Source organism: Maylandia zebra, linkage group LG11 (genome assembly GCF_041146795.1).
Source record: "Maylandia zebra isolate NMK-2024a linkage group LG11, Mzebra_GT3a, whole genome shotgun sequence".
Lineage (NCBI taxonomy): Eukaryota > Metazoa > Chordata > Actinopteri > Cichliformes > Cichlidae > Maylandia > Maylandia zebra.
In genome coordinates, this window is record NC_135177.1 from 5,618,301 (window position 1) to 5,725,683 (window position 107,383).

Sequence of the window (107,383 nt, forward strand, 5' to 3'; positions counted from 1 at the left end):
ACAAGGATATTTATGGCTGAATTTTATAGAATTCAATATCTCCATGTTGTCCAAACAGGTTTTGTAGTTGTTTAATCGAAGATTTTCAAGTTATGCACAAAATGAAAACCTAAACTTGGTTTTGGGTGAGAACTCCATTCAAATGTATGTAACAGTAAGAATTGCGTTGTCTGGCGAAATAAAACGTTTTTGTACAACTTCATAAGGATAGCTGTAAACAGCTGCAAAACCTGTTGAATGGTGAATTGTATAAGATTCAGCCATAAATACTGTTGTCTGTGTCTTCTTTTTACACTTACAGCTATCTTTATGAAGTTGTACCAAAACACTTTATTTCACCAAGACAATGCGCAGTCGGTTATAAGTTTTCTTTCTCGCCTAAAGAAACAAGCTTCTTTATTTTGTGAATAATTTAGACATAAGACTTTATGTCAAGCAGCTCTAAATACTGGTTGCAAACAACGGGTATACTGAATTCTATAGTATTCATGCAGAAATATGGTTGTCTGTATCTTCTTTTAATAATTACAGCTATCTTTATGAAGTTGTACTAAAACACTTTATTTTACCAACACAATATGTTTCTCACCTTTACGTGCACTCACAGTGGGTTATGAGTTATCCTATAACTATAGTATAACATTTCTTCATTTTGTTAATTCCTTGAAAGTTTTATGCCAAACAGCTGCAAATCCTCATTGCAATTAACAAGTATATTGAGTACTACAGGGTGGGCCATTTATATGGATAGCTTGCTTACTTGCCACAAGTGCACTGTGCCATCTACCAATAGAAAAAAAAAATAATGTGCATATTTCCACGAGAGAAATCCCACGCCTGGACCGTCATTGACCGCTGCCATGATTCTAGCCTATGTCACAGCGTCATGTGCGCTTTTTAAATCCAACACAAAAACTGCAGTCGTGGTGCTTTCGATTGTACTCAGAACTGGGAAATTCTGCCTTTCGAATAGGAAAGACTGCAGATGAGCTGCATACAGGGCTGGACTGGGACAGAAAATCAGCCCGGGCATTTTGACTAGAGACCGGCCCACCAATATAGGAAAAATCATAAAGCCTTTGAATGAAAACAAACACTGTTGTGACAGTGATGTTCACTGTCTTGATGGTATATATGTATCAATCTATCAATCGTTTGTTGTAAGATTCAGATAATTATTTAATAAAAGCTAGACATTTTAAATGAGAATAAGAAAGAAAAGTATTTCTTTGTGCCCCCCTCTCCCTGTTAATGCCCTACCTGGCCCCCTGGCAAAAGCTTTGCTAGATCCGCCCCTGCACAGTTACCAGCTGTCAGCTACCTAAAAAAGGATCCTGGTGTTATTTGTCTCTCAGAAACAGTTCATAACTTCCCTTCAACTCATTCATGTCACCTAAAAGGTAAACCTGTTTCTCCATCACTGTTCAGCTCTGATGATTCAGTAAGGACATCTCCTGGTTTCATCTTCATGTTTCCCTCTCACCAGATATACAAACCGATATCATGACCAACAGCTTTACAGCTGTGGCTCCAGCAAACATCAGTTGATAGTAGAAATTAATACTGAATAAATTCTAACAACAGCTGATCAAGCTTAAACGTGCTGCTGTTGTTTAATGCGACATTTCCTGGTTTCCTCTTTCTGGCGCAAAGTGAGCGATAAAAAACAAGAGAGAAAAGACGATCAGCTGATCATTGATCAGTTTCATGATTGAAGTAGAAACAGGAGAGGGAGGGTGGAGAATGAGAGGAGAAGAGGCAGCTGCAGCGTCATGACAGAATAAATCCAGCTTTGTGTCTTTTTCCATTCTAGCTGAATTATGGGACAAACTGTTCTTTTTTACCTCAATACGAAACGACTCTGGATACTGTAGCTCCTGTGAAAACTAAGGTCTCTAATCAGAAGTACCTGACTCCGTGGTATAATTCTCAAACACGTACCCTAAAGCAGATGACTCGTAATCTGGAGAGGAAATGGCGTGTCACAAATTTAGAGGATCATCATTTAGCCTGGAGAAATAGTTTGCTGCTTTATAAGAAAGCCCTCCGCAAAGCCAGAACATCTTACTATTCATCACTGATTGAAGAAAATAAGAACAACCCCAGGTTTCTCTTCAGCACTGTAGCCAGGCTGACAAAAAGTCAGAGCTCTTTTGAGCCAACAATCCCTTTAACATTAACTAGTAATGACTTCATGAACTTCTTCACAAATAAAATTTTTATCATTAGAGAAAAAATTACCAATAATCATCCCACAGATGTAATATTATCTGCAGCTACTCTTAGTACCATTGATGTTAAGGTAGACTCTTTTTCTCTAATTGATCTTTCTGAGTTAACTTCAATAATTACTTCCTCCAAACCATCAACGTGTCTTTTAGACCCCATTCCTACAAAACTGCTCAAAGAAGTCCTGCCATTAATTAATTCTTCGATCTTAAATATGATCAACCTATCTCTAATGATCGGCTATGTACCACAGGCCTTCAAGCTGGCTGTAGTTAAACCTTTACTCAAAAAGCCATCTCTAGACCCCGCAGTCTTAGCTAATTATAGGCCAATCTCCAACCTTCCTTTCATATCAAAAATCCTTGAAAGAGTAGTTGTCAAACAGCTAACAGATCATCTGCAGAGGAATGGTTTATTTGAAGAGTTTCAGTCAGGTTTCAGAGTTCATCACAGCACAGAAACAGCTTTAGTGAAGGTTACAAATGATCTTCTTATGGCCTCTGACAGTGGACTCATCATTAGTGCAGCATTCGATACATTTGACCATAATATCCTATTAGAGCGATTAGAACATGCTGTAGGTATTACAGGTATTGTGCTGCAGTGGTTTGTATCATATCTAATAGACTCCATCCTCTTCACACACTGAGATTAATTATGGAGTTCCACAGGGTTCAGTGCTGAGACCAATTCTGTTTACATTATACATGCTTCCCTTAGGCAGCATCATTAGAAGACATAGCATACATTTTCACTGCTATGCAGATGACACCCAGCTCTATCTGTCCATGAAGCCAGATAACACACACCAATTAGTTAAACTGCAGGAATGTCTTAAAGACATAAAGACCTGGATGGCCGCTAACTTTCTGCTTCTTAATTCAGATAAAACTGAGGTTATTGTACTCGGCCCTGAAAAGCTTAGAAATATGGTATCTAACCAGATTCTTACTCTGGATGGCATTACCTTGGCCTCCAGTAACACTGTGAGGAACCTTGGAGTCATTTTTGACCAGGACATGTCCTTCAATGCATATATTAAACAAATATGTAAGACTGCGTTCTTCCATTTGTGCAACATCTCTAAAATTAGAAATATCCTGTCTCAGAGTGACGCTGAAAAACTAGTTCATGCATTTATTACTTCCAGGCTGGACTACTGTAATTCATTATTATCAGGATGTCCAAAAAACTCACTGAAAAGCCTTCAGCTAATCCAAAATGCTGCAGCAAGAGTACTGACAGGGACTAGAAAGAGAGAGCATATTTCTCCTGTTTTGGCTTCCCTTCATTGGCTTCCTGTTAAATCCAGAATTGAATTCAAAATCCTGCTCCTCACATACAAGGTCTTAAATAATCAGGCCCCATCTTATCTTAATGACCTTGTAGTACCATATCACCCTATTAGAGCACTTCGCTCTCGCTCTGCAGGCCTACTTGTTGTTCCTAGAGTATTTAAAAGTAGAATGGGAGGGAGAGCCTTCAGTTTTCAGGCCCCTCTTCTGTGGAACCAGCTTCAAGTTTGGATTCAGGAGACAGACACTATCTCTACTTTCAAGATTAGGCTTAAAACTTTCCTTTTTGCTAAAGCATATAGTTAGGGCTGGACCAGGTGACCCTGAATCCTCCCTTAGTTATGCTGCAATAGACATAGGCTGCCGGGGGATTCCCATGATGCATTGAGTTTTTCCTTTCCAGTCACCTTTTTCGCTCACTATGTATTAACAGACCTCTCTGCATTGAATCATATCTGTTATTAACCTCTGTCTCTCTTCCACAGCATGTCTTTTATCCTGTCTTGCTTCTCTCACCCCAACCGGTCGCAGCAGATGGCCGCCCCTCCCTGAGCCTGGTTCTGCCGGAGGTTTCTTCCTGTTAAAAGGGAGTTTTTCCTTCCCACTGTTGCCAAAGTGCTTGCTCATAGGGGGTCATATGATTGTTGGGTTTTTCTCTGTATCTATGAAGCGCCTTGAGGCGACTTATGTTGTGATTTGGCGCTATATAAATAAAATTGAATTGAATTGAATTGAATGCTATTTTCTCTGAATACCAGACGATTCTGTTTTTTACAGGATGGTTGGCAACTCTAATAATTACCCTTATGAACAAAATAAAGTTCAACATCATTAACATCATAGCACCCACCCAGCTGTATAGAAACTTGGTCCTGCTAGCTAGTAGGCAGTAGGAAAAAAGTCAGAATAACAAAAATAAACTCCACCTAAACTTGGTTTATATCTGACCCAGATAGACTGCAGGTCATAACTTCTTACCTGAAGTTCAGTTCACACTCGGACCGGCGGCCACCTTGGGTCTCTCCTCCTTCTGCGTCCCTTTTCTCTCATCCACCTGCTGGCCTCCACCACTTGCTAATGTTACTGAATCTGTGGAAGCTCCGCGATAGCCACCACATGAAGTAACGAGTAACGACCCTATCTAAATCCCAGTAACGACTAACGCATTCCTGATTTTGGCATAATAACTAGTTACCGTGCTCGTTACCACAATAATAACGTAGTTACTGTAACGCGTTACTTAATAACACGTTAGTCCCAACACTGGTGACACATCAAACTTATTGGTAATGTCACAAGAAAAACAATGGTGTGCTTGGTTTCAACGTAATTTCATTCTTTCATGAGTTATTTACAAGTTTCTGACCACTTATAAAATGTGTTCAATGTGCTGCCCGTTGTGTTGGATTGTCAATGCAACCCTCCTCTCCCACTCTTCACACACTGATAGCACCACGCAGGAGAAATGCCAGCACAGGCATCCAGTATCCGTAGTTTCAGGTGCTGCACATCTCGTATCTTCACACCATAGACAATTGCCTTCAGATGACCCCAAAGATAAAAGTCTAAGGGGGTCAGATCGGGAGACCTTGGGGGCCATTCAACTGGCCCATGACGACCAATCCACTTTCCAGGAAACTGTTCATCTAGGAATGCTCGGACCTGGCACCAATAATGTGGTGGTGCACCATCTTGCTGATAAAACTCAGGGAACGTGCCAGCTTCAGTGCATAAAGATGGAAACACATCATCATGTAGCAATTTCAAATATCCAGTGGCCTTGAAGTTTCCATTGATGAAGAATGGACCCACTATCGTTGTACCCCATATACCACACCAAATCATCACTTTTGTTGTTCCAACAGTCTTGGAGGGATCCATCCAATGTGGGTTAGTGTCAGACCAATAGCGGTGGTTTTGTTTGTTAACTTCACTATTCACATAAAAGTTTGCCTCATCACTGAGCAAAATCTTCTGCGTGAACTGAGGGTCCTGTTGTTTTGATCTGTGTTGTTCAGCACTTTGGTCTGCCTGGTGTGTTCGTAAAGTGCTATACAAATAAACGATGATGATGATGATGATGATGTTCCACTTTTTGTTTTGCCCACTCTGCAAATTCTGTGCGCCAATCTGGGTCATGCTCGTTGAGATGCTGCAGTAGCTGGAGTTTGTAAGGGTGCCATTTGTGAGTAGCTAATATCCGCCCAAGGGATGTTCGACTAATGCCACTCTCCAGTGACATGCGGCGAGTGCTACGCTGTGGGCTTTTGCTGAATGAAGCTAGGACAGCCACTGATGTTTCTTCATTAGTGACAGTTTTCTTGCGTCCACATTTTGGCAAATCCAACACTGAACCAGTTTCACGAAACTTAGCAAGCAGTTTGCTAACTGTAGCATGGGAGATGGGTGGTCTCGTAGGGTGTCTTGCATTGAAATGTGCTGCAATGACCCGGTTACTGCGCTCACCAGATTTCAACACAATTTCAATCCGCTCCTCACGTGTTAACCTCTTTGACATGTCAATGGCTGTGAACAAAGAGAAACTTGTAAATAACTCATGAAAGAATAAAATTACGTTGAAACCAAGCACACCATTGTTTTTCTTGTGAAATTACCAATAAGTTTGATGTGTCACATGGTCCTCTTCCTATTGAAAAAACAAAAGTTGTATCCAAGATGGCCGACTTCTAAATGGCCACCATGGTCACCACCCATCTTGAGGAGTTTGCCCCCACACATATACTAATGTGCCACAAACAGGACTTTAATATCACCAACCATTCCCATTTTATTACGGTGTATCTATATAAATGGCCCACCTATTCATGCAGAAACATGTTTGTCTGAGTCTTCTCTAAATAATTACAGCTATCTTTATGAAGTTGAACCAAAACATCTTATATCACTGAGACAATGCGTTTCTCACCATCACATGCACTTGCAGTGGGTTATAAGCCATCTTTCTTGCCTAAAGACAAACGTTTCTTCATTTTGTGAATAACTTTAAAATCTTAGGTCAAACAGCTGCAAATACTGGTTGCAAACAACAGGTATACTGAATTCTATAGTATTCATGCAGAAATATGGTTGTCTGTATCTTCTTTTAATAATTACAGCTATCTTTATGAAGTTGTACTAAAACACCTTATTTTACCAACACAATATGTTTCTCACCTTTACGTGCACTCGCAGTGGGTTATAAGTTATCTTTCTCACCTAAAGAAAAACGTTTCTTTATTTTGTGAATAATTTGAAGGCGAGGCGGTCTGTCCGCAGTGTAAAATATGAGAGCTTCTTTTTCAACAGTAGAGTACTTTTGTTCTGTGGCAGACAATGTGCGGAAAGCAAACGCCACAGGTTTTTGTGTGCCATCAGGTTGCACTTGAGCAAGTACAGCACCTTGTGTGTTGTGATCTGTACACACAAGGCAGGATCAAAAAGTGCCAGTGGAGCATTATTTAACAGAGTTTTTTTTTCACTTCTTCACAGCTGGCTTGTGCATCTGAACTTCACAATATGTTCTTTTACTGTAGACAATAAGGTCATCCGGGTAGTTTTGGACACCTGGGAGGTCTTTAAAGATTTCAGCCACCATTTTCCGAAAAAGTGAGGGGGCAGAGACCAGTCCATAATCTGCAGAATCTGAAGAGTCCATCATGTTTAATGAATGCTGTCAAATCTCTGCTATCTTTTTAAGGTTCAAGGTTCAAGGTTCTTTATTTGTCACATGCATAGTTATACAAGTATAACACACAGTGAAATGTAGCCTGACACGCTCCTCGACATGTGCAAAAATTGGGGGGGTGTAGAGGAAGAACATTATATATATATATATACAGACATATAGTATATACACTGGGTGAATGTGCAGTAGTAGCAGCAAGCTATTTTACAGGATAGACAATATAAACATATTTAAAATTAAAGGAATTGAAATGTACATTGTGCCTTGGTTTAGAGTGTCTGGAAGAGAGTCCTGTCTCAGTCAATTATAGATGATGTGAGAGTGTGTGTGTTTAGGGCACGGATGGCTTGGGGATAGAAGCTCCTCTTGAGTCTCTCTGTCCTTGCCCGGAAGATGCGGAACCTTCTACCAGATTGCAGAAGTTGGAACAGTTTGTTGCCAGGATGGGACGGGTCCTTCAGTATCTGCGCTGCTCTAGTCCGGCATCTCCTGGTGTAGGTGTCCTGAAGCGGGGGGAGAGCAATCCTGCAGCAGCGTTCTGCTGTACGGATCACTCTCTGGAGAGCTTTTGGTCCTTCACACAGCTGTTCCCAAACCACGATGTCATGTTCTATGTGAGGATGCTCTCCACAGCGCCTGTATAGAAAATCCTGAGGATCTTTGGAGAGACCCTGAACTTCCTCAGTTGTCGTAGGGGATACAGGCGCTGCCTAGCCTTTTTGGTCTGGACCTGAATGTGGGCAGCCCATGTCAGGTCTGAGGAGATGTGGACACCAAGATACTTGAAGGACTGCACCCTCTCCACTGGAGCTCCATTGATGATGATGGGCTTGTAGTCTCTGTGCTGACCCCTTCTGAAGTCCACCACCAGCTCCTTGGTCTTGCTGACGTTCAGCTGGAGGTGGTTGTCCTGGCACCACGATGCCAGATTCTTCACTTCATCCATGTAGGCCGCCTCATCGTTGTTGGAGATGGCACCCAACACCACTGTGTCGTCAGCAAACTTCACAATGGTGTTGGAGCCATGGGTGGCCACACAGTCTGAAGTGTAGAGGGAGTAGAGCAGTGGCGAGAGGACACATCCCTGAGGTGCTCCTGTGTTGATGGTGATGCTGTTGGAGAAGCACCTGCCCACCCTCACCACCTGAGTTCTGCCAGTGAGGAAGTCCAACACCCACTCTTCATGCAGAGGCAGCAGGTAGCGTGCATTTGCAAGATCAATTGTAGAAAACATCTTTGCACCTTGTAAGCTGGCAAACAATTCATCTACATGTGGTAAAGGGTAGCAATCAGTAATCACAGGTTTGTTTGGTTCACGGAGGTCCGCACACAGCCTTTTTCCGCCAGTTTTCCCAACTGTCACAACAATTGGGAATACCCATGCACTGTAAACCCCAACAGTCTACCTGACTTATAAAGTTTGTGGATATAACAATTAAAATTCCTCACAAAGTTGAAACAACTTAAAACTTTTCTGTTCGGTTAACGATTCAAACAGTTATAATTGTACATGGCTTAGAAGTTAAGAGTAAATACTGCTTTCTTAATTATGATTTTTGAGTAAATGTTTTTTTCCGAGCTCCGCATGTGGACGTCATGACGTCTTCTCTCTAACCTGAACGACGTTGACAGAAAATTCTGTTCAATATGGCTGCCCTTCTCGAGCGACTGGAGAACACATTTGGAGAAACTTGTAAGTAAAACGGAACCTTCGTTATGTTTATTTTTTCCGTAAAAAAGCAAGTATATTAATATGTTGCAGCCAATAACTTGTTTTCGAATGCGCTGTTGTGTTAAAAAGCACAGACCCAGGTGGTGAATAGTTGTTCGCGGTTGTTCGCGCTCTTTTTCAAACATAGATTATGTCGTCAGTTTTACAGTTTTAACCGATTAAAACACAGTTTTACAAAGAATCACACATAAAGAAAGGGTCTTAGTGATATTTTAACGACCCCTTGCCAACGCAAGAAAGTTGGCGTTTTTACAACAGCAGTCTCATTGTTCGGCAGGTTTTTGTTTTTTTTTCTTCTCATTAGCATCATTCAAAAGTGACTTAGCTAGCAGTGGCAACTTCTATCTAAAACAACTGAAATATAGCAAGGTGTTGTATATTTAGTGTGCTGATAAGGTTTTCAATATTTTTATTTTTTCTTCCAAGGCTGAAGGCCAAAGACAAAAAGACAGAAGAAAAAAAAATTCAGACTGCAATTAATTTCAGGTGGAGACAGTAAACATCGGCAACATCGGCTGCAGACTCACCCACCCCCACTGCTGCTGTTTCACCTCTGACACCTCAGACACTTCACACCTCTTCTATTCACCCTGCTCACTCCCCCCCACCCCCAACAACAGCATCCAATACACACTCAACACAAGGCTCCAGCCTGTCTCTCTCAACCACCCAGGTTAGGAGGGAACTGAGGAGGATTAATGGCAAGAAGGCAGCGGGCCCAGATGGCATCAGCTCGAGGGTCGTCAGGTCCTGCGCGGACCAACTGTGTGGGGTGATGGAGCACCTCTTCAACCTGAGCCTGAGGCTGGGAAGAGTCCCACAGCTCTGGAAAACCTCCTGTGTTGTTCCAGTGCCAAAGACTTCACGCCCCAAGGACCTCAACAGCTACAGGCCGGTGGCTCTGACATCCCACCTGATGAAGACCCTGGAGCGGTTGGTCCTGGCTCAGCTTCGGCGCCTAACAAGCTCATCACTAGACCCACTTCAGTTTGCCTACCAGCCTGGCATTGGAGCAGATGATGCCGTCATTCACCTCCTACATCGTTCCCTCGCTCACCTGGAGACCGCTGGAAGCACTGTGAGAATCATGTTCTTTGATTTCTCCAGTGCCTTCAACACCATTCTTCCCTCGGCTCTGAAGGACAAGCTGGAGAACTCTGGAGTGGACCATCACCTCACTACCTGGATTCTGGACTACCTCACCGACCGACCACAGTATGTGAGGACTCAGGGCTGTGTGTCGGACAGGGTCGTCTGCAGTACGGGGGCCCCACAGGGAACGGTTCTGGCTCCGTTCCTCTTCACCATCTACACTGCAGACTTCTCCCACAACTCCACCCAGTGCTTCCTGCAGAAGTTCTCTGATGACTCTGCAATAGTCGGCCTCATCCCGGAGGGGAACGACAAGGAGTACAGAGGACTGACTCAAGACTTTGTGGACTGGTGCCAGCTGAACTACCTCCAGATCAACGCCAGTAAAACCAAGGAGCTGGTGGTAGACTTCCGCAGGCACAAGCATTCTCCACTGCAACCACTGAACATCCAAGGTATGGACATCGAGGCTGTGGACAGCTACAGGTACCTTGGTGTTCATCTGAACAATAGACTGGACTGGACTCATAACTCAGATGCCCTCTACAGGAAAGGGCAGAGCAGGCTGTACCTGCTGCGGAGACTCAGGTCATTTGGAGTGGAGGGCCCACTCCTGAAGACCTTCTATGACTCTGTGGTGGCTTCTGCTATCTTTTATGGTGTGGTCTGCTGGGGCGGCAGCATCTCTGCTGGGGACAGGAAGAGACTGAACAGGGTGATCCGAAGGGCCAGCTCTGTCCTAGGATGCCCTCTGGACCCAGTGGAGGTGGTGAGTGACAGGAGAATGGCGGCTAAGCTGTCATCCCTGTTGGACAACATCTCCCACCCCATGCAGCAGACTGTGACAGCACTGAGCAGCTCCTTCAGAGGGAGACTGCGGCACCCACGGTGTGGGACGGAGAGATTTCGCAGGTCTTTCCTCCCCACTGCTGTCAGACTCCACAACAAAGACTTTAACTGAACAAACTCCCCACTGCTGTCAGACTCCACAACAAAGACTTTAACTGAACACACACACACATCCATACATATGCAATAATACTAAGTGCAATAATCTTTTCTGGCATCGTTGTATTTTTACTCAGTGTATATAGCATTTGTATTCTATTTTTATCTTATTGTATATTTTTATTCTATTTTATTCTACTGTATATAGTATATTATTTTATTTTATTCTATTCTGTACAGTTGTGTACTGTATTTATTCTTATCGTATTCTAATTTTTGCGTCATAACTTTTGCACTGTCCACTTCCTGCTGTGACAAAACAAATTTCCCACCTGTGGGACTAATAAAGGTTATCTTATCTTATCTTATCTTATCCTAAACACAGGTGAGTTGAAAGATCTACTGAAGAAACCATTCATTAAGTCCCTTAAGGTGAAGATTTCATATATTGATAATGATAAAATTAACACAAATTAAAAGTTTCACTGATAAACACACAATTTTTCCTTGCTTTGAACCCCATGTTCTATATAGATCACAGCTCTGATCTGGAGAACACTATTTTAAAATACTGTGTAGGGTTTTTGTCAAATGATTAAGAAACAGACTCTCTGTCACAAGAGACAGAAAGGTTGTATCTTAAAAGAAAAGTCTCCAAAATTTAGTAGAGTCTGATGTCATGCAGTTTCATAAACATGTATTCTCCCCAAAGAATGACACCTGAAAACTTTGCGTTAAATGAACTTTTCTTTTCCCTTTTTAGGAGGCGCCTGATATCAACGTGAAACGCACTGCAGTACTTCATGCCCTTCCTGTATACCTGCGGGAGGAGGACCCAGAATTCTTTTAGACATGTAATGTAAGTGTATTTTTGCATTACTTAAATTCTGCCAGTAAGATAAAATGCTATGGATTTTTTTAAATACAATTTAATACCCTAGCAGCTACCAAATTGTACAAACAAAATACCCTCTCTGTAGAAAACACACACACACACACACACACACACACACACACACACACACACACACACACACACACACACACACACACACACAGGTCAGGAGCAGGGCACAGGCGTATCACAGCACTATGGCTATGCTGCAGGTGGCCCAAAAACCAGGCTGAAGTCAAGATTTAGTTTCTTTTTGAGATAAAGTCATGAAATAAAAAATTACTTTTTTTTTAGAAAAATAACAAAAATACATATTATGTAATGCAAGAAGCTAACACGTTAATGTACATTTTTCAAAAAAAGTAGAGTACCCTAACTCGTTACAAAGTAACCCACTACACTGCTGAATGTTTTGCTAGATTACAGGTCATGCTTGTCACATTCTCTCAAACCAACCTTACTTATTTAATTGGGGCGATCGTGGCTCAAGAGTTGGGAGTTCGCCTTGTAATCAGAAGGTTGCCGGTTCGAGCCCTGGCTCCGACAGTCTCGGTCGTTGTGTCCTTGGGCAAGACACTTCACCCGTTGCCTACTGGTGGTGGTCAGAGGGCCCGCTGGTGCCAGTGTCCGGCAGCCTCGCCTCTGTCAGTGCGCCCCAGGGTGGCTGTGGCTACAATGTAGCTGCCATCACCAGTGTGTGAATGGGTGTGAATGTCTGGATGACTGAATGTGTAAAGCGCTATACAAATACAGGCCATTTACCATTGATACTGTGTCTATTCCAGGCGGACGCATTGGATGAGTTGACCCTCATTGACACTTCAGTTGCCCTTCTCACAGTGGTTACCGATGGCGCTTCCCAGTCCAGTCCATTTTACTTCCTCAAGCATGGCTGTTTTGGTGAAAGGCGACTAGGTGATGCGTGATATTCCCAGATTTGCAAATGCATTTGCTTTATTGTTTGGCTTGATCTATGCTCTGCATTTAGACTACCCCAGGAAGCTGGTTCACACATTTGCCTTAGTCCAAAATATCTTCATGGGGCTTGATGACGGCAAACCCCTGAAACCCCTGCCTACATGCTCTTAAGGAATATAAGGCAATGTTTGTTAGGACACGCACTCTGTTACTGAGCACTTTGTTTGAAGCATTTTAAGCACTTTAAGTTTACTACAGGCTTTGGGTGGATTTAACTCCATCAGTTTACCTAATTTTCCTATACTTGACTGCCTTATCTGGTTATTTGGAAGCTGATCGTCTTTGTACCCATTTTAAAAAATTGTTTTTCATTTCTATTTAAAAAAAAGTGATTAGTATTTGACTTTTTGTTTTGCATTTTTGTGTATTTTGAGAAAGATGCAATTAGGACTGATGTCGTCCTTTGTGATTTTATAAAAAGATAAATGTTCTACACAGAATTTATAATGCTCACTTTATGGTGCCGATGTCCATGTTAGTTGTTTTATAAAAACATTTGTGATGTTTTTAAATTTTCATGAAAAAATGTTAAATAAACAAAATGTAAAGTAACTGAATTTCCGTGCTTTTTTTTTTTTTAGTAGTCTACACTCAAACATTGAAACATAAATATCTTAATCAGATAATTTGAGTTTAGGTTGTAATATAATTGCATTGTGTTGCATCAAAATAATAAACTACAAGAAACACAAAAATATTGAAATTAAAGTATACAGTCTTTGAGTAAAGCTCAATTAATAAAATATAAAATATAATTAAAAATTTTTAGGTTAACAATAAATACAAATTTTGAGCACCCCATACTTAGAAGATATGAGTTTTTGTACTTAAATCTTTTGAGGTAATCAGTTTCCACAAAAGTTTGAAGTTCAGTCAACTTGTTCGGGTTTACAGTGTGGTGATGCATCAATTTGTTCAATGATACCAGCTTTGAGTAAACGATTCAGTTATGCCAAAACTGAAGCCCTCACAGCAAATGGGAGCACTAGACAGCAAGGCTAGCTGACAGGAAATGCCAGACACCAACAACAGCCAGCGAGGATAATTGCTTGGCTCCACCAAGCTCAACCACCAACCAACGAAGCTCACAGGCAGGCCGAGCCGGGCTCCACCTACAGGCAGCGAGGCTAACTGCCAGGACAGGCTGGGCTTCGGCAAGCCACAGAGTTGATCCGGGCTTCGCAACTAACATAATAATAATAATAATAATAATGGATTGCATTTATATAGCGCTTGGGAGACCCTCAAAGCACTTTACAATTCCACTATTCATTTACTCTCACACACTGGTTTCCCCACCAGTTACAGTTGTAGCCACAGCTGCCCTGGGGTAGACTGAAAGAAGCGAGGCTGCCATCGGCCCCTCTGGCCAACACCAGTAAGTGAAGTGTCCTGTCCACACAACAACTAAGACAGACAGGACTCGGGTTCAAACCGGTAACCTACCGGTTACAAGATGAGCTTCCCAACCCCCTGAGCCACGGTTGCCCCCACCCTGCAACTAATGGGGCTTAAGACGCTGCCTAAGAGGAGCAGCCTCAATGAGGAGGAGCAATTTAAAAGGAAAAGAAAGTTAGAAAAGGATATAACAATGGTTCACTTAGTAGAAGCCTATATGTAAACTTTAAATCCATCAAAGAATGTTTAACACAGTTTAATCAGCCATTCAAACTCCTGGAAAAGAAGAAGACTTTGAAATAAATCAATAAGAATTCCTTCATCTAAATAGGATCAATAAAAAAGGAGGTGGGGTGGCACTTTACGTTGATAAAAAATGACTGTTATTGATGGAGTGATGGAATGTATAAACAGTCGAAATACAGTGGCTTGCAAAAGTATTCGGCCCCCTTGAACTTTTCCACATTTTGTCACATTACAGCCACAAACATGAATCAATTTTATTGGAATTCCACGTGAAAGACCAACACAAAGTGGTGTACACGTGAGAAATGGAACGAAAATCATACATGATTCTAAACATTTTTACAAATAAATAACTGAAAAGTGGGGTGTGCGTAATTATTCAGCCCCCTGAGTCAATACTTTGTAGAACCACCTTTTGCTGCAATTACAGCTGCCAGTCTTTTAGGGTATGTCTCTACCAGCTTTGTACATCTAGCGACTGAAATTCTTGCCCATTCTTCTTTGCAAAACAGCTCCAGCTCAGTCAGATTAGATGGACAGCGTTTGTGAACAGCAGTTTTCAGATCTTGCCACAGATTCTCAATTGGATTTAGACACCAGACAGGTCAGGCATAAAGTTATTGAGAAATTTAAAGCAGGCTTAGGCTACAAAAAGATTTGCCAAGCCTTGAACATCCCAAAGAGCACTGTTCAAGCAATCATTCAGATCTTGCCACAGATTCTCGATTGGATTTAGATCTGGACTTTGACTGGGCCATTCTTACACATGGATATGTTTTGTTTTAAACCATTCTATTGTTGCCCTGGCTTTATGTTTAGGGTTGTTGTCCTGCTGGAAGGTGAATCTCCACCCCAGTCTCAAGTCTTTTGCAGACTCCAAGAGGTTTTCTTCCAAGATTGCCCTGTATTTGGCTCCATCCATCTTCCCATCAACTCTGACCAGCTTCCCTGTCCCTGCTGAAGAGAAGCACCCCAAGAGCATGATGCTGCCACCACCATATTTGACTGTGGGGATGGTGTGTTCAGAGTGATGTGCAGTGTTAGTTTTGCATTTTGGCCAAAAAGTTCCATTTTGGTCTCATCTGACCAGAGCACCTTCTTCCACATGTTTGCTGTGTCCCCCAAATGGCTTGTGGCAAACTGCAAACGGGACTTCTTGTGGTTTTCTTTTAACAATGGCTTTCTTCTTGCCACTCTTCCATAAAGGCCAACTTTGTGCAGTGCACGACTAATAGCTGTTCTATGGACAGATTCCCCCACCTGAGCTGTAGATCTCTGCAGCTTGTCCAGAGTCACCATGGGCCTCTTGGCTGCATTTCTGATCAGAGCTCTTCTTGTTCGGCCTGTGAGTTTAGGTGGACGGTCTTGTCTTGGTAGGTTTAACTGCTTGCTTTTATGTTGCTTTTGTTATTCTACCATGTACAGTGTCCTTGAGTGTTCTGAAAGGCGCTTTCAAATAAAATGTATTATTATTAATATTATTATTGTTTACAGTTGTGCCATACTCCTTCCATTTCTGAATGATTGCTTGAACAGTGCTCTTTGGGATGTTCAAGGCTTGGCAAATCTTTTTGTAGCCTAAGCCTGCTTTAAATTTCTCAATAACTTTATGCCTGACCTGTCTGGTGTCTAAATCCAATTGAGAATCTGTGGCAAGATCTGAAAACTGCTGTTCACAAACGCTGTCCATCTAATCTGACTGAGCTGGAGCTGTTTTGCAAAGAAGAATGGGCAAGAATTTCAGTCGCTAGATGTACAAAGCTGGTAGAGACATACCCTAAAAGACTGGCAGCTGTAATTGCAGCAAAAGGTGGTTCTACAAAGTATTGACTCAGGGGGCTGAATAATTACGCACACCCCACTTTTCAGTTATTTATTTGTAAAAATGTTTAGAATCATGTATGATTTTCGTTCCATTTCTCACGTGTACACCACTTTGTGTTGGTCTTTCACGTGGAATTCCAATAAAATTGATTCATGTTTGTGGCTGTAATGTGACAAAATGTGGAAAAGTTCAAGGGGGCCGAATACTTTTGCAAGCCACTGTATGTAGATTCTTCTGGGTCACTTGGGAAGTTTTGTAAGCAAAATTGGCTATTGCAACGCACCCCATGAGCAGCCACAAAAAACAAAAATACAAAAGTCTTAAAACAATAAATAACATGTTGGTAAAGATTGGTGAGCTTTTCTCTGGGAAAGCACACTTTGGAGATGTAGTCACTAAAAGAAATACACATATTTTTTCTTTATTAAAAGATCAACGAAATAATCAGTCCCTTTTCAGTAGCTGTGTGCAAACACTGGGGTGGCTTCTGCTCCTGAGGTAGAACAGGGGTTGCACACTTGGATTAAAATTAATTGAAACCAGTGTGGCTTTGTGAGTTCGCCTTTACTGTATCTGCTTGCCTGCAAATAGACATAGCACAACGTTACACACTTTTGCAGTCTCACACAACCCTTATAGGCGCACTGCCTTATGGTTAGTGGCTGGGCTTCTTTACTCCTGCTAGAGCTGCTCATTTTAGGGGATACTCCCTCTTGTGGTGTAACGGAGGAATACCCTTCCTGCACTATGCCACTTTTGGAGACTGGGGAACACATTATTTTACAACAATCAAAGAAAATACATATTTGAACAATCAGAACATTCAACTAACTATAATATTGTAACTAAAGATGATGGGGGGGGGGGTGTCCTGTTTTGTCCACAGTGTCTTTCTTGTCCTTACACTCTCCCCTCAAAAAGTTAATGGCATCCCGACATTCTACCAATATCAGTCCTTATGTGGCAACTATACGTTGGTTGTAGGAGGCTACATCTCTTTAGGAGTCAGAGTTCAGCATCACTGCTAGCCACAGTGAAACACATGACATGTATCTCCCCTTTATGTCGCAGCAGGTGTTATTGTGCACGATAACAGTCCACTGCTTTTTCCATCCATATCACGGGTATCTGCATCTTTACTGAGTAAGGTGCCCTCACCTGGACATAACCTCACTACATAAAATAGGGTGCCATTCTCATACCGGGTCACTACACTAATTCTTTTGACTCTTCTTTATGGCTAACAAAACAGAATTAACATTTCCATTTTTCTAATAAAGCAGTAATGAAAACCTGAAAATGTAACTGTTATAACTACTTTACTGCAGTATGTAACATATGACTGTGTCTGAGGTACTTATTCAAGTGCTAATGTCGGCTGTCCTAACTTTGTGGTAAGTAAACATTAGCTTTTGTTTTCTCATTCTGAAAGGATACTTTTTCACACTGACCGGTGACTGGTCAGTGTCCTCTTGGTTACTGCACTCCATCTTAAGCTGGTGCGTCTGCTCTATGTCTTTATTGTTCGCTTATGCCTCTGTATCCTCGTCATGCTGGTCGCGTTGATGTTCTATATTGTCCACGCCCGGATTCTGTTCTTCGCAGTCCTCCTGGTGTTCCATGTCATTGTCATCACAGAGATCCTCCCTCCTGACAGCTCCACTCTCTGCATTGAACTCTGATGCTTCTGTCCACCAGGGCTGTCTACCATGTCCCCCTTGTTCTGCCGGCAGTCCTCTGATTGCTCTCCATTCACCCTTATCCTCTGAACTGTGCTCTTGCTCATGTCGCTCATGTCTGTCCTTGTTGTTTTTCTGTTTTTGCTTTCTCAGTTCTGCATGTGAGTTGACTTTTTCGACTGGCAAGAAGTCACATGGCAGCAGGAGGTTCCTGTGGACGACTCTGACACGTCCCTTGCTATTTTCTGGGTTAATCTCATATACTGGGCTATCCTTATGTTTCCTTTGTGTCACCTGAAACACCTGGTCCTCCCAGAAGGATCTCGGTTTCCCTGGTCCTCCCTTTTCACCAAAATTCCGGACCAGTACTCTGCACCCTGGATACAGCTCTGCACTGTGTGTTTTTCTGTCATAGAGCACTTTCCCTTGTCGACTCTCCTTACAGGCTGTCGCTGAGGCCAATTTGTAAGCGTCCTTCATGCAAATCTTCCACTTCTCGGCATAGTCTTGATGAGAAGGGCTTTGGCATTAGCTGTGAGACCAAAAATCATATCAATAGGGAGTCTGGGGTTCCTCCCAAACAAGAGGAAATAAGGGGCATATCCAGTGGCCTCACTGCGCGTACAGTTGTACGCATGGACCACCTTTGCCAGGGATGCCTTCCAGTCTGCTTTTGCTCCCTCTGGGAGGTTCCGAAGCATGGCCAGCAGTCTCCTATTGAACCTTTCTACCTGGCCATTTCCCTGGGGGTGGTATGGTGTGGTTCTGGATCCCTTGACTCCACTGTATTCTTCCAGCTTGGCAAAGAGTTTGTTTTCGAATTCTCTTCCCTGGTCATGATGGAGCCGTGTGGGAAAACCAAACTTCAAGACAAAGTCTCCAAATATTTTCTCTGCCACTTTTATCTCTGCAGGGATAAGCCTGAGCAAATCGTGTAAAGTGGTCCATGGCCACGAGGATATACTCATACCCTCCCTTACATTTCTCCAAATGCAAAAAAATCAATGGAGACCAGTTCAAACGGGTACGTTGTAGTGATATTGATCAGTGGAGCTCTGGTTGGCTTGTTGGGATGCTTGTTTTTTTTAGCTACACACCTGTCTTATGTAATGCTCCAAGTCCTCCTGCATGTGAGGCCAGTAAAAGCGATCCCGAATGAGGGCCAAAGCTCTCTCCACCCCCAAGTGGCCCATGTCTTCATGTAGTTCTTTATAAACGAGCAAATGGAACTTCTTAGGCAGGAGTAGCTGTGTTCGGCTGGGTGTTTTCCTGTACAGTAAACCATCCTCATCAAGGTGCAGTTTCTGTTTTTCCCTTGCAGGGCAGCAATCTCCTTGTTGCATGCCTGTTTTCTGCCTTTTGGCCACCGATTAGAGATGACATACTTCAGGACTTCCCCAATTACAGGATCCTCTTTTTGTGCATCTCTTAAGTTTGCCTTAGGGATATCCAGACCTGACATCCCTACCTCCTCACTTTGCTCTGCTACCACAGTTGAGATGTTTAACGGGCAGAGCCAGGGTTCACTTCCCTGCAGCTGAACAGCCAGAGCCTGAGTCACGCTGTTTAGGACCTCAGGTGTCACTGCTTCTGTACAAGTTTGTATGTAATGATCCATATCCAAGGGCATTCGTGAGAGACCATCTGCATCTCTGTTAGCTCTGCCAGGTCGATACTTGATGGAGAACTGGAAGTCAGCGAGTTCAGCTACCCATCTGTGTGTGGTTGCATTCAGTTTTGCCATTGTCAGCACATATGTGAGGGGGTTGTTGTCAGTATAGACAATGAAGGGTGGTGAATAGTAGAGATAATCTCTAAACCTCTCACATATGGCCCACTTCATGGCAAGAAATTCCAACTTCCCTGAATGGAGGTGGTAGTTCTTCTCTGGGGCAGTAAGGGTCCTAGACCCACGTGCAATAACCACTAGCTTCCCATTTTGTCTTTGGTAAAGCACAGCTCCAAGTCCCTCCTACGATGCATCACAATGAATGGTTGCTCGAAGTCGGGATAACCTAAAACTGGGGGCTGAATGAGGAAATTGACTAGCTGAAAGACCACCTGATGATACTCAGCTGACCATGCCACTAGGTGAGAGGATGGTAGCTGACCCCCTTGATTCTTTGTCTTTTTGTTGTGTTTTGACTTCCTGTCTCTCCCTTCCCCTGTTTTTTCTGAGGAGGGAAAGGTCATAGAGTGGCTTTGCAATGCATGAAAAGAATATAGTTGCGATAGTATGAGATGAATCCCAACACGTTCTTCACTTCCCCAATTGTGGTGGGGTTCCTTTGTTTTAAAGCTTGGACAGGCGCAATGTCAGCGGGGTCCATGATGTGACCATCTTGAGTTACCAACCTCCCCAGGAATCTCACCTGATTTTTGAACAGTTCACATTTCCTGGGTGTTAATTTCACTCCATGGCTTTGATAACGCTGCAGGACCTGCTTTTGATCATTTAAGTGGTCCTCAAATGTTTTTGAATGAACAAGGTTGTCATCCAATGACAAAAATTGGCTTCATATGACTTCCGGTCGAGTGAACGCTGGCGCGCTTGGCTGCCGCTGCTCACCGGTTATTATTATCTTATTTTTTAAGTTGCTGACGACAATTTAAATCAAGTATCTAAGACGCGACCCTGTTTTGACTTGTTTTCGCAATATTTTCGGGCTTCTATTGCTTGCGCTGCAGCTGTCAGCGGTCCCTCCGTTTGTGTTCAGTGCTCGGCCCTGATTAAGATGCGGATCCACAGGGTGTTGGTGTGGCTTGTGCTCACCTGGGTTTTTTTTCCCATCATTCATCACCTGGCGACAGCTCTTCTCTAGTATTCTGCTACGGATCTTTTACGGCTCCGTTTTTGCCTGGCTATCTCTCCACCGGTGGCTCTATGCTTCTACCCGGACATCGCCTTCCAGCCCCGCCACAGGTATATCCACCGAGGGCTTCGGCGGAAGTTCAACATCAGTGACACTAACTCAATATTTTCCATCTGGTCAAAAACTCGTCGTCCTCCCTGCAAGACTGACCGGGCTGTTGACCACAGTGTGCTGGCCCACCTGGCTAGATCGATTAAGCCTACTGTCAGGCATGGTAACTCCAGCATCAAGTTTGGTCTATTAAACATCCGCTCTCTCACTGGTAAGGGACATCTCGTCCATGATCTCCTCTGTGATCGTAAGTTGGACTTTCTTTGTTTAACTGAAACATGGCAACTGCCTAATGACTTTGTTTCTTTCAACGACTCCACTCCATCTGAGTTTGTTTACACCTGTCAACCTCGCATCTCGGGGAGGGGCAGAGGTCTCGCGATAATTCACCGGAGGCACTGGAAAGTGCTCCCTGTCTCTGCCCCTCCCTCCCATTCATTTGAATACACTGCACTACAGCTCCCTGGATCTACCCCCACCATCATATGTACTGTTTATCGGCCACCTAAGCCAAACAAGGAGTTTTTAAATGAATTTTCTGCTCTTCTCACTCATTTTTCTGTACTTTCTCCAAATCTGATCATTGCTGGTGACTTCAATATTCATATGGACAATAATAAAATCCCTCTTTCCAGAGATTTTACCTCCTGCCTGGAAAGTTTTGGGCTTCTACAGTACATAAAATTTCCTACCCATTCCAAAGGTCATATCCTGGATTTGGTCTGTTGTTCTGGCATTACCCCCACCCATTGTAAAGCCACATTGTTTCCCCAGTCTGATCATATGTTTATTTCTTTTGATGCAAACATAACCGCTTCCAAAACCTGTATCTCTCGTAATATCACTTTTAGGAAAATTAGTAATATCAACCCAGCTGTTTTTTCATCTGCCGTCCATGACCTTCCATCTATCCACTGCTCCTCAACCCCTCATGAACTCGTTTGTCATTATAATGTCAACCTTCATAACCTTCTTAACATATTTGCTCCCCTTAAACATCGAACTGTCTCATTTTCCCGTTCAGCTCCATGGTTTACCTCCGACCTGCGTCACCTTAAAGCTAAAGGACGCCAACTCGAACGTCTATTCAAGAAAACCGGACTTACTGTACATAAAGAAATGCACAATGATCATGTTTTGTTCTATAAGGACTGCATTGCCTCAGCCAAATCTGCTTACTACTCTGGTTTAATTAGTTCTAATGAAGGTAACTCCAGGTCCCTCTATTCATTGTTCAGTAAAATTACAAAACCTCCAGACACATTCCCCTCCCAGATGTATTCTGTTGATTTTTGCAATTCTCTTATCTCTTTTTTCACTTGTAAAATCTCAGACATTCACCGTCAACTTAACTCTTTAGGAGCTCCTGACTCTGAAGTAGACTTCCTGGTTCCCCCACTGTCTTCCTGTCAGTTATTTTCAAGCTTTACTCTTCCCTCCATAACTGACGTATCTAATCTCATTAAAAAATCTAAGCCATCCACCTGTCAACTTGACCCTCTCCCTACTGTGTTAGTTAAAGCCTGTCTTCCCTCTTTAGCACCTCTCATAACCAATATTATTCATTCCTCCCTGAACACTGGGATTGTTCCTGAAGCACTGAAAAAGGCTTCTGTTATTCCAACTCTCAAAAAGCCTGGTGCAGACCCCAATAACTTTGATAATCATCGCCCTATATCAAATCTCCCCTTTATTTCAAAAATTCTTGAAAAAGTTGTTGCCGCCCAGCTTCATTCACATCTCAATGACCATAATCTCTATGAACAATTTCAATCTGGTTTCCGCCCCAATCATAGCACAGAAACTGCTCTGTTAAGGATTACCAATGACCTTCTGATGGCAGCTGATTCTGGTGTCCTATCCATTCTCATCCTTCTTGATCTTAGTGCGGCGTTTGATACCATTTCTCACAATATTCTCCTGAACCGGTTAGCTTCCATTGGTATTAGTCATACCCCACTTACCTGGTTTACCTCCTATCTCTCAGACCGCACTCAGTTTATCCAACTTAAATCCCATTCTTCAGCTCTCTATCCTGTTTCTGCTGGTGTGCCCCAGGGTTCAGTATTGGGGCCTCTTTTATTCATTATTTATATGCTTCCTCTTGGTTATATATTCCGAAAATATAATATAAATTTTCACTGTTATGCCGATGACACCCAGCTCTACCTTTCTTCTAAACCGAATTCATCCCTCCCACCTACCTCCCTCTCAGACTGTCTTATTGAGATTAGATCCTGGTTCTCCTCCAATTTCCTCAAACTTAACAGTAATAAAACTGAAGTTTTACTTGTTGGTACACCATCTATCTTAACCAAATCCCACAGCTTTTCCATTAACGTTGAAAATTCTCCCACCCTTCCCTCCCCTCAGGTTAAGAGTTTGGGTGTCATACTTGATAATACTCTTTCATTCCAGTCTCACATTAATTACATAACACGGTCTGCTTACTTCCATTTACGTAATATTCACCGACTCCGTCCCTTCCTTACTCCCCATGCTGCTGCCATCCTGGTCCATAGTCTTATTACATCCCGTATTGATTACTGTAATTCCCTCCTATTTGGTCTCCCTAAAAGGTCCCTTCATAAACTCCAACTTCTTCAAAATTCTGCAGCTCGGGTCATAACTTGCACTCCGTTAAGTGCTCATATTACCCCAGTTCTTCAGCAGCTTCACTGGTTGCCCATAGAAGCCAGGATAAATTTTAAAATCTTACTTCTTGCATACAAGTGTATCCATAAATCTGCTCCTTCATATTTGTGTGACCTGCTCCATATCACCACTGTTTCCCGCACTCTCAGATCATCATCTGCTATTCATCTTACTGTTCTGTCCTCACACCTTATCACTATGGGGAACAGAGCTTTCAGTCGCTCTGCTCCTCCTGCACTAAGAAATATTGACTCCCTCTCCGTATTTAAGACACAGCTCAAAACACATCTGCTTAAACTGGCTTATTCGCTTTAATGCTGATTTTATCTGTTGTCACGCTCTGTTTTGTAATTTTAACTTATTTTATGTATTTTATGACTATTGTTCCTTTTATTAATTGTGTTTTTTGTAAGGTGACCTTGGGTTTCTGAAAGGCGCCCTCAAATAAAATGTATTATTATTATTATTATTATCCAAGTAGGGGCAGACATATGTCGTCCCGCAGCCCTGCAAGGCATTCTTCCATCACCCTCTGAAACTCAGCCGGCACAGACGACAGCCCAAAAGGGATTCTTACCCATTCATACAATCCCCAGGGTGTGATGAATGCAGTGAGAGGGCGACTTGACTCCTCCAGGAAGCCCTGGTGATAAAGCCTTCCCTTGGTCTAAGACCGAGAACCAGGAGCTTACTTTCAATGTGTTGAGCATATCTTGTATGCGTGGTATGGGATGGCGGTCAGGGATTGACTGGTCTGACCCTGTGACTGGTCAGACCAGACCAGTCACAGCACAAGCGGAGGCTGCCATCCTTTTTCCGCACACATACTGGGCTGGAGTAGGAGGATTTTGATTTCTTTATCTACCCTCTATTAAGCAAGTCTTCCAGATAATCCTTTACTTCAATATGAAGTGGCTTAGGCACTTATGTATATGTTCGGCGAACACGTGTGGGGTCACTGAGGCGGATCTTAAGCTGCAGTGAGGGTATATTGCCAACATCCTGTTCATCACGAGGAAAGGCATTACTCTCCCCTCTTAATAGCTGTCTGATCTTCCGCTGCTGTGCCGGAGAGAGATGGTCAAGGGGAACTGGGGGGTCCCATACACCTTCACTGTTGCTTCTTGTTCTGTTTTCCTGTTCCCCACTTTGGCTAGCTGGAGGTGCAGCTGTTGCTTCTACAGTAGGTCTTGTTGTTTCCAACTGTTCTATTTCCACTGCCACTGTGTTAGCTGGGTAAATAGTTTGGACCCTCTGAGTTTGTCCCAAAACAGTTCTTGGAGACAGTATTATATCATAAGCTATGGTACTAGTGACTGGGAGACTAATACAGGTCCAGCTGCCTTGCTGTTAATGGACAACACTCATAGCTGGACTGTCCATGGGCCAATGATTTTAAAAAATTTTTTGGTAAAGGTATAAACAATGAAAGGTGGTGGATTGGCCAGATGCTGGCCGGTGTGTAAAAATAACTCAATTGTTTGGTGGTGGCTATTGCGGAGCTTCCACAGATTCAGTAACATTAGCAAGTGGTGGAGGACAGCAGGTGGATGAGAGAAAGGGGAGACAGGAGAAGGAGAGACCCGAGACGGCCGCCGGTCCGAGTGTCAGGTGAACTGAACTTCAGGTAAGAAGTTACTGTATGACCTGCAGTCTATCTGGGTCAGATATAAACCAAGTTTAGGTGGAGTTTATTTTCGTTGTGCTGACTTTTTACCGTCAGTTACAATAACTCGTACTGGTACTAGCTAGCATGACGGAGTTTCTATACAGCTGGGTGTAGGGTTGCCAACCGTCCCTTAAAATACGGAATCGTCCCGTATTTCGAAACAAAAGTGCACGTCCCGTATTGAGCTAATAAGGGACGCACTTTGTCCCGTAATACAGTGAGAATCAAACGTAGTCTATAACTTTTAATGGAATTAACGCTTTGTTTGAAAACATAATTCCCAGCCCCTCTCCTGCTTTGTGACCAATGAGCTGACAGCACACTTACGAGTATGACAATTCAGATTACCGCTCATCTCATTGGTCGAGGAAAGGTCGCTTACGGAGAAAATACCGGAAGACAACAGATTGGTCATCTGTTGTCTTCCGGTAGAAGCATGGCCAACAGGGAAACAAACGCCGACACTGCGGTGCAAGTCTCGGACGACAGTACACCTAAAGCTGGGCAAACACTGTGCGATTTTTTCAGTCACGTTATTCAGCTCCTGCTCAAACTGCACAATTGACTCGCAGGGGTTAGAAGTTGGTAGGTCACGATGCAGGGTCTCACACTATACCGCCCGATGCTCTGATGCAACCTGAGTGCTCACACTGTGCCTCCATAAAATGATGGTTATAACAGAAAATCTGTCGCGCTCTCTCTCTCCGTCTTACACTCACACAGACACACACACCACCACCATCAACTTTGCTAAATTGCTAATGAAAAACATTGATCGGGCAGCTGTGACTGAGCAGCAATGTAAATCCAACTATTTTCACGGTTGTGTGCCTCCATCGCTTGTGTCCAGATCACACGCTGCACAGCCGTGCTGCTCCATCTTTTACACCAATGTTTACGTGTTTGCGCGCGAGCAGTGTGAGCGGCTGTGGTGAGACCCTCACGAGCGATTGATGATCGGGAGCTGGTCGTGAGGTGTTAATCACTTCTCGTTACCCCACGTATACTACACGATGCACGATGAAGGCCAAAATCGGTCCGATCACTCAAAAATCGGCTCAAAATGGGCCTAAAACTGCACAGTGTAAGCCCAGCATTAGAGCAGCAATGTTTGTTCCCCTCAGAGAAAGGGAAGAATGGGAAAAGGAAAACACCTGGCTGGAAAAAGTTAATATGGGCATGTGCAGTGAATATCAGCGCTATGTGGCCAGAAGTGTGATAATATAATTTATTTTGTGTAATAAATAACTGCAAGGATAGATGATTACAACAAATAGATGACTAATACATAAAAGTAATATATATATGAATAATGATGATGAGTTAAGATGCGTAATCATGGGAACAAGCGGGTTTACAAACAGGAGCAGCTGATTAGCATTAGAAAAGCTGAAATAATACCTCAACTGAAGCCAATTGTACTAAATGCACTAAATGTGCACTGTTACAAGAATGTTTTTCTTTCTATTGTTTTCTATTATTTTAAGTTAAGCAGGACAGAGTTCTTTTAAAGAAAGATTTACTTATATTCTCAAAAGTTAAGCATGACAGGCTTCTGTTTAAGAAGGAGACCTGTTTTATTGTGTTAATGTTGTCATTTTGAGCTAAAAATAAATGGCTAAATGATCATTTGTTTCACATGTGTTCATATCACAAAGAATACACATCTACTTAAATCAAATTCAAGTCAAATGGTTAAAAAAATAATTTCACACACAAAAAAAGAGCTAGAAAATTCACCACACTGGGAAGGGTGAAGACAACTGGGTCGCCCGGCCCTGGCCACGAGGTGTCCCTTATTTATTTTTCAGGGAGTTGGCAACCCTAGCTGGGTGGGTGCTATGATGTTACTGATAGTGAACTTTATGTTATTCATAAGGTTAGTTAGTAGAGTTGCCAACCGTCCCGTAAAAAGATGGAATCGTCCCGCATTCAGAGAAAATATTACGTGTTTCATATTGAGCTGAAAAGGAGCAGTTTGTCCCGTACTTCAGGTAGGATGGAAAAAGACACAAAGCTGGAGTTATTCTGTCTTTACGCTGTCAGCTGCCTCTTCTTTGCTCATTCTTTCCCCTCCCTCTGCTGTTTCTACTTCAATGAACATGATCATGAAACTGATCAATGATCAGCTGATCAGCTTTTCTCTCTTGTTTGTTTATCGCCCACTTTGCACCAGAAAGAGGAAACCACAAACAACAGCTGCACGTTTAAGCTTGATCAGCTGTTGTTAGAATTTATTTAATATTAATTTCAAGTATCAGCTGATGTTTGCTGGAGCCACAGCTGTTAAGCTGCTGGTCATGATATCGGTTTGGATAGGTGGTGAGAGGGAAACATGAAACCAGGAGATGTCCTTACTGAATCATAAGAGTTGAACAGGTGATGGACAAACTGGTTTACCTTTTAGGTGACATGAATGAGTTGAAGGGACGTTATGAACTGTTTCTGAGAGACAAACAACACCAGGTTCCTTTTTTATGCTGACTGTACAGTTTTTACTAAGCTAACTACCTTTAAGATAGTAAACTCCCACCGTAAGGGTGTGTTTTAACTGATGAAACTGTGTCGTACTCAGGCTGATTGCTGCCTTTTATAAGCTTTACTGCACAAGCATAAGCTAACACCAGTACAGAAGCCAGGTAATCAACTGAAAGACACAAAATAAAACATTAACAAAGCAACACTACAGAGGTGGGACCAAGTCATTGTTTTGCAAGTCTCAAGTAAGTCTCAAGTCTTTATCCTCAAGTCTCAAGTCAAGTCTCAAGTAATGTCAGGCAAGTCAGAGTCGAGTCTCAAGTCACTGGTGTAAAAGTCCGAGTCAAGTCACAAGTCTGAAACTTTGAATTTCAAGTCCTTTCGAGTCTTTAAAAATAAAAAAAAAACGAAAAAATAATGTTGCAGTTATATGCTAAATGTAAATATTAGACCATGTAATTTTAAAATCTGTGTTTTTCTCAACACATGACAAAATAGTGAACTTAGAAAATATACACAAATTGTGAAATTGCACCTCTTTAAAATGCAGCTCAATTAAACCTAGCTCCAAGAATAATTTTCACCGACAGTTCTGAGATAAGCTGCATGTTATTCTTGGATGCGGTTGTAGGACCAGCTTTAAAATCGCATGACAAAAATGTCATACACATTTAAAAAAACTGTATCACCAACGTAGCCTGGACAACATTTGCTAGTTAGATGAAGTCAGCTATCTCATCTTAGCATATTTATATGCATATTTATAATCATACGGTTCTTGGAGTGAGCGCATACACTCATGAAGTTTAGTAACTTCAGGTCACTGCAACAAGCCCAGGTACAGTTTACCGACGGATGGGTACAGGACCTTGAAATGCACCGTGTAGAACGAAAGACCATCGTACGTATCATAAGTTTACCAGTCTCACAAATTGTCGTCATAAATACACATTCCTTAACCGTTTATTAATATAACCTTTGAGCTCAACGGTAATTAATTAGTAGTGGAAATAATTTCTGGTACCCATCACAGAAATGTAGCAGTGACAACAATATTGTATGCTGTAATCGTACTGGGCAATTAGTGATACAAAAAACCTGTTTTATCCTGTGAATAAAAGTATATGTTTTTGTCAATGTACCATAATAACAGAAGCGAAACGCAATATTGTGTCAGGACAATTCACTATTTATGCACAATAAATAAAGGAGCATAGCGCGACAATTTCTGTTCAACGACAGACTTGCTTGTAACCTATATCACTAATTATGTTATGAAAATGACGTATTAACTACTAAAAAACACTGACCTTCGTGTAAATGCTTGGAGCAGACTAACCTGTGAGCTGGAGTGTTCTGGGACGTTATATTTGATCTTTGAATGGCTGAAATCCAGGCCATCCGTTGCGTCTTTGTTACTTCGGAAACATGGCTTGAACAATTTCTCTTCAACGACGTAATCCGATAACAACCGATCTCTTTACCCGTCGGCTTCCCGTGGCTGTCATGCGACCGGCTATTGCAGTTAATAATACAACGGCTTCTTGACATTTTTGTGTTTCTTTTTATCGCTGTATAACTGATTTTAATTGAAAGCCTGCGTGCGCTAGTACCGCTTGCCACGAGTTCCCAGAATCCTTTGCGGTTCTACCCGTGAATGACGTCACATTTTCAATCTCTATATAATATGCATGTTAAATTTTATATTTGGGGTAAAATATCAAGTCTTTTCAAGTAAACCGGTTCAAGTCCAATTCAAGTCCCAAGTCATTGGTGTAAAAGTCCAAGTCAAGTCACAAGTCTTAGAACATTTTTTCAAGTCAAGTCTAAAGTCATAAAATTAATGACTCGAGTCTGACTCGAGTCCAAGTCATGTGACTCGAGTCCACACCTCTGCAACACTATTAATGACAGTACAGTTTGGTAATAGTCATATTTGTATCTTTAACACGTTATTTAGTTAACACAGAAACTCACCAGCTCGGCTTCATCAGTCATAACAGCAATATCAACGAAAAGAAGATCCTGCAGGTAGGATCTATGAGCGGCTGTTAACACGTACCATCCCAGACTTACATAAATCACTCTGTCTTAAATAAATTTGTCATTTAAAGCAAATATGGGTCTGGCTGATAATAAATCACAACAAAATTAATTGATATGTTAGAAATATGGGGAAAAAATCCACACTGACAGCTGGTAACTGTGCAGGGGTGGGTCTAGCAAAGTTTTGCCAGGGGGCCAGGTAGGGCATTAACTGGGAAAAGGGGGCACAAAGATATACGTTCTTATTCTCCTTTAAAATGTCTCGCTTTTATTAAATAATTATCTGAAGCTTACAACCAAAGTTTTAATCTGACGTAAAATGTATAGGAATCATATATATACCAACAAAACAAGTGTACATCACTGTCACAACAGCCTCTGTTTTCATTCAAAGGCTTTATGGCTTTTCCTATAATACCTGGGGGGGCGATCTCTAGTCAAAATACCCGGGCCGATTTTTTGTCCCAGTCCAGCCCTGGCAACTCTCTCTTGCACCTCCAATCCCTCTGGCATCTGGGAGTAGGGACTGGGCTCGAACAGGACATCCTGACCTGCTGGGAGTGGGCCTGCTCTCACACTACACTTGACAACTCTTGTCTGACCAGGTGGGATGCTCATTAATTCACTCCCAGTTTTCACTCTGCCCTCACCTCATCGTCTCCACTCTTCATCACCTTTATAAAGACCTCAGCTTTCTTACAGTCAATGGAGAATGCTGTGCTAACAGCTTCTGTTACAGCACGAGGTGACTCTATTCCCCTCTCTAGCATGTGTTCAATCACATTGAAGCCAATTATTGCCTCCTCCGCCACCCCATCTTCCTGAGCTGGCATGAGAAGCTCTAACTGCGCAGCCTCTTCTGTGGGCAACCTGAATTTGATTTCAACCCACCCAGAAAATGGGATTGGTGTCTGATTTACTGCCCTCCCATCTAATATACCAGGCCCAATGATTTCAGTTAAACTCCTAACTTTGAGGTGTGGGATGTTCTGTTGTCTCCATTTTTCATTTATGAGACAGACCTGTGATCCTGTGTCCCACAATGCTGTGCTTTTTACTCCCTCAAGCAGGCAGGTGATCATGTGCTTCCTCCCAATAAGATTGAGGAGCTGGGCTCTTTGTCTTGGGGAGAGGAGGCTGATAGAGACCGCTTCATTCCTCTTATCTTGTGTGACAGCTGCTACTTTTGTCTCCAAATGTTTTATACTGTCTGTCAAGAGTTTGTGAACATCTTGTTGTTGCTCACCTTGGTTTAGTAGCTGAAAAGTAGCGTGGGTTCACCGTGCTAGCTGACATACCAATTTGATCTTCCCTGTCTGGAAGTTTTCTCCGGGTGCAGCATCCCCTTGACAAATGCCCACTTTGTCCACATTTGAAGCAGTGGCCGCAGTTTTCTCCTCTATTGCTGTCCTGACAATCCCTGCAGCCACGTTTGAGACTTGGGCGGTGTGAGGGAGAAGGTCGGTGCGACTCACAAATAACTCCTTTTATTTCATCTATTTCCCCTTTTAGTTGATTGATGATTTCAAACAGCTCAGTTTCCTTCCGAGTCACTGTTGCTGGTGCTTTAGCAGCTTTACCTTTTGTCGAGGTGGAGAATGGCTGGTCTTGCCCACCCACTGCACCAACTGCTGCCTCTTGCACTGACTGTGCCTCTGCTTTTATCTCTCTTACTTTCATTTCTCGGGTAGTCTTTCTGAATTTTTGTTGCCTCTCCCACTCAAGGCTGGCCCGCTTCATTTGTCTTTGCAATCAGCACATCGTCAGTGACTGCTGGATCATCCAGGTGGGGATTGATCTGGTATTTCACATTGTCACTGATCAGACCTGTGCCAACGGCTCGCAGAAACTTTTTCTGAATCAGTTCGACACTGTATTGTTCATCTGTCCCTGGCTCCCTTGATGATGTTAGGAGTCTTTCTTTCAGCTCTGTTGCCCTAAATAGAAAGTTCTGTGGGGACTCATTACTTCCTTGAGTGATATTTAGCAGCCGATGATAGAGGTCAGTAGAGCTATCCTCCTTGTAGTGTCCCCTCAGCGTGGTACAAAGTTGCATGGGGGTGAGGTCTGTTTTAATCTCCAACATATCACGGAGACTTAGGCCTGGGCTTATGGCTCCTGTTTTGTCCACAGTGTCTTTCTTGTCCTTACACAGGTCATTTTGTTTCAATCCCTGGCTGCTCTAGTTTGCATGTTAAATATACTAACCCCACGTTGCTTACCAATGCATCCATTGGAGTGTGGGAGTATTATACCTTATAACATTTAAATAGAAAGTCAAATAGAAATATTAATAACAATAAGCATAGAAGAAAAAAAAATCTTGCACAGATGGGTGAATGCTGTACAAAGGGTTTGAGTGCTCAGGTAGAATAGAAAATTACTATATAAGAACCAATCAATTTTCCATGATGTTTTTCTTAAGTTATGCAGCTCTTATTTTTTTCCTGTCATTTGGCAACCCCATTTCTGCTTTTGATTTTGGAAATAAAAACCACTAATCTCATTATGCAATTTTATTAAGATAATATGTGTTTTTGAAAATGTATGGTTTCAATATCTAAAGTTTAAGAGTCAAATTCTGGTTAAAAATAATAATTAAAAAAAATCAATTTGTCTATTGTAACAGATCGTGGACCCATGTACACATGCCCAGGCCATATTAGAAAGGACAGAACCCCGGGTATAAGACCCCGCATTCATGACCTGTGATGAGCCAGCGTATTAGAGTACTGTTGCCGCGCTGTCCCACTGTGCAAAACGAACACTCCTGTTTACTACAAATCGTCTGTTGACCTGGAATTGAAAGCATATCCTGCTCTGAAAAGTGAGGACGATAACTGTGGTTCAAAGCTGGTAGAAGGGGTAGCACGCTGTACGACCAGTCCCTTAAAATGGTCCAGTAAACAGCCACTACTAACAATTTAGCATTTGTAAATAAGAAACGATCCTTCCTCCAGCTGGATGAGCTGAAGGGAGACGCTCTGCAGTCGTACCAAGAACAACCTCCGAGTTTTTTTTGCTGTTGGTTTATTGTTTTCTTTCTCTCTTTTTTGAAGTGCTCTGCTTTTGCAGGAAGACTTTAGCGTTGTGAGAACAAGACTGGAGCTATTTTTGATTCGACTTCGAGGCGGCAGCTTAAGTTTGTGGCGCTGCTAAGAGCACGTTCGAGTTTTGATGCTAGTGTAAACCCATTTATCTGTCTGGACCATCAAAGCGCTGAAGTGTGACAGAGTGACTGTTTGGATTCCAGGAGAGCGATGAGAAGAGCGTTCGGATACTCAGGCTCGCTGAAGATAGCGCTTCAGTTTTAGGCTCCCCTTCGTCTCTTTTTTTTTTTTTTTTTTTTTTAAATCCGTGTGGGCTATTGCAGATCCGTTTGGTTGGCGATCTGGACACATTCAGTACCAGATTTACTCCTCACCCCCTTAAACGATTAAACAAGCCGGGAGCAGACCCTCGCTGTCCCACAGTAACGGATTCATTTTTGGACTGAGGCAGTTGAATGGATTTTCCGGTACACTGCTAAAATTGGTTAAAACGAACTGTTCGAGATTCAAATAATTTTTCGGTACCAGCTTACTCGTAAATGCTCCACTTTGATCGTTGATAAAGGAATATATCTGTTTGGCGATATTCAAAGGCAAAGTGCTCTTGATTTTGTTTCCTGATTATTTATTGTGATATTTGAATACGCTGGTGGAGAAAATGAACGTGTATCTCGTGTGCCTTTTCCTTACTTTGGATATAGCCACCGTGGCTTTCAGTCTGTCTACGTGCAGTACGCTGGACATGGATCAATTCAAGAAAAAACGCATCGAAGCCATCCGAGGGCAGATCCTGAGTAAGCTGAAACTCGCAGCCCCCCCAGAGGACTTCCCCGAACCCGAGGAGGTGTCCCGGGACATCGTCTCTATCTATAACAGCACCCGGGACTTACTGCAAGAAAAAGCGAACGAACGGGCGGCGACTTGCGAACGGCAGCGGAGCGAGGAGGAGTACTACGCCAAAGAGGTGCATAAGATCGACATGCAGCGCTTCTACCCGTCAGAGAGTAAGTCTGTGTGCCCGCACTGATGCCATTTCAGGCCAAAAGGCACAACTTCGAATACCGCTGCTACGCGTGTTTGTGATTCTTTTGGAAAATCCTCTCCATCACGCTGTGCTGGGAGAGTGTAAGGAAAACCAGGTAGTGCTAATATTAAAAATAAGCTACACTTTTTATATATCGGTCGCTTCTACTCTTCACGAGGCTGTGTGTTGCCTTGTAACTTTACCATTACACACTTAGTCTCACTGGTGTCAAGCCAGCCTCCAATTCGAGACTTGCAGTCAAGCCAGCCTCCAGTTTGTTTTACGTTCCCTGTGTATTCAAAGTATTACGGGAATGGATGTGGAAACCGGATTTCAAAATAAAAGCCAACTTCGAGTGAATTAACAGATATGTTAAGAACATAATAACATATAATTTAGGCTTTTTTTTTTACAAACTCTAATGTTAGATCTATATGACACAGCCTTGTACCCTAATTGTGCCCTGTCACTATCAAGGCCATCTTATTTTGGATTTCAAAGTAAAAGCCCTGTGAATCTTCATTTTTGAACTACTCTTTCAATGACTTAATAATGCTCTTAAAAGCAAAAGTCTATTTCCAAATACTATTTGAACTTTATATCAACACTTTCCAACCACAGTCTTTTTCACAGTGATACCATATCAATATCAAGTCAGTCTGATTTTGCCTTTCATAGTAAAGGCCCTTTGAAATTGCTGATATTTGACTTAATCTTTTAACGATTCAAAATGCTCTAAAATGGAAAATTCCTGTTTCCACAGGGTAAGTCCACTCCAGATCAACAGTATACAGCCCCACAGTGATACCATATTAATATCAAGTCATTCTGATTATGCCTTCCAAAATAAAAGACTTTTTAAATTGTCCACAATTGACCTACCTTTCAGTGATTTCAAAATGCTCTAAAATGGAAATTTCCTGTTTCCATAGGGTAATTCCACTCCAGATCAACAGTATACAGCCCCACAGTGATACCATATCAATATCAAGTCATTCTGATTATGCCTTCCAAAATAAATGCCCTTTCAAATTGAGCATATACGACCTACTTTTTTAAAGATTTCAAAATGTTCTTAAACAGAATTTTGCTGTTTCCACAGGATAATTTCACTTTAGGTCAACAGTATACAACCTCACGATGTTACCATATCAATATCAAGTCATTCTGATTTTGCTTTCAAAAATAAAAGCATTTTCAAACTGCCCATTTCTGACTTGATCCTGGAACAATTTCAAAATGCTCTAAAATGGAAAATTCCTGTTTCCACAGGGTAATTCCACTTTAGATCAACAGTATACAGCCCCACAGTGATAACATATCAATATCAAGTCATTCTGATTATGCCTTCCAAAGTAAAAGCCTTTTCAAATTGTCCACAATTGACCTACCTTTCAGTGATTTCAAAATGCTCTAAAATGGAAAATTCCTGTTTCCACAGGGTAATTCCACTCCAGATCAACAGTATACAGCCCCACAGTGATAACATATCAATATCAAGTCATTCTCATTATGCCTTCCAAAATAAAAGACTTTTCAAATTGCCAAGATACGACCTACTCTTTTAAAGATTTCAAAATGCTCTAAAAGTGAAAATTGCTGTTTCCACAGGATAATTTCACTTTAGGTCAACAGTATACAACCTCACGATGTTACCATATCAATTTCAAGTAATTCTGATTATGCCTTCCAAAATAATGGCCTGTTGAAAATGCCCATAATTTACCTAACTTTCAGTGATTTCAGAATGCTCTAAAAAGGAAGATTTCAGTTTCCACAGGGTAATTCCACTTTAGATCAACAGTATACAACCTCACGATGTTACCATGTCAATTTCAAGTCAGTCTGATTTTGTTTTTCAAAATAAAAGCTTTTTCAGCTTCCTTTTACATCATCTTTATGATTCAATTATGTCATAATCAATTGAGTCTGATTTTGCTTTTCAAAATGAAAACCCAATATGTGTTGAAACAGCAATTTTCATTTTTAAAACATTCTGAAATAATTGAAAGAGTATGTCACATATGGACAAATTCGACGGGCCATTAATTTGAAAGGCGAAATCAGACCACCATGAAATTTACATGGTTTTACTGTCGGGTTGGATACTGTTGATCTAAAGTGGAATTATCCTGTGGAAACAGCATCTTTCAATTTAAGAGCATTTTGAAATCGTTAAAAGAGTAGGTCGTCTACAGGCAATAAAAAATACTTTTATTTTGGAAGGCAAAATCAGAGTGACTTGATCTTAACATCGTATCTCTGTGGGGTTGTATACTGTTGATCTAAAGTGGAATTGTCCTGTTGAAACATGAATTTTCCATTTAAGAGCATTTTGAAATCGTTAAAAGAGTAGGTCGTATATCGGCAATTTGAAAAGTCTTTTATTTTGGAAGGCAACATCAGACTGATTTGATATTGATATGGTATCACTGTGGGGTTGGATACTATTGATCTAAAGTGGAATTATGCTGTGGAAACAGCAATTTTCCATCTTAGAGCATTTTGAATTCGCTCCAAGAGTAAGTCATATATGGGCAAATTGAAAAAGCTTTTATTTTGAAAAGCAAAATCAGACTGACTTGAAATTGACATGGTAACATCGTGAGGTTGTATACTGTTGATCTAAAGTGGAATTACCCTGTGGAAACTGAAATCTTCCTTTTTAGAGCATTCTGAAATCACTGAAAGTTAGGTAAATTATGGGCATTTTCAACAGGCCATTATTTTGGAAGGCATAATCAGAATTACTCGAAATTGATATGGTATCACTGTGGGGCTGTATACTGTTGACCTAAAGTGAAATTATCCTGTGGAAACAGCAAAATTCTGTTTAAGAACATTTTGAAATCTTTAAAAGAGCAGGTCGTATCTTGGCAATTTGAAAAGTCTTTTATTTTGGAAGGCATAATCAGAATGACTTGATATTGATATGGTATCACTGTGGGGTTGTATACTGTTGATCTGGAGTTGAATTACCCTGTGGAAACAGGAATTTTCCATTTTAGAGCATTTTGAAATCACTGAAAGGTAGGTCAATTGTGGACAATTTGAAAAGGCCATTATTTTGGAAGGCATAATGCGAATGACTTGATATTGATATGTTATCACTGTGGGGCTGTATACTGTTGATCTGGAGTGGAATTACCCTGTGGAAACAGGAATTTTGCATTTTAGATCATTTTGAATCGTTAAAAGATTAAGTCAAATATCGGCAATTTCAAAGGGACATTACTATGAAAGGCAAAATCAGACTGACTTGATATTGATATGGTATCACTGTGAAAAAGACTGTGGTTGGAAAGTGTTGATATAAAGTTCAAATAGTATTTGGAAATACGACTTTTGCTTTTAAGAGCATTATTAAGTCATTGAAAGAGTAGTTCAAAAATGAAGATTCACAGGGCTTTTACTTTGAAATCCAAAATAAGATGGCCTTGATAGTGACAGGGCACAATTGGGGTACAAGGCTGTGTCATATAGATCTAACATTAGAGTTTGTTAAAAAAAAAAAGAAAAAAAAAAGCCTAAATTATATGTTATTATGTTCTTAACATATCTGTTAATTCACTCGAAGTTGGCTTTTATTTTGAAATCCGGTTTCCACATCCATTCCCGTAATACTTTGAATACACAGGGAACGTAAAACAAACTGGAGGCTGGCTTGACGGCAAGTCTCGAATTGGAGGCTGGCTTGACACAAGTTTAGTCTCTCACTCGAACGACAGCGTCAAGTGTGAGCTTTATTGTTTGCCTGAGTAACGTGATACCAAGTCAGCTGGCCACAATACATTTGTGAGCTTGAACTTGTGGCACAAAAACAAGCAAATTACTGGACTTCTTGTTCGCTTCATCATGTCGCTAATTGAACTTGATATGTTTTGCTTCCTGATGTACATATTGCACATGCAAGTTTATTTTCCTTCCTCCTTCCTTTATCTTAGGGCTAAAACTGTAATTTGAGACAAATAATTAACTAAATATATGACCAGATTCTCTCAGGATTTCATGATAGATTAGTGATAATTGATTAGTCTGTTAACTTATTAATTTGGCATTTACCATCCAGGTGGAATGTTACCCGCATTACTCTGACCACTACAGTTTATATTCAGTCACACACACGAATGATTTAGTCAAGTAGGGTAACAAAAACATACTTTGTATGTTAAACTTATTATTGACAGGATTATCAAGGTAACAACTTCCCAGGAGATTTTCCCATAAATATAAATTGTCAGTGCTAATGACTAGTTGAAAAAAAATAACATTTATGCGTTCAAGTTTAATTGTACAAATGGAGTAACACAGTAGTGCTGTGGATAGCACTGTCACCTTCAGTGGTGGGATTGTTAAAACCCTTTTATGTAAGAAACAGCATCTGCTACTGTCCCCACTTGCTGGACACGAATGGCCCAAAAATTTTGTTGTGCTTGCTGCTGCGTTCTACCTGTACATAATTTCTTTAAACCCATTTTATGTGTACTAGAGATGGACCGATCCGATATTACGTATCGGTATCGGTCCGATACTGACCTAAATTACTGGATCGGATATCGGAGAAAAATAAAAAAAATGTAATCCGATCCATTAAATATCACGAAAGCACCTCACAAAACTTGCAACACGCCGTAACTCACCTCAGAACGTTAGCACGTCGGAGCAGTATGCATCACGTGATAGAGCGGCTGTGGCATGCGGGACCTGTCGGTGGTCTGGATAGCATTTGGAGCTTCGCTAGCAACCCGGCATTTCATCTCCGACAAAGTTATCCCGAGAGAAGTAAAGCAAGTGTGTAAGTCCATCTCTGAATGTTTGTAAAGCATTCCTGCGTTAAGCTTAACAAGCGACTGACTCTCCTGCTGCTACTTCAATCATGAAACTGGTTAACGATCAGCTGATCGGCTTTTCTGTCGCGAGTCAGTGTCTCTAGTTTGCTTTTGGCCCACTTTGCACCAGAAAGAGGAAACCAGCGGCTGAACAACAGCAGCACGTTTAAGCTTGATCAGCTATTGTTAGAATGTATTTAATATTACTTTCTACTCCAGGATCTTTTTCTACGTAGCTGACGCTGGTAACTGTGCAGGGGCGGATCTAGCAAAGTTTAGCCAGGGGGGCCGATAGGGCATTAACAGGGAAAAGGGGGCACAAAGACATACTTTTCTTTCTTATTCTCATTTAAAATGTCTAGCTTTTAATAAATAATTATCTGACACCCAAAGTTTTAATTTGATGTAAAATGAATAGAAGTCAATTACTGTATATAGTAACTATTAAGTCTAATATATATACCCTAGTAAGCTATAGTACTTTTTCCTTTGGGAAGGTACCATCTGTGCAGTCTGCAATTTTGTTGAAGAAAGATGTTGAATCTATTTAATATTTCTTGAAAAATAATTGATTTCTGTGCATTTTTTTTCACACTGCATCAAATTAAGGTTGATTACGTCGATTAAGCATCATGAGGTGGAGCGTGAGGGGTGGTTCCCTATTTTTTATTTATTTATTTTTGTTGTTGCTGGGAGTTGGAACCCTATTAGTTAGGTTGCTTAATATTTATGCTAAGTACTCTTTAAAATACCAGAATAGGGAGGATGGTGTAGGTGTAGGCCTCATTGTTTGACAAACAGAAAGAGCAACTACACAGCACACTAACCATACACACCAAACATGCCAAATGTCACAAATCTTTGGGTTCTCTGAGTTCTTGGCTAGCTTAGCATTAGCATGCTGTCTGTTCATTTTGTTTGCATAAGCCGAGGTTGTATTAGCAGCATAATGCAGTTGTTTCTGCCCTGGATGCTGTTTTCACTTTACCATCATGCTTATGGCCTTATGTAGTAGTAATAATAATAATAATAATAATAATACATTTTATTTGAAAGCGCCTTTCAGAACACACAAAGACACTGTATACAGCAGAATAATAAAAACAAGCATAAAAGCAAGCAGTTTACACAATCATAAGAGCATAAAATATAAAACAAATTTAAAATAGCAGAGTGGTGAGGTTATGTGGGATAAGCTATTTTGAACAAGTGAGTTTTGAGTCTAGACTTAAAAAGAGAGAAGGAAGTGATATTTCTTATGTCAGGAGGTAGGGAATTCCAGAGTCGAGGAGCAGAGCAGCTGAAAGCCCTGCTCTCCATGGTGGCAAGACAGGGAAAAGGGAAAGAGAGAGTGCGAGAGAAGAAGAAGATCTAAGACCCCGAGATGGAATGGTGATCTGAACCAAATCAGAGAGATATGGAGGAGAGAAACGATGAATAGCCATAAATGTATACAAAAGTATTTTAAAATTGATGCGATATTTGACCGGGAGACAATGAGCTGTGGGACAGCGGTGATGTGGTAATTAGAAGGGGTCCTGGTGATAATACGGGCAGCAGAGTTCTGGACACGTTGGAGCTTGTGCATGGATTTTTGAGTAAGACCAACAAGAAGTGAATTGCAGTAATCAATCCAAGAAGTAACACGGCTGTGAACAAGAATGGCAGTGGCACGTGGAGTAAGAAAAGGACGGAGACAATTAATGTTGCGCAATTCAAAATATGCAAACCGAGTGACATTATTAATGTGTGAATTAAAAGATAGAGTACTGTTGAGGATGACACCCAAACTTCACAGAAGAAGAAACGGAGACCGGCGAGTTATTGATAGTAATAGAGAAACTGTTGGTTCTGGATAATGTTGATTGCCCAGAACCAAATAAAAATAGAAATTAAAAGTAATGTCCATGACTCTGCTCTAGATCACTCCACCATTTACTAGGGGTGCAACAATACTCGTATCGATATTGAACCTTTCGATACAGTGCTTTCGGTTCGGTACGCATATGTATTGAACAATACAAAATTTTTTATTTATTTTAGCAACTTTTCTTCTGACGATGCTGTCTGTGTTGAGCAATGACTGTATAAAAGACGGACGACGCGACACCGCCTCCTCCCATAGTGCAAAAATGAAGCCAAAATATCCCGCTTGTGGAGGCTGCCATCTTGCAAATTTGGAGCCAGAGTCTGCGCAGTAGTGACTTGAGGTGGAGTGACTGTGTAACGCTCCCGCCCACACACCCGCTGGACGTGACCGCAAACACGCCCCCCTACACTTTTTACGTAGCCCGGCGGCTCGAGTTTTTTTGCTGGTTTACCGCGACTGACGACTCGTTTAATTAAGGTAAATACAACCATGTCACTGTTATATAAAAAAAAAAAGACACACAGCTTTTCATCTTATAGTTCTAAAATCACCCTGTTATTAATTTTTGCTAGATTAGCCGCTAGCATACGCACTGTGTTGGAGGCTTGTTGCTAGCTAGTTAGGATGCTACACACCTGTCACTCTAATAGTCTGTATTATTGAAGGATTCAGCACTTCTTATGTTTTTTTTATTAATCCATTTTTAGACAGCGATAAGCTCAGCTGCACACTCTCCCGAGGCCCAGAGTTACTGTTAATATCAAAAATGTAATGCTGTCCTTTGAGATATTAACATAAGACTGTTAGTGTAATGGATCTAAAACGGTTTAAATCTTCAGAGCCGTCTACATCCTGGTAACATGGAAACTTTAAAAACATCAGCAGAACGTTTCAGTAGTGTAGTCTAATTTGTTCATTTCATTTAATAATAGAGTCCATATCAACAGCTACATTCACCCTGGAGAGAAACTAGTGAGGGAGACCATCAGGACCAAGCTGGGTTTCCTGGGTCCAGAGGTTTGGAGAAACTTCTTCCCTTTTTTTCATGACAGCTGTCCTGTGCCAGAAGTTCTGTTAACCCACTGAGAGAGGCTTCATTTAAGAAACACCAGGAACACTGAAGCTCATCGCATTGATCAAGCAGGACTCATGATCTTCACCAGCAGCTCCCTCACAGGGAAATCTTCAGCACTCCTCCGTAGGCCTGCCCTGGGAGATGGATAAACCCAGCATTTCATGAACACTGTGATGGAGACCTTTGGTTTGTGTAATGTTGTAAATACTCCCCAGAGGCTCCGGACTTTTACATAAAGATATTATATTCAGTCCTGTAGAAAGTTATATATTTAAAAATATATGATCCTCTCTGGTTACTCTGGTATGAATAACTCTGCAACTGCAGCTGCAGTTTTCACTACAGCACATACAAGGGAGTGCAGAATTATTAGGCAAATGAGTATTTTGTCCACATCATCCTCTTCATGCATGTTGTCTTACTCCAAGCTGTATAGGCTCGAAAGCCTACTACCAATTAAGCATATTAGGTGATGTGCATCTCTGTAATGAGAAGGGGTGTGGTCTAATGACATCAACACCCTATATCAGGTGTGCATAATTATTAGGCAACGTCCTTTCCTTTGGCAAAATGGGTCAAAAGAAGGACTTGACAGGCTCAGAAAAGTCAAAAATAGTGAGATATCTTGCAGAGGGATGCAGCAGTCTCAAAATTGCAAAGCTTCTGAAGCGTGATCATCGAACAATCAAGCGTTTCATTCAAAATAGTCAACAGGGTTGCAAGAAGCGTGTGGAAAAACCAAGGCGCAAAATAACTGCCCATGAACTGAGAAAAGTCAAGCGTGCAGCTGCTAAGATGCCACTTGCCACCAGTTTGGCCATATTTCAGAGCTGCAACATCACTGGAGTGCCCAAAAGCACAAGGTGTGCAATACTCAGAGACATGGCCAAGGTAAGAAAGGCTGAAAGACGACCACCACTGAACAAGACACACAAGCTGAAACGTCAAGACTGGGCCAAGAAATATCTCAAGACTGGTTTTTCTAAGGTTTTATGGACTGATGAAATGAGAGTGAGTCTTGATGGGCCAGATGGATGGGCCCGTGGCTGGATTGGTAAAGGGCAGAGATCTCCAGTCCGACTCAGACGCCAGCAAGGTGGAGGTGGAGTACTGGTTTGGGCTGGTATCATCAAAGATGAGCTTGTGGGGCCTTTTCGGGTTGGGGATGGAGTCAAGCTCAACTCCCAGTTCTACTGCCAGTTTCTGGAAGACACCTTCTTCAAGCAGTGGTATAGGAACAAGTCTGCATCCTTCAAGAAAAAACATGATTTTCATGCAGGACAATGCTCCATCACACGTGTCCAAGTACTCCACAGCGTGGCTGGCAAGAAAGGGTATAAAAGAAGAAAAACTAATGACATGGCCACCTTGTTCACCTGATCTGGACCCCATTGAGAACCTGTGGTCCATCATCAAATGTGAGATTTACAAGGAGGGAAAACAGTACACCTCTCTGAACAGTGTCTGGGAGGCTGTGGTTGCTGCTGCACGCAATGTTGATGGTGAACCTATCAAAACACTGACAGAATCCATGGATGGCAGGCTTTTGAGTGTCCTTGCAAAGAAAGGTGGCTATATTGGTCGCTGATTTTTGTTTTGTTTTTGAATGTCAGAAATGTATATTTGTGAATGTGGAGATGTTATATTGGTTTCACTGGTAAAAATAAATAATTGAAATGGGTATATATTTGTTTTTTTTTAAGTTGCCTAATAATTATGCACAGTAATAGTCACCTGCACACACAGATATCCCCCTAAAATAGCTAAAACTAAAAACTACTTCCAAAAACATTCAGCTTTGATATTAATGAGTTTTTTGGGTTCATTGAGAACATGGTTGTTGTTCAATAATAAAATTATTCCTCAAAAATACAACTTGCCTAATAATTCTGCACTCCCTGTATGGTACTTTAACCTTTGTACTGTTTTCATCAGTTAATTTTGCAGTTAACATGTGAACATGTTGGATGATCTGTCTGCTGTCACTGGGTGGTGCTGAGGTCTGAATGTGAGGGCAGCTCCTGTAATCACAAAGAGAACAGAATCATCAAACTCAAATCTAAATTTTATCCCTCAAAATTGAAATAAAGCTGATCCTTCTGTCCTCACACACTCAGGATCTGAAGTTCTTCTCTTACATTCTTTTCAGTATTACAGTACACTACAGTACTTTAATCCATAGTTCCTGATTAATGAGGAGTTACTGAAGTACAAGCTTTTAAAAAAATGTTACTGTCTTTACAGATGTGGCAAGAGACTGAAAATCTACTGTTGTTTGCACATATTTAATATTCAGCTCTGCACAGGAGCTGAAGCAGAGTGCAGCCTGTTGCTTTTACAGTATAATACTTGTAATAAAAGTTTCTCTTGATTTCTTTAGTCAGGGTAAATTCATTCACCTGCACAGATTAGCTAAACGAACCTCAGTGCTCATTTTAGCTAGTGAGGTCTTGCTAAGGATGGTAGTTACGGATTAGCTTACAAACACGTTTAACTTACCGAAAAAGTGCAGCGGGGCCTCGGGTCCTTCTGTCGGGTAGTCCAGTTTACTGAAGAACACCTCAGGCTGTCAGTTTAAAACAGTCGGTCATGTTTTCGTAATGTAAATGCTGGTCCTCCTCTCAGAGCCTACGCTCTATCTGCTATTCCCGAACAGAGATACGCAAGTTTCTCCGTGACTGCAGCTGCCAGTCAAAGCTGTTATGATGACGTTTCACCCCAATTTAACATCACCGCGGTAGGAATTAGAATCAAACTTATGTGAGAGGAGACCCCTTGGACATAAATCAGCGTGATGAGAACTATTGAAAACAAAAGAAAGAATCTTTGGAAAAAAAATTTCTGAGGAGAATTAATTAATTTTAGTCTGACCCCAATCCCATCGCTAACATGGAGGAGACGGGGTTTATGACCTATACTGCAGCCAGACACCAGGGGGCGATAGAGATGTTTTGGCTTCATTTTTGGGAGCTGTCGCGTCGTCCATCTTTTATACAGTCATTGGTGTTGAGCGCTGTCACTACCCGATCCGTACCAGAAACCCGATCGGTACCCCGCATGTGCGAAAGGTGTCTACTTCCGGTCGTAGCGTTTTACGATAGTTATGGGTCATGCACACACATGCACCGTTATACAAAGATGAAGAGGAAACTTTTTCTGGCTTGTTCCATTTCAGAAGCTGAAAAAGGTTCATGTCCTCATATCCTTAAAAACAAAAACTGTGTTTCATCTTATATTTTTTAATTGGTTGTCCCACAAGAGCGGTGGCAAGCCCCACAATCTAGTAAAGCAAGAGTAAACTCATAAAACAAATTTCCCACGTGTGGGACTAATAAAGGTTATCTTATCTTATCTTATCTTATAATTATCTTTTTACAACATGAAGTAAAATTTTCTAAAATAATACTTTTTGATCCCTAGAGTAGAGTTACAGATACTAGGAGAATCAATGCCAAGGTTTGCCATTATGCCATGATGTTGTGACCCAACACCTTTTGGCTATTTTTCTTAAATACTAACCCACATGTATTTTCTAAATTCTATCAACTTTGTAGTTTTGCTTTCCCTACAGTATCCAATACTGACAGACCACAAAGTGAATTGTAATATTTGGTAAAACAAGCAACTTTCTACAAGTAATACAAATTGGCTAGTAGGCATAATGGAAATGTAAGGAATTACTAGCAGTGTGCTCCACATACTTTTTTGTACTACATTTTTGTTAAGTCATGGTCTAGCATGCAGGACGTGAATGCTATTGCTATTTGAACTGCTCAGCCACGGTGGCCAGCATTGCAAAACAGAAGGGAGAGAAAAGGGGAGATTGAGTGAGAGAGTTAAGAATACTACATTTTCCTCCAACAATGCATTGTTTACAGCAATGGCACCAGTCTGGTGTAAGATGATGGTTTTTGCAGAAGTGCTGGGGAAATGGGGGGGAAGATGTTTGATGCTCAGGCTGAGCCTGGGCTGGGGAGCATTTCTCATGCTACATGGGAGTTGGAGCTTTGTTTTTGGCTGTGTCTCAAGTATGGCCTAATTTATTGAGCCAATATTTGTCTGCCATGCTGTGATGTGTGTGTATACTGCCTTCTAGTAACTTGTTGCTATACAATACCAAACCCTTTTTCCTTTTAGTGTTTTTGCTGCACACTTTAATTTCTTGCTACAGGGCTCGCAAAATCGCTAGCCCGACGTCCCGGAGCTAGCGATATCTCCGGTCGGGCGACCAAAATCTGTCTCAGCCCCGCCCGTTGGGTTATCATATAGCCCGACGGGCTATATGACAGCTTTTCTTATGTTGGTATGGACATTTGTACAGTTAATGATGTAATAGAGGTGCATCAACAACTTTACATTGACAACCTACAACCGGTTCAGTTACAAGCAGCATGGGCTGTACAGAACGGGAGCAATTCAGGTCAAAAATAGGACAGATTTTGTGGGTTGCCAAACAAACGAGGCCAGATGTTATGTTTGACATATACAGCCTGGCATCTAATATTAAAGATGCAACTGTGCAGTCCATTCATGATGTGAACAAAGTTATCCGTAAACTTAAGGCAGAGAAAGTGACTCTTAAGTTTCAGCACTTGGGTAACAGTGAGGATTTGGCATTGGTTGTTTTCAGTGTCGCATCATTTGGCAACCTTCCTGATGGCGGTACTCAAGCAGGGGCATTAATTGCCCTTATGGGTAAAGGAGGAAAGTTTTGTCCTCTCTTTTGACAGTCTAAAAAAATCAGGCGTGTGGTCAGAAGTACACTGGCAGGAGAAACTCTTGCCATGTCAGATGGAATAGACAGTGCAGTCTTCCAGGCAACACTTTTTTCTGAGCTTACAACTGATAACACTAGTCTGAATGCTCTTCTGTTGATCTGTGTGACTGACAATCATTCCTTGTTTGATGCACTCAAGTCCACTAAGCAGGTTACAGAGAAGAGACAGAGGCTAGAAATGAGCAGCAAAAAGAGCTCATACAAGCCAAGGAAATCAGACTGTTGGTCAGATTCCAAATCCCAACTTGCTGATTGTCTGACAAAAAAGGGAGTTTCACCTTTAACCCTCCTAAAAGCACTAGACGAAGGACTCTGGATACTGTGATCCTTTGTTTACGAAGTTTTCTTTGCATTAAAATGCACTATTGTTTATTTTGTGCAGTGATAGTATGCTTTAAGTAAAGTACATTGAAATGTTTTCTGAATGTTCAACAATGTTGACAATTTTTTTGTTTACATATATATTTATGCAAATGTTTTAAAGAGGTGTTTATATTTTTATTTTAAAAAAGAAAGAGGGAGATTGTTAACTTGTTATTTTCTGTTATATCGCGAGAGTACTGTTGCCCGCGAGGAGTTGTTGTTTTGTGTACGTGGTGTATGATGGCGTAAAGAATAAAGCGCTTGGAGTGAGACTACGACGTGTCTTTTGACTTTACAATCTGTATGTCAAATCATGGGCGAGATACTAACATGAAGTTTCTCTCTGATACGTCTATTGGAGTTTGAATGTTAAAGCACTTAAGCATGGAAAAGAGTCCTTGTGTGAATGAGATAAGTATAAAGTACTTTGAGCGCTCAAGTAGAATAGAAAAGAGCTATATAAGAACCAGTGGAAAACCAAGTTCATGCGTTTATTACTTCTGGCCTGGACTATTGTATGTCACTATTATAAGGATGTCTTAAAAACATTTAATCCAAAATGTTGCAGCCAGAGTATATCTTTGGTTCCTCGTTTCAAGGACATTGAAGTGCCTCCCCAAGAGTGTAAACATTTATCCACTCTCTCTGTCAGAGTTTTTTGTTAACATGAATATTCAAGATGTTCAATAAACATGTTAAGTGCATATATTTTCCCTTTTTTCTCCAGTCTGTTTGCTCATGCAAAATGAAATGTGATTAATATAGAATAAAAATGAATGATATTTAATCGTGATTAATCAAAATTAATCCACAGTAACCCTGTGATGAATCTGATTAAACATTTTAACTGTTTGACAGCACTAATATATATTATATATTTGTGTGTACTTTTTTTTTTTTAAAGTTGTATTTCACAGGAGAGAACCTGTGCTAAAAGATTAAAGAAAACTATTCAAATTCTCTTTGAATTTAAGCATACATTCTTTGTGTTTATTCTGCATTTACTTCCTTATATTGCATAAATGTCAGTTACAAGCTTAAATATAAAGTTAAAAAAAATGTAACTGCAACCATGCTCTTGATCAAGTAATTGTGATTAATTACAGAAAATTGTGAGATTAATTAGTTTTTATTTTTTTATTTTTTCAAATCTATTGACAGCACTAGTTTTTAGAATTAATGAATCAATATAGCATTATTCAAACTAAAATCGATTTAAATCAGGAAATTCACTTTATAAAGCCAAGAGTTGGAACACCTCTAGGAATTAGTAGCACCAACTTTCAATAGATTAATATAAGATATGATGGGTCCTGATTATTCAAGACCTTGTATGCAAGGAGAAGGATTTTAAACTAATTCTGGATTTAACAGGGAGCTAATGAAGAAAAGCCAGGATAGGAGAAATATGCTTTCTCTAGTCTGTCAGTCTGTCTAGTCTGTCAGTATTCTTGCTGCTACATTTTGGATGAACCAAAGCCTTTTCAGGATATTTTTGTGGCAGCCTCATAATAATGAATTACAGTAGTCCAGCCTAGAAATAATAAATGTATAAACTAGTTTTTCAGCATCCCTGAGACAGGATGTTTCTAATTTTAGAGATATTGCAAAAATGGAAGAAAGTGTTCCTAGGCATTTGTTTAATATGCGCATTGTAGGAAAAAAAACAATTTCAAGATTCCTCATTGTTACTGGAGGTTATAATGCCAACCAAAGTAAGCATCTGGTTAGATGCCATACTCCTAAGAGATCTTTTATGCCTAAGTTTAGTACAATAATCTCAGTTTTATCTGAATTCAGAAACAGAAAATTAGAGGTCATCAAGGTCGTTCCCACTAAACATGGGATGTGTCAGATAGATACGTGGATCATTTCTATATTGGGCCCGTTGCTCCATGACCAATTCTGGACATAAGTTTTCTAAACTAAGCCCACAATTTGGACATCCAACCATGACCCAACCTGGTTGTCAATATGATGTTCAATTTAAGATATGTCTGAAAAAATCTGATTTCCTGGCTGCTTGGGACGATCTGCGTGTTTGGGCGTGCTCTCTGCAATATCAAATGTGGAGCTACCCAGTGTGGTAGTTCCACACTGAGTAGCTTGTGAATAAGGTAGTAACCAAAAGAAAGAAACCACATGAAAATTGTTCTGCTGAGGAAATATGTTTTAATTTTGTACTGATCTCTGTGTAGAAATGTGACAAAAAACTGCAACATCTCAGTTAAGGTTGGTTTCAGTAAAATATGAGTATTACTATAGAGGAACAGAAAGGGACTTAAACATGCAAGGTGAGGACTCAGTGAAGAGTTACAGGGCAGGGTCGAATTTTTGGACTATGTTCAAAGCATTGCACCATCTGCCTGGGACTATTATGCACTAGTTCTGAAAACATTTCCCACTCTCATTCCCAATAAATAAAACACCTCAAATGTCACAAGCCCCATATACTCTTGGAACCAAAACTTTTGTAGGTTTAACACTAAACAGAAAAATAGTACATTTAACACTAATCTTCATAAATCATATTTATGTGATTTAAATACTCTTCCCCCCAAATTTTGTGCCATGAAAGGGACACTCCTTATGGAAAAAGCCCAGCCACAAAATATATCTGTCCATGCTTTTCAGCTACTCTTTACTGTTTTTCTATTCTCTATTCTATTCTATTCTCTTCTGAGTTGTACCAAGAATCTGGTCTTCTCTGATTCAATGCTTGTTTTTTCAAAGGGACCAACAGTATTGAGTGTCATACACAGTGAGGCTGCAGCACTGTCAACAAGATAGCTGACTTGTGTGGGAATTGTAGGTAGGTGTCCTCTACTGTAATGGTACATGAAATGCAAGTAAACAATAGGTTCATGACTTTCTTAGATGTGGTTACAGCACTTTTGATATCAATTGTAATAACATTTCTCAAAAAGTAACATAGTCCACATATAAATACTAACATTTAAAAAAATGGTAGGAGCAAAGAAGATTTGAAGAAGTACTATTAAATGTTTATTTTCTGTATGCCAGAAAGGTGTAATTAAAATAATGAATGGGTTTATTTATATTTGAGAGAAGTCAGTTGACTTTATTAATAAATTAAATGTTTTAATGAAGCTGCCCTTGTCAACATCTTTATCAATAGCAACACACTGTAATGACTGTAGTAGGCTTTGTGTTGGTTCACCTGATTTGAGGAAACTTGACACAACACAGGGGTGTTCAGCTTGGTGCAACACCATGTCTTTTTAGTTCTTTTTGTATTTCCCTTTGCATTTTCAGCTGGTTATTTGCTTACTATACTATTGTTCTCAAAGACAGGGGGAGGCATAATTAAGCAACTGGCCACAGCTGCAATAACCAGCCTCACTTCATTTACGTGTGAATTATATTTCTGCATCAGATCTACGTCATAACTTAAGCCATAACTGGGAGTCCCATTTTAACCCTTCGCCACAAGCTTCTACGTAGCCTGGTGTGCAACTCTTGAGAAATGTAACTACATGTCAGTTTGATGCATACCACAACAATTGGAATGTAACGTTGCAGTATAGGGATTAAAAGGCGATTCTGGTTACCATCTAAGTTTGGATGTAGATTTCCTGAGAAGTCTAAATCAAGCATTTAGGCCAGGGAGCCATCTGGCCTAGCCTACTGCTACCCCTAGTGCCACAAGTGGGAGAAAAAAAATCTGTGGCCGATTTTCTCTAACCAGTCTAGAGGGAAGACCCACCCCGAAGTCAGCATCAACCTAGCATCACCACTGAGTGCAGCACAGACACTACATGTCCCTATCTGTTGTGAGCCCACCACTAAGCATTGTCCCACCAAGTTATCCTGCCTAATCCATTAATCTTGAAAGATTAGGGGTGGACAAGGTGATAGCTCTTGTTAGTAAGAGCAAAGGAACCTGCCATAGCACCCACTATTCCCTTGGCCACTGGTATGCCTTGGCTGTGTCTTTGATTAATACAATGGAAGACTGCTGCCCCTCCCTTTCTGCTTGTGTTTAGAAGATAATGACAAAGTATGTGTAATTTGTGGGCGCAGTTGTAAATGGTATATGCACTAACATTCATACAGCACTTTTCTTGTCTGGTAACCACTGAAAGCACCCCTTACAACACTTTATCAGATGCAAACTAACACTAATTGGTGGTGACAATTTTGTAATGTCTTGCTGAAGAACTCCTCAAGCAGGCTTGACTAGTAGGGGATTGGACCATTGAACTTCAGTCCCACAACCCTCTCAGGCTGTGATGTCTTTCCTTAATTGTAGTTTCATTTTAGTAGTTGGAATTGACTGCCTCAGTCCAAAGCAAGCGTTCCATTAGCAGTCATTAAGTATCCAATCCTTATTCACACAATTCCTTTACATTTTTTTGCAGATGTTATTTCTCCTACACTCTTCAGCCCTTACTTCCGGCGGCTGACTTTTGATGTGTCCTCTATGGAGAAGAATGCCTCCAACTTGGTGAAGGCAGAGCTCAGGATCTTCCGTCTTCAAAACCCTGGGGCCCGAGTGTCTGAGCAACGAATTGAGCTCTATCAGGTACAAACACTTCTGTCTGGAGTAACATTCATTATGCCATATTTCCTAAATATGAGTTGCTTTGTGTTTTATAAAGACTAGGAAGGATTGCTTAATATAATTTTAAAATGCAAAGATTTTTTACATTGCAAAAAAATATATTCTGATTTTTGTAGGTTCTTTTTCATAAACTTTGAAGATTCTTAATGATTAGTATAATGAGATTATCAGAATGGGAGCCCTGTGGAATTGTATAACTAACTTTTGTGTGTGGAAGGCTCATCATTTAAATTTTAAAAATTAATTAATCCAATAAATATGACTCAAATCACTGTAGTATAGTTTTTATTCTCAGTTGTTCCAGTGCAATTCAATTTTGCGATTACTGGTGTCAAAAGCAACAATGATCCAGCAGGACATGCATAGAGACTAGGGGTGGGTTTTTATAATCGATTCATCGATTAAAATCGATTCTGGCTTGGATAACGTAAAATCGATTCATTTAAATCCTGAATCGATTTTTTTAATATAAATTTATTTTGCTTGAAATGCCAGAATCTTTGGTGACATCTCACAAAATTTCAAGAACCACCAAACAGTTAAGACAGTAAATGAGAGCAGGTACACGGATTCTGCACATAGACTTAAACACACAGTGCGACCCGCGGATCATAATCAGTTAGATGTCGCCTTTCTCACGGTTGGGGCTGAAAGCCGACAGCTCGCTGATCCTGATGTTTCGGCGGGTCCGCGCTTTGTGTTTACGCCCTTTTTGCGCCGATTCTAAAGCTGTTAGTTTGATCTCTCTCCAAACAATATTGACCGAACCAGCAGCAAAAGAAGATCCAAACGATTCACATAAAATCGTCATGAATTCACTCTGACTTTTACTGTTTTGCTTCCACCGCGATGCACAGCTCTCTCTCTCTCTCTCTCTCTCTCCCTCCCCCCCCCTCTCTCTCTCTGTACTTCAAGAACAGTTTCCCTTTCTTCATTATTCGCTTGCTTGTTACGCACCAGTCTACCGTAGTTTACAGCGCTGTCAGCCGCTGTTTTTTTCCCTTTTACATTCTTCCGAAAAGAAAACCTCATTTCTGCTGTTCAATACTGAACAAATTTAAACTTTTTAAAATTATTCAAAATGCAAAACGCTTAACCGTGTCTCTAATAAAACCGCTGTAACTTCAGAGGTAATGTTCATATGTTGATTAATGGTTTTCTTTCGTTTTTGATGTACTGCAGAATATTTTTATAAAATCCCAGGCCAGGAAAATCACCTTCATGTTTTTCTGTGTTTTATCTTCAGCTACTTTGACACAAAGGCATCTGCTGTGATGCTCACACCTTTGATAAAGTCTTGCGTGTGTCAGCTTCCTTTTTATTGATACAAAAATATGTAAATGTACTGATTTGAATTATAATATTTCTGACTGTCAAAATTTCCCAGATTTAAATCGAATCGAATTAAATCGAATTAAATCGAATCGTGGATCGAATCGATTCGGGACCTTGTGAATCGGAATTGAATCGATTCTAGAAATCAGTGACGATACCCAGCCCTAATAGAGACAGTCCATTGTCTGGCGCCATTAGGAGATTGTTAGTAACTGACTGGACATCCGTTTTTGTGCTAACTGAAACTTTTCAAACAATTGATTCCTTTCACAGACACAGGGATTTTAAAGGACTTTATCAGTAAAAGGAATGTTGGTTGTAGGTCTAAAGCACTCAATTACACTCAACAAAAATATAAACGCAACTTCTGTTTTTGCTGCAATTTTTCATGAGCTGAACTTAAAGATCTGAAACATTTTCGACATACACAAAGGACCCATTACTATCAAATATTGTTCAGAAATCTGTCTAAATCCGTGTAAGTGAGAACTTCTCGTTTGCCGAAATAATCCATCCCACCTCACAGATGTGGCATGTCAAGGTGCTGATTAGAAAGCATGAATATGGCACAGGTGTGCCTTAGACTGCCGCAAATCAAAGGCCACTCTGAAATATGCAGTTTGATCACACAGCACAATGCTACAGATGTCGCAGCTTTTGAGGGAGTGTGCAATTGGCATGCTGACTGCAGGAATGTCTACCAGAACTGTTGTTTGTGAAATGAATGTTCATTTCTCTGCCATAAGCCATCTTCAAAGGCGTTTCAGAGAATTTGGCAGTATATCCAACCGGCCTCACAATCGCAGACCACATGTAACCACACCAGCCCAGGACCTCCACATCCAGCATGATCACGTCAACGTTGTGGATTGAGTGGCCCATGATGGCGGTGGGGTTATGGACAATGAACACAAGTGCATTTTATTGTTGGCATTTTGAATGCACAGAGATACCTTGTTGAGATCCTGAGGACCATTGTTGTGCCATTTATCCATGATCATAACCTCATGTTACAGCATGATAATGCACAGCCCCATATTGCAAGGATCTGTACACAATTCCTTGGAAGCTGAAAACATCCCAGTTCTTTCATGGCCAGCATACTCCCCAGACTGTTTGGGACGCTCAGCTCAGCATATATGACAGCATGTTCCAGTTCCTGCCAATATTCAGCAACTTTGTACAAGTATTGAAGAGGAGTTCACCAACATTCCACAGCCCACAATCAACAACCTGATCAACTCTATGCCCACTGCACACCATTTTCCTTACTGTGTGAGGCACCATTGTGAGAGAAATGGTGGCCACACCAGATACTGACTGGTTTTGCGACATCTGTAGCATTGTGCTGTGTTATCAAACTGCATATATCAGAGTGACCTAAGGCGCACCTGTGCAATATTCATGCTACCTAATCAGCACCTTGACATGCCACACCTGTAAGGTGGGATGGATTATCTCGGCAAACGAGAAGTTCTCACTAACACAGATTTAGACAGATTTGTGCACAATATTTGATAGTAATGGGTCCTTTGTGTATGTAGAAAATGTTTCAGATCTTTAAGTTCTGCTCATGAAAAATTGGAGCAAAAACAAAAGTGTTGCGTTCACATTTTTGTTCAGTGAAAATACTTGATTACAGAAGGTCTAAAAGCCTGTGGTGTGCAGCCTGCTATATGACCCTACTACCGTATTTTTCGGACCATAAGGCGCACCGAATTATAAGGCGCACTGTCGATAAACGGGTCTGTTTTCATACATAAGGTGCACCAGATTATAAGGCGCATTAAACGAAACAAAACAGTCAGGTAAGCCAAACTTTACTCAACTTATTCTTCTTGCTTCCTCCACTTCTGTACCATTGATTCATTAATGTTGAATTCTCTCACAGCTGCTCTATTCCCATGTTGTTACAGTATATTAATGACTAACGTTGTGTTGTGAATGGATTATCTCAGTTTTCTCCTGACTGAAGTTTGGTCCGTTTAAAGCATCCTGCCATGTGATTGCATTTGTCCCTAACCTTCTGGAACCCCCCCATTAACTTTTATCAAGTGGAAAAAAGTTAGCATTCATCTTGAAGCTTCACTGTGTTCGTTATGATGTGTCGCTAGTGATCACGTAGCATTATATACCAGCTAGTCCAACCCTACAAAAGTCACTGCTGTTAAGTTTTCTGTCGGAAGCAATAGCAGAGCTGTAGGTTTTAATTTTTTCAGAAATCTTTCTGTCAGAACATGGTATATCATGTTTAGGTCGAAACTAGCGAGCTAACTTCCTGCTAACTTCTAACTCTATTAAATTTAATCAATTCTGTTGTCATGGATGCCTGGATGTTTAACTTAATTCTTACACCTGGTAAAGCAGCAACACTGATCATTCTATTAAAGATGGGGTGGCTGTAGCTCAGGTTGCAGAGCAGGTCAGCCACTAATCAGAAGGTCGGTGGTTCGATCCCAGGCTGCCTCCTGACTGCATGCCAAATATCCTTGGGCAAGATACTAACCCCATGTTTGCCTACTGGTGGTGGTCAGAGGGCCCGGTGGCGCCAGTGTCCGGCAGCCTCGCCTCTGTCAGTGCGCCCCAGGGTAGCTGTGGCTACAATGTAGCTTGCCATCACCAGTGTGTGAATGACTGAATGTAGTGTGTAGCGCTTTGGGGTCCTTAGGGACTAGAAAAGCGCTATACAAATGCAGGCCATTTACCATTTAAAGATGAAAGAATTTAGACAGTTTTTAACTCTCAGTGATGCCGCAGTGACTTTGGGACCTAGAGCGGACAGAGTTTTGAACCCAGATTACTCAAGGCTCCTGACTACAGTAGCTGTAATGCCTCAACAATCCATCAAGCGGTGCGGCTTCATGGCTTACCAAAGTCATACTAAAGCATTTTTGACAGATTTTTGCGCCGTGTACCACATAAAATTGGTTCGACGTCCGTAAGCACAACCAGAATTCATACATAAGGCGCACCGCAATATAAGGCGCACTGTGGATTTTTAAGAAAATTAAAGGATTTTAAGTCCGCCTTAGTGCGGAAAATACTGTAAATATTGAATTGTTTTAGACATGCTAAATAAATGTTGATGATTTCGATCAAGTGACAGTTAAAGCTAGTTTAGTGAGGGAGTCAATAGGACAAAGGTGGTAAATAGATTCGGTCATATATAGCATTTATCTACTGTCATAGATCTTACGGTTGCCTCTTGTTGTTGTACTAGATGAAAGAATGGAAATGTTTATTAATCATGAATAATAATAATAATAATGATAATAATAATAATATATAGGTTTTTTATCATAAAGACATCCATGCTAGGTAACATTTTTCTAAATTAGTGGAAGACCAATTTCTTTTTAGCTTCTTTCACATTTACTGTTGTCTCGTATAAGGTGTATATTAACAGTCAAGAGCAAATTATATAATCTTTAAAAGTTTGTAAAAAAAATCACATCATGAAAACTTTGCCAAGTATTTTTTCTCTGTTTACTTTTTGTATTGTTAGTCTGTAAAGTTTCTCACTCAAGTCTTAACAGGAGACCAGAGCAAAAAACTAAACTGTGGCTTATAGACACTCAAAACCCTGTACGCATTTCCTGACATTGTCTCTTACAGTATCTGCAGGTATCTGAAAATGTCTCTCCCTGGTAACTTGTGTATCCCTTGTAACTGATTGAAAGAGGCAAAGATACCCTCCCAGTACAGATTACTGATTGTGCAAAACTGATTGTGCACCTGTTTCCAAAGTCTAAATGTATTTTCTAGAAAAGATGGATTGCCTACAGTGGGTGTGATAGAAGATAAAGACTTCAAATTAAAGTATAGTTTAGTAGCCGTCATACATCGACTTATCAATGGGCAGGGAAGACAGCAGTAAAGCTCCTATACAATAAGGCTGAGAAGCTCCAGCTGCAACCACGTGAGGGGACTGCTGTTGTCAGCTAAGCAGAATGTCATGAATTTTATATGCGAAGCCCAGTAATAGAACAGGAAATTTGGAAGCACTAACCCTCACTCTATTTTAGACTTGAAAAGATGTTTCCTAGCAAATTCTATGTGTTTTATTGCTCCACGAAAAAGGTAAGATGAGTGAATTCAGGTTTTTAAAAAATGATTTAGGAAGGAACATGGGGAGATTTTATAATAAGTACAACCACTTGGGCAAAATTATCATCTTTATAGCATAAACTCTACCAATGAGTAATATAGGGAGCATGTTCCAGAACTGTATACTTGACTGAAGCTCAGATATTAAAGGAGAGAAGTTAGGTTTTAATAGAGAGGAACAGCTGAGTACCCAGATAAGTGAGCTTCTCATAAACTCTGTCTATACCATGCTGGATGGGAGGTTTTGTAGCCAAGATGGGTTACTCACATGTATAGGGATTAGTTTACTTTTATTCAGATTCATCCTATATCCAGAGAAGGACCCAAATAACTTAATTTTGACAAATACAGCAGGAATAGTCTTTTCTGGCTGGGTGATGTATAATAACACATTATCAATATTATAACCAAAAACGTTGTAATTGGATCTTTACATATGCTTTCAGCAAGGGGGCTCTATTACTAAGGCAAATATCAATGGAGGGAAGGGGTCTCCCTTAGCACTAAAACCTTAGAAAAGTGCTTGTGTGAATGGGTGTAATTGAGTGAACGAACGAGTTGTATAAAGTGCTTTGAGTGCTCAGAGTAGAAAAGCGCTACATAAGAACCATTCCATTCACCATTTACAGAGTAAACCAGAGCCAATTACTCTGTCTTATCACCTTCACTGATGCATCCAACATCCAACTGCAGAGTCTGCAGAAAACTCCTGAAGATGGCAGGTCACTGTGCAGCTGCTGAAGTCTTATGGTGTAGAGGATGAAGAGAAAAGGGGAGTGGATGGTCCCTTGTGTTGAACATGCACATATTTTGGCCTTACTGTCAGGTATTCAAACAATCCAGGACACAAGGGGCATCCAGCTGCATCACTGTCAGCTTATCACCCAAGAGGGTCGGCCTGACGGTATTGAATGCAGGCCTGTAATCCTGAGGGCGACTTAATTTATGCTTCAATCTTAAATATGGTCAACATAACTCAATTAATGGGCTATGTACCAAAGGCATTTAAGCTGGTAGTAATTAAACCACCAATATACAGTACCAGGCCAATCTCCAACCTTCCTTTTATCTAAACAATTCTTAAATGAGTAGTTGTAAAACAGATGCCTGATGATCTGCAGAAGGAGGGTTTATTTAAAGAGTTTCAGAGCTCATGAAAGTACAGAAACACCTTTAATGAAATTTACAAAGAGATGTTCATATGACTTCTAACAGTGGACTCATCTTTGTGCTTGTCCTACAAGACCTTAGTGCAGCATTTGATACCGCTGACCATAATATTTTTGTCATGGTCCTGGGCCGTGTTGGCCCAGTATTCTTAGTTCTCTTGTATTTTTGTATTCAGTTCCCTGTTTAGGTTCTGTTTCCTGAGTTACCCTGTTATGTTGTTCCCTGTGTGCTTTCCCTTTGTGACTCTCACCCCCTGTGTGCCCCTCTATGTATTCATGAGCCCTTGTCCCCTTTCGTGTTTTATTCCATGTTTTCCCCAGCCCGTTATGTCTGTGTTTTCCCCGTGCTCTCTCCTCCTGTCTGAACCTCTGTACTTCCTGTTTGACTCTGCCTGTCTCCCGTCAGTGTTATGTTCACCCCGCCCTGTCTCGTTATGGTTATCTGTGTCAGCTGTGTTCCCCGTGTGTTCCCACTTTCCTCGTTAACCCTCTGTGTATTTCTGTCTGCGTCTCCCTCTGTTCGGCGTCGCGTTCTCCCTCATGTTGTGTGGATCTTCCTGTGTCTACCTGCGAGTGTTAGTTTACTTTTCCCCAGTTTAGTTTTGTATTTCCTGTGTTCTGCCGTGCCAGCATTAAAGCTGTGTTTCTCGAGTTCATCCCCGTGTCTGTGAGTTTTGCATTTGGGTCCTCCTCCTGCTTGCCACACAGCGATCCATGACAATTTTATTATAACAATTAGAGCATGCTGTAGGATTTAACAGTAATGTTCTGCAGTGGTTTCTTCATACACTAAGGTTAATTATGGAGTTCCACAAGGTTCTGTGTTTGCACTAATTCTGTTTACATTATAGGTGCTTCAGTTAGGCAGTATCAAAAACATAGCATTTTCACTGCTATGCAGATGATGCCCACCATATATATTCATGCTGCCAAATTACACACATGTACAGCCTGATGCAGGGGTGTCAAACGTACAGCATGTGGGCCAAAACCAGCCTGCTGGATGAATTTTGAAATATAAAAACAAAAAATCATAAAAGACAGGAACTCAGAATTTGTAACAAAATGCCATTCCTAAATCGTCCACACGGATGTTAGTCAGAAGAGAGGGGAGCACTGTGTTAGTCAAAGGGGAGGAGCGCAATGTTTTAACTAGAAAAATTTGTATACCCTGCGAAAATGCTGTGTGGATGCCTCAACGCTGAAGATGTCTGCTGAAAAAGAGGTGAATCAGCATAATTTCTACTGAAAAGAGGTTTTTGCTGAAAACAGCTGAAAAAACTGGAATTTGTGCTGAAAATGGGTGAAGAAGCTAAAATCTGTGTTGAAAAGAGTTAAAAAAGTTCAACTGTGAACTGAAAGTATTGTTGCCAAAAGCGGGATTTGAACCCGGGCCTCCTGCCAAAAACAACCGAGAGAGCACAGACTTTACGCCTGTGGGTCCACCTCCCCTGCAGCGGCACTGCAGACCACGCCCTGCCACACACATCAAACACGTAAAATAAATATTTATGCACTTTTGCATTTACTTTTTATTTTTTGTTATTTTTACACAGTGTTCTGAATGATTAACAATGGTCTACAGCCAATCTTGTGTATTATTGGTTGTAAGATTCAGATAACTATTTAATAAAAGGTAAATATTTTATATGAGAGCAAGAAAGAAAAGTATATCTTTGTGTCCCCCTTTCCCTGTTAATGCCCTACCTGGTCCCCTGGCAAAGGCTTTGCTAGATCCGCCCCTTCACAGTTACCAGCTATCAGCTACTTAGAAAAGGATCCTGGTGTTATTTGTCTCTCAGAAACAGTTTATAACTTCCCTTCAACTCATTCATGTCACCTAAAAGGTAAACCTGTTTCTCCATCACCTGTTCAGCTCTGATGATTCAGTAAGGACATCTCCTGGTTTCGACCAGCCCTTTTTTACAGCTGTGGCTCCAGCAAACATCAGCTGATACTAGAAATTAAAATCAAATGAATTCTAACAACAGCTGATCAAGCTTAAACGTGCTGCTGTTGTTTAGCGCAATAAACAAACGAGAGAAAAGCCGATCATTGATCAGTTTCATGATTGAAGTTTCAACAGGCGAGAGAATGACAGGGGAGGCTGTCATAAAGTTCAACATCAGTAACTTAGCGCGCACACAGCTGTATAGAAACTCCGTCATGCTAGCTAGCAGTAAGTGATTGTAAAAAGTCAGCACAACGAAAATAAACTACACCTAAACTCGGTTTATATCTGACCCAAATAGAGTGCAGTTCATAAGTTCTTACCTGAAATTCAGTTAACCTGACGCTCCGACCAGCAGCCGCCTGCTTCTCCTGCCTTCGGTTTCCCTTATCCACGATTGAGCTCCGTGTTAGCCACCACCGGTCAATCGGCGGCCGCCTTGCCGCCTCGCATGTGTCTTTCCCCGCATGCCCTTTCTGTCATACACCAGTGGCTAGCTGCCCTCTCTTGTAGCTCCGCGTTAGCCACCACCAAGCAACTCAGTTAATTTTTCCACATCGACCAGCATCTGGACAACCACCTTTCACTGTTTATACCATTACTAAAATGAATAAAGGAATCATCGGCCCATATATACGTAGACACAGACTATTTGTGAGCGATCGGGGGGTGAAACGAGTGTAAGCCGCCTCACTGAAAGCCAAGCCTGGGTGCTTTCGAGCGAAGCGGCGCTAGCCGGCTAGTAGCAACATTGTGAGAGAACTGTTGCTAATATGGGAAGTCTTGATAAAACGAGCAGATATTTGAAGTTTACAAAATTACATTCTCGCCTGAAAATATCTTAAATGTTTATTTTGTGACCTAGAAACACGAATAAGAGGAATATAAAAACGAGGTGGCAGCTGCCATTTTTTCACTCAGTAGAGGCGTGCTATGAATTGTGGGATATGGAGTTTTCCACCAAGCATACTCCCTTTCGCTTACCGTAACTATTCAATGGTTCGTGCAACCTTAAAAATGCCAATGGCTCCTGAAAGCAGCGATGCCGTGCGCGCCGTTGATATTGTCATCACTACGGTAATCCAAATAAGGGTAGACAGGCCGTACTACTCCTGACATACCACTAGAGAGAGCCAGCACACCACAAATGAAGTTTGAAATCTGTTTCTATGGGGCCAAAAGTTGAATCTTTCCCATTGGGCCTAGAAATGGGTCAAATTTGCACTAAAATCGAAATATTTAAAAAACTATAAAAGTCATAAACACCAAAAGTCATAGGATACTAGTCCAGATCCAGCCGCACAAAATGATATAACATATGTAACCCTTGTCTCAAAACTGGGTCAGATAAGCGCGGGAAAATTTGAACTGAAATATTAATATTTAAAAAACTATAAAAGTCATAAACACCAAAAGTCATAGCATACCATTCCAAATCCAGCCGCACAAAATGATATAACATATGTGAACCTTGTCTCAAAACTGTGGGGCGAGTTACGCGGCGAAATTTAGGCGGAAGATGGAGAATAATAGTAAGAACTAGAAAAATTTGCATTTCCTGCGAAAATGCAGTGTGGATGCTTAAAGCTGAAGCTGCATGCAAAAACCAGCTGAAAAAGCTGAAAAGTTGCAGAAATTGTAAAAGCTTTTCAGAAGCAAAAGAACTTTGCTAAAATGGAATAACTTAGCAGAACTGCAATATCTTAGAGGAAACATAATACTTGGCAGAAATACAATTATATAGCAGAAATGCTATATTTAGAAAGAAAAATATAATATAGTAGAAATAGTATGATTTAGCAGAAATACTGTATTTAGCACAAGTACCAAAAAGTAGCAGAAATACTATGATTTAGCAGAAATACTATGATTGAGCAGAAGTACTAAGATGTAGTAAAAGTACTTTGATTTAACAGAATTACAATTATGGAGGAGTAATACTTTAAAATGGGAGAAATAGCCTAAAGGGAAGAGTATTTGTGCCATGGAGTGTTAACAAGAATGTGAGGTCCATATTAGAAAAGCTGGTAAAATCATAAAAGTTTGCAGAATTGTAATAAATGATGAATATGAATTACTGGTCTGTGACAGTGTATTAATTTGTAGGGAAAAAAACATGTTGACCAAGGTGGAATCGAACCCACGATCTTTGGCTTGCAGACCCGTGTCATTACCAACTGCGCCACTGGGAAAGAGAGCAGCCGTTTTGAAAAACAGGGTGATGAGGAGTCAGAATTAGATCGCGGTGAGAGGCGAAAAACGCCGTTTTTTGGAGTTACAAAACGTTGTGTAACTCAAAAACTAGGTGGACTAGAAGCATAATTCTTGTACTGGGTGAATCAGCGGACTTTGGTGTACTTTAACTGCGATTTTCATTGCTCTATGTACATCCGTCGCTGAGATATGACGAGAGAGGAAACTGAAAACCTCAGATATGATTGGCTGGCTGGGAGGCCGTGCAGGCCCTGATCTGTATATTTGAATGTCTGAGTCCTCACAGAGGATTGGCTGCCTGGCAGAAATATATAGAAATAGTATGATTAAGCATAAACACTACATTTAGCAGAAATACTATATTAAGCACAAATCCTATAAAAAGCAGAAATAGTATATTAAGCACAAATCCTATAAAAAGCAGAAATACTATATTTGGCACAAATCCTATTAAAAGCAGAAATAGTATGATTTAGCACAATAGTAATAAGTTAAACAGAAAAATCGGAAAAGCAAAATGGACAGCTGAAAAAATGCTGAACATGCTGAGGGTCCCTCAAATATACTTGTTAAATGAAAAAAATCAACAAAAAAAATATATAACAGCCACACAATCAGAAATATGTACACATAAGGAAACACACATGCACAGAGAGACACACACACAAGATCCAATTCAGTCAACCAGTCTAAATATATTGAATTTGAAGCTTAGAATGAGGTCAACCCATTAAAAGCCTTTCTCTCTCTCTCTCTCTCTCTCTCTCTCTGTCACACACACACACACACACACACACACACACACACACACACACACACACACACACACACACACACACACACACACGGAGAGAGAAGTAAGTTTCTAGCTCAGTCAAGCAGCCTTGGAGCTGCTGAATTTGAATCCACCAATCAGAGAGCCTGTGCACTTTTTCCCGCCAAAACAGGTGCACGCAGCACAGAGAGACACAGGATTTTTGCAGTCTATTTCTCATAATGACAACTCCCCTCAAACAAATGACCATAATTTCCTAACCGTAGGGGCTAGAACGGTCATTCTTACACCGTTTTGTTCAGAAGAGATGGGGGAATCTTAAAGTGTTGACAATTTATCATTAAAATATGAATTATTAAAGATAATTGACTTCTAATGCACCATAACTGAGTAGAGCAAAGCAAAAACTGCCTTGACTTGCCCTCAAACAACGCTTTCTAACTCTAAATCTATTTGGAGTATCAATATCATTCTTTCACCGTAAGAGACAGCAGGCTTTGGTGAACAATCATGGAAATTTTCAGGTCTCTGTGGAAATCCATTAAAAAGATATGACGTGAGAAAAAAGTGGTTCATTTCCAGAGTTTGAAATCTGAAGAAATCTGAGCGAAGGACGAATTTTCTACCCTCAAACAAGTCCAACTCATTTCAGAACGGTAATAGGTGAGAAAATAATTCTTGAATTGTGAGCGTCAGGAGTGTCTGAAGATATACTGGGACAAGCCTTATGTCTTAACTTTGCTTCGTTAAGGAGATATGACGATTCGAATATGCCTCTCATTACAGAAATCAAGCGGTGATTTTGAACAAGCTCTCCATTGACTTTCTATGGAGAGTTTTGCGACTTTGTGTTGGTCTGAGGAGATTTGCCAAAATTCTATAAATCCCACAACAATGATAATGACATTTTCGGAAACCCAGCAAAAATACCTACGTTTTGATGTATAATTTGTGGAAGTTGAGTGAAAATTGAGCAAGTAGCAAGAAGTTGTTCGGACATGAAGAGAAGACTGCAAAACCTTCAGTGGCATACTGGAAGCCAAGTGCATAGCAACCATAACAACGCATGTATTTTGTGAAAAATCACAATTTTGCAACTGAAAACTTTAAGAGGCAAAAAATTTTACTGAAAGGGTAAAGACAGAGAAATTTTTGCTGAAAAGTGGTGAAAAGAAAATGTTGCCCTGAGCAGGATTCGAACCTGGCCCACCAGTGTAAGTGTGCCTCTTGGCATAGGCACACTTAACAAAGTATAAAGAGAAACAGGAACTCAATAGTGTGGATGTCTTTGAGGCATCCACACAATTAGAGTAAAAGAAGCAGCAAGTCTGCCACTGTGAACAGCAGATGGTAGCAACACGACTTCTGCAAATTTGGTGTAGGCTACCTTATTCCCTACTCACCTTGACACCCTCATTAGCCAAAATGTTTTTGTCAAAAAGGAGAAAAGTGGATAATGGGGTGTAGGGTTTTCCAAGAGAAATACACGCTTCCTATTTATTCATACAGACCTGTGTGCTTTGAGTGTAATCAACAAGTGTGTCTGTGCCTAAGGAATATAATATTTATATAATATATTCACTATAAGACTCATCATGGTAGAAAATACAACATCTTGCGAGGACAACTGAGGAGAGAGGAAAAATGAATTGCTGGGGGGTCAATTATTACCCGGAGCCGAGAGGTCAGTGAAGCAGCAGTAAAAGCCACCTATGTAATTGTTAATGAAATAGCATTAACATCAAAGCCGTATTCCGACGGTGAGTTTGTTAAAAGATGCATGACCAAAGCTGCAGAACTCGTGTCCTGAGAAGAGACAAGCATTTGCCAACATTAGCCAACAGCTGTAGGATCTTGCATTTCTGGTGGATATTACAGAGCACTTGAATATTCTGAACAAAATGTTCCAAGGCTGCAAAAAAGTTGTCACACAGTTTTATGACAGCATACGTGCATTCAAATTGAAGCTGACTTGTGGGAGACACAGCTGTCAAGTGGTGACCCTGCACAATTCCCTTGCCTAAGAAAGGTATGTGCAACAGGCATTAATGGTGACATTAAACAGGATAAAGACAAGATTGCAGGATTGCTGTGTGAGTTTAAGAAACTGTTTCAAATTTTTGATGAACTCGAGACAGAATTTGCAGTTTTTCGCTTACCCTTCACACTCAAAACTTCTGATGTGCCTGTCGAAATCCAACGGTTGATTTGCAATGTAATTTAAAGGACAAGTTTGCCTCAATAGGTTTGGACACATTTTATCAATATCTTTTGCCAGGGTACCCAAAATTAACAGCCCTGGCTGCAAAAATGTTGTGCATGTTTGGGACAACCACCTTTGTGAAGAAGTTTTCTCAGTAATGAACATCAATAAAACAAAATTGCACTCAAGCCTCACACATAAGCATCTAGATGACATTCTAAGATTGACTGCTAGTCAAGACATGACACCTGATATTGATGCACATGTGCAAACTAAAAGATGCCAAGTTTCAGAAGCAAAAATAAAATAGCCCAGAAATGACTAACTCCTTTAAAATGTTGCTTCAGACACAGATTACACTTAAAGAAAACAGTTCTGTGAAAATGAATTTTTGCTGTAGTTAAAAAATATTAAATTTAATGTAAGTCAACAGCTTCACTGCGAAAGAGTTTGGTTTGGTGGACTCCTATTGTTCATGCAATGCCATGAATTTTAAAGTACAATACTACATTTTCCATTTCCCAATGTTTTTGTCTTATAGTTATGTTTGTACTTGTGCAAACACTTACTTTAAGAAATCAGAGGTTGTTATTTGTTTTCATATGTTTTGTAAAAGGATATTTGATTAAACATGGAGGTTCTTTAATGTACTACTTCTTTGCAGGAAAAAAAACATGGACTTATTATTATTTATAGGTAATTATGTTATAATTGTACTGCTCCGGCTCTATGTGGCCCCTGAACCAAAATTAGTTGGTTTTTTTTGTTTGTTTGTTTTCCGCCTGTCCTGTTTGGTTCTTTTGCCATCAGAATTATTGTCTAAAGGCAAAGAAAGATGCCCAAACCAAAATGACTGGCTTAAAGACTTAGAGACCCTCATATCCTCTAATTTTCTGCTTCTAAATTCAAATAAAACTTAGGGTTAGTGTTGTATTGTCTACTTATTGTCCACTGATCTATAATCTATCTATAATTGAATATCATCTGCAAGGGATGTCCTTAAAGGTTGATAAAACATGCCCAAGGGGGAGCAAATATAATAAGAACAACAGAGGCCCCCAAACAGAACCTTGGGTTATACCAAAATGGACTGGATAAAGGGGAGATCTGTACTTTAAAAGTAGCTACAGAAAGGGATCTGTCATATAGGTATGAAGAGAACCACTCCAAGCAGTTCCTGATACCCCAATCAAGCACCTCAGCCTGTTAAGCAGAATATGATGGTCAACTGTATCAAAAGCTGACGTAAGGTCCAACATGAGCAACATAGAACAGTTACTCTTGTCACTCTGCATCAAAATGTAATTTCATACTTTTAGAAGTGCTGTTTCAGTTGAATGTGACCTAAGAAAACCTGACTAAAAGTAGTCAGAGCAGCAGTTCAATGGTTGACTGCAACCTTCTCTAATACCTTAGCAGTAAATGGAAGCTTGGAGCTGGGTCTATAACTGCCAATGAGAGAAGGATCCAAGTTGTCTTTTTTCAAAAGTGGGTGGATGACAGCATTGAAATAAGTAGATAACTTACCACAGGCCAGGACACATTTAGAATATTGAGCAAACTGGAACAAATCCACTGCAAGACATTTTTGAACAAAGATGTACTGTAGGTGAAACATCCAGGGAGCAAGAAGAGTCTTTCATTGTACCAATAAGCTTCACTAGACCAAGATAACAGGCTGACTGGTGTGGGAACCATCAACACAGATGCTGAGGAAGAGATTATTTCTTACATTTTTGACCTTGTCAACAAAAAAGGAAAGAAAACACTGACACTCCTTATTTGACAATATAGGAGCAGTAAGTGTAGCAGGAGTAATGATGCCACTAATAATGCTGAATAACAACTTATTATTACATGTATCGAGGAGTGGCCCTAAGGGTACATCAACATTCACCATCTTACAATGCTGTGAATGCAGCCAAGTATAATAGGAATATATGTAAATTAATTTCTCTATAGACTTTCAATTTTTCTGCAGGAACACTTTAAACAGCGTATATATTCATGGACCTATGGTGAGGACTGTAAAACTGTTAATTAAGGCTGGCTGATAAAAGAGCCCCTCTCTTATCCCCTTTAGTAAAGGGGACCTTACTGCGGACCGAAGCAGCCAGCTTTATTTTTTACAATTATTATAGATGTTTTAAGGCTGTAAACCCCTCACTACACACTTTCTACACTTTTCTCAGACAGGCACGAACATTTTCACACTTTTCTCTCTTGCTTAAACACTCTCAAAGTTCAAACCTTCATAGAAAAATAAGTCCAGTATTAAAGAATGAAACCAAAGGCACCCGCAGGTGCCGTTGACGGTGCAAAGCGTTTTGTTGACATTGTTGTGTTCGTTGGGGAGAAAACTTACAAACATACAGTACAGCACTTCAGAGTCACACTGTTAGCGATCGAAGATTTATGTAAATTTGACAAACTGAACCCATTCTGTACTGTACAGGAGACACAGCACGAGATTAACTGACAATGGTCTACAGCCAATCAGGACCAGAGTTGGGCAGTAACGCAATACAAGTAACACGTTACTGTAATCTGATTACTTCTTTCAAGTAACGAGTAAAGTAAGGGATTACAAAAATGGTAATTAGATTACTGTTACTTTCCCATAACTAAAACCGTGATTTTTTTTTTGCGAGAGTGTCTCATGACAATGTAAGCGAGTGCAACGTTCGTGGCAACAGCTGTGTGCAGATGAACAATGGATAATATATATGAGTGCGGAAGAGAGTTGAGCGTTTAAAGCATGGAAGTACTGACCTTACTTTGAGTCTGATTCCGTAAAAAGAAAAACATTAGCGTCCGCTGTTTACTGTGTGGGGCAAACATCTGCCTGCTATACAGGTGAAAATAGAGCAACAGGACCGCTGAGTCTTTGATTTTATTTATTTTCTGCTGTGTTTCACTTGAATTTATTTGAAAGACTGAGTGTAAACCCCAAATTTTTTTTATTTTATGTGCTGTAATGTGCAGAAAATAGGTCTAAATGTTAAACAAATTTCTTCCTGTCAGAGAATGTTGCATATAATTAAATTTTTGCTTGATGCATAAAGTTAAAAAATTAAAACTAATAAAACCAAGCTTTAAAAAGAGACTTTTCCATTTGATTACATTTCATATGATGGATTATGCAGAAAAAGTAGAATTGGGCTGAAAGATGTATTGCTTTATTACCTATTCAGGTTGTAAATCGTGTTTTTAAAAAATAACTGAGTAACTAGGTAATTAATTACTTTTGAAAATAAGTAATCAGTAAAGTAACGGGATTACTTTTTGGGGAAGTAATCAGTAATTAGTTACTGATTACTTTTTTCAAGTAACTTGACCAACACTGATCAGGACACAGAACACAATGTGCTGTGAAAAAAAAAGAAAAGAAAAAAAAGCATGCAAAATTGCACAAAAAAATCTGTGAAATAACAAAGCTGCAAAAGTTGAAATGCGTTATAGCGAGGGACCACTGTAGTGTGTTCTCTTCAGTGGCTGCCCGTTAAATCCAGAATTGAGTTTAAAATCCTTCTCTTCACGTTCAAGTTTTTGAATAATCAGGGCCCATTTCATCTTTAGGAATTCATAATACCTTATCTAGTCATTTCAGAGAGTGAATTATACTCAACAGAGCACTTTACTGTCAGACTGCTGGCTTACTTGTGGTTTCTGGGATAATTAAAAATTGAATAGGAGGCAGAGCCTTCAACTTTCAGTCCTCTGTAAGGTGGAACCAGCTCCCACCTTGGATTTTGGAGACAGACACCCTCTGTTTTTTTCAAGATTAGATTTAAAACCTTCCTTTTTTCAAGGATATAGTTAGCACTGGATCAGGTTACCTTGAATCCTCTCTTAATTATGTTGCTATAGGCCTTGGCTGCTTATTTATCCTGTATTAATAATTACAAATGAATCAAAATTGCTAAACAGTAAATCAAATTTGTTTAATAATTACATGCATTCAGGACTCAAAATAATGGCTGAAAACCTGTGTAGAAATTATATTAACATGACATCAAAATGGATAGTTTTATCTGACATAAAATGAAGTGATAATTCAGGTTGACATAATGTTTTTAAACCATAACTTTTAATTAGGGCCCGAGCACTAAAAGTACGAAGGTTTGATATGCTCATTGTCAGGAATACGCAGAGCAATACCTAGTGGGAACAGGAAATGTCATGTCTTTCACTTTGATATACTGATTTTCACAGGTTCATGATGGCCACCTCAAAAGCGGTGAATATTAACATCCGTCCCTCATGATGCTTCAGTGAGAAAATTGTGAGTTTAAACTGAACGGCGCACCCTGGTGGCATGGCGGTTCACCGTGAAAGACGAAGTAGCTTTTGAGGGGCTTAGAAAGTTTAAAAAGTCTTGAAATTTTGCCCACACCTCTAATGTCGTGAAGGCTTTCTTGTTATGTGATCATTTCCATGGAATATTGCAAAATGGCTCCACAGTGCCCTCTATAAAATTTTAAAACATCAACCTCTGCTCTGTTTCATCTACGAGTCTGAAACCTGGGAAGCTTATGGAAGGATATCAAGATTTACAAAAAAGTATCTTGGAGCAATATCCCAAATCCAACAGGAAGTCAGCCATTTTAACATTAATGTGTAATTTTGGCGACATTTTCCCTTCTTTTCAGGTCTCGTACTTTGACGAACTCCTCCCAGGGATTTCATCAGATTGACTTGATCTCCAGTGCAGGGAATCTAAAGAGCTTTGTGATGTTAAATTGCAAAGCTTTTTACGTTCAAGGAAACGGGTGGTCACAACGGCATGGGGAGTTTCAATCACTTGCCAAAAAGCAGTAATCTGCTGTCACTAAGAAACACAATGTCCAACCTCTCCCAAACTTCATAGGCATGAGTCGAGAGTCAAGCTCGGAAATATTTGATATGCCATTCGTCAGTAATGGTTAGAGCACCACCTAGTGGGACGACTATACTCATCATTGAACGAGATGAAATTTTAGCTGGTGGTTCTACGCATGAATTCCATCAATGCTACATCAGATCGGACATGATGGGTGTAGGTGTTGGACATGGTTCGATGTGCCAGGGTGCGAGGGCCCACTTAACGCTGCTTGCAGCTTTAATTTTAACTATTTATGTCTTGAGGGTGTCTAATTCTAACAACCCTTAGCCCCACAGATGCCATCTGCAAACCTTTATAGATATACATAGGTCTAAAAAGACCTTTATAGGTAATTTTAGAAACCATTTACTAATATTTTTTGTAAATTGTTGGCCATGACTACAAGGCTACAAAATAATTTTATTTAAATTTTGGCACAGTTTTAGTATTAATACAGGTATTTTATCCATCTTTTTATCTACAGTGTAAATTAGTACTATTGAACATTCAACATTTAATTAATCAGAACTTTGACCTCACATTCCTTTAATTTGTCAACAGATTTTAGGATATAAAGATGTGACATCCCCAACACAGCGGTATATTGACAGCAAGGTAATACGAACACAAACAGAGGGGGAGTGGTTATCCTTTGATGTTACAGAGGCAGTTAGTGAATGGCTAAACCACAGAGGTGAGTACATTCTGTCCCATCAGTATTGCCTTTTCCCAATTGTTTATGCTTTGTGTTAAATAACTTCTCATTACTTTTGTTTTTCCATAGACCGAAACAGTGGATTCAAGATCAGCCTGCACTGCCCATGCTGCACTTTTGTACCATCAAATAACTACATCATTCCTAATAAGAGTGAGGAGCTGGAGGCACGATTTGCAGGTTATTTGAAAAATGTTGCCTCAAGGCACTTTTATGTTGTAAGGTAGGGCTGCCACAAACGATTATTTTGATAGTCGACTAGTCACCGATTATTTTTGCGATTAGTCGACTAATCAGATCATCATCCATTGGACGTAAAACTACAGCTTATTGCACCAGCAGCATCTGCTCTTATATAACTATCATTAGCTTACAGCTTTAAGTGTTTAAGGTCTGTGCTAACTAAAAATAAAGACAAGATGATAGTTTATTAAATTTTAATGAAATTTGCAGATTGTTTCGGTGAAGTTTAATAAACTCCTTGCTATCTAAAATATAACAGGACACCGGAGTATATTCTGGAGCATCTCACACTTCTGATAATCAGTTGTCTGCTTGACGTTTATTCAGCTGTGTAAAAACTATAACTTTAATCTCAGACAAACTGATTTACTCAGGAACAAATAAAATACAAAAAAAAAAAAAAAAGCCAAACAATAACATTTTAAGTTATCTAAGTGACTCATATATATTTAACCTGAGGAGTGAAAGACGGCGGTGGGTTTGAAAACGATTTGCGGGGAGTCCGGTGTTCTCACGGCGCTAGTGAGCCTAGCCCCCCGGCTCGCTAACGAGCTAGTGGGTAACAGATGTCTCCGAAAACGTCGGAGCGCTTTTGAAAATATGTGGTGTCTTGATAAACTGAGCAGATATTTGAGGTTTACACAGCTACATTCTCGCCTGAAAATATGTTAAAGGTTTATTTTGTGACCCAGAAAGAATAATAAGAGTAAAGTTAAAACTAACTAGCTGCCGCCATTGTTGGAAACTGCGCTGGGCCGCGCTATGAATTCTGGGACACAGCTGCTTCTTCTTCTTCTTCTTCTTCTTCGGGGTTTAACGGTAGCTGACATCCTTGTACATGCAATGCTGCCATCTTCTGTTTCAGTCCGTTATTACACTCTTAAATCCTGCCACTTATTCCTGCGTCTTTTGTGATCTTACAAAGCTTCAAACGACGCGTCGACTATTAAATCAGTCGTCGACGATTTTGATAGTCGACGTAATCGTGACTAGTCGACAAATCGTGGCAGCCCTATTGTAAGGTAGACCCTATAATAATAGTTCACACTAGAAAGCTGTTGTGGTTTGGCCCCCCAGTACAGCTTAGAATTAATCACCATCTACAACCCAGTCAGACCTCTCACATCATCAGGTTTAGATTTTTTAAATGATCCTAGAATCCGATCTCAGTCTGCTGAGGGTTATTTCAGTTACTGTTGTCCTGTTCTTTGGAACAAGCTGCCTGCTGACGTGAGATCAATTACATCTGTGCGTACATTCAATAACAGATTCAAAATCTTTTTATTCACACACATTAATTAATAGGTGTTGTCATTTTCTTTTGTGCTATTTAGCCATTTTCACTGTGTCAAGGCATTGCAAATCTATGCAGGTTTTGTGTTCTGTGTTAAGTAGAGTACATGCAGTCATTATTTCTGTCTGACCCCCTCTCCCTTTAACAGAAATTTCACCTTTCTATAAGCACTGGAGCTATGCTGATAATTTTACTCTGAATACTTTGATAATGTTTTTTTTGTAATGAACTTTTCTGTCATTACCAGCCCTTGCAGTGCTGCTTATTAATCTCTTATGTTTTCAGGTATCGACGACAACCTAATCCGTGGTCGTGACCTAAAGGTTTTTAGGAAGTGGCAGCACAGTGTTCGGGGTCCACATCTTCTCCTCATGTTGCTACCTTCATACCGCCTGGAGTCCCAGTCCCAACATAAGAACCATCGATCCAAGAGAGCTCTTGATGCTGCCTACTGCTCCAAGTACTTGTCTGAAAACCAAATTGCCAAATGCAAAGCAATAACAATGTCCCTATCTGTTGTGGAGATTTTCAGAAATGAGTCATCAAGTAAAAAGGGGCCAAGCAACACTAATAGCACTAGGCACTGCACAGAATTGGTTGTCATTAGGTACAAAGATATAGAATAACTGTTAACACTCTGACTTCTTGGCTAGAGCCCATAGTGATGTTAAAGGTGAGTGCGTGTTTTAACCCACAGCCCATCAACCACAGCCTAAACTTCAACAAGTAACAAAAGGCACTGATCATGTTCATGTTTCTAAAGTAGAATCACCGTGGTGATTGGTTTCAGTCTCTTTGTGCTTGTTTTCATCTTTGCTTTGAGTTCATAAGTGTAAAAGGAAAAATATTATGTGTATCCTCATTAGGATAGGGTTTTGTGTTGATGTGTTGGATTGTGCTCAGGTTTATATTGTTAACTGGTAATTATGTGACAATGCATTAATGTAACTATAGTGTAACAAATGAGTTTCATTGTTACTTTTGAGTGATGACCCCTACGCAAGCTATATTTTTCTTACCACTGTGCAATACTTCATAATGCCATGCAGTCCCTATTTTCAATAAGGAAACATCTTTACCTCCAGGTGAAGGGGAAAAAGTAGCAACAGTGTTGTAAGAAAAAAAGTCTGTACCAGTTCAAGTCCAGCTGAAGAAACTGGAACAATTTTGTTAAACGAAGAAGCCAGGAAGAGCACAGCTTTCCAAAGTTTTTTCCAACAGAATGCTGACAATTTGAAAACAAACAAATAAAACAAGATTCTGGATATAGCTTTCCTTTTCTTCGTGAACTACGCTTGATGTACCCTTTCCTGGTGAATTAAAATGAAAAACTGTGCATTGGTTCAGTTCCCACAGTCCCTCTCTCTGGACAGCCAATGGGGCATACATACTAAGGCACTGATGCTTGGCAGCATGCAGAGAGTGTCAACAAGTTGACCACTAACTGGTATTGCAAACTGCTTTCAAAACAGGCTGAAAGCAGAAGTGAAAGGCAACACCCTGGACAACTTGTTGGCTGATCTGTTTAACTATGTATATTTATCTTTTCTGGTTCAGTGGTTGCCCACAATAAGTAAAGAATCTAATCTGAGCGCATCTTCACCTATCTTCATCTCTCCATCTGTGACTTTTTATAGACTGCACACACTAGTGACGAGAGGATTCCCACAGCTCTGTTATTCACTTTTCCACTTTATGTCTTTACAGAAATGTTCAGGATAACTGCTGCTTACGATCGCTCTACATTGATTTTAAGAGGGACCTGGGCTGGAGGTGGATCCATGAGCCCAAAGGCTATGAGGCCAACTTTTGTGCAGGGGCCTGTCCATATCTGTGGAGTGCAGACACCCAGCATTCCAAGGTACTGAATGAGGAAGTTTGAAAGGCTACACAGTAAACGTAAACATGAATGCAGTCGCACTGCACTGTAAATCAGATTTTATTTTATGATATGGTTCTAATATGTATATTCCAGGTGTTAGGTCTGTATAACACCATCAACCCTGCAGCATCGGCATCCCCCTGCTGTGTCTCCCAAGACCTGGAGCCTCTCACTATCCTGTACTACATCGGCAAGACCCCCAAAATAGAACAGCTCTCAAATATGAAGGTCAAGTCCTGCAAGTGCAGCTAGAGGTCCTTAGAAAATACATACTCTTCTTTCATCCAGAGTGGAGTGAGTTAACGTACCGTCAAAGTGCCGCTGCACTCATTTACTAGCAATCCTACAGCAGTCGTTTCACATAGGCATGGCCAGGAATGGTGTATTAGAGAATAAAAGGAACAAGTCAATGTGAGTTCAATGCATATTCAACATACAGGACCAGAGCAGTTATAATACCAAAAACTTTAGTTCGATGCACTGTATGGACAAAAATGTTGGGCCTTCATGTAAATTCATGTGTGTTCAGTCTTGTTCCTGCAGGTGTTAATAAACATTCACCTAGCCATGAAGTCTGCCTTTAAAAGATCTGTAAAAGAATTGGTCATTCTAAAGAGCTCATTGACTGAGTATGGTACTATAATAAGATTTAAAGATTGCAACGAGTCATTTTGTTAAATTTTATTTGTCATAGATATGAAGTGATCAACTGTAAGCAGTTTTATCGCAAAGCGAAACAGCAACTCATCCAGGAAGTGAAAGACCGTGTAAAGTTACAACGGAGTTCTGAAGCATGTTGTACATAAAAGTCGCTAACGCTCTGTTGATTCAATAACTACAGAGTTAATTTATTATTTATACCAGAACTGCATACCAGAGCTGTCAGAAGCTTCATGTATAGGTAACCCATTACTTTTGTTCATATAGGAAGAATTGTATTTCTGTATTGACACAGGTTTGCAAGTAAAATGAGCTTGTGTGCTGTTCTCCTAATAAATGGTCAAAGAAGAATAATAGTTCTTAATAATATTTCTTAGTAAGGGTAATTTACACCATGAAGGCCTGCTCTCAAAAACTGATATAGATAAATCCAGCTACACAAACACTTAAAAGTTTTTTAGAAAATGTTTAGTGCCATCTTGTGTCAGTACAGAACATGTCACCTCGTTGGTTTGTTGGTTGCTGTTAACAGACTTGCACTGAACCAACCAACTCAGGTGAAAATAAGGACACTAAAACTAACCCTAACCCTTTTCTACTCTCCCGGAATACTCAAAGCGCTCTATACAACACGCCACATTGCATATTTGGCATGCAGACTGGGATCAAACCACCGACCTTCCGATCAGTAGATGCTCTACCTCCTGAGCTATAGCCACCCTACAGAGTAGGCAGCACAAAAGTGAACCCTTTAAATGAAATTTTAGTTTTAGCCTCCTCATATTCCACTGAGTTACTAGTTTGCTGAAATAAACGGAAGTCAAACAAACCAACCAACTCGGTGATGTAGCATTCTGTATCACAAGATGGTGCTAAACATGTTTAAAACAAGCACAAGTATCTTAAATCCAGCTACAAGGAGTGTTAAATCCATATCAGTTTTTGAGAGCAGGGCTCCATGGTGTAAATTAGCCTTTGTCCACTTTAATCCATCAGAAAAATAAATAATGAATAATGTCACATAGTTTTTTTTTTCCCCTCACCAATATGCAATACTGAAATATTTTCCTCAATAACAAAATTATCAAGTCTAGTATTTACAGTTAATTTTATTATTGAGTCTTCGTCATTGACTTTTTAGGAGTCTTGTTAAAATCCAGTGGCGTTTTAGATCATAACAAACTTTCCACCAGTTATATTTTTGGTTCACTACATGAGGCTAGAGATTTGCTTGTTTGTTTGTTTTTTAAATCATACACTTGCAGAGTTCTGAATTTAAAAAAACTGAAAAGTACTGTCATCTCCAATATCTTTTTGAAATGTTGTGGCGCTAAAGTGGCACACATTCAAAAAATCCAGGCCGATATAGTATTCAGTACCAAGTTATGTGAGAATACAGCAAACACTGGAAATGTAAGTGATATGTGTATATATGTGAAATAAGTCCTTGAAAAAACAGATCTACTCAGACCTACCTAACACTTTGCTTTCAACCACTTCGCCCTTCAGCAGATATCAAAGGCACAATATCACATTCTTATACATCATTATTTATTTTATTCCTTAAGAATTATTCTTTATTTTTGCATTTTCTGATTCTGTACAGTAAAACATTGCAGTAAGATGTCCTGCAACCTTGCAGTGTTGACATATATTATCTACTCCATTTTGTAGTTTATATAATACACACGCACAACTTTTATTAAGCCGCCATAAGAGAGAATAAGATGTTGCATTAGAATTGTAAAGGCTATTTTGATTTATTATGGCAATAGTATTAATTTTATAGCTTCCCATTTATATTATAAAACACTTTTTTAAGGGGTAAGAAAAACAGTGTTGTATGTAATAACTTTTAATTGCTAAATTGGCATACTTTGTTAACAGTTTTAAGCAGTAATGGAGCAATAGTCTCCTTCCAGAATTTCTTATGAAAATTATTAGTTTTGTTTGTTTGGATGAACTGGCAACTGGCCCTTTTAAATAGCCCAGTGTAACAGATGCCATAACACGTTTAAGTAAAAAGCTTAGATTCTGAATCATTACAACCCCGAGTCTGCTGTCTGTGTTGTTTAAAAACGAAAATACATGTTTATTTATGATGTTCAGATTTCTGAAACAGAAAATTCTGTAAATGTGTAATGGCAATGAATAAAATGTGTTTTCATCATTAACAGGTTACTTGCTGAAATTAGTTTACAATGTGAGGTCACATCCTATGTATAATTGTGACAGTAATACTGTACGGTATTAGTGACAATAATACATACAGTAAAACTGTTGACAACAGAAATATTTCTGACTTTATGAATAACAACAATACTACTACTAATAATAATAGTAATATTTTTTAAATTATTATCATTAGTATTATTATTATTATTATTATTATCATAGCAATTTTAAAGATATAATTCTTTGCGTCAGTTCAGCAGTGTGTGAATGGGTGAATGGCTGAATGTGTAAAGCGCTTTGGGGTCCTTAGGGACTAGTAAAGTGCTATACAAATACAGGCCATTTACCATTTACCATTCAGCAATTTGAGGTAGGTTGGGATAGAGAGAATATAAAACATGGATATTAATGAAATAAAATCAAATTCAAACAATCTTATTGAGCTGAGTACTGCACTTCAATGGAATGGAAAAATGGAAACAAATGTGAAAAAAAGGCCTGCTGCTCAGCTCAATGAAATATCCAGTTATTAGTGCTTAAAATTAAAATTAAATTAAGATTGTTGAAATATGCAACCCTAAGCTCCACCACATTTTATATTATAATGGGGAAAACTAAAGATTATCCAGAGGCCATCCAATTCATTTTCATTTACATAGCACCAAATAACAACAATAGTCTGCTGGTGGTGCTTTACATTGAGGGTTACCATGGTAAATGATTCTTATATAGCGCTTTTCTGCTCTCCCGGAGTACTCAAAGCAATCAATACAACATACCACTTTCACCCAAGTTCCTTGTACCATGTAAGGTACAAGGTACAAGGAACTTCCTGTTTTTCAGTCTGGCTGAGCACTTAGTTTATGAGTCAAAAGCGGCCTTGCTTTACAAACCTTCATTATTAAAGTACATAAAACAATATAATAAACAAAATAAGCACTAAGGATATATTAATTACATGACACTACATGTTAAAGAAAAAGCTGCTGTGACAAAGAAAAGAATCTGTCAAGCACAACTCTTTGGAATTTAAATTGTAAGAAATAAATGTGTAAAATTACACAAGAAGTTCTGGTAGCTCGTTGCCCAGACTGTCCATTTTGTTGTTTTAGTTTGGGTTTTTTTTAACTGTAGTCATAAAAAATAGAATTATATAGCAGAAAGTGGGAAAAAAACTTTTCTTTTTTTCACAAAGTAAGAGAGGTTTTATTAGAGACATAGCTAAAAGGTTTTGCAAAATTTTGCATAAATTGTGATTTTCTTTTGGTATTGAATAGCAGAAATTAGGCTTTGCCAGATGTAATTTTTTGGGGGGAGGAAAAAAAAGCGGTATACAGCGGCCGACAGCGCTGTATACAACGCTAGACTGGTGTCTAATAAGCAAGTAAATAAGGCAGAAAATAGAGAAACGCACTGAGAGATAGAGCTGTGCGATTTTATTATCTGCATACTTACCGTGAACCCTTTACATTGTTCTTCATTTTGTCAGTAGTAATATAGGTGCTCTTGTTTAGCAGGCAAAAAAAGAGCACCTATATTACTTCTTTTGCCATTGTTCTATTATGTATTTTTGTTCTATTGTTAAGTGTCCTTGGGTGTCTTAAAAGGCACTTTATAAATAAATAAATATGTCTGTGAAGGTTCTCAGTCATCCGGGTCATCGTAGTCTAAGGAGTTTGGAAAGAAAAGCGTCTGGACTTCTTTAAGTTGCTTGAACACGTTTCACCTCTCATCCGAGAAGCTTCTTCAGTTCTAATGGTCAAATGGTGGAGAGTCCCAGATTTAGGACACCCAGTGGGAGACAAGAGGGACAAAGGGAAGGTGCACCGTGGTCCTAAACACAACAGATTACCACACAAAGATTACTACTCTCCTCAGTGACAACAATACCTACGAAGCCTTAAAGCGAGACCCCACAAGCAGCTACAAAAAGAAAGTTATAGCTTGCCTTCAAGACCTTGAAAGGGACAAAATCATTGACCGCCTTACATATCACCGCCTTTACCCAGGGGATGCCATACCCTGCATTTACGGACTTCCTAAGATCCACAAAGAAGGTGTCCCACTCAGACCCATTGTAGGTGGCATAAACTCAGCCACTTACAACATCTCGAAACACCTTGCTACCATCCTAGCACCTCTTATGGGGAACACCCCACATCACATCAAGAACTCCACCGACTTCATCGACAAGGTCTAGAAACTTACCCTGGACCCAGATGAAACCATGGTGTCCTTTGATGTAGTCTCCCTCTTCACTTGCATACCCACCACGGAGGCCGTGGAGACTGTCAGAAAACGACAACAAGAAGACAGCTCCTTGGAGGACAGGACCAACTTCACACCCGATCAGATTTGCACACTGTTACCCTCTGCCTCACCACTACATATTTCAAATACAACAAGGGTTTCTACAGACAAAAACAAGGCTGCGCCATGGGCTCCCCGTGTCACCTATTGTAGCCAACCTTTACATGGAGGAAGTGGAAAGGAAGGCTCTTGGCTCTTTCAAAGGAAGAGTAACCAGCCACTGGTACAGATATGTAGACGACACCTGGGTCAAAATCAAAACACAAGAAGTGGAATCCTTCACTGCGCACATTAACGCTGTGGATAAAAACATCAAGTTCACCAGGGAAGACACAAAGGACGACTGTTTGCCTTTCCTGGACTGCGCTGTGCACATCGAAGAGAATGGCAACCTCAACATTGAAGTTTACCGGAAGCCCACACACATGGACCAGTACCTCCTCTTTGACTCCCATCACCCTCTGGAACTCAAACTTGGAGTAATTAGGACCCTACACCACCGGGCAGAACATGTTCCCTCTGAGCCTGAAGGGAAAAAGAAGGAACACACACATATAAAGGAAGCACTTAAAACATGCGGCTATCCTAATTGGGCGTTTATAAAGTCAGCAAAGAGGCACAGAAAAGAAGATCAGACACCAGCGAGGGAGGATAAGAAAGACAGACGCAACAACATTGTCATCCCCTATGTAGCCGGTGTATCAGAGAAACTCAGGAGGGTTCTCTCCAAGCATGACATCCCAGTGTATTTCAGACCCAGCAACACGCTCAGACAGAAACTGGTTCACCCGAAAGACAAAACGCCAAAACACAGACTTAACAATGTGGCGTATGCTGTACAGTGCAGCGAGGAATGCCCAGACCTCTACATCGGAGAGACCAAACAGCCACTTCACAAGCGCATGGCACAACATAGAAGAGCCACCTCCACGGGACAAGACTCAGCTGTCCATCTGGATCTAAAGGACAAAGGTCACTCTTTCGAGGATGCCAATGTTCACAATTTGGACAGAGAGGACAGATGGTTTGAAAGAGGAGTGAAAGAAGCCATCTATGTCCACTGTGAGCGACCATCTTTGAACAGAGGCGGTGGTTTATGACACCAACTGTCTGCCATCTATAATCCAGTTTTGAGATCCCTTCCCAGACGCCTTAAGGCCCACTCACATCCTGGGTCATCTGACCTCAGGAAATCACATGATAGGGTGGGGCCAGGTTTCACAATGAGCTCACCCGAAACCCTGGCTGATTGTGACCCACACCCACTTTCGCACCTTGGCTCATGTGATTAGGTAGAGGATCACCAGCGTGTCCTAAATCTGGGACTCTCCACCATTTGACTCTTAGAACTGAAGAAGCTTCTCAGATGAGAGGTGAAACATCTTCAAGCAACTTAAAGAAGTCCAGACGCTTTTCTTTCCAAGCTCCTTAGACTACGATGACCTGGAGAATCTTCACAGACATTTAGACATGCTCAGTGTTTTATGAAAAGCCACGATAGCAGAACAGGTACTTACTAAAAAAGCTATGCATGCTTTACGCTATGTTGTGATTAATACAAAATGTAAATAACTAAGTTTAGATATCTGAGGGGTTATTTAAAAAATTATTAGTTCTCTTTATGCATTTTATAGTGAGCTTAGAGCATACCACCCTGAGCACACCCAATTTTGTCTGATCTCAAACGGAAAGCAGACAGTCAATCTTCAAGCTGGCAGGAGTTAAACATACTTAAAAACACATCACTTGACTGTCTTAGGTAATTATAGGCCAATCTCTAACCTTCCTTTTCCTTCCAAATTTGTCAGACAAGGAGACTTCTTTCATGTCTCTTAGGAGAGAGAGTATTGACAAGAGTATTGACAATTTAGTGATCGTAGATCAAACATAAATTTGATTTAACTTACTTATTGTTTCTCACATTATTGTGGGTGAAGTTTTGCCCACTCATCTTTATGATGTTGCTTCAGTTCAGATCAGTTGAGGTTTGCTGGCATTTAATTCGGCTCTCTCCTGACACAGCATTTCAGTCAGGTTGAGGTTTGACTGGGCTACTGTAACACATTGATTCTTTTCGTTTTCAGTCATTCTGTTGTAGATTTATTGATGTGCTTGGGTTGTTTTCCTGATGTATGACACAGTTTTAGTCTGTGAAACAGATGGTGTTACATTTGACTCTACATTACTGTGGTATACAAAGGAGTTGGTTGACAGAATGGCTGTACAGATCCTGTGGGGGCAAAACAAGCCCAACAAGCTGTGTTAATGTGTCATATTCTTTTTAAAGAGAACAGGCTTTCTCCTGGTAACCCATTGAATAAACCATAAAATATAATTAAGAGATGTAGGTCCTGGGTTTTTTGCTTTTTCTCTGATCATTTTTCTCTGTCTTGAATCCTTTTCACTTGTGAGTAATCTATCTTGAATTTAAAAGTGAATTGAATTTCTCAGTGTAGAATTAGATAGTTCACATTTTTTCGATATGACCTTTTCCACAATGATGGGAAAAATTACTAATCTAAGGTCACTGGTAATGTCTTTCCTTGTTGGTATAGTGTTTACTGAGTGCTCCACATCAGCAAACTGCCAAAACTTTCTTCGATGAGCAGTTAAACCAAGTGCATAGCAGCAGCTTCTACATACCCTCTTAATTCCTATGCAAGCAGTAGGAGTCTGCTTAGTTTAGGGCTACATTAAAAAAAACTTCTTTTTGACATGACTGTATCAGCTCATTGTGGAAAATAAGAAAGACCATAAGAGCATTAATGAATATAAGTAAACAAAGTAAGAACTAAGAAGTTGGCAGCTGTCTTTGGCTTTCTTAAACACCCCCCCGTACATTTTTATTTCAGTGTAACAACTCCTGAGTCTCTTTTCCTGTCTCACACTGAGGCACACAAAGAGAAACAGGATGTTGTGAGCGAGGACAATTTATCCAATGAACAGGAGGTGGTGACGGGATTAAATATGTTCAGACAATCCCAGCTTAGGTTAATAATGTCAGGTAGAAATGGCTGACATTAAGTTAACCACAGTGGGACACCAGGCTAATATGGAACAACAAAAGCTTTGCTGAGCTCTGCTTTTGTCCTCACAGCTGGGTTTGCTTGGAGATTCCAAAACACAAACAACTGGACTTTCACATGCTCCTTTGTTCCCGCTGACCCTGCATTCCTAAGGTCCACTCTTCGCCCACAGGTACACATACTTGGAGTCAAATCAATAGATCAGAGTTTAATTCCTGCACTTTTCAGCAGAAAAAAAAAATCACTTTGTCAGCTGTCCTGGCTTTATGTCAAGAAATGTTTCACTGCTTGACCCTGGGGCTCGGTATAAAAATCAAGTCAACAGCACAGGACCACAGTCTGCGAGCCTGAGGAAACTATCTTACACATTTCCAGCAGAGAAAAGGTAAGACACAAGTTAGCGGACAGTAACTTTCAGAATGCTTGTAGGTGAATTTTATATCAAACTAAATTAAAACATGCATGATTTCAGGATACAGTCCTCCCATTCAGCTTATATTCTAAATTGATGGGGAGATTAACAAAAATGTGACAAAAATTTAAAATAGGAAAGTTTTAATCTGTTGTGTTTTGGCTGTGGGAGCTTTCGGAGTACACACATCTAGTGTAATAAAGTAATAATCTTTTTGTGTGTGTGGTTTTGCTGATTTTGTTTCTGACTCTTGTAACAGATGAACCCTCAAGTCCTGCCTTCCATCCTGCTGCTCATTTCTGCTGCCCATGCTTTCCAGTACACGGAGCTAGCGCAGTATGTTGACAGCCACCAGGACGAATATGTGGAGGTACAAATATCTGCTCCTTACTCTAGCAGCACTGAACTCTGAATGCTAGAACTGTTGTAATCTATGCCGTTAGGTGTATTGGGTTTAGACAATTTACTTTAATATCTGAGCTTGTGAGTCAAACAAAATCTCAATCATCATCAATAATGACCCTAGTGCCAGCCCTAATCCTAAACCCTACACAGATTCAAAATATATGAGTTTTGGTTTTATTAAATTATTCTGTCAAGTCGTCAAGGTTTATTGTCATTTCGTATGGTATCTACAAAAATACACAGACTGAAATTAAATGATTATTGCAGCCTATATACTGCAATAATCAGTAAAAAATAAAAGTACTGTATAACAATCAGCTTGCCGAGATACTCAGCAAACTCAAGTGTAAAACAATCACACTCATTCCGCTAGCAGCGGTAAGCTCAGAGAGGGATTCAGTTAGATCAGCTAAGTGTTTTTATGAGGAGAATGGTGTATGTGTGTGCCTGTCACAGTCCATTTGTTGGTCTTGCAGTGTGGCTTCTGTCTGTCAGTGTGTCATACAGTTTGACAACCTTAAAGACCTTGGCCAAAAATGGCCTCCATCCCCAGTTCATGCAAATGCATAAATGTATCAATATTATCTTCAAACCAAAATGTAATTATTTTTATTTAAAACAACAACAACAACAAAAACACCACCAATCGGCTGAACTGACCCTCTAGTGTATGTATGTATATATATATATATATATATATATAGATATATATATATATATATATATATAGATATATATATAGATAGATAGATAGATAGATATAGATATATATATCTATATATATATATATATATATATATATATATATATATATATATATATATATATATATATATATATATATATATAATGCATGTAGCTGCATATTTGGCAGCTACATGGATTATTTCAACTAACTTAATTTCTGTGGAGACTAGGACTTACAAACTGCATGTACACAGTCTCCAATCAAATGTAATAATTAGCGTAACTAATAATAACAATCGTGGAAAGCAATCTATGTTGTTACAAAATTCTCCCATTGATCTCAATAGAGCATACTTATAGTTCCATATTTCACTCTAGACCATTATTAGACAAGAAGAAAGAATATAATTTAATACCAATAGATAGGCCATTAGAATAAGACACCAAATAAGAAATAAAAGTAAGGCTAAGCGTGCTGTATATAATCACAAACTACAAAAGAATCTGCATGTGATATAAGTGTGACTCCTTGAAGATTGTCGGGGCTGAGGTCAAAAGTACACTGTAATGATTCTGGATCACTTTCTTTACTCGGCATCAACACGGAAAGACAGTAAGGTGAGGTGTTGACTCTGAAGTAACAACCACAACTTTTACCTGTACAATATCAGCTGTTGTTGAGAAAAATAATAATACTCTGACTACTTGAATATGAAAGCAGTTATTCCAACTAAAGAGACATTAAAATGTATTTTTGTCAAAATTTTGACAAAATTGAAAACAAAAACATCAAATAAAGGCTCAGGAGTTAGAAAAAAATGGGGTAGAGTTAGGGCTGCTCAATTAATCGAATTTTAATCTCGATTACGATCTGGGCTTTCAACGATCATTAAAAATGACTGAGCTGATTATTAGCCCCTCCCTTGTGCTTTACTCTCGCGCTGCTCCGTGTGGCAAATCGAGCGCACCTCTCTGCATTTCGAACACATGTCACAACAATTAAGAGCAGTGGTCCCCAACCTTTTTTGCGCCACGGACCAGTTTATGCCCAACAATATTTTCATGGACCGGCCTTTAAGGTGTCGCGGATAAATACAACAAAATAAAACTTGTACTGGTACCGAAAAAAAGAAAATTTATTCATAACACACGTGAAAAGACCAAGGAAAACCGAGTAAACGATAAAAACGATAACAAAATAACGCTGAAAACCGATAAAAACCCTGAAAACTATACATTTCACACCTGAGCCTCAACTCTCGCGGCCCGGTACCAAACGACTCACGGACCGGTACCGGTCCGAGGCCCGGGGGTTGGGGACCGCTGATTAAGAGGACCCGAGGGAAGCTCGGAAAGCTAAGCAGAAGTTATTTGGAGAGGAGAGTGACTGCCGTTGGTTGAAAAGAGAGGTAAAAAAAACTTCAGTGCTGTGGAAACATTATGGGTTCGCGGAGTCAGACGTGGATCAAGTAGACATAGTGTGTAAACTTTCATTTATTTTTTATATTGCAAACATTTGCACTGTTATCAGTATTTGCACACTATTTTATATTATTTTTTGACAATCTTTAAAGTCATTATTCAATACATTGTTATTGTTAAATAAATATCGTCAAATAATCGAGATCTCAATTTCAGTGAAAATCGTGATTATCATTTTTGCCATAATCGAGCAGCCCTAGGTAATCTCCAAATATCATGAATAGTCACAACTTTTAAAAATTTTACTATCCATTAGTATCCACGAATACATCCGCTGAAGCACAAAGCAAGTTTGAAGAAGAAATTAGCCAACTCTCACATTCAGCTTATTCCAAGACATTGCAGGAGACTTGAATAAATCATCAACAGTATTTCACACTTTTTGTGTGTTTTTTTACATATTGAACGCAGTGATTCTCCACAGGGGGAAATGTAATATGTAATGTCTTATGAATGAGTGTTGGTGGCCAAAGTCAAAAAGTGGCAATATAGCAACTGACTATTTCTGAATGTCAGTGTTGCAAATAAAATATGTCTTTAGAATCAAGTGCACATTTTGCGAACTGGACACTAGTTGAGGGCAGGAGTATTAAATAACATAAAACTCAGTGGCAGGTGGATTAGATCAAGTCCAGTGACAATGTTTTGGATCTTGGTTGTGTGTTTCAGATGCTGAGGGACTGGGTTGCAATCGAAAGCGACTCCAGCAATGTCCAAAAGAGACCAGAGCTGCACCGTATGATGGAGACTGTGGCTCAGAAACTCCAGTTGATGGGGGGGACTGTACAGCTGGTGGATATCGGAGAACAAGAAGTCAGTGAAAGAACCACCTATCTTTGCAATATTACCCCTCCCTGCTCTTTAGAAGTGCTTGTTGATATTGGAGCTTTGTATCTAATTGTCAGTGTAATTGGCTGGTAAATGTGGTGGATTTCTCACAGAGGTCAGCTCATTGGCAAACTTCAAAAAAAGCAGGAGAGGGCTTAGGACTAGCTTTGCCTTCTTATTACTGACTGGGCCACAACAAAGCCGCTTTCCACACTCATTAAACACACTGTGTGTGTGTGTGTGTGTGTGTGTGTGTGTGTGAGAGAGAGAGAGAGAGAGAGAGAGCGAGAAAGAGGCCATACTAGAGGGCCTAGCTTTTCACCATTAACCATTAATTAGGTGCCACCCAGTGTGAACTGTTACTGTACTATAATGCCTCCAGAAAAGCAGATCTTCTGGCCTCCTGGAGGAGTATCCCTTTTATAGTCTTACACACAGTGCAAGACTATAAAAGAAATTGCATTGATATGTGAGAGAGACATAGACCAGCTGAATACTATTGCAAGCGTTTTGAACACACTTTAAAATCAGAAGGATTGATAGATTGATGGAAAAGAAATTGTGTGCTGATCTCGACTGTATGTGCAGCTTCCTGATGGCCAGACATTAGAGTTGCCTAAAGTGGTGACGGCTCAGTTTGGTAATGACTCCAGCAAACACACAGTGTGCATCTACGGCCACGTGGATGTCCAGCCAGCAAAACTGGAAGACGGCTGGGCAACAGATCCATACAACCTGACTGAGATCAATGGTAAGAGCCTTTAAGCTAATTAAAAATACAAAGGAATGCTATCCAAACTCACAAATTTCATTTGATTCTAAAAAAGAGGAACATGTCTGGGTAAATGTCAGGGCTCTGTGTGCGGGCAGGTGGATATGAGGATCCAAATGCAGCACTCGAAAACAGAATGCAACTCAAAACCTCAGCTTTATTGCTGGCATGAAAACAAAACATGAAGTGAACACGGAATGCAGAGACCAAAAACACACAGGCATAATCTGAGGGTACGACGCGACACTAAGGGCATACACAGTAAAACTGAACACATTCACCTGAGTCACAGACCTTCACAATAAAACAGGAAACAAGAAACCACTAAACAAGGACACAGACTGAGAGGCAGACAGAATATAACACATGGAACTCAAACAATACATGAGACAACAAATCCTTAAACACGAATAAACAGAAACATGGAACTCTAATAATCATCATCATCATCACTACAAGAGAATAAGAAAACAATCCATTATGCAAAAACACACCAAAACATAACAACTCAAAATACTGGGTCAAACTGGCCCAGAACCGTGACAGTAAACCTTTGGTGAAGTACAAATGCTGGACTTGTTGCCTTCCTAAAATGGTTTCCTGTTCAACAATGTGTGGTGCTGTGATAAAGAATAGAAAAAGGGAGCTGATGTCGGTTTCATAACAGGAAGGTTTATTCTTCACAAGAGCTTCAGGTATCACCACACTAACTGCAAAGAAATGTCCATATGCTTCAGTCCAATTTACAGTACATGGCCACAGTTTCCTGAGCTAGAGACTGTATTAATCTCTCAACACAACTTTGACAAAGCATGAACAAAATGCTGCTTAAATCCATTGACAATATCACATCCACAATAAACACATTTGTTTTACAAAGATAAACAAAATGTCATTTTTAAACATTTTAATTCTCGTTTCAGCACTAAATTATTTATGTGAAATGTATTTCCACTGTACTGATGATAAACGTGACGAAACTATTCAGAAAAAAACACGGCGTATATATTGTTTATCATGACCGGAAGTAGACACCTTTCGCACATGCGTGGTACCGATCAGGTTTCCAGTACGGATCAGGTAGTGACATCCCCATTAACTCCAGGTGTTGTGCCAGAAAGTGATCATGATTGCCGTCCGCGGGAGCGCGCGCAGCTGCTTACAGCTGTAGCACTCAGCGACTTCCGTGCAACTGATGTAAGGTGCGGTAAGCTGAACACAACTTCAACCGTCTGTTTGTTGAAAAATAGTAACGTGACCGCATCGATTTTCTTGTTAGTAACCATAACGGCGTTGTAACGATAGGAATAGTAATTAGTTAGATTACTCGTTACTAGTGTTGGGTAAGTTACTTTAAATTAGTAACTTAGTTACATTACTAGTTACTTCTATCAAAAGTAACTCAGTTACTTCAAGTTACTCGTTACTTTCAAAGTAACTAGTTACTAGGGAAAGTAACTTTGGTTTTACTCAGAATTCTCTTGTTAATGTGTTGCTTCCGTAACTGGACACCTATCAAGATTGCCAGTCTTCTAGCTTGCTTACTTGCCACAAGTGCATTGTGCCACCTACCAATAGAAAGGAAAAAATAGTGTGCATACTTCCACGAGAGGAATCCCACACCTGGACCGTCGTTGACTGCCGCCATGATTCTAGCCAACGTCACAGCCTCATGTGCGCTTTTTACATCCAACACAAAACTGCAGTCGTGGTCCTTTGATTGTACTCCGAACTCGGAAATTCTGCCTTCCGAATAGATCTTCCTATTCAGAAGGCAGAATTTCCGAGTAGGTAACACCAGACTGCAGATAAGCTGCATACAGGGCTGGACTGGGACAAAAAATCGGCCCGGGCATTTTGACTAGAGACCGGCCCACCATTATAGAAAAAATCATGAAGCCTTTGAATGAAAACAAATGCTGTTGTGACAGTGATGTACACTGTCTTGATGGTATATACAGTGGGGCAAAAAAGTATTTAGTCAGCCACCGATTGTGCAAGTTCCCCCACTTAAAATGATGACAGAGGTCAGTAATTTGCACCAGAGGTACACTTCAGCTGTGAGAGACAGAATGTGAAAAAAAAATCCATGAATTCACATGGTAGGATTTGTAAAGAATTTATTCGTAAATTAGGGTGGAAAATAAGTATTTGGTCACCTCAAACAAGGAAAATCTCTGGCTCTCACAGACCTGTAACGTCTTCTGTAAGAAGCTTTTCTGTCCCCCACTCGTTACCTGTATGAATGCCACCTGTTTGAACTCATCATCTGTATAAAAGACACCTGTCCACAGCCTCAAACAGTCAGACTCCAAACTCCGCCATGGCCAAGACCAAAGAGCTTTTGAAGGACACCAGGAAAAGTATTGTAGACCTGCACCAGACTGGGAAGAGTGAATCTACAATAGGCAAGCAGCTTGGTGTGAAAAAATCAACTGTGGGAGCAATCATCAGAAAATGGAAGACATGCAAGACCACTGATAATCTCCCTCGATCTGGGGCTCCACGCAAGATCTCATCCCGTGGGGTCAAAATGATCATGAGAACGGTGAGCAAAGATCCCAGAACCACACGGGGGGACCTGGTGAATGACCTGCAGAGAGCTGGGACCAAAGTAACAAAGGTCACCATCAGTAACACACTACAACGGCAGGGAATCAAATCCCGCAGTGCCAGACGTGTTCCGCTGCTGAAGCCAGTGCATGTCCAGGCCCGTCTGAAGTTTGCCAGAGAGCACATGGATGATACAGCAGAGGATTGGGAGAATGTCATGTGGTCAGATGAAACCAAAGTAGAACTTTTTGGTATAAACTCAACTCGTCGTGTTTGGAGGAAGAAGAATACTGAGTTGCATCCCAAGAACACCATACCTACTGTGAAGCATGGGGGTGGAAACATCATGCTATGGGGCTGTTTTTCTGCCAAGGGGACAGGACGACTGATCCGTGGTAAGGACAGAATGAATGGGGCCATGTATCGTGAGATTTTGAGCCAAAACCTCCTTCCATCAGTGAGAACTTTGAAGATGAAACGAGGCTGGGTCTTCCAACATGGCAATGATCCAAAACACACCGCCCGGGCAACAAAGGAGTGGCTCCGTAAGAAGCATTTGAAAGTCCTGGAGTGGCCTAGCCAGTCTCCAGACCTCAACCCCATAGAAAATCTGTGGCGGGAGTTGAAAGTCCGTGTTGCTCGGCGACAGCCCCAAAACATCACTGCTCTCGAGAAGATCTGCATGGAGGAATGGGCCAAAATACCAGCTACTGTGTGTGCAAACCTGGTAAAGACCTATAGTAACCGTTTGACCTCTGTTATTGCCAACAAATGTTATGTTACAAAGTATTGAGTTGTATCTTTGTTATTGACCAAATACTTATTTTCCACCCTAATTTACGAATAAATTCTTTACAAATCCTACCATGTGGATTCATGGATTTTTTTTCACATTCTGTCTCTCACAGTTGAAGTGTACCTCTGGTGCAAATTACTCTGTCATCATTTTAGGTGGGGGAACTTGCACAATCGGTGGCTGACTAAATACTTTTTTGCCCCACTGTATGTATCAATTTATCAATCGTTTGTTGTAAGATTCAGATAATTATTTATTAAAAGCTAGATATTTTAAATGAGAATAAGAAAGAAAAGTATTTCTTTGTGCCCCCCTCTTCCTGTTAATGTCCAACGTGGCCCCGCTGGCAAAACTTTGCTAGACCCACCCCAGCACAGTTACCAGCTGTGAGCGTAAAAAAGGATCCTGGTGTTATTTGTCTCTCAGAAACAGTTCATAACTTCCCTTCAACTCATTCATGTCATCCATCACCTGTTCAGCTCTGATGATTCAGTAAGGACATCTCCTGGTTTCATCTTCATGTTTCCCTCTCACCAGATAACCAAACCGACATCATGACCAGCAGCTTTACAGCTGTGGCTCCAGCAAACATCAGCTGATACTAGAAATTAATATTAAATAAATTCTAACAACAGCTGATCAAGCTTAAACGTGCCGCTGTTGTTTAACGCGACCTCCACTGGTTTCTTCTTTATGGCGCAAAGTGGGCGATACACAAACAAGAGAGACGGGACTTGCGACAGAAAAGCCGATCAGCTAATCATTGATCAGTTTCACGATTGAAGTAGAAACAGGAGAGGGAGGGGGAGAGAATGAGAGAAGAAGAGGCAGCTGCAGGGTAAAGAAACAGAATATCTCCAGCTTTGTGTCTTTTTCATTGTGGCTGAAGTATGGGACAAACTGTGTTCCTTTTCACCTCAATACGAAGCGCATAATATTTTCTCTGAACACGAGACGATTCCGTTTTTTACGGGATTGTTGGTAATAATTAACCGTATGAACAAAATAAAGTTCAACATCAGTAACATCATAGCACCCACCCACCTGTATAGAAACTCCATCATGCTAGCTAGTACCCAGTACGAAAAAGTCAGTATAACAAAAATTAACTCCACCTAAACTTGGTTTATATTTGACCCAGATAGACTGCAGGTCATTAGTGATGGGATTTCCAGCTCTTTTTAGAGAACCGGCTCTTGCGGTTCGGCTCACTAAAAAGAGCCGGTTCTTTCGGCTCTGAACCGGCTCTTCAGGTTGTTTTGTTGCTTTAATTTATTATTAACAATAATATAAAATTATGCACAAAAGGAATTACTAATGTAAAAAAAAAGTGGTTTTATTTATATATGTTTATATATAAATATATGCGGTGGCCCCTAGAGACAAAACACGTACAAACTCCAAAACACATTTCTAGCATGAACTGAACTTCCAAAACAGAGCTACCTAGATCACTTAAATTACACAATTGAAAGCATGAAAGCATATGTGTATTGTTTGTGTATTTATACACAAGCATTCATATATAGTCAAATAATAAAAAATTAAAAAAAGTTCATTTACCTGTTATTACCACACACCAAATCCGGTCATTGGTACTTGCTGGCTTGTGTAGCCACTACATAACAAAAGCTCAACACTGCCCCTAGCATCCTGGAGCACTTCTGTTGTCTTTTGTACGTGTTTTGAGTTTTTATGTGCTTCTGAGTTTTTACGTGTTTTGGAGTTTGTACGTGCTTCGGAGTCTGTACGTGTTTTTATGTGTTTTGGAGTTTTTACGTGTTTTGGAGTTTGTACGTGCTTCAGGGTTTGTACGTGCTTCAGAGTTCGTACGTGATTTTAAGTTTGTATGTGCTTTGTCTGTAGGGGCCACCGTAAATATACTTTTATTTATTCACTCCACATAAAATGTAATAAATAAATCATATAATACAAAAATCAACTATTCACATTTCAACTTTTAACTATTTAAATTTTCAGCTTTTTCCTTTTACAAATTTAAAGTGAAACAACACAAAACACTGCAAACCACAACACAATTAAATATAAATTATAATATGAAAACAAAAAGAACATGTATATTCTCTGTCATATGGGCCCGCATGAATAAACTTTCTGAATCCTTTATCAGCTGCTCTCACACTGCTCATCACTGAAAAAAGTAACGCCGTTAGTAATTGCGATATTACTAACGGCGTTACTACTGGGGTCAGCGGGGGAGCTGGCCCCAGGGAGGGGTCACTTGCCCCTCCCTTCCCTCCCCATCTCCAGCTGCCTCCCCCTTCCCGCTCCACCACAACCACCCACACATGCAGGACCTTGGAGTAGGGGTATGTCACCAGGGTGCAGAGGAGGCTACCCCCCCCCCCCCCGTCCCCTTCTGGCTGCCTCTGCCTCAATTTTATCCCACAACTTAGACATTCACATTACTCACACTCTCATTACACATACATATAGGATCTTGGGGGTGGGCACGATACACGGAATCCAAATTACCATCAGGGTGTACACCTCACCCCTGGCGTCGTTGCCCACCTCTCAATTTTAAATACACGTAGACATTGAGGGCTAGCAGGAGGGACCATGCGCTTACCTGCTGCTCTCTGGCAGGTAGCTCCATGCCCTCCTGGGTTTTAAATGCACCTTAGAACACACATGCATCAACACTACAATGAGCGGGTGGAGGGAGGTTTGGAGTCTTCTCTCACCCCCATTCTCTGCGGCCTGCTGGAGCGGGGGGGCTAGGAGGAAGAGTTGGCCATCCGACTGCGGTCTGGAGTGTGGGGCCTCCCTGCTGCTGTGGAGTCGGGGCGGTCTGCCTCCCCCCACCGCAGGGAAAAGGGTAACACCACCTGGGTCTGGGTGCAGTTCCCCCTCCAGGGGCAAGGGTACCTAGACCCGGTTCGTAGAGTACGCTTGGGGAGTGTGATCGTGTGTACAGCGTCTCTTTATGTCTGTCTCCACGTTGGTTGAGTGTGGAGTAAGTGCATATGAGAGCATGAGGGTGGGAACTTCCCCTGCCAGTGGCGGACTCCCTCAGGTGTCGGTGCGTTGGTGGTTCTTTGTGTCCGGGGATGGGCGTCCAGGTACACACCGGCTCACTCCTTGGCAGCCGCTTATCGGGGCCTGGAGCCTGGGGCTCGCTCGGGCCACTTCGGAGGTGGGGTGCCCCCGGCCTCTCGGCCTGGGGCTCGGTCACTCAGGCACGGCTGGCTGCCGGCGGAGCTCACGGGCGCGTCACTGCAACTCCCCCTGGCTTCTGCTCCGCGGCTGCTGAGTGAACCCTCATCTGGGACTCTCCTCAGCTCTTTCTGGGACAGTGGCGCGGCTGCCCCTCTGTTGGTCTTCCTTGGTCTCTTGTGTTCTGAGGGCCTCTGGATGTCTGGAGTTTTGATCTCCTTCATACCTGCTTCATGCCCTGGAGGACGGGGCTGTGGGCCCCCCCCACACCCTCTAGCAGATCATTAGATGAAGGAACCTTTTTAAAAACAAGCGCGTCCATGCTCACAGGTGTACACACGGGTGATCACACCCACAAACTACACCCTTTTTGGCTCCTACCTCAAAGCACACTGTGTTCTGTCGATCTTATGTGCTGCACAATAATGTTTAATATTTAGTATTTACTGTCATATTCCCATATATCATTGTGATGTTGTTTATTCTATTACTCTTGTTCTCTTCTGCTTGTTTTCTTTTTTCTTTCTCAGCAGGTGACCCAGGTGATCGATATATGTATTTTTTTTTCTGCCCGTTCTGTTGGTTTTTGTTTTTTGCCCTTCTCCCCCGTCCCTCTTCTCAGCTGTTTCTCTTTCCCTCTTTCTTTCTCCCCTTCTTTCCCCCAGTCAAGTCTGTCCCGTATTCAGTAAGTGAAAATAAAATAAACAATAAAAGGTGAATCAAATGGACCATTACGGCAAGGCTGGGATGGTCAATTTGGTAAAGTAAATCCGTTGGGCATCTTTCTTTGCCTTTGGACAACAATTCTGATGGCAAAAGAGCCAAACGGGACAGGCAAAAAAAAAAAAAAAGTAATGCCGATATTCCCATCACTGATCATACCAAAAAACTTTTTCCCAGTCTATTTCTGATACCAGATTTTAATAGAAAGCTATTTCCAACTTTCTACACACTAAACAGCTAGAATATTCTCATGTGATGAAATGGTACAGCCAAAAAAGCATAAGAGAAGCATGTACAAGGAAATTATGGGTGCTCCATGCCAACTGTGTAGGGATAACATACAAATAGTAAGACAGCAGGAATAAATAACAAACAGGATAAATATATGCAGTTAAGCGAAATATATACAAACTAGAGGAATATACACAAAGCAAGAGAAAAGACACACATTGGAGTGCAAAGTTGAAGTAGTGCAAAGAACTTGGTCTGAGTATAGTCCACATATGAGTGGCTTGAGTGATGAGGGTTACTCAGACCATGACTCAGATTGGTGAGGTGAGTCGGGAGGGTAATAACTACTCATCACAACCAAGCTATGTAGAGTATATCAACCCGTAGGGCACCTTTGGGACTGTTCATCTAGATGTAGCGTTTTCAGTGGGAAAAACATTTTGTCACTCATCTAAGTGACTTCTTCAGTCTTAACTGACTGCAGCTTTCTCCAACCTTATATACAGTACTTTTGCACAATGGCTGAAACTAGCACCCCTGGTGAACAATGAGCAGTTGAGTTTCTTGGTGAAACCTTGAGCTGAGACTGAAGAAGTCACTTGGATGGCTTACGAAACTCTTCTCCCACTGAAAATGCAATGTCCAGATGAACAGAATCAACTTTTGGCGTTTTATGTAAAGAGTCAAAACGAATTGGAAGGTGATGCTTTTTTCATATGAGGCTTCATGGATGCATGTAGATACATTTACAAAATAGGATGAAAAATAGAATGCAAAAGTTTTATGTACATCATTAATAAATACAGTGATATTGTAATTTTTATACTTTTAGGCAATCTGTATGGACGAGGAGCATCAGACAACAAGGCCCCAGTTTTAGCCTGGATCCATGCTGTAGAGGCTTACCAGGCTCTCAGTATGGTAAGAGACTGAGTTCACCATATTGTTAGATAGGCTTTCATGTCCCAGCTGAATGGAAACATTTAAAATGCAAAGAGTGGGAACAGAGAGAGATGCCTTCGGCAGGCTAGATTCAAGAGATAACTTCTATTGCTGTAGCAGACTTTTTTAAGTTGAGTGAAGTACTCAGCAGATATATGGGGAACAAAGTGCGTAGCCTCAGGCTAGTGAGACAGCAGAGCCAAGTCTAAGGCAGACTAACTTTCCATGTCAGTGCTAGTTGTGTGGAGTCACTAGAGCAGTCTGTTCCATCCATGCTGCTTTGTTGTCATGTTAAAAAATATGGCGCAATATGCACACATCAGAAGGCCTCAGCCACATGCTGAGTGCACTGTGGAAGGAGAAATGCGTTGGTGTGGACGCTGAGAAGACTGATTCAAACAAAGCTAATCACTCACAATGTCAAAAAGACAATTTAGGTTTTTATGGAAACAATAATTTTCTGCCCAGAAAGCCTGTTTGTTTGCTTCCTACCAAACATCATGGAGCTGTTCCCCCCATTCACCAGGATCTGCCAGTGAATGTGAAGTTTGTCATAGAGGGCATGGAGGAGACGGGCTCTAACGGCCTGGATGCCATGATCATGGCCCAGCGAGACACCTTCTTCTCAGAAGTGGATTACATCATCATATCAGACTGTGGCTGGCTCAGCAGACGCCCCGCCCTCACCTATGGCACCAGAGGCAACTGCTACTTCTTTGCTGAGGTGGTGTATTAAGAAGCATCCATCCATCCTTTATTCAAAGAGTCACCCTCCAGTCTTTGATTTGTGCTGCCATGTTTGCAGGTAGAAGGACCGAAGCAGGACTTGCATTCTGGTGTTTATGGAGGGACTGTGATTGAACCAATGACCGACCTCATTGGAATTCTCGGTGAGTCTCATATTTGAATGCGCGTAAGCAAGCAGCCTTTGTTCATAAACCGCATAATTCAGTCAAATGTATGAAGAACTTCTCTGAATGTCCAACACATCAGACCTTGAAGCAGATGGGTTACAGCAGCAGAACTGGGTGCCACTCTTCAACCAAAGAAAATTGGAAAAATGTTGCCAGTTCTGATGAATCTTAATTTCTTCTGTGACATTGATGGAAGTGTCTGAATTTGGCATTAACAACATTAAATGATTCTTAATCCTGCCTGTTATCAGCATTACAGTATTTCAGTAGATACTGCCCTTAGTACCAGTGGAGCATAGTTTAAATGCCGATTTTCTGTACTCTTCTGCATAATGCACCATGTCATAAGCTCACATCATCTCATACTGGTGTCATGGACATTATAATAACTGAATTTTACTCAAATGGCCTCCAAATTCACTAAATCACAATCCAATAGAGCACCTTTTTGGGATGTGGAAGATTCACAACACTGTGAAATGCCATCATGTCAATACAGCCCAAAATCTCAGGAAATTCATGAAGAATTAAAGCAAAACTGGAGGCAAAAGTGGGTCCAACTAGCAAGATTTACCTAATGAAGTGGCCAGTAAGGGTATATACTTACTGTAAAGGAAACTGTTGTTTTAAAAGTACTCTTGGCTCATCAGCAGAATACCAGTTATCCCCCCCCCCCCACCCCCGCCCAAGCGCCCTGTTCTATTAAATTAGACTTAAATTAAATAATCGAGGAACTGATCTAACAGCCCATTGTTCATTGAGTGGACTAGTTTCAGTTATCATGCAAATGTACTGTTATATGGTTGGGGAAACCTGCAGTCAGCTGCAGAAGTCAGTTGGATGAGTGACAAAAAGTTTCCCTCACTGAAAATTAACAGAATCAGCCATTTTTTTAGGATTTACCTACCTAAATGATTGAGCATGCATCAATACATAGACTTAAAGAAATTGTAGAAGCTAAATTGTTATCAGAAAATATACCCAGTACTCTCAACATTGCATTTCCAGTTCCCTGGAAGCAATAACTACAAATGGAAACTGGAGGAGCTCTCTGCAACAAGAAATCTTTTTCCTACCTTCAGATAAACAGAGATTGCCAATCAAGCGTTCTGTCTGTTGCTGACAAGTCGCTGTTTCATTGATTTTGTTCAGCAGGGTTTATATGAACCCAGTGGTGATAAGGTTAACCCTTGGTGCTTTCAAACATTTTGAACTCACTATGATAAGGAATCCCACTATTCCAGCCAGAAATGTGAAATGAGACCACATTTCCAGAAAGATTGTCTTCTTAGGGTGCCGTTTTAGCTCAGTGCGTTGAGCAGGCGCCCACTTCAGTCCTTGAGCATCAGAGCAAAAGAATTGCAACGAGAGTTTTTTATTTACAGTTTGATAAATCTTTGTAGCCCTATGACAGGCCTTGGTTGCCTACTGCAGCCAAGGCCTGTCATAGGGCTGCTGCAACTTTAAATCTCAATGAAGTTGGAAGTTTAAGTTTACTTTAGTAATTACAAACATGCATTTTTTAACCTCTGGCTATTTTAAATTGAAGAAGATGGGGATTTTAATAGTAAGAAAATGCTCTTATTTCATTTCAGTTATCATGCACTCATTAATTTTGTTCATTAGATCGTATTTAGCACATTCACAAGCAAATTCATGTTTTGTCAAACTGACAAAAGTCAGGTGACAATAAGCAGTGCTGGTGTCCAGTCACATCTAACAATATATTTATCATCTTTGTCCTGTGTGTTTTCAACAATGCAAGACTTCCTTGTTGACAACTCTAGCTGACATTAAATTTAATAAAAACATTCAGTAAGCTACATTCTCTTGGATCAGGCATAAGAGGCATGCGTAATAATCAGTGGGACTCAAGCATCAGGAGGATCGGGTCTCATCAGTACGTGTTTAACCCTGTGAGGCCTAAGTCAGTGTCAAAGATAAATGTAATATAAATATAAATAAAATCTAAGATTTGGTTGAAAAATGTTAAAAGTGTTCGCTGATTTGGGAGTGGGAGAATTTTGTTACATTTTCAAATGTCATATACAGTAATCAGTAATCATAATAGAGATTTTTTTTAGTCCTTACAGCGTTGAAAGAATCTTCCCTACTGAAGTCCTTGAGCAAAGCATCAAATAAGTATTTGCAATAAACCAGTCCAGTCTTATCTTTGGAAAATCTAAGTTTAGTTCCATTAACAATAGCATCATCCTATTATTACTTCATTAGACACACTGATCAGCCCCAGTGGCAAGATCCTGATTCCTGGGATCAGAGAGGCTGTAGCTCCCCTCTCTGATGAAGAATGGAAAATGTACCAGGATATCCAGTTTGACATGGACAACTACAAGAATAAGATTGGTGTCAACCAACTCATGTACAGCAATAAGGTAATGTAAGGCATCCTTGGTGTCAGAAGATCATTAAGAGCAGGTGAGTACAATCCAGAATTTAGATTGTCATTACCCTTGCTTCCAATGCTACTGTGAAGAACCTTTTTAACTACTGTTTAAACAAGTCTCTCATATGGCTTTATTTCTTACGTAAAACATTACCAGAACTAGGATGATCCTGAAAAAATAGTTCATCTATTTGCTTCTCTCCATGAAAGTGCTTGGTCATAGGAGATCAACGCTTACAATCTCGTGAGATCTTTACAGGATAAAGCTCCTTAAAATGAGTGTTGTTTTCATTGACAATATATAAGTAAAATTATTAGTGAAAATAAAGAATTATATCCCTCTCCCAAAGGTGGACTTGTTGGCTCACATGTGGCGCTACCCCACAGTCTCCATCCACGGTATTGAGGGGGCCTTTTCAGACCCTGGGACTAAGACTGTCATCCCTGCTAAGGTTACTGCTAAGTTTTCAATTAGGCAAGTTCCTGACATGGACCCTGCTATGGTCAAGAAACAGGTAAAATACATGAAAAGTATGTACGTGCTCTGTTCTGTTGCATTTACTTTTTGTAAACTGCTTCTGCTGTTTTCTTGATGTGCTCTTCTTCAGGTAACAGACTACCTTCACTCTGTGTTTGCCAAAAGAAAGAGTCCCAACAAGCTCAAAGTCACAATGGTGATAGGAGCCAAACCTTGGCTGGCTGACACTCACCATCCACTCTACGAGGCTGGAAAGGTTGCTATTAAGAGAGGTATTGACCGTTCACCTTACTTTAATCACCGGTGATGTTGCTATCAGAATGTCGGGTCTCGGGTTTGATAAACTGCAAATAAAATTTCACCAAAACTGGCTCTTACAAGCCAGACAATTACTGACAGTTTTTACCCAAATAATCTTCATTTTCATATGTTAACATTACTAGGCAATTTTTTTCATTTTTCGGTCATTTGAATAGACTTTAATGAAACGATAAAGAATTGGGACATTGTGTTGATACTGATTTTCCCTGTCCCACAGCAGTTATAAATGACTTTTGTTGGCATAAGGCCACTCTGTTTTGACAGGAGTACATCCTAAACCTAGTGGAATTAGTAGTAATAATAACAACGATTTCTTAGTTATGATTATGATCACATTGGTGTTTTGGATGGCAGTCTTCAGTTTCCCTTACATAACAGTCTCCTCAAGGCAAAGACTCTAGAGTATTAACGAAAACTGATGACATCAAAGAAGTGGGTTGGAACAGTGGGAATGAAGAACTCTTTTTAATAGGATGAAACTTCCAGAACCAGTCTCAGGGAGGAGCAGTCATCTGCTTTTTCATCATATTTGAAAATGATTCTTGGTGGTTATAGTTATTGTATAAACTAGTGCTGTCAGCGTAAATCTCGTTAAAATGATGTTAACGCCATAACTGCGTTAACACGGCAAATCTCCGTTAGTGAGTTAACGCGGATCGCCCCGTGCAAGGGCTGCACGGCGTCAACGTGTTAGCGCAGTTAGCCTGTTAATCCGTTAGCGCTGTGCAGCCCCTCGCACGGGGCGAGCCGCGTTAAGTCGCCGACGGACATATGCCGCATTAATGCAGTTATGACCTTAACGTCATTTTAACGAGACTAACACTGACAGCATTAGTATATACACAAAGTATTGTAGCGTCTGTTGTATGACAGAGAACTAGGCGACAGGAGTTAGAAACTGACATGATATAGGTGTATGTACTAAAAATCTTCGATGAGATCAAATCCCAGTGACCTTGATCTCAAGGCCAAGGTCAGAGGTCATGTTTTCGAAAATCTTGCGAATGCAACAACGTAGGACCTAGGTGACTTAGGATTTAGAAATTGATACCATGGGCTGAGGGGTAGCACTATAAGGCCACCAGTATTTTACACCAGTAAAATACAAAACCTGGAGCTCTTAGTTTAGTAGAAACACAAGAAATGCATTTTCAGTGGTTTTGACACAGCCTTAAGATATTGGCTAACTTTTAACTTTTGTATCCTTTTATTATTATTATAGCTTCATTCCTTTGTAGTGTGCTTTGTTGCATTTATATCCTGCAGGAGTTTTGAAAGGTTACCAAAGAAACAGTGTATGTTTTCACCTGTCCTTAATTGTTTAGTATTATAGGAATATAAAAAAAATGTGAGACAATGTAAAGAAAACAAGTTAGTCTTTCAATTTTCACAATTAGTCATTCAAACATGCCAGAATAGTTCCCACTTAATGTTCATGTCCACTTTACTAGCAGAAAATATTCTGTCTTTGCTCTACCTTTAGTTTTCAACATGGACCCTGATCTAATCCGTGAGGGTGGAACCATCCCAATTGCCAGGACCTTCCAAGATGTGACGGGAAAAAGTATCATCATGATGCCCATCGGAGGCTTTGATGATGGTCTGCACTCTCAGAATGAGAAAATGAGCAGGTTAGACTGTCTGTACACTCCTGCAGTTTTATTCATTTCACAGGAATGTTTAAAGAAATTAGCTTGTACTGAGTCTTTCTGAGTGTTCAACACAATATTTAAGAGAAAAGCTTGAGGGAGAAAGCTTTGCAGTCTGTTAGAACCATCCACAACTGAAAAATAATTTAACTACCATAGAGACACCATACAGGACCTGGACACAGGAAATTATTTTAACACTGAAACATTAAGCAGACCCAAGTAGACAAATTTTAGGGGCAGATTTGTTGGAATCCAGCATAAGACAACAAGGGTAAATGGGCAAATTCTGGAGAAATCAGAAAAGATGGTTAAAAGCAGACTTCTCCGATTATAAGGTGGATGCTGTGAGACTTAAGCAGCAGATATAAAGACATACTGGTCTGTTTCCAGAGGGCTTTGTAAGTCTTACAAGCTGCTGGCAGCAGAAAAGTGGAACAATGCTTTGGGGACTTCTAAGAAGGTGTAATGTAGCCATCTACTGCTGCAAATAATAGTGTATGTGAATTTATTGTATTTATGTTAAGGAAACTTGGAAATTTGCAACCCAAACAAACAGGACCTTTAACTCTGCCAACCATAGTTTTTCTCTCTCTCCTAGGTACAATTATATTGAAGGAACCAAGTTATTCATCGCATACCTCAATGAAGTGTCCCAGATTAAGAGGACTAGTGTGTGATGTTTTATGGTATGATCACATGACCTCTTCAAAAACATTCCAGCTATAGAAAAGTGTGTTTTGATATTTTTACTGTGCCTTTATCTTTATTTCATAAGGTTTTGAAACTTGTGGCGCATTTACTGATCTGCACCTCAAGTCTATCTATTTTTGCATTATCTCATGGTTTTTTGGCTGTTTCCATCTCTTTTGCCAGTGTTTATGTTCACATAAACTTGGGCAGCACTGTGAGTGTGTTTGTATGTGTGTCATGTAGTAAAAGCTGGACAATGCAATATTACGAATACGTCATTTATTTTATGAGAAATACAAAATGTTATTTTATGAATGTTAATAATACGAGAGACATATACAAATACTGTTTCTTTAGCCATTAGTCATTTATTCACTCCTGAAAAATTCACTCTTATAGTATGTCATTCCTTAATCAAATGATTAGTTCATTACCAGGCCTCTGGAGATCTCCAAAACATGTTGAGGAGGTAATTACGCCATTTACAGTCGCTTTGGTGCGTTTCTCACATCACTAGTAACATTTGCACAGCACTTAGTGTATTTCTCAAAACAATTGGTGCAAACTGCAAAACCTAGTGGATAACCTGCAAAAGCAGGTCACTTGCTCAAAATCGATAATCCATTCCTCAAAAGCAAGTATTCATGTCAATGAAACTGCCAGTGTCATCAAAATGAGAAGTCGTGACACCATCTTTATGAACAAGATAGTCAAATGGCTTGTCATGTTTTCATTATGACAGTGTACAGTATTCTCTCAGTGTATTCCAATGCAAAAGAAGGTCAGAACTTGGTGACACTACCTGAAAATGCTCAAGAAAATGCTCCACCCTCTCCATGACTCTGCTGTGATGTTGTCACATGCTGCATCCATGGCTGCTAGCAGGGCCATTTGCACATGTGAATGCCAGTCATAAAACTTCCACCTCCAGGCAGAGAAAAACTCCTCTATCGGATTAAGAAATGGGGAGTAGGGAGGGAGATATTGAACCAGCATTCTGTCATGTGCTGCAAACCACTGTCTGACCAGATGTGAGTAGTGAAAACTGACATTATCCCACACAACAACATACTTGTTGAGTTGGCCTCCACCCCTCTCATTCTCAGGGACTATGTCCCTGTAAAGAGTGTCTAAAAAAGTCAGGAGATGTTGTGTATTGTATGGGCCAAGAAGGGGAATATGGGAGAATGCCATTGTCTGAGATGGCTGCACACATTGTAACATTCCCTCCGCACCGCTTGGGACATCAGTGGTTGCTCTCTGTCCAATGCGATTTCTTCCACGCCTTCTGCCTTTGGCCAGATTGAAACCCGCATCATCAAAGTATATTAATTACAGCGCTTTGAATTTCTTTCAACTTTATTGCATTGTTTGCAATCACCATTGCACAAATGGCTTCATCTTGCTGCGGGGTAAAAAAGGGCCCTCTTCTACCTCTGCGAGGTTGTCTTTCAATCCGTTGTGGTGCAGATTACAGTAAAATTACAATAATGTACACTAAACATGAGATATTACGAGATGTTGGATTACTGTCCAATACTATACATACCTGTTCTCCCTACGAAATGTTTAAATGATTAAATTCACAGTGGTTCTTCCAACACCCTCCGACCAGCCTCATCCAGGCCGTGATTGACAACATGATCAACAAGTGTTGCCCTAATTTAATTAGGAATCTGCCTGTATTTGGCATCTTTTCCCTCTTCCCCTGTTTTGTCCCCCCCGCATCCTCAACCCTCTTCCACGATGCTGACCTTCCATTTCTGTGTCACAGAATTGTAGAAATGGTACACACTATGGCTGTATCCCAATTCAGGGTCTGCAGCCTTAAAGTACGCATTTCAAGGCCGATTACGTCACAGCAGCGCGCCGAAGGCTGTCCCAATTCAAAGGCTGCTCGAAATGCGGCCCTGAAATGTGTCCTTCATTTCCCTGAATTTTAAGGCTGTGGCGGTGTAGACTTCGTGGCCCAACATATCCCAGAATGCATAGCGCGGCGGCGGGTGTGGATAATTTTGCCGAAAAAAAACGGCGGATGAGGGGCGCCCGAAGAGTAAACTTTAAGTAAGTACTAAATATCATGTCACTTATTTATGTGCAAATGTTTAATGACGAAGAACATTAAAACGTTACTTTTGGCCACATGTCGGCAAAGTTATGTGACATTAGTGACGTTTTTACTAACTTGGTTTTAAAGCCTTTACTTTAAAATATACGCCGTTCAATAGCTGAGCTTATTCTTACAGAGAATGATCAAAGCTCATGTAGAAACAAACAAACAAATGAACAAAAGATTTTCTCCTTCATTTCTGTCAAACAAAGCTGTATGACACGTTTCCAGCTGTTAGTATCATGGTTGCTGGGCAACCTGGGCAGCGCAACGGAGGCTAGACCGTCCCATTTCACAAGCCTCGCACTTCCGGCCTTAGCGGTCTTTGAGTATGCGGCCCTTGAGGATCGTTAAGGCTGCGTACTTTAAGGCTGTAGACCCTGAATTGGGATACAGCCTATGTCCTGCTCGGTTCATATATGCTTGCCAGTTGAGGGTTCATGGGATTGATCCATGATTGATCCATGAGTGGCTTGTCATTGGTTACAACTAATACTTTCCACACCTCCTCATCAGTGAAAGCTGAAGTTCACCTGAGAGAAATTGTTCTATTTAGGAGACATTTCCAGGAAAAATAATAACAAAAGGTATAAAATTTTCTGGGCAGAATTTGATAACTAAGTCAACAATTTTGTATGTAATGACTCCAGCAATGAAATGAAGTCTATTAGTTTTATTGGGAACGACTATTCAGCATCCGAAAGTAGAGTTCATTTTGACTGACATGACATAAGAAAATGATAATGTTATAAAACGGCAGAGAATTGTATGAAAGCAACTAATACATGTACAAGAGCATTTGCAATTTGTTCAGAGGAAGGAGAAATTGCAACTATGATGTGTACAAATGAATAAATGTTGTGGAGGTTGCACTAATGGTTTTGAGAATTTTCTGATCTGAGAAAAGCACCAAAGGAACTGAGAAAAACTGTAAATAAACTGTGTTGGATCAAGGACACATCTAAAACCTGCAGGACACCGGCCCTTGAGGCCTGGAGTTCCCCCGCACCTGGTCTAGATTGAGAGTGGCTGCAAAGACACATGCTCTGCTCCAAGCAGTCGATGTGCAGACTGACAGTCCAGGCATTGTCTGAAGTTCCCCATGAGTCCCGTTGAGATAAATGCAAATTCTTCATGCATCTGACAGTTGGCGTTGTTCACTAAGATCGCGGCAGATTTGCTTAATGACTAAGACTATATCTTAAATGTAACATTTAAAATGTGTTTGTTCTTCTCCTAGCACAAGAAACAGTTATGCTATTTTTTTCTTTATAGTTTTAGAATTTAAAAAAAATTAATGTCAGTAGTTCACTGTAAAATAGACTCAATAATATCCAGTCAAATAGATTGGCTTTATTAATTAGACACATGGATTTGTGTCTTAAATCTCTAGTGCATATACAGCATATCTGGCCCACCAGAGCATTAAACCACAGGTGACACAAATAACACCAGCTATCAGGATTGAGGTGCCTTTCCAGGCACCTCAATCCCCATTCACATCTTGTGTCAGGTGATCTGAATGGGTCATATGATAGGGTGAGGTAAGGTCTCACAATTTCTTCACACAAAGCCTCTGCTGATAATGACCCACACCCTTTTTCACACCTTGGTGCATGTGGTGAGGCACATGGTGAATAGTGGGTCAATGACCCTCTTAAGGGACAACTCCTACTAGGGATTAAATACCTGGGACTCACCAACACTGGGTTTCTGATCCAATCCAATCAAATCCAACTTTTATAAAGTGCTATAAAATACCCAGCACAGGACCAAAGGGCTGTACAGTAAATAAGTTAAGAACAATAGAATAAAACAAAACAGCAAAAAATAAAACACATAATATATAAAATTAAAACAGCCCTTTATTAAAAAACAAGATAAAACAGCATGGAATCAACTTAAACAGTTGAAATAATAATAAACTCCCAGGAGGAACGGCAACATACCGGCTATTATATTAAGGTTTGTAAATCGAAAGCACAAGATTACGCTGCTGAAACAAGGAAGAAAATTAAAAGGATCTAATGTCTTTATCAATGAACATCTAACCAAACACAACGCTGAAATAGCCAAAAAAGCGCGACACCTTAAGAAGCTGGGAAAAATCCAAGGCACTTGGACGACGAACTGCAAAATATTCATTAAACTAAACGGATCACCAGAGGAAGCCAAAGTTCTGACCATTAAAAATATGGCGGATCTCGAAAAATATCAGTGAGCAACACGATCTGGACGGCAAACAAGGTAACAGACAACCACACACTCACTTATGACACACACTGGAAGGAAGAACTCAGATACATCTGGAAGAATCAGCTGCATCAGTCAGACAGTTGCAGAATATGATCAATTGGAACTGAAAACATTTAACTATATGGATCACAATACACACGACTTGGAATATGAAATAGATCCAGACAACAACTTTTTCTCATCTAACAATAACAATTGCTGCTACTATACAAATAAAGACTACAATCAGAGGATTAAAACTGAGAATAAATTATCAATTATCCACTTTAACTGTAGAAGTCTCTATGCTAATTTTAGTCATATCAAAGAATATCTTAACCAGTTTTCACATCCATTTAGTGTCATTGCCTTATCAGAAACTTGGATCAATATGGAAAAAGGAACAGACTTTGAACTGGAGGGTTATGAATTCACATTTATAACTAGGCGAAACAAAGGAGGAGGAGGAGTGGCCTTGTATGTGGACAAATCCTTGAAATTTAATGTGGTGGAAAAGATGACGATGGTGATTGATAATGTACTAGAATGTATTACAGTTGAAATTTGTAAAGAAAAAAGTAAAAATGTAATCATTAGCTGTATATACAGAGCTCCAGGTAGTAGTATTGAGACATTTAAAGACTGGCTAGAAGAAACATTTATTGAAATAGCTCGCAAAAAAGTTTTCATTTGTGGAGACTTCAATATTGATTTGCTAAACCCAAATAAACATAAAACCACTGAGGAATTTATAAACACAATGCACTGTATGAATCTATTCCCTAAAATTACTAGACCTACCAGGATTACATCACATTGTGCAACTCTCATAGACAACATTTTTGCAAATGACATTGAAAATAAGACTGTAAGTGGACTCCTGATTAACGACATAAGTGACCATCTTCCAATTTTTACAATCTATGATAGGAATTACAAGATCAATAAAATGGACAGTAAAAAAGAGTACAGACGAGTAAGAACAGAAGAAAGAATGAATGCATTTAAAAAAGATTTATTGAAGGAAAACTGGGGTGAAGTATATCAGGAACAGGACGTTAATAGTGCTTATAATAAATTCCTTAGAATATTTACATTACTGTACAATACCAACTGTCCAATAAAGCAATATAGTAGGAAACAGAAATATATGGACTGTCCATGGATAACAAAAGGTCTGCAAAATGCATGTATAAAGAAAAATGCTCTATACAGAGAGTTCTTAAGAACGAGAACTAAAGATGCTGAAATCAGATACAAAAGATATAAAAATAGGTTAACTAATATACTTAGATTTA

The 107,383-nt window shown here is 40.4% G+C and overlaps 2 protein-coding genes across 3 annotated transcripts; both read left to right on the plus strand.

Moving 5' to 3' along the window:
- The first annotated feature begins 32,568 nt into the window (after positions 1–32,568).
- tgfb2 (transforming growth factor, beta 2) lies at positions 32,569–76,933 on the plus strand. 2 transcript variants are annotated; one of them, XM_004560089.5, is made up of 8 exons: positions 32,570–33,291; positions 33,526–33,828; positions 51,145–51,308; positions 70,527–70,659; positions 70,750–70,860; positions 72,503–72,677; positions 73,925–74,078; positions 74,193–76,933. In XM_004560089.5, exons 2-8 carry the CDS (start codon positions 33,567–33,569, stop codon positions 74,349–74,351), a joined length of 1,158 nt encoding a protein of 385 aa, XP_004560146.1. In that variant the 5' UTR covers positions 32,570–33,291; positions 33,526–33,566; the 3' UTR covers positions 74,352–76,933. The 2 variants fall into 2 exon arrangements, with proteins under 2 accessions (XP_004560145.1, XP_004560146.1); XM_004560088.5 differs by having other exon boundaries at positions 32,569–33,828.
- Positions 76,934–82,496: 5,563 nt separating this feature from the next.
- cndp1 (carnosine dipeptidase 1) lies at positions 82,497–102,002 on the plus strand. The gene is made up of 12 exons (XM_004560087.4): positions 82,497–82,655; positions 82,942–83,052; positions 85,926–86,069; positions 86,673–86,835; positions 95,172–95,260; positions 95,808–96,005; positions 96,087–96,171; positions 98,428–98,588; positions 98,950–99,114; positions 99,208–99,349; positions 100,882–101,029; positions 101,649–102,002. The coding sequence occupies exons 2-12, from the start codon at positions 82,942–82,944 to the stop codon at positions 101,725–101,727; spliced, it is 1,485 nt and encodes a 494-aa protein (XP_004560144.1). The 5' UTR covers positions 82,497–82,655; the 3' UTR covers positions 101,728–102,002.
- Positions 102,003–107,383: the final 5,381 nt, after the last annotated feature.

What these genes read in the sequence shown, in the direction of transcription:
- tgfb2 (XM_004560088.5), top strand. Translation starts at nt 33,483, where the DNA reads ATGAACGTGTATCTCGTGTGCCTTTTCCTTACTTTGGATATAGCCACC. An exon ending in AACGAATTGAGCTCTATCAG is followed by an intron (nt 51,309 to 70,526) that starts GTACAAACACTT and finishes ATTTGTCAACAG; the next exon opens with ATTTTAGGATATAAAGATGT. An exon ending in CAGACACCCAGCATTCCAAG is followed by an intron (nt 74,079 to 74,192) that starts GTACTGAATGAG and finishes TGTATATTCCAG; the next exon opens with GTGTTAGGTCTGTATAACAC.
- cndp1 (XM_004560087.4), top strand. Translation starts at nt 82,942, where the DNA reads ATGAACCCTCAAGTCCTGCCTTCCATCCTGCTGCTCATTTCTGCTGCC. An exon ending in TGGATATCGGAGAACAAGAA is followed by an intron (nt 86,070 to 86,672) that starts GTCAGTGAAAGA and finishes CTGTATGTGCAG; the next exon opens with CTTCCTGATGGCCAGACATT. An exon ending in AAAGGTTGCTATTAAGAGAG is followed by an intron (nt 99,350 to 100,881) that starts GTATTGACCGTT and finishes CTCTACCTTTAG; the next exon opens with TTTTCAACATGGACCCTGAT.